The 115926-nt window shown below is 34.1% G+C and overlaps 5 protein-coding genes, 1 long non-coding RNA gene and 2 pseudogenes across 8 annotated transcripts; 6 read left to right on the forward strand and 2 right to left on the reverse strand.

The window, feature by feature from the left end:
* Window positions 1-13146: 13146 nt before the first annotated feature.
* On the forward strand, window positions 13147-14827 carry LOC114394847. 2 transcript variants are annotated; one of them, XR_003662859.1, is made up of 4 exons: window positions 13147-13370; window positions 13536-13627; window positions 13877-13969; window positions 14162-14827. It is a non-coding gene; the product is annotated as an uncharacterized LOC114394847 (long non-coding RNA). The 2 variants fall into 2 exon arrangements; XR_003662858.1 differs by having other exon boundaries at window positions 13877-14827.
* A 113-nt stretch (window positions 14828-14940) lies between these two features.
* On the forward strand, window positions 14941-17049 carry LOC114396949 (annotated as a pseudogene).
* A 6108-nt stretch (window positions 17050-23157) lies between these two features.
* LOC114396951 lies at window positions 23158-28296 on the forward strand (annotated as a pseudogene).
* Window positions 28297-31956: 3660 nt separating this feature from the next.
* LOC114397605 (feruloyl CoA ortho-hydroxylase 1-like) lies at window positions 31957-34263 on the reverse strand. The gene is made up of 3 exons (XM_028359722.1): window positions 34245-34263; window positions 33686-34217; window positions 31957-32796 (listed from the first exon to the last, which is right to left on the reverse strand). The coding sequence occupies exons 2-3, from the start codon at window positions 34165-34167 to the stop codon at window positions 32223-32225; spliced, it is 1056 nt and encodes a 351-aa protein (XP_028215523.1). The 5' UTR covers window positions 34168-34217; window positions 34245-34263; the 3' UTR covers window positions 31957-32222.
* A 3173-nt stretch (window positions 34264-37436) lies between these two features.
* LOC114396952 (glutathione S-transferase F10-like) lies at window positions 37437-45277 on the reverse strand (the record flags this gene model as incomplete). Its single annotated transcript, XM_028359108.1, has 5 exons — window positions 37437-38097; window positions 38439-38598; window positions 38746-38812; window positions 40407-40513; window positions 45269-45277. Coding segments are annotated over 5 exons (798 nt in total), but the record flags the coding sequence as incomplete, so codon positions are not given.
* A 23910-nt stretch (window positions 45278-69187) lies between these two features.
* Window positions 69188-71104, forward strand: LOC114396776 (glutathione S-transferase F10-like). The gene is made up of 3 exons (XM_028358931.1): window positions 69188-69414; window positions 69528-69576; window positions 70271-71104. The coding sequence occupies exons 1-3, from the start codon at window positions 69271-69273 to the stop codon at window positions 70723-70725; spliced, it is 648 nt and encodes a 215-aa protein (XP_028214732.1). The 5' UTR covers window positions 69188-69270; the 3' UTR covers window positions 70726-71104.
* An 18614-nt stretch (window positions 71105-89718) lies between these two features.
* LOC114395486 (glutathione S-transferase F10-like) lies at window positions 89719-91418 on the forward strand. Of its 2 annotated transcripts, none has more exons than XM_028357280.1 (3): window positions 89719-89979; window positions 90121-90169; window positions 90695-91418. In XM_028357280.1, exons 1-3 carry the CDS (start codon window positions 89836-89838, stop codon window positions 91147-91149), a joined length of 648 nt encoding a protein of 215 aa, XP_028213081.1. In that variant the 5' UTR covers window positions 89719-89835; the 3' UTR covers window positions 91150-91418. The 2 variants fall into 2 exon arrangements, with proteins under 2 accessions (XP_028213081.1, XP_028213082.1); XM_028357281.1 differs by having other exon boundaries at window positions 89852-89979; window positions 90063-90169.
* A 13097-nt stretch (window positions 91419-104515) lies between these two features.
* Window positions 104516-106111, forward strand: LOC114396953 (disease resistance RPP13-like protein 4). The gene has a single exon (XM_028359109.1). It carries the CDS (start codon window positions 104516-104518, stop codon window positions 106109-106111), a length of 1596 nt encoding a protein of 531 aa, XP_028214910.1.
* Window positions 106112-115926: the final 9815 nt, after the last annotated feature.

The following is a 115926-nucleotide window of genomic DNA, read 5'->3' on the forward strand; positions in this document are numbered from 1 at the left end:
GGAAAAGTCCCTACACAAAGAACTCTACCTGCGATGCTACCAATAAGAAAATTGGTCTAAGTTCTCCTAGCTCTTGTGGATTTTTTTAGGAATCAAAGCAATGAAAGAACCATTCCCTTCTCTTGGAAATTATAATACAACCAATCACATGTTGGGATTATAATTATGATTTTTGTTAGAGATTCTTCCTCGTGAGAATGTATATGAAAATTGATTGTAAAAAACTTGTTGCCAATTTTGATACTTTCGTGCAAATTTTAAAATCCACAAAAAAAATTACTCATAAAAGATTTTTCGTAAGACAAATATGTAGGCTTTACATAAACAAATTTCCTACAAAATTTTAGTAAAAATTCAGAAAAAGAGAACATACATTCAAAATTCTAAAAGTGAGTTAAGAGAGATTTAACTCAATTGATTAAATAAGGTTGAGCAAGTTATTATATATTTTCTTACATTGTTTTTTATTCTTATGAATGAAAAAAAATTAAAACTAAATTTAATTAGCTCTTATAAAAAAAACACATACACTTTTGTACATTAATTAAAAAAACATACTGTAATGCATTCCCTTCTTAAATTATCATTTTGACGGCATATATGAATATCTCATCCATTATTATTTGTTTTGGTTAATTAATTTTTTAGTTCTCAAATTATGGAGGTTAAAATTTTTTTATCCCTAAATTATTTTTTAAAAAAACATGGTTTTTAAAGAATTTACGGTTATTAAAAATAATTTTTGTCGTTAATAATCTTTGTTAAGTGTTGAATTGTTTACTTAAGTGATAACAAATATTATTATAAAATATAATTGAGGAGGATGAATTGTTGCTCTGGTTGGCATATCTTCTCATGGGTGATTATTATATGTTTATGAGTGCTTAGAGCGTTAGGGTTCAATAATAATTATTTTCTTTTCCTTTTGTATTTTAATAATATAATATTTTAATTATTTGTCTAAATATAATTAAACTTACGTCATATGTATATGACATACAACATTTAATGTGTCTTGTTTCATGACACTTCATCACTTGACATGGGACATTAATGACAAAGACTATTTTTAGGAATCAATTTTTTTTTTTAAAAAAAAAGATAGTTTAGGGACCAATTTTTTAAGAAAAAATAATTTAAGAACTAAAAATTTAAAATCTCATGGAGGGGAAAAAAAACTTAATTAATCCTATTTTTTAAAAATATTTCATCATTACATCTTGCAAGTTGCGACAAATTGACCAAACTAGGCTCATTTTAGAAACTTATTCCCAAAAGGAGACTATTTTGAAACTATTTCAGGGGGGGGGTCTGTTTCTGAAGGGGACTCGCCAATGGAGTTGGTGAGTTGGACACGTGGCAGCACCTGGTGGACTCGCCAGTGGAGTTGGCGAGTTGTTGTCCACATGGCTGGTCCCGCCATTCGTACTGGCGAAATGTTTTTTTACGAAAAAAAAAATTTTTAACTTCAAACGGGTATAACTTTTGATAGGAATGTCCGTTTGAGACCCATAATATATCAAAATGCTCGAAATTGAATGAAGAATTCCTTGGAAAATTCCCGAAGGGAATTTGGTCAATTCATGTTTCCAAAAAATGGATTTAAGATTCAACCACCCATTTTTTAATCTTAAATCTTATTTTTTAGCTACTTAGAGGCGTTTTTTGGAAACATGAATTGACCAAATCCCCTTCGGGAATTTATCAAGGAATTCTTCATTCAATTTCGAGTATTTTAACATATTATGGACCTCAAACGAACATTCATATCAAAAGTTATACCCGTTTGAAGTTAAAAAAAAATTCCGTAAAAAAACATTTCGCCAGTACGAATGGCGGGACCCTCCACGTGGACAGCAACTCGTCAACTCCACTGACGAGTCTACCAGGTGCCGCCACGTGTCCAACTCGCCAACTCCATTGGCGAGTCCCTCCAGAAAAAGACCCCCCGGGAGAAAGTTTCAAAACAACCCCCTTCTAAAAATAAGTTTTTAAAATGAGCCTAATTTGATCAATTTGCCTGCAAGTTGCATCTCTTAACCCAAAGTCTCAACAGGCATGGTGGCACTGGCACATCTCATGAAATTTATTTGTTGCTGCCTTGTCAGTTTCAGTCCTTAATCACATGTAGTCATTCAATTAACTACTCTCCGGCTTGCTAGTGCGACCGTTAAAACAAAGGAAAAATTTTACACCTCCACTTTTGGATGTACTTTTAGAAGTGAGAGAGAAAAAGGAAAACTGAAAAGTTATAGATGTAATGGGTAAATGGTAATGTGATAAGGAAGAGAAGAAAATAAAGAAAAAAATGAATTAAAACGAAAAATTAAATATATTAATATAACTACTTTTAAAATAATTACATTTCACTGAGAACGTGCTCATTCGTGTAAGTTTCGTTGGATATTTTGCATGAGATTTAGCCTTGGTTGTGTGGAAGAATTTAGTATTAAGGAAATTCTTTTAAAAATAGCTTGGGTTCTACATCTTTTTCTCTTTAGTTTAATTCTAATTTTTTTTCTTTTTTCTTTTTTCTTTCACACAACTAAACTCATCCTTAGTGTTCAAACCTTATTATCAATGTATTGCTATTGTATAAAAAATGAATTATGTAATAAAAATTATCAAGTAAATGAAAAGAGGATCACGTCAAAATCTATTAATAATATGTATTAGAAAATCATTTAAATAACTTGGAGAAATAAAATTGACCTAGCATGAAGGGAGAAGAAAAAGAGGAAGAGATATTGGTCAGAATCCTTTAACTATCAAAACTAACCACTAACATTTAATGATAAAAACATCATTTAAATAAATTTTTCGTGTTTTTATCTAAATTTATGAATTTTAATATATTTTTATTATATTTTATTTTAAATTCTTTACATTGTTCGAAGATAACAATATAAAACAAGTAGAGATAACTTTCTTCAATATGATTTAATTTTTAAAGTTATTTTAAAAATTAATGTTAATATTTTGCGTCAAAATATAATAAAGGTAATTTAAATATCATTTAGAATAAATAAAAATTTAGTTTTTATTAGTTCAAAAATTAAAAGTTAGTATAGCAAAAAATTCTTGAATTTATTTTTCTCTAAAATTATGAATTTATGAATTAATATAATTTTTGTTTTGTTTTAGTCTATTAAAAGAATATATTTTAATCATTTAAAACATGTTAATTAAGGATTAAAATCAAACTATTTCTATTAATCGTAAGGACTGGAAATTGAGAAAATGAAAAATCAATTAATTATTAAAAATGTCATATCTTTTGAGGCATAAACATATTTAAGTCCTAAGAAATTATGAAATTAATATTATACATTCAACAAAAGCTTACATATCAAATAATAATATATTAGTAGTCAATAGACGATCTTCTATTCTACTACGGGAACTAGTTAATGCAAATCTAGACAGAAAAGTGAGGATAATAAGAAAATTTATATTTATACTATAAATTTATATAATTTTTTGCATTAACAGGAAAGACAAGAAAAAAATGTAAGTTAATTTGATTAATGATAATAATGAAGAAAAGTACTGTTATAAAAAATTCTATAAATAGCATAACGGTACAAAAAATGATAATCATCCTAATTAGAATACGTGACTTCTCGGTGAGATTTCGGGGTATATTCCCAGAACTACACAAGGATTGAACTTAGGGTTTTTTCTACATAATCAACTTGTGTTACCAACAGATTGAATAGTATAATTGTAAATAATTCGCTAATGAAACAAAGAAACTATTGATTTAATTTTTACAATTTCATTTGGATCCTTCTTCTCTAAAGTCATTACCGTATGTTTTTGTCCTTGAAAGTACACTAATATTGCGCGTAAAATCGCCCGACTCAGAAAAAAAGCACCGTGTGAAATTGACCCAAAGGAACTTCAAGTCGTGTATGCATGGGTGGAACCGGAGGTTCTAGTGTGTAGGACTTTGAAGATTATGTTATGCGATCTCACTTTCTTCCCTCAGTAGTTGTATTGTATATACGTGTCAATTCTTATAACAACAACCAAGAAAAAGAAACAAGAAATTTCATAGCCATGAAAAATGTGATAATGCCCGGGCATGACTAACACCACGAAACATCGAGGAAATTCACCTTGGCACTCATCATTGAATAATGATGCATGAGTATCTAATGATATTTGATAGTTAGAAAGAGAAATAAATTAAATGTGGAGAAGATTATACATTTTTTCCAGAAGAATATTTCTCGAGTGATAATTGAAATCTAGTTTTGTTAGACGTAAAGATCGTCTTCATTAACATAGTTAAAAATCAAATATCTAATAAAATGTTTAAAGAAATTAGTTATCTATTAATTAATTGTGTTAAACCTTATTGATTAGAGAAGTTTATATATGATAAGTAACATGAATGACGAGCTAGAGTAGAAAGAGAAATATAAAGAAATATAGTGTTAAATAAGAATTTATAATATGAAAAATGTGAATAATATAAATTTCAGCGCATCAGTAAAAAACTTTTTTAGCAAAACCAATTAAATATTTTTGTTATTAGTTAAAATTTATTAAAAATATAAATTTTTGTAAGTTTTCTTATTTAATGAGTCTCACACATAATTTTGTATTATTTTTTAATAAAATATAATTAATAATAAAAATGTGTGTTAAAAAAAAGTGTTACAAGTATATCGTTAATCCTCTTTTTCTAATTAAGAATTATGATATGATCTTCATAAATCATGAGGATCATGCATGAATTTATTTCCCAGTGATGGAGCTAGGATGCTTTATTAGGGATGGCTAAATACATAAAAATAATAAAGATTTTTTCTCTTTTAATTGTGAAATTTTATGTGTTAGACAATAATCATATTATAAATTAAGCGTTGTGATAATCATTCTTTAGAGTTTTGTAAAATTTTATATGCAAGGTCGCATATAAAGTAGTTTGATAAGTAGGATTGGTTAAAAAAAATCAATCTTTAGAGTTTTGTAAATACCTAGCTACACACATATTTCATGCATGATTTGGAACAAGTTTATACTAAATTTGGAATAATAAGTCTAATTAGACAGATATCAACGTTACTAGAAAATATTTACAAGTCACGTTATAATACATGCATATGCGAGAAAAATACTATCTTATAATCCAAGATTCGAATGATAAAATCTCTATTTAAAGTCAAAAGTTATGTATTGCAAAAATATTGGTTAAATTTTCTTCTTGATACAAATTTCTTTATATTATTATTATATTGTAGTTTTTTTGCATAAAAAGAACATAACATATATGTTGTGTGAGGTTTGTTAGATTAAATTCTAAAATTGAGTGAACTTTAATAAAACTCTTTTATCATCTTTCATAAATTTTAATATTTTTGTCATATATATCTCCGTGTGTGAATGATGAGTAGAATAGAAAATCTAAAGAAATGAATAAATGGTATAATATTTTTCATAATAATTAAAAAACTTAATTTAAACTCTTTATCAAATTATTTTTTATTTTTTGATATAGAAAACTTTGGTTTAAGTTTTTACTTGAAAGAATTGGCAGCTCCATCCCTCTTTTCACGACTGTGTGGGAGTGGGATTTTTTTTTTTCTTTTGCTGAGAGTTTCACCTCCTAAACCTCCTTTAATAATAATAATAATAATAATAATAATAATAATAATAATAATAAAAGGCTATATTTTTTCTCTTATCTCATCTCTCTTCATTTTTTTCACAGTTATTTTCACCCATCCAAAAACACCAATGTCCAATAATAATAATAAAAAAGAGGTAGCCATCAAATGATTATCTCTCTTCCTTTTTCACCCATCCAATGATTATCACCATTAAAATTTACATTTTGTAAAATTAGCTATTATTTTTTTTAGCATTGAAAAATATTGAATAATTTTTTTCTATAAAATTTGCCGTTAAGAATCTTTACTAATGGCTAATTTTAATATATCAATTTTAAATGCTATTTGTAATTTTTATATTTGATCCATTAATGGGGGAAGCTCTTGGTTGCTGTGTCAATTAACCAACATTCCTCCTCACATCTGCAGAATATATAATGGGTGATTCTATTGCAAAACAAGCTCATGCATGCACTTGGGTTTCCAATTTTGCTATATTTACACCAAAAGAAATCGCTGTAAGTACCTATTACTATTTATTATCTTGTCATTGTTAAAATTCTTACAAAGTACAAACCAGCAGAATTCCATGTTTAAGTGTTAATTTCATGAGGTATATATCACGAATTCCCTTTCAGTTAAATGTAACGTAACCACACCAACTTGACGTTGCATGTTTCGGACAATCTAATAATTAAATGTTATTCGAAAAAACATATAGATACATTATTGGACAAGAATATATAATACGACATCAATACACTAATACAATCAATTTTAAAACCATAAGATATGACATAGCTATAATACAATTTGTATATAACGTTAAAAAGAATTAACATAGAACATAATCTTAAATCTAAAGTGTGAATTACTATTTAAAAAGTGAGAATGAGACATTGTAAGATGTTACATATTTTATTATTGTAATATTGTTTCAAATAAAATAAATTTTATAAATAACAACGAGTTTAACGCGGACACAACAATGTGTATACAACTATTATTTAAGAGTGTAACTTAATTACTTTTAGAAAAGCTAAGGTCAAGTTGGATTTAGAAAAATATTTTTGTTTTAAATTTTAATAGTAAAAATATGACATTATTTTCATTTTATTTCTTATTTTTGAAATATGTATATGGAAAACAGGAAAATTAATAAAAAAAATCATTATTATTTTCACATACCTTTAGAAATAAAAATAAAGAGATATTTTATATTTATAAATTAAAATTATAAGAAATAAAAAAGTATCTAAAAGCATGTCCTTCACCCTTCTTCCCCAAACTTTTCCAACTTTTGTTGCAACACGTCGTAGCAATCTTTTCAAGCCATCATTTTTCGTTGCTGTCCTTGAAAGTGTGAAGGATGTTGAAATTAAACGTTGAGTGGTATTCGCGCCGGTAGCGGATTTTTTACGTTCGTGCATATTTGTTTTGTAATGTGTACGTGTTCTCTCTATTGGATTGGGGCCCACAATTTGACTCTTCACTCGTCAATGACATTCAATTCATCTCATATAAACGCTGTACGGCAAAATTAAAAAGAAAAAAAAAATGTAGTGTATCATATAAAACATATGTATTATCTATGAGAAAAGAATCTTACTTTAGTTAGACAAATTTTTTATGAATAATTATAATAATTTTAAAAAAAATATTATTTAGAAATTAAATAATTTAAAATTATTGATTAAAATAAAATAATTTTATACTAATTAATTTATAACGTGACTAGTATATAATGTACGGTATAAAATAATGACTCGTGCCTGTTTGAAAAAAATGATCAATCTGTGCTTGTTTCAAAATTGTTATCTTTCATATATAGATAGAGACGCATGACTTCGATAGTGTGTGAAATGGGGGGTCCATGTAGTAGAGCATGGCCTGCTCGATCATATCTCTGTATGCTTTCTTCGAGATTTCATGGGGTTTCTATTCCCCCACTTGTTTTCTTGTTAGAGTGTTTTTGTTTTGGCCCTTAGCCCTCTTTGGAGTAAAAAAGACATGGTGTGAGAAATTCAAATCATAAATATATAAATGATTACTGTTATAAAGTTAGTAGCCATATAGCTATTTATAAAAATTAGGCATAGTTATCTTTTAATTTTGGGTATTTGAATATGATTGATTAACGAGATTTATTATTTTTATTTGTCACAATAACAAGAGTTTTTATTTGATATATTCATCTACAAAATCGTATTGGATGATGGGACTCTTCTATGTAAAAGTGGAAAAATAAACATTAATTATTAAATCTTATGTTTGATTTAGTTTAAAATGCACAACATGTAAATTTTTGAAAAAGTTACATGACTTTTTAAATAATTATATATAATATTAAATTTTGACCGTATATATATATATATATATATATATATATATATATATATATATATATATATATATATATATATATATAAACATGAAATATTTCTGCAAAAATCTTATAATATTTAGTTATTTACGCATAGTCATATATGTACCTAGGGATTAAAAAAGTATAGGCATATACTTACCAATGAAATTTCATTGAAGAATATTAAATTAATCCAATATTATTAATTATTAAAAATTTTCCATCTAACTATTTGATGGAGTCAATCATCATTGGCAACTTGTCTTTCTTTATTTGATCAAATTTTGCTACAATAGGAAGGCTAAGTAATAACAAGTTCAGAAAGAAATCAGCATAGGTTGGCTGAATTATGTATAGCTAGCTATAGGACTAGATAGCAGCATTGATCTTTTCTCTTTGAAATAGAAAAAGTTTCTTAATGTTAGTTATTATCAAGTTGACTATATATATTGATCTCAATGCATATATGATTCACAGCACCATCAACTTCAACTCAATACCACAACCACAACACATAACCGGCCGTGATGAATTTCTTTGTTGCTGTTTTTTCAGGCATTGCGTGTTTAAATAGTATTTTATATGGAGGTAAAGTTTCAGAGAAGTTTTCAATTTTGTTCTCATAAGTTCCGTTATATGAAAAACTTGACATCACATGTAACATTAAATAATTTTTATGTTTCTTTTTACTTTATATTTTGAGTAAAATATGTTTCAGATGATTATAAAATTTAAAAAGTATTAATTTTATTTTCACAAATTTTTGTATTATTCATATTTTTGATAATTCTGTTAGATGATTTCTTGACGTGAATAAAAAAACTTAATTATTTTATCTTTTTACTTTTTTAAGCACACTTAAAAGATATCAGAATCAATTGTTGTTTCATTTTTTTTCCTAATTAATCTCATTAGAAAGTACAAGAAAATCTCAGAGTGACAAAAAAATTACAATCTTTATGGCTTTTTAGCCACTAGAAATTGTTTAATTCATTTTGTGGAGATTTTAACTGCTATAAATTATTTAATTCATTTTGTAATCAAATTACACGTGTAAGTTTGATAGCCTCATCATACTACCACCTAAAAGAGTAGTCATTGCAAAAATATATTTTATTTTTATAGCAAGGACCAAATTAATATGAAAAAAATAGTAAAAAGATAAAATTAATATTTTTCAAATTTTACAAGGACCCCAAACATATTTTACCTTTATATTTTTTTATTGACATAGACTAAAAACAACACATGCATTATATTCTAAATAAAAGGGGCAACGTTTCATTGTTTATTTTTATTATTAAGAAAACACTTGGCTTCCTCTCATTTTGTAGCTTCTTTCATTAACATATTACTCAATCAAGTAATTTTTAATTACATTGATCCCCTTAATAAAAGGTAGAGTTCTCAAAATGGCCTTAGGACCAACCTACTTGGTCCTCCATAATGGCCCTATCGGGCTTAGCTCCTTAATGGGGGCCTTACAGAGTCCTAACCCACACAACCCCATTTAATATAGGGCTAGGATCGGGGTTAGTCCATGGGTCATAATATTTTAAAAAGTGATTTTTTCAACTATCCAAAAAAAAAAAAATTTTTAAATCAGTTTGGTTAGGGTTGATTTTGGTTGACCTTGTCTATGATTATTTTTAGCCGACCTCAACCAAGACTATCTTCGGATGACTTCGATGGAGATTTTTCTTTATCTATCTCGATTAAGGTTATTTTTGGTTGATCTCAACTAAGGCATTTTCGACTAACCTTCGTCAAGGCAGTTTTTGGCCGACCTCAACGGGACTATTTTTTTATCAACCTAGGCTAGGGTTATTTTCAGTTGACCTTGACAAAGACTGTTTTGGTTGACCTTGACCAAGGGTTATTTTTTATGACCAAAGCCAAGGTTATTTTATGTCAACCTAGGCCAAGGTTGTTTTTGACTGACCTCAATCGAGGCTATGTTTGACCAACCTCGACCATACCTATTTTGGTTGATCTCAGTGAGGCTCTTTCTAGCTAACCTTAGCTAGGGTTGTTTTTTGTCTTCCTTGGCTAGGGCTGATTTTGACCTCGGCGAGGCTCTTCTTCGTTGACCTCGGCTAGAGTTAATTATGGTCGACCTTGACCAAACTAATTTTGGTTAACCTTGATTAGGGTTAATTTTCGGCCGACCTCGACCAAAGTTATTTTTGGTTGTCCTCGGCTAGTGTTATTTTTGGTTGACCTTGGTCAGGGCTATTTTTGGATGACGTCAATTAGGATTATTTTTGGTCAACCTCGAGCAAGGCTGCTTTTGGTCGACCTCAATCGGGGGGGTTTTTTGTTGATCTCGGCTAGACTGTTTTCAATTGACCTCTACCTAGGTTTTTTTTTTGCTAACCTCAGTCAGGTTGTGTTCAGGCAATATCATTCAAGGCTATATTTAGTCAACTTCGCCCAAGGCTATTTTTGGCCAACCTCGTCTATGGTTAATTTTGATCAACCTTGGTTAGGATTATTTTTGGCCGACCTCGGTCGTAATTATTTTTGGCCAACCTCATTCAGAGTTGATTTCAGATGACTTGACTTGAGTATTAAAAAGTATTCATAATGTTAAACTTAAGGCCCACGACTCGACCTTAGACCTACAAGCTTTTGGGACATTTTAGTCCATAGGCTTTTTAACGTGAGGCCCACTGGAGCCAGATTCGGGTTAAGCCATTTTGATAGCTCTATTAAAAGTTAAGATCCATAGATCTTAAAGCTCATAAATATGTGTATATAAAGAGTTAAATTCTCAAGGTAATACACACCATTATATTCTATTCATTTTTGGTTGCTAGTTAGTATACCTGCATCCTGACTTAACCTGACTTGAGTGTCAAATACCTTTATTATTTGAAGGAGGATGATCGAGCACTAATAAAAAAGACAAGAAGATATACATTAAAACATAATGAAAGAAAGTATCCGACAACTTCCGTGTAGGTAAAAAAAAATTCAAATAATTTCATTTACCTATCCTATACTATGTGAAGAAACCATCAAAATAATAAATTTTGTATTTCCTAACAATGATTAGAAAACAAAGTTTAATTTAACATATTTAAAGAATACTCTAATAATCATACTTTATGTAAGCCTAAGTAATCTAAATATGTTCTTCCAATATTTCTAAGTACGTTTATTAAGAGTTGTCCTTTGATAGATCAAACTTAAATAAGTAAAAGTACAAAAATGGGTACCCTAAAAATTATATTACATTAAAATTATAAGATTGTCTAGGTGATTGAAGGGAAAAGAAAAGAAAGATGTGTTAGGTTTAATCTTTCTCACTAACAAAAACAAATAAAATATTAATTAATTTTTACCGATTAAAAAATAGATGATAACAATATAAAATTAAACCTAAAAACATTAACATATTTCAGACACAAACAAATTAACTACAAAGAATTTTAAATTGATGATATTTTTTTTTTTTGCCAAAACTAAAAACAGAATCACTATGAAGATACGCGCCTTTTATTTATGAAAGTGATATGAAAATGTCAAATTAAAAATGATATGGCATTTATTATAAATAAAACTGATGTAACAGAGTAACTAACGTTTCTTTTATTTCCAAGCAATCACTTCTCATCTCTCTTCCCTTGAAATAAAAGTAGACCGTATTCGTACACACTACCCATATATATGAAGAAAAACAATGAGAAGATGATTTTAGTCGTACATGAATGGACTTCAGTTTTCGTGGTCATGGTTGAAGTTAAGCCATTTTCATTTTCTTCTACACTCTTCTTTTTAAAGTTTTTTTTTTATAAAATTATTTGTCTATTATAAACAACGCGTAGACTAGACAAAGAAGAAAGAGAGAAATTTCGGTCTTGTATTCGACATTTCTACTACGGCCATTATCAAAACGTAGAGGAAATTACGTAGTTATTGACACGTAGCAGATAAAATTATGAAGGTTTTTATTTTAGCATGAACATGAATCATAAATCATTATATCTTGAATTTTGCTCCTATTAATTATAATTAATTTTATATTTAACAAAATTAATAAATAAAAAATATTGAGAGCTTTGTATAGAAATGTCAAAACGAGTTGAATCTAGGGAGTTTATTCAATTATCACAATATAAAATATAGGTTGAATTGATAAAATTTAAATTTAAAATCCTTTTGCCTCAACCTAACTCGGTCGAAAATTATTAACTTGACACGAATTGGTCACTCGTGGATCGGGTAATCGATGGTCCCAAATTTAGAAAATGGAAAAAAAATGTGTATAACATTATTTTGTTTGATAATAAATTATAAGAATATTTTTTGGAACTTCTACGAATATGTCTGTTTACACGTTGGAAGCCGTTTGCTTGCTTCAAAACACCATTCTATGAGAAGCAAGGATTTCTTGCTTTTGGTTGAACGTGGGTTTTGGAGAGCCAAGAATGTTAAAACAAACATGTTATACACCATTTATTCCAATTAATGAAAGAAATATACAATATTGATCTAAACATGCGAATAAATTTAAATGACATATTCAGATTAAACTGCAGAATCTAAATAGTACAAGCGTACCTTCAGCCATTACAGATCAAACACGAAGCAACACAAGCACGAACCCGAAGTCAACTTTGTTTTTTCAAACCCTTACTCAAAATAGATGGTGTATTTTTATGAATAGAGAAGTAGACTTGGTGATACAAAACTGAGAGCATCACATCCTATTTATATAGACACAGAGTTCAACCAATTTTGATCAAAACGTGAATTTGAAGATAAGGACGCACTACAAGAAATTCTCTAGGCAGCTACAGACACTTTTACCTACAGACATAATTTAGTGTAGGTAGAACTCAAATAAACTTATACCTACATGTGTTTAATGTAGGTAAAAGCAAAATGACACTACTACAAAAGTGTGATTCAACATCGTTGAATCTAAGTCGGTTATGAAATAATCGATATAATACAGCTTGTGGTGGCATTTTTGAAATTAATACCAACTTTTTATAAAGCTTAACGACGGGTCTTGTAAACCGCTTTTGATACAAACGTTACAAAGGCGGTTTTTATAAAACCGCCTTTGTTTGTAAGCCTATTACTACGGTTTTTTACAAAAACCGCCTTTGTCTCATTTGTAGTTATTTTTATTAATTATTTATGCTTCAGTCTTTGGTACGCGCATGCCTTTCCATCTCCATTTTGCCCTTCACCCTTCACCCTTCACCTTGCCATGACCTCCATACATCTCATTCTCGCCCTTCACCCTGCCCTGACCTCCACAAGCTCGTCGTGGACATTTCCCAACCTGTGCTCTGTCCCGTCTCCGGTGAAGGGTAGGGTTTTTGTGAGAACGGAAACACCTAACCCTAATATTTTTGCTGCTCCAAGAGGTAAGGGTTGTGTTCAGATGCCTATACCCACAATGTTCAACATCCTTAGTTTTTCTTTTTCCATTTTCTACTGAAAAATCCGATTTTGTTGTGTTAGAATAGTAGAGATTGTGAATTTAGGGATTTCGTGAAATGGGTTTTAATTTTGCTTTCTGTTTGTTGTAGTGGTGGGATTCGGAAAGAAGCGTGGACCAAACTCTATGTAGTGGTGGGATTCTATTTTGCTCATCTCTTACACCAGCAACACATTCCCCACAGTACGAAAACACATGATGTTTTAGTTGTTTGAATGTGTTAAGTTTTAGTTTGTGTTTAACTTGCTCTTGTTGGAAAAAAAAATAGGACTATGTGCCTACAGTTTTGCTCTAATAGGACTAGGTGAGTGAAAAAAAAAAAAATAGGACTATGTACCTTTATATTGCTTAGAACTTAGAACTCATTGTTCATGCTGCTTACTTGTTGTCTCATTCTCTCTCTCACCCACTGTTGTTTTCTTTGATTTTTAGATGTCTCCATCAATGTCATTGAAACATGATCCTAATCCTTTTGGGGAGCTGCTACTAATGCAGAAACTAGAGGAAGTTGGAAGCTCTGTCAAGGTAGGAAGTAAACATGAGATATAGTATTGTTATTTGCCAGGAGAAACAGGATATTTAATTGCCCTGAGATATAGTATTGTTATTTAAATGCAATAAAAAGAGAGGAAAGGGGAAAAGGAAAATTATTTAGATATGTTTCTGGAGTTGGTTATATTCTTTTGGCTAAATACCAGGGTATGTTGTTCACTGTAGAGAATTCAATCTTTATTTGAGGAGCAACAATCTCAAATAATAACAGAGTCCATAGATTGAGGTTTGTGAATTTGATGTAAAAATAAAATCCCTATAGATGGTTTTTTCTGCAGCTTGTCAAGTTGCTTTTTTTTTTTTATCAAGCATTGCTATTTGTTTTTTCTCATAAATACTTCATTGGATTATCCAGTGCAGTTGTGCTTTAGCTTATGTATTATATGTGACTATTTGGAGCGATAACATCTTGTGGTGTATCCAAATCTGTTTTATTTTAATACAAGTTTCTTTGGCTTTTTTTAAGAAAAGTATCTCTTTCATGTTTAACTCATAATAATTATCTAATTGACAAGGTTTTACACAGTATATAAGCTGAAAGATAGCTTCCACTCCGTTTTGGTCATTGGTTAATTGGGGTTTGTGCTATTCCATCCTTTTGATCAACGATCATTTAATCAGAGGGACTCAAGAATCCAATTAATTTTGAGCCGAGGAATACCCAAAAAAAGAGTTGAAAAAATTACATTAAATCATAGTAACAGATATTGTTATCATATATGGATATAACTTTCAAATAAAATATACTGATATTTAAATTATGACTTGACTTATTATTATAATGTAGTATTTTTTTAATTCTGAGACGAGAAGCGAGTTAGAAAACAATCATAAATAATGGATAGTCTGACTAGTCGTCTCTGCCTCTCAAATAATCTGAGCATTGTCGGTTCTGTCTTGGACTAATCCTCTTGTTTGAAGGCACACACTTTTTGCATGAGAAATCATAAAAGAAAACAAGAGGGTGACCTTCATTCTTCACCTTCTCGTATCCTTGATTAGGCTTTAAACACACTCACGTGGGTACTCCAAAAGAAAGAAAGAAATGGAGGAGACCTTATTGTTGCCAAAAGAAAACAAGAGGGTGAGCTCAAACTCAAAGAGTAGTAGTAGTGGTAGTGGATTTGTCCAAGAATTTAAGAAGGTGAGTTTGATGGCAGCACCAATGGTTGTGGTCTCAGTGTCACAGTTTTTGCTACAGGTGGTGTCATTGATGATGGCTGGTCGGTCATCTTGGCGAACTCTCCCTTGTAGGTATTGCATTGGCCACTTCCTTTGCAGATGTCACTGGCTTTAGCATACTTGTATGTTCCCTCCTTTCCTATCCTCATTTTTACATACAAATAATCGAGAGAAGTTAGTTTCTTAAATAAATTTATGTAATTTGAAGGATTAGTCTTAAAAGATAATATTTTTATTCTTAAAAGATAAATCAAAGTAAACAAGCAGTCAAAACTTACTAGTTTCTACAAATTCTCGTGATGGAAAAATATTATTTTTTTTGCTAGGACTCTGTGATCTCTATATGCTTAAAGAATAAATTTAACGTCTTCCATTCAGCCTCGTGAGTAATTTTATATATTAATAAATGTATTGCTTATTTTTTTTTGGTTAAAATTGTAAATGTATTACTTTGAAATACTTACATATGTTTTTTGACTAGTTGTATAGCTTATATATTGATCTGACATATTTTCTAGCTGTCAATGCTATTTTAGGGGTGCAATATTGCAATCACACATATTGGAACTTGAGTGTGTTTGTTTGTTTACTAAATGTGGTATTTGTTATGAACTGGCATGCTTAGACAATCTCCAATACATGATTTTTCATTAGGTTCTTAAGTGGATTCCATTTGTACACATAGTGCATGATAACAACAGTTTTCTGCTTTCTTTAGTGTCATAGTGCCTTGGTAGTTGACTGAACATGAAATGTAATGTAGATGGGAATGGCAGGTGCTTTGGAAACTCAATGTGGCTAATCATTTGGAACCGAGCAGTTTCATAAGCTTGGAAACTATGTCTTCTGTGCAATACTCTTTCTCATTTTAAGCAGTGCCCCAATATCTATCCTATGGATTTTCATGGATAAACTGCTTGTTCTTTTGGGGCAAGATCATGCTATTTCACTAGTAGCTGGAAACTACTGCATTTGGCTCATTCCTGCACTCTTTGGTTATGTTGTTCTTCAAGCTTTGGTTCGTTATTTTCAGACTCAGAGCTTGATCTTTCCAATGCTTGTAACCTCAGTTGTTGTTTTAGTTTTGCATATACCTATTTGTTGGGTACTAGTGTTTGAACTGGGACTTGGACAAAATGAAGCGGCCTTATCCATTGGAATTTCGTATTGGCTCAGTGTCATGTTACTTATAGTTTACACAGTATTATCTGTCATGTCAGAAAACTTAGGTAGCTTTAGGTAGCAATGCTTTAAGAAGCATCAAAGAGTTTTTCTTCTTAGCCATCCCATCTGCACTTATGATTTGGTAAGTTTCTAGTTTTGCCCCTGTATGATTGGAGAAATTATTACATGGTTTAGGACTACCATGGTCCAAGACCACCATTGATTTCAACTATTTTTCCATGTGACATGTAACCGAGTTTAATTAATTCTTTTTCGTTAATTGAAAATCTCAATTATATATCATGTAAAGATTGATCGAGACCATGGATATGTGGTGGTTCCAAACCATGTAACAATTTCTTGTATAATTGGGGAGGCCAATGACTCGATGCTGCTTCTTCTCTTTACTTTTTGTTTGTAACATGTTTCTATCTTTTTTTTAAAAAGAATAACATGTTTCTATCTTAATGGATACATTCAGTTGAGTGGTGGTCGGTCATTAGAGCTACTAGTAATACTTGCTGGACCACCAAATCCCAAACTTGAAACTTCATTTCTATCAATCTGGTGTGTTTCTCCATGATCCTGTTATGTAAATATTTAAAAGTTCATTACCTGATAACCCAGGGATTCATATGACTTATGTTTTCTTTGAGCAGCCTTAAAATTTGCAACTTGCACTATTTCATTCCATATGGGACCGGTGCTGCAGTAAGGTATGTGCATTAGACCTATCTTATTTTAAAATATTGAAAACATAAATTTGACTTGTTATTTGTTATAGACTTCTTTTTAAGCTTGATGTAACCTAATATTTTTTAACATCCATTTTGGCCTTTAAGTTTGATTTGTTACTTGTTATAGACTTCTTTTAAAGCATAAATCTGACTTTTTAATTCATAATATATATATTTTTTACTTAGATGTGGCTTATAAAAATAAAATAACTACTACTCAAGGCAGGGAACTAGGGAAAAAATAGGTACGTTAGACTTTGGGCAAATTTGTCTAAAGTAATTTTTTTAAGAATGTTTTTAAAATGTTTTTCTAAAAGTAGATAAACTTTATTTATTAAAAAAGCAATTTTCTGTTTTCTTAACAAAAAAATAATTTAGACAAACACATGAAAAGTTGCTTAATTATTAATTTGTTATTATGTTTTTTTTTTTTAAAAAAAAACTTAAACAAATGAACCTTTTATAAAAAATGAGTCTAACTATTGTTTTATAAGCTTATCTTTAAGGTCTAATATAAGATACATGATAACTTATTTAAAAATTCATTTTGCAATCAGACTTCAAAATAAGCATAGATTTATCCTTCAATAAACTTATATATTTGACTTTTTTATATATATAAACATGTTCGGGTTCTCTTGCAGGTACATGAAACTTGGCAGGTGAAGATTTGTTCTTTCAAAGCATTTTTTTATACCCAATTAAGAGGTACCACTATTCTTTTTAAAAGCTCATGTACAATGAATATATTGTTTATAATACTGCTAGGATTCTTGTAGTTTAAATTGTAATAAAATTTAGTGGGAAATTTCTACTGTCATTGCTATTGTTGGTTTGCAGATTAATTGGGATTTTTTTATATTGAATTTTCTTTTAGTTGAATTATAGCTATGTTGAATGACAAACTTTTATTTGATTATGATAGAAATAATGTGCGACCGAGATAAAGAAAGAATAGAATAACGAACAAACAGATTTAATGTGGAAAACTTTTGATGGGAAAAAACCACAACCATAGGAGAAACAATTAAATATATTGAAAATTGATATAATAGAAATACAAATGTTCTTCGATCTTAAAAAACAGAGCTACACAAATCTTATATGCCGTCGCTAGTGGACTACAATTAATGGCTTTGTGGCATCACGTGAGGTAATTGATCTTTACAATCTCATTTTCAAATTATTTTATTATGTAAAAGTAATTGATCTTTACAATCTCAAGTGCATCCTTATCAAGTTAAGGACTGATGAGATGGTCAAGACCTCTTAGTTTGTTTGCTGCTAATGGATATTGCACTGAACATGAATTTGTTTCATGACTTTGTGATGTCTGTTCTCATGTTATTATCAATTTCTTGTATGGCTTAACTACTAGTGGTACCCTACGTGATGAAGACAAACTACCTAGCATAATGGGCCAAGGAATTTTCAGAAGACCAACTAACAACTTTGCTTTTGTTATTTAAATTTTTTTAAGGATTGGTAGAATAATGGGCCAAGGAATTTTTTTGTTATTTAAATGGTGATTCATTATATGGTGAATCTTATATGTGATTATTATATATAATTTTGGAATTTATGGTGCTGCATGAGATCTTCATTCAATATTAGTTTGGTGTTTAGGTAAATCTAATGGATGCTATTGATTTCTTATCTCTTGGCATCTAACACAAGGAACTGAAATGTACTTATTATACACATTTTTTTATGATTTTTACTTTGTAAGAATGAATAGGAAATCTTGTCAAAAAAAGAATCAAGAGTAACAAAGAAAGTTTGACAAAGAGACATAAATAAAATCACTTAAAGATTAAAAAATTTCAATGTAACAATTGAAAAATTAAGAGATAAATTAAAATAAAATTACATAAAATCCAAAATTGCATATGCATTTCAATAATGATAATAATAATAATAATAACAGGTACTTCGCTACTTCTCTGCAAGCATAGGTACAACCGTTAAGTTCTTTACTTTGTCATTGCAGTATCAGTCATGAATTGTGATCATCAAGTTGTATCTTGATGGCAATGTTTTTTGTTGCATGTTTTATACATTTGTGGTATTGGCTTAATTTTAGATTCTGCATTAAGTAGCTGATTCCCTTCATATTGTGGAACTTTTATTTCTCTATTTTGAAGCTTTGTTGTGATCTATATGCATTGAGTTTTTTTTATATGAATATGTTTGGTGCAGGAGGACCACTGGCTCTATAAGGTGCGCTAAGGGTGGTTGGAGAGCGCAGGAGGTTAGTCTTTACTAATTGGAGACAACTGCTTATTTTTTTTACTTACCAATTTTTTACTTATCCAAAAAGCAAAAAAATTAAAAATAATTAATAAATCTACATCGGTTCAGACCACATCCGATGTAGAATGTCTAGCATTCTACATCGGTTATTAGAATGACTGATGTTGAATGTGTCATCATGATGACCATTCTACATCGGTTATTAAGACAACCGATATACTGACCATTCTACATCGGTTATTAAGACAACCGATGTAGAATGGTCATCATTTTACATCAGGTGTGTACTGAACCGATGTAGAATGATGATCATTCTACATTGATTGTCCTGATAACCGATGTAGAATGTCAAAATTCAACATCGGTCACTCAACCGTCGTTGTGTTTCAACGACTCCAGTCTACAACGACGCGTGATAACCGATGTAGAAAGCCTATTTTCTAGTAGTGTGACTTATACTTATCCATGTTTGGTGTAGGTAAAAATAAAAGAACTTATACTTACCAATATTTAGTATAGGTAAAATTTTTAAGAACTTGTACCTACGGACACTTTTACTTATGTATATAATTAGTTGTAGATTAAATATATATAATTTATTATTTTAAAAAATTATATTTTTTTATTGATGTAAATATGTTTTGATTTTAATTTTAATATGCATAAATAATTATTAAGATTATTTATTTAATTTTTTATTTTATAGAAAAATATAAAATTTGAAACTTAATTATAATATTTTATTTATTTAAATAATTTATTTCACTGAAAAAAAAAATTTTCCATAAATTTTTTTTCAAAAAACATATACTAACTAAGCCCTCTATGTTTAGCCTCCTTTCATATTTTATATTTTATTTATTATATGAAAATGAAAAAAAAGAACATGCACACTTTCTTTATTCTCTCTAAAACCAAAATCATTCTAACCCCTTCTTATGATGCTGCTCTCTCTTCTTGATCCCTAACGAGCCTTTTCATCTACAATCTTTCCATGATCATGAGTTCGTTTCTCCTTTTCTCTCTTTTAGTGTTCAAATGTTTCTTGCGATTCATCTTCATTTGATAGAAATTTACTTGGTTAGGACAGCACGCGTCTTGGTTTGGGTTTCGATTTCATTGCATTGCCTTTTGCTACTACTAGGTTTGTTTTCTTCATTCATAGTTTCTAGATCTAAAATTGATTTAATGGTTTCATTTAAGCACTATGAAGTGAATGCATGTTTTTAGTGTTATCGTGCGCTATTTGTTTATGATGATTTTAGAGGTTTTGCTACTTGAATTTTCTGCTCAATTGGATCTATAATTTCATAGAGAAGTGTTAACTAGTGGAATTGTTAATTGTTTTCTGATTTGAATTTAGTTTTTTTTTTTGTATTCACACAAATGTGTTAGTGTTAAGGATTTGTTTTGTATTCAAACAAGTGTGTTAGTGTTGAGTATTTTTTATTTGAGAATCTATACTTCCGTGCTTAGCGTCCCTTTCACATTAGTAGTGCTAACAGGGTGTTTGACTATTCACACAAATGTGTCAGTGTTAAGGATTTGTTTTGTATTCAAACAAGTGTGTTAGTGTTGAGGATTTTTTATTTGAGAATCTATACTTCCGTGCTTAGCGTCCCTTTCACATTAGTAGTGCTAACAGGGTGTTTGACTATTTGAGATCCAACACCACCCTCTGCTTAACAGAGATAAGAAATAATATTCAACAAAGGCTGGTTCTATCCTAACATAATCCAGTCAACTGAAGTTTCAGATTGCCTACTATGCTTTCATCCACACAAGAATTTTAGAAATAGATATGTTCAAAATAAATTCCTAATTAAATTGAAAATTGTTATTACTAAAAATAACATTTTAGAATTGACAGCTTAACCCATGGTGAATACAACAAAATGGGTTTCTACTTTCTACAGTGTTGGTCTACATTTGCATATTAGAAAATGATGAATAAGAAAAATTCTCAACAACATTGCCATAAGAATCAATGAACGTGGCATGCAGTTACTTCATAAACTTTTTAAACCTTAACATAACTCTTTTAAGTGATTGGTCCTGCCACAAGGATTCATGTTATCAATTTAAGGGTCCTCCATAATGTTGGCCTACCTTTGTAGGAATATCAACCAATTGTTTAGTGTTGAGGAAGCATTCATTAAATATTAACAAGGCCTTCTGGAAAATAACCCAGAAGGTGTCGTCTCTTCGGGCATCTCATGCATGTAAGGCTCTGCTTGAGGGCTGAATGTTCCAATCATCTCTTTAGTGTTGTCAATAGTAACAAGGCCGCCCCATAATGACATATATAAGTCAACTCAAATATTAAATGAATAAATTAGTATTGTATTAAATTAGTCCTTTAAATATTACTCCATTTATAAAGTAATTAAATTATACTCCTAAGTTAGTATATTTTACTAATAATGTTCAGGTCCATCTTCTCAATACAAAAAGTAGAAAATCACGAGAAAATAAGCCATCAATTGATAGCTCTAATGAAGTCATCCAAAATCATCACTCAATAATCGAAAAAAGTGCTCAATTTGGAGAAGGTATTTAAATTTGATAAAGCTTTGTGTTTTAACTTTTACCTCAATTACGTTGCTACTTATGTCCCTGTTTGAATTATGTATCGATGCCAATCATTCATGTCCCTATTTTTGCTTCAAGAAATTTCAAGCTATATGTTACTTTGTTTCCAACATGCTCTCTCACAGGGCATGAACTATTTTTGGGAAATTTTGATATTTCACACTCATGCTGGTCCTGGGGGTTATCTCTAATATGTTGTGTACATTGTAACTTCTCTTGGATTTGTGCACCAGTCCTTTGATGTCATTGTCGATGGCATTGAGAAATGCATTATACATGCCCATGTAAATCTCTGCCCAGGATCAATATTTGTCAATATGGGTAAGGGGAAAAAATTGCATACTTTTATTCTTTCCTCCCTAGGTTCTTTTTCACAAGTACAATACATGCATGCAATCCAACATCCATAACTTTCATATCAATGTATTTTACTGATGGTAGTTTTGCATATATTTGAATCATGTCAGAAAAGATATAGAACTACAGGAATCAATTTTAGTATTACATTTTGTGTAATATTTTTTAAAGTGTAGAGAAGGCTATTTTTGTGCATTATAAATTTTGATCAATGTGTATAATTGATTTGATTCTGTGCATTAGTGGATTCTCAATTAGTTCTCTTGTTGTGATGATGAGATACCTTGTTCCGACTGATTAGACTGTTGGCCAGTTTGTTTATGTTGGCCACAAAAGGATTGAGCTCAGTGCAGAGAAGGCTATTTTTGTTTTCGTCAAAAACACTCTTCCTCCAATTGGTAAGTATCCAGTCATGCCAAATGATGTTTTTTTACCTTTATTGCAATGATTTTATGTACTAAATCCCTTGTTGTTGCAGCTGTATTGATGTCTGCTATTTATGAAGAAAATAAGGATCAAGATGGCTTTCTTTACATGACTTACAGTGGAGAGAACACTTTCGAATCCCACTAGGCATAATGCATGTTAACTTTTGTAAATAGCTCCCACAAAATATAATTTCTCTGCACCCAATTGGTTTTCAACATTGAGCTAGGTGGAATCTTAATTTATGTCAGTGTTATGGCCAACACATGAATATCTTTTCAAAACTTTATGAATCTTGCATTTTGAGCAAGTTTGAATCCAATTTCTCCCATAAGTTGAATTTAATTTATGCAACTCAACTTTTTTAGAAGCATTTTCATTTAACTCATTCATAAATAGAGGTACATAAGATAAATTCAACTTACGAGAGAAGTTTCGTTGACTGTATCTCCTTATATTTTTTTTCGTTTTCTTACAAGTGCTTATTGACAAACTTCTCCAAACTAACTCTATTGTTTTCATGTGTAAGGAGTGGATATTTTTGGGTGCTTGGGCAATCCGTAGTTTCTTTATTTTGGTCCTTTGTCCTACGAGACTCTTTTACATATTTGGTTTGACCGTAGTTGTTTTAATTGCTTGTCAGAGGAGCTTAAGGTGGGTCTGAAATGGTGTTGGTGGCTTGAGAGATTAAGAAGCAGCACAATCAAAAATCATTCTATGGACTGAAATTTATTGGCAGGGAATCCAATGACTTGTTGTCTGGAACAAGGTGCAAAGCAATTTCAATAGGTTATTTTTAGCTGTAATTTTTTTTATTTCATGAAGAGTTTTGGATTATTTGTGAAGAATCTATGCTTTAATACCTTATCTCTAATGTGATTAGCCACTTCTTTACTTCGTAGCATATTTGGTGTTTTTTCATGCATCAAGTTTGGCATCATTTTTTCATCCCATATTTGCTTTTTTCTATCTCTATGCCATATTTTTAAAGATGAGTGACAATGGTGAAGAAGCTAGAGAAAATCATCCAGTTCCCCATTTGAATGAAAGGATTCTTTCATCATTGTCAAAGAGATCAGTAGCTACCCATCCTTGGCATGATCTAGAAATTGGTAACTTTGTTGATATTATTGCTTGTTCATATAATATAGTTAAGATTTAAATCATATTTCAAAACTACTTAATTTTCATATGCAGGACCTGAGGCTCCTTAGATTTTCAATTGTGTAAGTTCTCATCTTCTGCTTTGGAAGAATACTTGTTGCCTCATTGTGCCATCGATTACTATTTATACGTTAAAGATGAATCTATATATTATTTTCAGCATTTATTTTACGGAGTGTCTGTTCTACAAGAAGCCATTCCACTAGTGCAACACTGTACTAGGTGCTACTGAATCTTTTTGTAACTTCGGTCTGCAATAACTTAACTTCTCGATTGTGATACAACAATTGCATGATGACACCACACCTGTATAATTCCAGTCTTGATTTGTAATTAGTTTTCTGGTAAAGGGGTGTTTCTGCTTGTTCAATGGCTACAGGTTGTGGAGATCACTAAAGGAAGCAAGGTTAAGTATGAACTTCACAAAAAGACTAGATTGATTAAGGTACAAACGAATTGTCTGGTTACTAGAATGGAAGCCCTTACTGCTGTAGCTTGAAACAGATTTTCTAAATGATTTTTTCCCCATAACCCATCTATCTTTATGCTTACGATTTCCGAATAATTCATAGGTTGATCGGGTTTTGTATTCATCAGTTGTTTATCCACATAACTATGGTTTTATCCCTCGCACATTGTGTGAAGACAATGATCCAATTGATGTTTTGGTTCTCATGCAGGTAAATTAGTACCATTTTCAAATTCATATATTTTACACAAGAAGCATTAAATATTGTTTATAATATTCTATAGACATGTGTAAAATTGTGTAAATGTAGAATGTTTTAAATTATAGAATAGGCAATGACTATTTAATTAAGAATTTTTTCTGCATTGTTTTGATAGGAGCCAATTCTTCCTGGATGTTTCTTGCGATCTTGGGCCATTGGACTGATGCCCATGATTGACGGGGTACTGAATTAATTTATTGCTTTCTTAACCAATAAAACCAACCATTTTCACAATAACAAATACAAATATAATGTGGTATTGACATTTGGCTTAACACCGGGAGAGAAAAATGATAAAATCATTGCAGTGTGTGCTGATGACCCAGAATATAAGCACTTTACTGACTATAGAGAACTTGCACCTCATCGCATCTTCGAGATTCGACGCTTCTTTGAAGACTGTATCCTTCTTCTTAGTTTTATATATTAAGTATATTTACTACTTCATTATTTGAGCTAAAGCTAGCGCTGTTTCTTGACAATTCATTCTAAGACAAAAAGAATGAGCACAAGGAGGTAGCAGTTAATGATTTTTTACCTGTAAGCGTTGCTATTGATGCCATCCAGTACTCAATGTAAGTAAACTCACTTTTGAGCTGCTTTAATACCTTATCTCTAATGTGATTGTAGAGTTCAAATTTGTCATTAATTTGCTCTTTAAGATTACTCTTGTTTTCTGGTTTAAAAAATGGCCTATAGATATGTTTAAAGCAGTATATTTACATATTCTTCCAATTTAAATGTCATTTTCCACATGATAATTAGAAAAAACATATGAATAGGTAAGTAGCAGAGAGCACAGCTAGAAGATTTATTATTATTATTATATGGTTTTTACCTACATTTGAAGATGATAGGTACATATTAAAGACTTTAACCTACAATTAGGAGATGTAAGTAGAAGTTAATGACTTTTACCTACACACTATACATAGTAGGTAAAATCTATAGTGACAGACAATTAGCCGTCATTATACGCCCCCTCAAAGTTGACGGAAGAAACGTCCGTAGGACAAAGTCTATCATACATTTACCTATGGATTTTTTATTTATAGTGACAATTTTTGTCTGTAGGTATATGTCATTTTTTTTTTATAATGACGTGAGTTTGTTACTGAACATTGCAGAGATATGGATTGAACGTGGGAGGAAAATGAACCAAATTCAGAAAACAAAATTTAAAAAAAAAAAACTGCAACGGGAAAAACAGAGGAACGTGGACCTATCCGAAAATTTCATCATTCTCCCACTTGGTCCATTTAACTCAACATCAACCATAACAAGAAACATGATATGTGAGTCATGGCAATAAGTCCTCTGATGATGAGTAATATCTTCCATGTACCACAATATATCAAGTCTCTCAACACTGGCTCTCTACTTAATGAATAAACCATATGTTTATTCTAGATCTAAATCGAATGATTTTTCTCGAAATAAATAAATATATGCACAAATCCATATGAGAAAACATCTAACTGAATAAGAGTTGCATTGAAAATAACAAATGTACGTACAATGAAATTACATCATGGAACCAAGTCTCATTCGTACTACATGATCCTTAAAATTATTTGGTGGCATGCCTTTAGTTAAAGGATCAGTAATCATCAACTCAGTGCTGACGTGTTCAATGACCACTTTCTTCTCTTTAACACGTTCTCTTATGGCTAAGTACTTGATGTCGATGTGCTTACTTCGACTTCCACTTTTGTTATTTTTAGCCATAAACATCGCTACAGAGTTGTCATAGTACAACTTTAATGGCCTGGAAACAGAGTCCACAACTCTAAGGCCATACATGAAACTCTTCAACCATACACCATGCGAGATAGCCTCAAAATAGGAAACGAACTCAGCCTCCATAGTGGAAGTAGCAATTAAGGTTTGCTTGGCACTTCTCTAAGATACAACTCCACCGACTAACATAAAAATATAACCAAATCAGTTTTTGTGATTTGATCTCTTTTTTAATTCTTGATTTTTCCTTTTTCTGCTTAAAGTAACTACTGATTTTTCTCTTATAGGGATCTATCTTACAACAAAGACATGATTGGACCACTTCCAGAATCCATTGGGGAGTTGAACAAGTTGTCAACCTTATAATGGAGAATTGATTGTTAAACTAGTAACTCAAATCTAAATTAGTTTTGATAAAAAAAATTCTAACAAAACATATGCCTTCTCGTTTGCCAACAAAATTATTGTTGGTTGTAACTTCAATGGTCTATTCTAGACAACATAAGAAATCTGCAAGAACTCCTCTTCTTGTAACAATTTTTTAACTACAATATTCTAGTGGAAATAAATTGAAAAGATTTTTTAGTTAGTCCAACTGAAAATTCATGAATGATGATTTTATTGGATGTAAAGGGGTAAGTTTAGATAAATTATGATAGTTTTTTGGGATTAATATGTTAGTTATTTTTATTTGGGGTATCCAATGTGAGGAAATGTTGATTTTGGAATATATGCCGGCAATGAGAGTGTCAGGTGCTTTCTGTGTCGCATGGTGGCTTGTTATTACTATTTCTAAGGTTCTTACCACAAAATTTGTACCATGTTTTTTCCATAAACTATCCTCCAACTCCAAGCATATAAACTAACAGAACTTTTTCTCTTTTATACAAGGTCTAGTGCCTCTAGACATTGGGAGGCTAGGAACAAGATATGGAATGAGAGTTTTTGTTCATATCTAGTAGGTTGTAGTTCTACTCACCCAAATACTACTTAATTGACTACATTTCATTTCAGACATTTACATGTTAGAATTATTATAAATTGACCATATATGTGATGAATTGTACAAGGTTCCTATGTAGGTGGTAGAAATTGTACCAAAAGAACTCTGAGGGACACTCACTACCTTAAATCAGGTAGATTTCTTAAACAATTATTGTAACTTCAGAATCATTGGAGTCCATATATAAGTGGGTGTGCATGTTTATAACTGTGATTTGATTTAATTTGTACTAAAGAGTATGCAATAATGGTAACAAAGACAACTAAGTCTTGTTTTTCATTTTCCCTTATGGTTCATGATAGTTACTGTTGTGTCATTCATAGTGAGTGAATTCTTTAGTGTGTAGTTGTAAGATATTGTAAAATTATAAAAAATATTTTTATTTTTTTCTCCATCAATGTCTAATAGCTAATGATTTACAAGATCATGATAATCCTGTTTAACAAGCTAGTGCTCAGAGTGAGTGATATTTCTAGCTTTGAAACTCTCAACATTAGCCAAGTGGCGATAGTTGAATAATCAATTGTATCTATAATTGATTATTATTTTAATCAATTATATCAATTTTTATATTTGGATATGTGATGTCAACAATGATTTTAAGATCATCTGTTTTGTTTGAATTTTCCTGCTCTTTCCCTCCCTCTTTAGTTTCCAAAAATGATTGATTTCATGCTTTTGTAGTGTTTTAGAATAGGTTTCATTCTAAAAAAATTTATGTATTGAGAATTTTGATGATTATATGTAAGCATCTAAGTTGTTTCACATGCAACATATACTAAGACAAGGAAAACACATCATATGTGTGGAGCAAAATCTAGTTTTCAAAATTTTAGTGATGACTAATGAGAACATTATTATACTAGTCAACAGTTGACTGAAAAGAGTGATGTCTATAGTTTTGGAGTGCTAACGTTGAAGCTAATTACTGCAAGAAAGCCAATAGAATGAGGGAAATACATTGTGCAAGTGGTAAAGAGTACAATAAATAAGAAAAAAGACTTGTATGGTCTTCACGAAATTATTGACTCGACCATCTATGCATGATCAACATTGGAGCATTTTAAAAAATTGTGGACCTTGCAATGGAATGTGTTTAAGATTCAAGAGTTGACAGTTTGCAATGAGTGATGTGGTTAAAGAAATTGAAGATATGCTGCAGTCTGATTGGTATGCTCCTAACATCAGAATCAATAGCATCCACAATATCTAGTCATATATATTAGAAGGTAAGTATAGTGAGTTCCTATCAAGACCAACCTTACAACAATGAGTCCTTTGGTTCAAGTGCAGAACATATCCAAAAAATGAACCTAGTTAGTTAAGTTAGTCTTTTTCTCAAGATTGAAGTCAAGAGAGGCTTGTTTATTAGTATTTATTGGCCAAAACATGAAAAGTAGAAATTGTGGAATTTAGAGTTTGTGGCTATGAGTTTGAGAGTATAAGTGTGGTAGCATGGTTCACATTTCCTGGACTACCATTTCCTTTCCTTCTTTCTCTCCCTCTTAAAGATGTTAAATGTATAATGAATATAGGTTTTGATATGGAATATGCAGAATATAAAATATAAACAGCTTTGATATGGGCATGATTTCTCACTTTTTGAATGAGTTCAATCCTTTTAAATTATCAATAAACAACAAAAGTATAATAAATAAGTTTTCACTTCTAATAAAGAATATTTAACTAATTTGTAAATAGGTGGCATCACATTTTCCCTGATTATGTAAGTCAGTTAGTTAAAAATAAAACCTATGAGTAGTTAACCACCAAGTTGAAACTTATTATTGTCTTTACACGTTACCAAGTAAAAATAATGGTCATTAATATGAGCAATGGTAATGATCTAGTTAATGAGTTTGTGATAATTTGTTTCATTGTGTAAATGAAACAATTAGTTATCACCAATGTAACTTTTACTATGGCCTAAAGTAATAGTTTTTCTTATGCATGTCATGAGCATTTATTTTGTGAACTCGTCCATGTTTTTGTGGCATGATGATAATGGTGATATACAACATGCAACTGAGAGACATTTAAAAACAAAATAAACATTAAAAAACATTAATTTTATGAAAAAATTGTCTTAGCAAGTCAAAATTTCTAAGATGATTTTTTGATAAATCGTTTTCAAATCCTCAATTTTTTATTTTTTATTTTAAAAAAAACTCACTCTAAGACTGTGTATAAGAGAACCGATGTAGAAACCATGATTTTAAGAAGGTTTAAAAATCGTTGTGGAAAACCAATACTTTCCACGACGATGAATTCAAAGACAGTTCAAAACTGTCATGAAAAATGTAAAATAACTGTCTTAAAAAGTTTTTTTTTTTGTAGTAGTGAAAATATACTAAAATATTGAACATTTGATTACCTTCTTATTGTTCAATTTTGACAAAATTTAACATAGACAATCTTGGTAATATGTTGATATAATTCAATAGTTGGATCAATGAAAATCACATTAATGTTTTATTATGAGAGGTGAGAGGATTAAATAGCAGCCCTTAGATCAAAATAGAAGGTCCAGATTTAATGGCTAATTAGAACTACACGCGCATTTAATTTTGGTTCTCTCACATGCAGGACTTTACTCACTCACTCTTGGGTTTCCAATTCTTTTGCCCGTATTACCTTTCCTTTCTTCGCTCTCCCGTCATCTTCCTCGTTCGTTTGTGATCACTGTTGTCAAAAACTTCAGCTAGCTTTTGGTTAGCACAGGCCTCTTCCTTCACATCTTCCTATTGGGTTTTTCAACTTGTTGTTTTCATTGTCTTCCTCATGCTCAAGCAATTTCTGGTTAAGGCATCTTATGAAATGGTTTATCTTTGCAAAATATACCAGTTTATTAGTGGTGTGGTGATAATGATAGCACTACTTTACTATTATTCAAAAATGGTGGGACAACAAATGGTGAACGGGGCTTTTGCCCACCATATAGATCTTATTATAGCTTCATGTGGTGCAAATATTCAACTCATTTCCTCCCTTGCAATTTAATATGTAGTCTTCTAATAATACACGTCCAGTTGCGATAGAAATGTTTAGTAACATTTTCCCGATTTAAGATGCCTTTTAAGATAAACACAAAACAAAACTAAGAGTTTCCTGAGAGCCTTTGTGCAGGAAGGCAGTGAAAACGAAAGAATTGGGAAACCCAAGGGTGAGAAAACAATGCGCGTGAGAGAGCCAATATTAAATGCGTGTAATTTTAATTAGCAACTGGACTGTAGTTTTACTTAACAGTTAAATTTGGACCATATATATATATATATATATATATATATATATATATAGTCAAAGGCAAACACACCTTTGGCTAATGATTTATTACTATTTATTATCTATTGCATCGAGAAATTGGCTAATGATTTATATATATATATATAGTCAAAGGCAAACACACCCCAGAGTTATCTATTGCATCGAGAAATGTTACGATTTATTATCTTTTTGAAGCTTAACTCTCCAAAAATAATGATTTATTATTTGCAAATTATATTTATCTTATTTTTTTTGTCTTTAAAGCGATTTAAATAATACTTTAAACAATAAAAAAATATAATTTAAACCACCTAAAGGACGAAAAACAAAACAAAAATAATTTATAAGAATTAAAAAAAAATAAAATACAAGAGCGAAAGCAAAAAAAATACTACATTAAAGACCAAAAAAGTATTTAAACCAAAAAAAAAATATAGGGAACACAGACCTTGTAGAACTAGGGTGTGCCAAAAAATAAAGCAACTAAAGCTCTAGTTTTATCCTATAACAAAATATTTATTTCTATTAGTTTTTATGAAGTAAAAAAAACTACATATATTAACAAAAATATCACATATATTGATAAAAAAAAAATCCAACATATAACTTTTTTATTTAAAGTTTAAAAAAATTTCTTAAATTACTTTTTTTTAGGTCTGAATGTTGAATCGACCCTGAGTGAAACTACTCCCTCAAAACCTGCTTATCACCCAATTTCACCTGTTACAGGCTGACTACACTGATTACATATCAGAAAATATAAAAACATCATATTTGACTTCCAAAATATCAAGAAAAGTCTCTCAATTCTAACCTTGCTCTACCAGTTGCATTTTGGGTGCAAAACAAAACTGAAAGTCTGAAACACATTGTAGACACCATTGGAATAAAGAGGCGAAAAAACATTTCTCTAAGTTCTATTGCCACTATGAAATAATTGGTCAGACACAAAGCTCATTTTCCACCAACAAAAAATTGACTAGCACCTCATATACGCCTTCATGTAGTTGATACTTGATAACAAAACCTACATGGTTTTAGGATCACAGAGTTTTCTTAATTCATGACAGAAAAATTGAGCTTTTCAATAATTTCAGAAAAATATATTTGAAGGCCCTTGCCTGTTATGAAAAGGATTTGCACATTTTCCTACAAGGGGGCAGAAATCGCCATTACTTTTGGTTCTTTCTCAAGATATGACAAATGGCTACCAGTTGAGCCATAGTGGTAACAATACTAGCCCAAAAGGATTTGCACATTTTCCTCTCTATAGTAAATGTTTGTCAACATCCTCTTAAGGAAAAAATCATCCAAAATGTTTAATCAAAATTGTACAGGAGCCACAGCTGATCATTACAATAAAGTTTTTGCATTTTCTGTTTCAATGTATCATGCTAGAATTCCGTTAAATAAAGATCAGCATAATATATGCTTTTCGGCTATGTTGATCCGAACAAAAAGCAGCTGGATTTCAAACACCTTAAATACTGCCAACAATGAGCACAAATCATACAATTACAGAAGCCTTATTCTATTAAGTGAGGTCGGCTACATAGAGCCCACGATGTCATTAGACTTAGTCAAAACCAAATATTCATAGATACAGTCACCAATCATATCATGGCAAATTCAATAGTTTTCTTCCCATCATGAGCCTTGCTGAAGAAATACTTGAAATAGTCAGAGTACAAAAGTTGTTTATATTTTGGTTCATCACCATCATCCAACACTTCCGACAAAGGACCAATAACAGCATCAGGTGCTGGGTTGACAAAGATTGGAATGGAGATCCTGGTCTTGCTTCTATTTGCAACCACTCTATGCTCTATGCTTTTGCATCTTTCATTGCTCATTATCTGTAGCACATCCCCAATATTGATTACTAAAGCTCCCTCAACAGGAGGAACATAGATCCAACTATCACCATCACTGCCTCTTACATAAAGCCCTCCAATATCATCCTGTAGAAGGACAGTAATGGATGATACATCAGAATGAGGACCTACCCCTGCTACAACTTCAGGGTCAGGGCAAGCTGGGTAGTAATTGAAACCCAATATCATTGCCCCCATTAGAGTGTGTTCTCTTGCTTTATCTAACTCCTTCACATTCAGTTTCTTAAGAAGCACCTTTAACAATTTTCTAATTAAAGCTTCAGCATGCTTCATATATTCCAGTGCCTGGTCCCTACATCAAGGATAGTCAATGAAGGCTATATTAAATATATTAATTATCACATATTCATAAGAAAATATAAACACTTATATCACCGTAGGGTATACACCCTTTCGGGCATATGTAAAAGACAATGCTACATTTGGAATGTTCACATGATAAAGGACCATAAGAAAAAGTAAGAAATTCAAATTGCACTCCATTACTCTTGTCTCTTGTGCTCATGAACTCTGAATTCATGATGGATTTATGTAAGACACATACTTTCAATTAACTAAACGATGTATTTTAGTGTACCAAATTTTTTTCCACAAAAAGCAGATTAACTTACAATCTCACAATAGGCTTAAGATTACCCCTCATAATTCAAGAAACAAATTCAATTTTCTTGTATTACACATTCTTTTCTGTTGCCTAAAATATTGCACAAAAACTAAAATTAGAAGATAATTTCTCCCTGCTATCCTGTATTCCTAGAAATAACATTCCATTCCCAAGTACTCATTCAAATTCGGTCTGTTATAAATCCTAACAACTGAGTTTTTTAGTACAACAGCAGCAACTTTATCCTACTACTTAAGGTCGACTACATGAATCACATTAGACTCCATTAAAGACCAAATCCTCATCTTACATCTAACATACCATAAAATTTATAAAATCAATCGATGCACCAACCAAATCATGAGTATTAGTAGCACACTCTTTAACATACTCTTTTACTATTAGTCAAAATTTATTGAAAACTAAGTAAGATTCGTAAAATAAAAAGTAAAACCCATAATTTTATGTCATTTCCAATAAATTTCAATCAATAATACAAAATGTATTCATGAAAAGTTTCAGAGTATTTTGCTAACATTTCTCAACCAAATCATAGATGATAAGAACTATCACTTACTTGCATATAGGAGGCCAATATGCATGAATTTTTTCCTCTGAGGCATACACAAGTTGCAGATAATCTTTCCACTCCAACACCGACTCAGCATAGGGGCTAAAACTAGAGGCCAACCTGACAACTTCAGGGGGTGAGTTGTCTTTAAGACACTGCTTTTCCTCAGCTGGCAATTCAAAGAACCTGTGCACAGCATCCTTGAGATCGTCAAGAACCTCAGAGGGTATCCCATGGTTCACAATTTGGAAGAAACCCCACTTGGTTGCAGCATCAAAGATGGAATCTTGGACATCTGGGTCTTCCCATTTTGTGAAATCAATGATGGGTATTGATTTCTGAGTGACAATTTTGGTGTGGTCTAATCTGGCTTGGAGGGGTTGAATGTATTGGTGAGGAACACTTGCGAGGTTCAAATCAGCGAGACCCTTCACTCCATTGGCTTGGTTCACCAAGAAATCAATGAGATTGGTGGGAGTGGAAGACATGGGAAAGTAAGACTAGAGAAAGAGATAGTGGTTGGGATTTGAGGATAAGAGCAAGCATGTAAAAGTGGATGCACCCCTTTTAGTTCTTCTGTGTATGACTGCATGGATGTAACTTCTACAACCATAGATTTGTTTGTCAAATTTATTGGATTTATTTTAAGTTAAATTAATCTACTAAGTTCTTGAACTATTTGATAAATTTTAATTAGCACTCACCCCATATGTGATGTAAAAGTGAAAATACAAACATGTAGAGACATGACAAATTTTAACCTAATTTCCTTACCGATCGCTAAAATTGTATTTGTAATTTGTTACCTAATTAAAAACATATCCAAGTTCAAGGACTTAACTAAAAAAATAATGGTTCAAAAAATGTATTTAAAAATTATCAAATAGTTTAGGAAGTTTCAAATTAATTTAACTTTTCCTTTTTATATACAAAATCCACGGCTACAAACTAGTTGGAGTATGGATTCACGCTTAACAGTGTTTTCAAATTGTGATCGTGGTTGGTGCAATTGTGATCAGTTTCACAATTTTTTGTGATTCATATTCAAAATCTCATATTTGCTCCTCTTCTCTTTCAAATTCTCACCACCATCTTTGCTATCTTTTTGTTATCACTAACTCACCACCATCTTAAAATTCTCGAGGCCTTCATAATTCGCACTAAATCTGTTAATTAAAGAAAGAGAAAGAGTAAAAGCTAAAAAACAATTTGTTGGATGAATGTCTCGTGGTTCAATACATCCATTGCACCCATAGCATTGAGGAAATTTTTGTTGATTTTCAAACACACTGTAATTGCGGTATAATGTAGTTTCACACACTACTGCAATCATAGTATAGTCCAATCACGTGATGTACTCTGCAATTTGAAACACTGATGCACCCCAACATCAAGGCGCAGATTAAATTAGCAACTATAATATAGAACTAAAATAAAAATAAACTCTTTTCTTAAAGTTTGGAAATTCTGAATTTTGAAAAAAAATAATTGATTGTCTTTATGCTTGTTAGAATTCACATTTTTCAAATTTGATAAAGTTGCCCGCTAATAAAAACTAATCAAAGTTAGTTTTAATTCAATCCCAAAGCAAATGAGTGTTAGGTAAATGGTTGGGGATTCCCATAATAGATATGATCTTCCATCATTTAGGTTTGAGATGATTGTACATGGGTTTGGTTCTTGTCCCCATGCTTTTGTTTTCTTTATTTTATTAATAATACTTGGATGTCTTGCCCACGATTCATTGTGTTTGAGATGTCAATCTAGTTGAGATTGCAGACAGTATTGTAAAAACGATCATCCCAGAAACAAAAAAATTGGTGTTGAAAAGTCTGATTTTCTCTGGATCTTATTGAGATTTGAGATCAAAGATAAACTACACTATATGTGCTCAAATTGTTAAGCTAGTTTGATGTTACCATATATTGATAATTGATCTTTATTATTAACAAGGGTGGACGCAACAATCCCTATCGTCTATAGAGGGAAATGGTTAGGGATTTCTTCATCCAATGGACTTGGAGCTTAGTACCCATTATATACCTATGACTTTTAGCAATATTCTAGCATTTCTTCGTTATTATTTCTGTATTATGATCAACATATTAACTTCTCGCCAACTTTATTAAATTATATATGCTAGCAAAGGCAAGAAAAGATAAATGTAAAGAGGATGGAATCAAGTGGTTTTTACTCTTTTATGGAAAGGTACTCTGTTCACTCTTTATGATAACCACTATGCTCTTGCTCATCCCTTTTATCGAACTTCTTTTTACACTGTGAATCCTTTTATTATGGTTCATGGTATTGCATAGTCTATGAAAGCATTGTAAAATTAGATAAATGATATTTGGGATAAATATTTCTTCTCTTCTGCAACAGAGGGGCAGGGTAGGATCAAGGATTTCAAGATTCCAGCAGAATGACATTGTCTTTGCTTTTGAGAGAAAATTAGGTCAAAGAAACATGGTAGAATAGAGCAAATTAAAGGTGAATTGAAGGTATGATATGTAAGTATGCAAGAAAAAGAAATTTGTGTGGGTGTTGTGGGTGTCTGAGTGGTTAAAATAGGAGCCTGAATCCCTTATTAAGGAGTTTGAAGTATGTAACTCTTATTTATTACTAAAATTTGCAAGTAAACTTGTTACTTGTTTTTAGTATTTTGATACTAAGAATTATGATTTTGTAACAAATTATGATGCCTAAACAAAAACAAATATGTATATGTCCAGATATATTTTAAAATATTGTTATATTTATTTTTCAAGAATTTATCATCAGGAGCTTTTGGAATATTGTTATATTTATTTTTCAAGAATTTCTCACCAAAAGAATATTTCAAGAAATTCTCATTAGGGATTGATCGTCTTTGACTATTTCCTTTTGTTATATGATGATTTATCATGGACATGTAACTGCATTTGCGATGACTGAGGAGAAGTAGCAACAATGAAAATGAAGGCTAGTCATTAATTAAATGAGGTTTATGAAGAGCTGATGCATCAGAACTCAGAAGGAAATGGACATTCTGTTGGCAAAGTTTCAAGTTGTTGTATCTAAACACAAATTTCTGACCTTGGTGGTCTAATTTCTCTGCCACAAGTTGTTGTATCTATTGAGCAGGATAGTATAAAATGTTTTTATGCGCAGGTGGTCAGATGCAGGTTATTATTATGCCTTAATCTGTTATTTAAAAATTATGACAATAGCAAGGTCAGAACTTGATACTTTAAGTTCGTCAATTGTCATAGTTTGCAAATCCTTTGACTCTATCTTCATATAGCTTTATTTTTTGCAAATATATATACCAGAAGGTATTGATACATTTTATGTGAGGATATGAAACTGAGAAAAGTCAGAAGACCATAAATATCTGAAGGAGCTTTTGTAACTAGAAGAATAAGCAAACCAGTTTGGGTGGCAAGAATTAACTAACTGAGGCAAAATATATATATTTATTCTATTGTCTAAACCCTGTACTATTATTGATGCATTTTTTTCTTCTTCTATTGATTGTCTAATGTAATATTATTTGTGGCAAGAATAAGGTTTTAAATTGTGGTTGTGCTCACAATTTTGTTACCGTCGTTGATATTATGGGAAATTGCAAATAAATATAGCTGATACAATCATAATTGCAATTACAGAAACTTGAAAAGCCTTGATGTTGTAGTTGAAATCATGGTTGCAGACCGTTTGTATAGTTACAAATGTACTCACCCACCGATGGCTGGTTTATTGTATTTGTTACTAGCAGTTGCAGTTGATGGCTTTTTTCTAATATCTATACACAAAATATTAAAATAGCAATATTTTATTTTGACCCTAAAAGCCTCTTAGATAACTTTAATTTCATAGACAGCTCCATACCAAACTCCTTGACAACTACTACTTTGAAGACAAGGCAACATTTTATTCTCAAGGTCATAGAAAACACAAAAGCTTGTTCCTCTAGCTAAGCAACTAAATAGGGTATTTGTATAGCAGGAGAACCTTCTTCCAAGATGGCCTGTTGCTAATATCATCCCACCAAGCACTCACATGCTTCCTTTCTCTAAGCATATACTCCTTTTTCACTTGATTTATCCAATAATGAGTAAATGGGAGATGGCTAAGGTCAGCAAGGCTGAAGAAATCCCCTGCCAAGTACTTTGCCTTGGATAACCTCTCCTCATAAATGTCAAGCACCTTCCCAAGCTTTTTTTCACTCTCTTGAATAACTTTTGGGTCAAATGGCTCCCCCTTTAATGGGTGAACCAAAATATGCATAACCAAGTTGTAGATTGGTGGGTAATAGTTATGGGCCTCAACTTCAAGCCATTTCTCCACAAGATCCCCTGCTTCTAGTGTCTTCCCCAACAAATCAGTCCCTTGTTTTTTGTACTTTTCACAATAGTATCTAAGTACTGCCCTTGATTCTACACAATTAAGAGAGAGATCAAAATTATTTATGAAGACCAAAATGAAAAGGATCAAGGTTATTTATGTTAAACTATAAGGTATATAAACAAGATGAGGAAACAAGTAAAAGGGCTAACCATAAAGAGTATTGTTATGGTTCTACTTGCAACTGATTTACAAAACCAGCAAATAGAACAACACAACAGCACGCATACAAAAACTAATAACAGTAAAGAAATTGAATCAAACAAAGATAAGAGATATAAGATGAACACGAGCAATTACGTAGTTCAGTCACAAAGGACCTACATCCACGAAAGGAAGCGAAATTGATCTACTTTGGTACAAGAGAGATCACTGTGTACAAATAGAATCTTGCTTGGTTCTTTCAAGGTTGAGATAATAACATCAAGGATTCCAAATTTAACTATATCTCTCTCATACACCCCGATCTTTCTCTCATTGAGATGATGGGACCTCACTGCTACGGCTTGCCCATAAGGAAATACTCCAATGTTCTATGTTTATATAGCACTCAAGAAAACAAAGTATCAAAGAGAAACTAACTTCCAAAACAAAACTGAAAAAAAAAAAAAAAAGTTAGTTGTTGGCCACCAACTAACTTACCAGAAAACTGTTCCTAAATAATTTGACAGGTTGCAAACAGATATTAGAGATATATCTTCACACGTATAATCACCATCTTGAACAACAGACATCAATCCAACGGGCCGTAAATTACAAGCAACAAGCATATTATATTTGACAAAATATTAAAAATCCATTTTGTTTCTTTATCTTAGATTCTTAATATTTTACAATCATATTAAATCTTGACTAATCTGATTTAAGCTATATAGGATTATCTTAGACTCTCCCCACATCTATTTCTTTATTAATATTTTATTCTTGAAAAAAATGTTTCTCATGAAAGAATATTGTAAAAAAGCACATGAACAGATTGAAAAGAACATCGTTTTTTTTCCTTCTAATTTGTTTTTCCATTAAATATCTGTCAAGAGAGGGGCTGGCTATAATTTTGCTCACATATCCGTTATTCAATACGTATAAAATGATTGCAATACATGCCGTTACTCTTTATTTTCATTTTACAATTACATATTGTTTTAGTTTTGCTTTTAATCATACAAACTTAGTTAAATTCATTCTAATCATTCACCTGGTTAGAACTTAGAAACGTTGATGAAACTTACTAAATATTTAAATTTTCCCCCAATTATTAAGTAGTAAAACATGGTCATACCGGAAAACAAGGATACAATTAATTTTTATCAAATATAAAAAATGTATATATTTTTCTCTTCTAACATTGTGATATCGTATTACTCAACAATAAGAGATAATCTTTAGGTATATATATACAATTGTTTTTGAGAAACAAACTTTTTTCATTCTAGTATTTAAGACATAATTACATATAGAGGTTCAAACTTAAGACCTATGATTATGCTAGAATGACACGGTGCCAATTAATTAATACATTTAGTGATAATAATAAAAGAAAATTGAAATCCGTTTAATTTGAAAAATCATTTTCTTTTCTTATTTCTTATTTTTACTTTTAATTACAAAATTGTCACTTTTTTTTTCGAGATGTATACAAGACACATAGAGACAAAAGAAAAATATCTTTACTATTTGTATAAATCTTTGAAAACAAAATAATTAAAAATGAAAACTAAAAACATTTTCTCCTAGTAAATCGACCCTACATTAGCTCACACATATAACGTTATATAATCACAAATGCTCAATTACACGGTGTCCAAGTAAGATGTTAGATATGTTATATTGCTGATGGAAGAAATGGAAAATCTTTTTTCTTTTAGAAAGTGTTTGGTAAGAGATTTTTTTTTATGGGAATCATAATTCTTGAGAATCATGAATCATGATTATTATATTTTTGAGAATGAATAAAATTTGTTTTGATTGATCATTGAAAATTTTTAGATAAATTTTTAAGGAATAAAAAAATTATGAATATTTTTATCGATTATTTTAATTATTTATCACATTATATGACTTAATAAAAAACAATATGATACTTTTACTATAGTAAAAGAAAAGTTTAACTCGAGACAATAAGATTTCCATCATTTTTCATGGAAAAGTTTTTTGGGAAACATCATTTTTTAGAAATATTATTTTTTTTTTAAAAAAAAATGCATACCAATACATGAGAAACTAAGTTTCTCAACTTATGATTCCCAAAAAAATAACACCAAACGCCACTTTAGATAGAGATGAAATGGAAAACCTATACTATTAGAGGATGAAAAATGCATTTAGAAAAGGTAATTGCACCTGCAATTTGAGGTACTCAGGTTGGTTGTGCTCTCCCTTAAAGCCATCAACATGTATTGTTTCAAACTCAATTTCCTTCTCAATGAGACACACTATCACCCGCTTTGGGTACAATTAGCACGGATGTATATTTTATTAAAGCCTTGTTTTTAATCCTTTGAGTGTTTTTTTTTTAGTCTTTCAAATTTAAAGTTATTTTTTTTAGTTCTTGAAATTTATAAAATATTTTTTTTTGTTCTTCTGTGCAACACAGATCAAACATGAAATAAGAAATTCGCAAGTATGATTTTCTATTTTTCATTTTAAAATGATTCAAAATTTTCATAATGAAGTCAGTAATTAAAAAAATTAAAAATCCATTAATTACTTTAAATACTGCTTAAATTTTTTTATTGACTTGATTTTGATTATTTCAAACCATCACAAAATTATACTTTAAAATATAAAATAGAGATCAAATTATGACGATAAAATATGCTAAAAATTATGAATCTCTTATTTCTTTTTTTACTCGCATTTTGCATAAGGACAAAAAGAAGTAATATTTTGCATATGCTTGACTCTGGAAAAAAACAACTTCAAATCTAAAGAACTAAAAAAAAGAGACTCACATTAAAAATATATTTATGTCTTAAAAAATTATTTTATAACTTTTTTAACTGCTAATTAATAATTACTTAAAAAAATGATAGCCATTCCTTCAAGAGTTCGTGTCTTTCGGGTGATGAATCTGTCGTGCTATATAGCATTGCTCTACTAAGAAAGATTTTTGTTACTCGTATCCTATATGACTTGAAAAGAATTAACTCCCACAAAAATTATCTATGATTTTGTAATATTTTTTTTTTTGTTGAATGCGATTTTGTAATCATTTAGTCATAATGCAATCCTGGCATTTAATTTAAAAAATATAAAGAAAAAACATTATCGGGAGAGATTCCCACTTTAATACCAAATATGTGAATTTAGTCTCATGTCCTACTTTATTTTCGTGTACGATATGTTGTTTAAAATATTTTTTTTTGACTAAGTTATTTAAAAAAAATGAAATAGTTAAGTACTATTGGCTTACATACATAGTATTATTTAAATTGTGTAAAGTTTTATATACATGATTGTCTTAATAGATAGATTTTTTTTTTTCAGTCAAACAAAAATAATTAATTTATTTATTTTATAAAGTTATTGTTAGAACAAAGGATGAAAGTTTGAAAAAAAAAAAAGAAAAAAAAAAGAAGAAAAAAAAAGGCTTCAAATCCCACGTCACTCAGGATAAACACTTGAATAGTGTTTCACTCCCTATATATAGAGAGCTCATTTCTTCATTTTTTCTTGCCTCAGTTGAGAAACATTTCCTCAACTTTTTTTTCTCCCTCCCATATTTCAGTCGATGCATTTCCGGCAAACTTCTCCCTCTTTCTTTCTGTCGCTCTAAAATTTCGGTTGGCTAAGAGTGACTTTTTAAGTCATATTTTCAATTGGTTATAAGAGTGACTTTTTAAGTCATATTTTTCGGTTGGCTATAAGAGTGACTTTTTAAGTCATATTTTCGGTTGGCAATAATAGTGACTTTTCAAGTCATATTTTTTGGTTGGCTATTAGAGTGACTTTTCAAGTCATATTTTTGGTTGGCTGTTAGAGTGACTTTTCAAGTCATATTTTCGGGTGACTTTAGAGTGACTTTTCAAGTCATACAAGAGGGTGTAATTCTAGAAAAGGTTCCCTTAGTGCAATGGGAATCTTATACAGTGATCTGGGCTGTTTTATCTTGGGGACTTCGTGGTTGATAGTCTGCTTGCACAATTTTTGGCAGTGTCACGAAATATCTTAAAGAAAGAGACATTATCCGCGACTCAGCCAATAATTTTTTCGGTTTGCCATAAACTATTGTTACAACAATTTTAAGACGTTTCGGTTCTGCTATGGCTACCGTAGATATTACTGACTCGAACAACAATGACCTCGACAAACCTTTTAGGTTTGAAGGGTATCATTTCAAACGTTGACAACAAAAGATGATGTTTTCTTTAACAATGAGAAAAGTTGCCTATGTTTTGAACATTGATATTCCGGTGGTACCTGAGGATGCTAAGAAGGAAGTGAAGGATAAAATGACTATGGAATTAGCTCTCTGGAATGAAAATGATTACCTATGCAAGAATTTCATTCTGAATGGGTTAGCTGATGATCTCTATGATTATTATAGCCCATATAAGTCTGCCAAATTAGTTTGGCTAGCTCTGGAAAAGAAGTATGATACTGAGGAAGCTGGGACTAAAAAGTATGTTGTTAGCCGCTACCTCAAGTATCAAATGACTAATGATAAATCAGTAAAGTCTCAATCCCATGAGATATAAAAAATTGCTCAAGAGTCATACATATTTGTGATAACTGAGATCAATATGATTGGAGGACCAGATGGATAGTGAGTAGACACTGGTGCCTCCCGCCATGTCTACTATGATCGTGCTATGTTTAAAACATACACGAATGTTGAAAATAAGAAAGTGTTGTTGGGTGATTCCCACACCACTAGTGTTGCTGGAACTGGAGATGTTGAACTAAAGTTTACCTCTGGAAAGACTTTGATTCTCAAAGATGTGATGCATACTCCAGAGATGAGAAAGAATCTGGTTTCTGATTTTCTTTTAAATTAAGGAATAATGGGGGTACTTCATCTAGTCATCTTCCTGCTATTAGTAGTGAAAATCTTGCACAACCAGAACTAGATATAGAGCCTCGAAGAGGTAAGAGAGCAAGAATTGCTAAAGAGTATGGGCCCAATTATATGACCTATACATTAGAGGAGGATCCATCAGACCTTCAAGAAGCTTTGTCTTCTTTGGATGCTGACTTGTGGCAAGAAGCCATTAATAATGAGATGGATTCTTTAGAATCTAACAAGACCTGGAATTTAGTAGACTTGCCTCCTGGCTGCAAACCAATTAGTAATGATCATTGTTGTGTAACAAATTTGATATGAAAGACCTCGGAGAAGCAAGTGTAATCCTTGGTATTAAGATTACTAGGTCAAAAGAGGGAATTTCTCTGGATCAATCTCACTACATTGAGAAGATCTTAAAGAAATATGACTACTTTGACTGTAAACCTGCTAGTACACCATATGATCCAAGTGTAAAACTGTTTAAGAACACTGGTGAATGTATACGACAAACTGAGTACACAAGTATCATTGGCAGCCTTAGGTATGCCACTGATTGTACTAGACCCTACATAGCCTATGTTGTGGGATTATTATGCAGGTTTACCAATAGACCTAGTATGAAGCACTGACACGCTATTGAAAGAGTAATGAGGTACCTTAAAAGAACCATAAACCTTGGATTACATTATAAAAGGTTTCCCGCTATACTTGAAGGATATAGTGATGCAGATTGGAACACTTTTTCAAATGATTCCAAAGCAACCAGCGGCTATTGTCATACCCTAATTTCGTCCGGGGATCATCCGTTGTTGGGATGCGACCCTCGTTTGACTACTTCGAGGTACTTGGCACCCATCGTTAGGCAATTCGTGAAGTTCCGTGACGTGCCGGAAGTCAGAAGAAAGCATTATTGCACAACCCGTGAAGTTCCGTGACATGCCGGAAGTCGAAAGGAAGTGTTAGTGCGCAATCCGTAAAGTTCCGTAACATCCTGGAAGCCCAAAAAGGGGATGATTACGTGATCCCTAAGGTTTCGTAACATTACGGAAAGAAAACAAGTATCGTTACGAAATTCGTAAAGTTTCGTAACGTTACGAAAAAAGAATCAGCAAAAAAAGGCAATGGGGTGTATTTAGTAAACAGGGGGTGCAAATAGCAACCAGGCCCACTTGGGCCTTCCAGGATGTTCTCCAGAAGGCGGTGCCTTCTAGAGGAAGTAACCTAACTCGCTTGGGCGAGTTGGGTGGCAAGCTCCTCCCTCATTTTCCTATAAATAGGGGGAGGAGGGAAGAACAAAGATGTTCAACCCTCCTGGTATGTGAGATTCACTTAAAATTAGTGAGAAAAATTGTTTCCGTGAAGAAAATCCAAGCCGAGGCGCTTCCGTAACGCTTCCGTCACGTTTCCGTGGGTAATTTCGCGAAGATTTTCAACCGTTCTTCGTCGTTCTTCGATCTTCAACTGGTAAGTTCCCAAAATTGAACTTTTCAATTCATTCTATGCACCCTTAGTGGTCCTCATTTGTTTCGTGTACCCCCTTCTATTTTCATTTCATTTACTTTCGGTACCCCCTTTTGACGTGCTTTAGTCATTTATTTAAGTCATTTTCTCGCTTAATCAAAAATAAAATAAATTTTCACCGATCATTTGTATTGTAACATCCTTTAATTCCTGTTAAAATGAATTTCGACCGTTCGGTCATGCCGTAACCACGTTTAAAACCAAAAAGAGGAAAAATAATAACAAAAATATCTTTTAGTAAAATAAAAAAAATCAATCGGACGTTTTCTTTGGGATTTCCCTTTCTTAATCGAATCGACTAATAACCAAAGTGAAACTAAGGTTAAAATCAATTCATTAACCAAACTTTTTGTCATCGCCTAAAAAAGCCATTTTTAAAGGTCCAACGCCTTGAAATGGTCTTTTCCGCTTTTATTGGTTAAATGTAGACTTCTAAAGGCCTAAAATCAACATGTAACTTTATTACCTCTTTTAATTTTAAAAAATAAAGAGATCATTAATGGTCCAATGCCTTAATGTTTCCTCTCCTTTCAAAAGAATCGAAAGATTGTTTAATGGTCCAACGCCTTAAATGACCTTTCATTCAATAAAAATATATCTTGCAAAAAGGGATAAAAACAATTTAACTAATGTTTAGTTCTCAAAGAACTACGTAGGTCTGATTTCCTTATCACAATTGAGGAATACGTAGGAGTAAAGGGAAACACCGTTGTCGACCAGAAAAAGATAAAAATATAAAAGGCATAAAAAAGACATAAGAACGTGAAAAGGGAAAATAACATAAATTGAAGTCATATTTGCACATTTGATTAAAGGCTGCTGTCTCTTGTGACGAATGTGTGGGGTGCTAATACCTTCCCCGTGCGTAAATACAACTCCCAAACCTTTCACTTAAAGTTCATAGACTACGTCTTTTCCGGTTTTTCCGACGTTTTTCTCAAATAAACGTTGGTGGCTACTCCGTGGGTATTCCTTTCTTGGAAGGCGCATCCCGCGAGTCACGCGTCGCCCTCCCGCCGAAGGGTGGGTTGCGACATTTGACGACTCCACTAGGGACCGTTTTTAGAGAGTTAGGCCATTTAATCTTGTGCAATGTTTTATCATGACTTTCTCCTTTGTTGGTTTCCCTTTATTTTTCTTATGTTCTTGTGTATATAACTCTTTGATGCTTTTAGTGTGTTTTAAAATGTATGCATGAGGTAAATATTTATTCATTTGATGCACACAAACACCAACACTATTTGCACACATGGTGAGTTGAAAAAGGGCCCTATACTCGGGTTCGTGGGAACATAAGGAGTGGAGGTGAATATGTGATCATGCTAGGTCTTCGACTTGCTTGATTATAGTGAACCCTCATCTAGAGTTTTTCTCTTTGATAACATATTGTTGCTAGTAGTCCCTACTGCTGCAATATGTTCTTCGAAGGGGATGATACCTCTAGAGACCATCAAGAGAGATATGACCACCTTGGGAATTATCACTAAAAGCCTTTTTAGCTCCCTCCCATATCGGTCCCTTGAATAGGGGCATAGAGCAGACACGCTGCGTGCCATTTTTCACTGCCATGCATAAATGTCATGTACCCTTTTGCTTATATTTGTTTGTGAATATTGTCGTACTATGTACATCCTTGTGTTGTGCCTTTCGCATATGCATCATGCACGGGTTCTGTCTTGATCCTCTCTCTTTGGCAAACCAATGGAGGGTCCGTGTCACCTTCTTAAATACATACGTCGGGCACTGTGCTACCCCAAGACGTTGTATCTAAGAAGGAGACAATTTCTCGGGCTCCCATATTCACAAATTGCATATGTGTCATATGCATTTCTTCATGCATTCATCCATTCCACCCATGATAGATGTCGGAGTTTTGATTCGCGCTAGATTTTGTTTCACTTTAGTAAAACATGGGATCAAGTCAAACGCCTTCGCTTAAAAAAAGGTTCTATCAAGTCAAGGTCAAGAGCCTAGGGATCACCAGTCTAAAAGAGCTAGGGCAGTTAATGGGGCAGCTCCAGCGGCAAGCTTTTCGCAAAGCTTACGGTAAAATCTGGGACCTAGCCATGGCAGAAGTCTCCACAGAGGCCATTGCCTCCCTCGCCCAGTATTATGATCAGCCATTGAGGTGTTTCACCTTTGGGGACTTCCAACTATCACCCATGGTAGAAGAATTTGAAGAGATCCTAGGATGTCCTCTAGGGGGAAGGAGACCATACCTCTTCTCAGGGTTCTATCCCTCATTAGCTAGAATTTCTAAGATAGTCCAAATCTCGGCGCAGGAATTAGACCACAGAAAGCAATTCGAAAATGGGGTTGTTGGAATACCGAAAGGAGAATGCTGAACTGAGAGATATAAATGTAGCTACCACCAAAGCCTTGGAACAAGAAACCAAGAGGGCTTGTAGGGAAGAGCACGGCCGGAACAAGTTCTGAGGGGCTCTGTGGGGCAGCAACAGCGAGCTTAAGCTCCGGAGAGAGGAAAGGGACCAATCACGAGTAGACAGTTTGATCTTGAAAGATGAGTTGAAGGTTTGCTCAAGGTCCAAAAGAAACTTGTCTCAGTGGTTATGCGAAACAGAGACCAACATGCTAGCCATCGTCAGCAGGTACCAAGAAGAACTAAATCTAGCCACGACCCATGAGCATAGAGTGGCGGACGAGTATGCCCAAGTGTACGCGGAAAAGGAGGCTAGAGGAAGGGTGATCGACTCGTTACATCAAGAGGCAACAATGTGGATGGACCTATTTGCTCTTACCTTGAACGGGAGTCAAGAACTTCCCCGATTGCTAGCCAAGGCCAAAGCGATGGCAGACACCTACTCCGCCACAGAGGAGATCCACGGACTTCTCGGCTATTGTCAGCATATGATAGATTTAATGGCTCATATAATTAGAAACCGCTAGGAAGCTTGTATTGTCGCTCAGATCTTGACTAGTTATAACTTTCTGAATAAAATGAGTTTGTCCCATGTTTTTACTCCAAAAGTCAGTACGAATCAAATCACTCCCGCATTTTATCTCTAGCATGCATTCATTATTCTTTACCTACTCCACATGTTTGGTTTTTAAGGAAAAACACCATAACTAAACGCGCCCCAAGGCATCCCTATCGCACCAGATCCAAATCTAGAACGATGGGTGATCATGAGGAGACACTGGAACATATGAAAGCCGACATGTCGGCTTTGAAAGAGCAGATGGCTTCCATGATGGAGGCCATGTTAGGAATGAGGCAACTCATGGAGAAAAACGTGGTCACCGCTGCCGCTGTTAGTTCGGCTGCCGAAGCAGACCCAACTCTCCTAGCTACCGCGCACCATCCTCCCCCAAACGCGGTAGGATGAGAAAGGGGCACACTGGGGCACAACAGCAACCCCCATTTGGGATACAACCGGGTGACTTACCCTTATGGATTACCGCCCAATTACACGCCGCCAATCATGCATGATGATGCGGGTCATGCCTCTTCCCTCATCCTTGAAAGGGAGCCTCCTCGACAGCCCGACGAGGTCCATGAAGATCATCGAGAGTATGCCCAAGGGGATTTCGATTTCTACCCCCCGATCCCCGTCGAGGGGCCGACGCCCAACACATTGCCTCAACCCGACCTCACAGCACAACCAATATTCTTGTCCACAAAAGGACCACCCCCGGCGGCCGAAGAAAGAAGGAAAATTGATCTCCTCGAGGAGAGATTGAGGGTTGTTGAAGGCTTTGGTGACTATCTGTTCGCGGACATGGCGGATCTTTGATTGGTACTGGATGTCGTCATCCCCCCAAAATTCAAAGTGCCTGATTTTGACAAGTATAAAGGGACGACTTGTCCTAAGAACCATCTCAAGATGTATTGTCGCAAGATGGGGGCACACTCTAGGGATGAAAAGTTGTTAATACACTTTTTCCAAGATAGCTTGGTTGGAGCTTCGGTTGTTTGGTACACTAATCTGGAAGCTTCCCGCATTCGTACTTGAAAGGACCTGATTACTGCTTTCCTAAGACAATATCAGTATAATTCCGATAAGGCTCCCGATCGCACTCAGCTACAGAATATGTTTAAGAAGGAAGGTGAGACCTTTAAATAGTACGCACAGCGGTGGAGAGACCTGGCAGCACAAGTGGCCCCTCCCATGGTTGAAAGGGAGATGATTACCATGATGGTGGACACCTTGCCAGTGTTTTACTATGAGAAGTTGGTAGGCTACATGCCTTCCAGCTTTGCGGACTTGGTATTCGTTGGGGAAAGAATCGAAGTAGGGTTGAAAAGAGGGAAGTTCGATTACGTTTCCTCCACAAGTGCCAATGCTAAGACAATCGGAGAAACTGGGGCAAAAAGGAAGGAAGGAGATACCCATGCCGTCACTTCAGCGCCCGCATGGGTCAAACCCCCGCAGACCTCTCATGGTACACATCAGTGCGCGCAACATCATCCGAGCTTTTCAGCTCGCGTCAGGAACTCTTCCAATTCAGCGCCTGTACAGCCTAGAGCGCCCGCCCCCATCCAGAGGGAGGCCTTCTAAGCTCCGGCTCCAACCACGACTCGCTCGGCCGGCAATGCCCACTTTGGTGCCGGTTCCAACGCAATGAGGAACTTTCCCCCGAGGCCAATTCCAGAATTCACCCCTCCCAATGACGTACGAGAACCTCTTGTCGTCCCTCATCGCCAACCAAATGGCTGTAATAACTCCCAGGAAGATCTACCAACCCCCTTTCCCAAAGTGGTATGATCCTAACGCAACTTGCACGTACCATGGGAATACCCCGGGCCATTCCATTGAAAAATGTTTGGCCCTTAAATACAAGGTCCAACATTTGATAGACACCGGATGGCTGACATTTCAAGAGGATCGGCCCAACGTGAAAACCAACCCGCTCGCCAATCATGGAGGGGGAGTGGTTAACGCCATTGAGTCGGATAGACCGCGTAGGTCTAAGCCTTTAAAGGACGTGGCGACCCCTAGGAGGTTTATCTATGAGGCCCTACAAAAGGGAGGTGTAATTCCCCATGGTGGGCATGAAGAGGATTCTTGTTTGTTGCATCCCGGTGAGCTACATAACATGGAAACATGTTTAGCAGTGGAGGAATTGTTGCAACGAATGATAGATCAAGGCCTACTAGAAGTCGGTGATGAGGGGAGGGACGAGCAGCATATATGTATGCAGTCCGCGGATGAGAGAAATTTTGGAAGGCCTAAACCTTTGGTGATATATTTCACCAAGGACGCAGCTTCACAAAAGACCCGATACCCCTCGGCAGCTAAACCTGTTCCTTTTCCATACCAAAACAGCCACGCAGTCCCGTGGAGGTATACACCTTCGAGTGAAAGGAAAGAAGAAGCCACCGACATCAGCTCGTTGTCGGCCAAGGTAATCAATATCAGGGGGCTGAGCGGTGTGACCCGTAGCGGTCGCGTGTTTGCACCCCCCGACCTGCCGACACAACCCGCAAACGTTAAAGGGAAGGCGAACATGGTGGAGGAACAAAATGACAAGACGACCCTCACTCCGAACGAGGATATTCCAGTGAAAGGTCTTCCGGAGAAAAGGGATGGTTGTGGCAAGAAGGAAGTGTCGCTAAAGGAAGCAAGCGAGTTTCTCCGTATTATTCAGCAGAGCGAGTTCAAGGTCATTGAGCAGCTCAACAAAACCTCAGCCAAGGTCTCTCTTTTAGAGTTACTCATGAGCTCTGAGCCTCATCAGGCTTTGCTAGTAAAGGTCTTGAACGAAGTTCATGTGGCCCAAGATATCTCTGTAGAGGGCTTTGGGGGACTTGTCAATAATATCACTGCCAACAATTATCTCGCCTTTGCCGAAGAAGAAATCCCTGCCAAGGGGAGAGGGCATAATAGGGCTTTGCATGTATCAGTCAAGTGCATGGACCACGTCGTAGCCAAGGTGCTCATCGATAACGGTTCCAGTTTAAACGTAATGCCCAAAAGCACTTTAGAGAAATTACCGTTTACTGCTTCTCATTTAAAGCCAAGTTCCACGGTAGTTCATGCCTTCGACGACACCCACCGAGAGGCTAGGGGAGAGATCGACCTCCCTCTACAGATAGGCCCCCATACCTGTCAGGTTGCCTTTCAAATAATGGACATTAACCCTGCTTACAACTGCCTTTTGGGGCACCCGTGGATCCACTCGGTGGGAGTTGTTCCCTCTATGCTCCACCAAAAATTGAAATTCGTAATAAAGGGGCATTTGGTTATCGTATCGGGCGAGGAAGACATCTTGGTGAGTTGCCCGTCCTCTATGCCATATGTGGAAGCCGCGGAGGAGCCATTAAAAACAGCCTTTCAGTCTTTTGAGGTGGTAAGCATTGCCTCTATAGATTCCTTCTCTGGGCAACCTTGCCTGTCTGATATGGCAGTAATGGTGGCCCGAGTGATGTTGGGGAATGGTTACGAGCCTGGAATGGGTTTAGGCAAGGACAATGGTGGCAGAACCAGCCTGATAAGCGCCAGAGGAAACTGTGGGAAGTTTGGGTTAGACTATAAACCCACACAAGCCGACATAAGGAAAAGCGTTGCCGGAAGGAAAAGCGGAAGCCAAGGCTCGCGATTAAGACAAGAAGACGAAGGGGGCCCGCCCTGCCACATAAGTAGGAGCTTTATAAGCGTGGGTCTAGGACACGAAGGCCAAGTCGTTGCAATATGCGAAGATAACGCTCCGAGTGGGTCGGATTTGGTATGACCATGCCCTCCTGATTTCCAACTAGGAAATTGGCTTGTAGAGGAGCGCCCGGACATTTACGCGACAAGCATAATGTAACCCTTTGTGGCTTTTAAACTCTACAGTTGGGCCTAGGCTTTAGAGTTTCCTTTTGTTCAGGCTTTATGTCTTTTGTTCCTGAATTTATAATACAAAGATCTTTCTTCATCTGTTCCTACGTCTCTACCTAGATCCAACGACAAGTCCCTCGAAGGTACTAATACCTGGGACCCGACCATCGATTTCGAGCAAGAAATGAATCTAACGGAGGATGAGGAGGACGAGGATGTGGGACTTCCCCCGAAGTTGGAGAAGATAGTCGCCCATGAGGACCAAGAGATGGGGCCTCATCAAGAAGAAACGAAACTAGTGGACTTAGGAACCGGTGGTGGGAAAAAAGAAGTAAAGATAGGCATGGGTATGACCGCACCCATCCGCGAAGAATTGACAGCCCTGCTAAAAGATTACCAAGACATCTTTGCTTGGTCGTACCAAGATATGCCCGGTTTGAGTTCTGACATTGTACAACACCGATTGCCTCTAAATCCCGAGTGTTCCCCGGTAAAACAAAAGCTGAGGAGGATGAAGCCCGAGACATCCTTGAAAATAAAAGAAGAGGTAAAGAAACAATTTGACGTTGGTTTTTTGGCTGTCGCTTGGTACCCATAATGGGTTGCCAACATTGTACCAGTCCCTAAGAAGGATGGGAAGGTGCGAATGTGTGTGGATTATCGGGACTTGAATCGAGCCAGTCCCAAAGACAATTTTCCTTTGCCGCATATCGATATCCTCGTGGATAATACGGCCAATTTCGCTTTGTTTTCCTTCATGAATGGGTTCTCTGGTTACAATCAGATAAAAATGGCATCGGAGGATATGGAAAAGACTACCTTCGTCACCCTGTGGGGAACGTTATGTTACAAGGTGATGTCCTTTGGACTCAAGAATGCCGGGGCAACTTATCAACAGGCTATGGTAGCTTTGTTCCACGATATGATGCACCAAGAAATTGAGGTCTATGTGGACGACATAATTTCCAAATCTAAGACCGAGGAGGAGCACCTTATCAACCTGCGGAAGTTGTTCGAAAGGCTTAGGAAGTATCAATTGAGGTTAAATCAGGGAAGTTGCTAGGTTTCATCGTAAGCCAGAAAGGGATAGAGGTGGACCCCGAAAAGGTGAAGGCCATCCTCGAGATGCCGGAACCCCGTACCAAGAGGCAAGTCCGAGGTTTCCTGGGACGTTTGAACTATATTTCCAGACTCATATCATAGCTCACTGCTATTTGTGATCCGTTGTTCAAACTCTTACGCAAAAACCAAACCGTCCGCTGGAACGAGGATTGTCAAGAGGCGTTTGGAAGGATCAAAAAGTGTCTCATGAACCCTCTTGTGCTTATGCCGCCGGTGCCCGGAAGGCCTCTCATCTTGTATATGACGATTTTGGACGAGTCGATGGGATGTATGTTGGGGCAACATGACGAGTCCGGAAGGCCTCTCATCCTGTGAAATGAATTACTCCCTGCTCGAGAGAACGTGTTATGCTTTAGTCTGGACATCCCACCGTCTAAGACAATACATGCTGAGCCATACCACCTGGTTGATATCCAAGATGGACCCGGTTAAGTACATCTTTGAAAAGCCTGCTCTCACAGGACGAATTGCCCGGTGGCAAGTCTTGCTATCCGAATTTGATATAGTTTACGTCACCCAAAAGGCGATAAAAGGAAGCACCTTAGCAGATAATTTGGCTCAGCAACCTCTCAACGACTATCAGTCCATGCATCCCGAATTCCCGGATGAGGACATCATGGCCTTGTTTGAGGAAAAACTAAACGAGGACCAGGACAAATGGACCGTATGGTTTAACGGAGCGTCAAACGTTCTAAGCCATGGCATTGGAGCAGTATTGGTCTCTCCAGACAATCAATGTATACCTTTCACAGCCAGGCTAGGGTTTGACTGCACCAACAATATGGCTGAGTATGAAGCGTGTGTCCTGGCCATCCAGGCAGCAATTGACTCTAATGTCAAACTGCTCAAAGTATACGGGGACTCAACACTGGTGATTCACCAGCTGAGAGGGGAATAGGAAACGTGAGACCCTAAGCTGATACCCTACAAAGCCTATATCAAGGAGTTGGCTGATTCCTTTGATGAGATCTCCTTCCATCACATTCCCCGGGAGGAAAATCAAATGGCGGATGCGCTTGCTACTTTGGCATCCATGTTCCAGCTAACACCGCACGGGGACCTACCATACATTGAGTTCTGGTGTCGTGGTAGACCCGCGCATTGTTGTCAAGTGGAAGAGGAACGGGACGGTAAGCCTTGGTATTTCGATATCAAACAATTCGTTGAAAGCAAAGAATACCCACCAGGGGCTTCCGAAAATGATAAAAGAACATTAAGGAGATTGGCGGCCAGTTTCTTCATGAGCGGGAGCATACTATATAAAAGAAACCATGACATGACTCTCCTGCGATGCGTGGATGCCAAAGAGGTGAACCACATGATCGAGGAAGTCCATGAGGATTCGTTTGGAACGCACGCCAATGGGCATGCTATGGCCAGAAAGATCCTGAGGGCAGGTTATTACTGGCTCACCATGGAAAGTGATTGCTGCATCCATGTAAGGAAGTGCCATAAATGTCAAGCGTTTGCGGACAATGTCAATGCTCCGCCACATCCTCTGAATGTCATGTCCGCCCCTTGGCCTTTTTCCATGTGGGGGATAGACGTCATAGGGGCCATCAAACCCAAGGCTTCGAACGGTCATCGCTTGATTCTCGTGGCAATAGATTATTTCACCAAATGGGTCGAAGCGGCTTCCTACACCAATGTCACGAGGAGTGTAGTGGTCAAATTCATAAAGAGGGAGTTGATTTGTCGGTACGGACTCCCTAGGGAGATCATTACTGACAATGACACCAATATGAATAACAAGATGATGCAGGAGATGTGCGCGGATTTCAAAATCCAGCATCACAATTCCACGCCCTACCGACCAAAGATTAACGAAGCCGTGGAAGCAGCCAACAAGAATATTAAGAAAATTATTCAGAAGATGATAGTGTCATACAAAGATTGGCATGAGATGTTGCCTTTTGCCTTGCATGGATACCGAACTTCTGTATGAACTTCTACTGGGGCAACACCATATTCCTTGGTTTATGGAACGGAAGCGGTACTCCCATTTGAAGTAGAGATCCCTTCCCAGATGATACTAGCAAAATTAGGCTTAGCAGAATCGGAGTGGGCTCAAACACGTTACGACCAACTCAATCTTATTGAAGGTAAGCGCTTGACGGACATGAGCCATGGGTGCCTGTATCAATAAAGAATGAAGAACGCGTTCGACAAAAAGGTGCGCTTGCGCAAGTTCCATGAGGGGGACCTTGTGCTGAAAAAGATGTCCCACGCTGTTAAAGATAATCGAGGGAAGTGGGCCCCAAACTAGGAAGGACCTTTCGTTGTGAAAAAGGCTTTTTCCGGAGGGGCCTTGGTGCTTACCAACATGGATGGCGAGGAGTTACCTTTACCCGTAAACTCTGATGTTGTCAAGCGATACTACGCTTAGAATCTGTGGCAATTGAGGATGTCGCTGCATGTTCTTTTATATTTATGTGTTCTTCTTGGTTTCCCCCAGGGATTCCCGTCTGCTGTATATTTCTTGTCACAGTCTTTTAAAAGAAGAGAATATGAGTTTGAGACTTCAGTCCTCACTTTGTGTGATTTAAACCATTTGCGGTTGTGATAACCTGAGCTTTTTCCCTCAATCCACGGGATGCCCCAAACACTTAATTAAAACGGAACCTAACCAGCTTTCACTAAAAAGATTGTTGCATTTGAAAACACTCATGCATACGCATATGCATGCATATTTTGTGATAACAGGGGCAGAATCGTCTTAGGCAGTGGTCAGATGTCGGGATGAAGCTGAAGGCAGAAACCAATCAAGGTAAAATGGTAACGCGGCCACAGTTTTCCGCGCAATGTCGTTTCCTACTTTCAGGTACTTAGGGACAGACGCAAGTAGAGGCTAGGGTCACGACCGATAGATCGTCGTCCCTTGCCCAACTCTGGACAAACGGAAAGCGCCGCTGGGAGGCAGCCTAGTATCCTTTAAATTCCCAGTAATTATTACTATTATGTCTTTAAAGTAAATATTGGATGCCTAATCTACCCTAAGGGGGTTTGAGTAAGCGAACACCGACCCGTGGGAAGCCGTACCTATTTCTTCCCAAAAAAAAAGTATAGGTTAGCTTGCTTGGGCGAGCACCCCTGCACCTGGAAATATAAAAAACGAGGGAGGGGGAGTTTTTCTCCACCCAAAATTCTTCCCCCTCACTCAAAAAGCGCCAACACCACGGGAATTACGGGTTTTTCACCCCTAGGCCACCATTTTTTGTGCTTTTGCTTCCATTCTTAGTGTTGTTACTCACTCCATCAAGTAAGTATCTCATTCTTGAGCTTTCTAGCTTTCCATTGATGTATCTTGGTCTTCTTTTGGTGCTCTAAATTGTGTGAATATGCCCAAATCTATGGAGCAATTTTGGCTTTGTTTCATGCTTGATTGGTTTGAGTTAGGGGGTTGTAAGGGATGGCCCTAGGCCTATGGTGCATTCTGAAGCAATGGGGCATGCCGCATTGCCCCTATTCCCTTGCTATTCATGCCTAAACATGCGCCCACCAAGTGCTCGGTGAAATGCCTCAATGACATTTGGGCATGGTTTTGTGAACTTTGGATTGTAGGGTTGTTTTGTGTGTATAGGGACAACATGTAGAGTTTAAAATAAGTGCCCAAATTAAGGACTTAGACCTAGGAATCCAAGCCTTTGGTTTTGAGTACAAGAAAACATAAAAACAAAGGCATTAAAATAGGGATTTCCCTTTAGGCCAGCGCCTGATTTGTTGGGGCTACACCATGATGTTTGCCTAGTTTGTATAAAGATGTTCTTCACCATGTGCATGTATATATAGAACAGGTAGCAAGAGACAAATACCCTTCAAATGAAATGTGTACATGTTGAATAGGTGGTCAAGCGCTTTATGAATGTTGGATGTGGCACGAAAAGGCTTCCCCAAAATGAATATATGATGTGGAATTGCCTTTCAAGTATAGATAGATGGCATGAAAATTCCTTTTCAAATAAATGCAAGTGTGTGCATGGCATGAGATTGGCTCTCCAATGTGCATATATGTATAAATAAATGTGAATGAAACAACAAAAAATTTTGTGTGGTAATAAAATACTTCAAATGTGCGTATGTAATTTTTGGTAGCAAAATACTTTGAATATGGGCATGTGTATTTTTGGCACAATGCCTTGAGCATGCATATATGAATTCTTTTCAAAAAAAAATATGTGTGGTAACTAGGATGTTCTTGTATGTTAATAGTAAGATATTTTGCGCGTATGCACGTTCATAAATGTTCTTCTTTAAGGAAATGTGTGCACAAGTTTGTTCTAAATCGAAAAGATTAGCATGTCGTTCTTGCTTTAAAATAGCATTTCCTTATAAATTAACTTTCCAAATGTTTGTCCTCGCAGGAAATGTCACCGAAAAAGCTTTCCGCGAAGAGATCTAGGAGGGACGCCGCGGCTGAAGGGACCAGTGCCGCCCCCGACTTTGATAGCCACCGTTTTAGGAGCGCCGAGCACCAGTAGCGTTTCGAGGCCATCAAAGGATGGTTGTTCCACAGAGAGAGACGCGTCCAGCTCAGGGACGATGAGTTTGCAGATTTCCAGGAGGAGATAGCTCGCCGACATTGGACGTCGCTGGTCACTCCCATGGCTAAGTTTGACCCAGACATAGTCCTGGAGTTTTATGTTAATGCTTGGCCCACAGAAGAGGGAGTGCGGGACATGCGGTCATGGGTGAGGTCAGTGGGTTCCCTTTGACACAGATGCCCTCAGCCAGTTCCTGGGTGACCTGCTAGTGTTGGAGGAAGGTCAGGAGTGCGAGTTCAGTCAGAGGGGGAACAAGGTCGACGGGTTCGACGAGGAGGCCATTGCCCAATTATTGTGCACACTGGGGCAGGATTTCGCCCGGACCGCTGCCGGGAGGCGGGTGCAGATCATGCGCACCAACATGACCACCTTAACACAGATGTGGATGACATTGCTGCTTAGCAATGTCTTGCCTAGTGATTATAACTCCGACCTTCCTTTGCCGAAGTGTCAGCTGGTGTATGTCATCCTGACACGGATGAGCGTCCATGTGGCTCAGTTGATTGTTTACGCCATCTATTTATTTGAAGGTATGCCACCCACCAGGCACCCTCTAGACCTGGATAAGTCTAACAGGGCCCTGGGGTTTCCAACATTGATCACGGACCTCTGCCAGTCATTCGGGGTTTCCGTCACACCTAGTAAGGTGATCCGATCGCCGATCACTTGGGCCTTTATTGAGAAGTATTGCACGCCTAGACAGGCGCAGGGTGATGCACTACAGGCCGCAGACGCACTGCCACCACCGCATCAGGCTGATCCCGTTGGGTCATTAGGCATGGAGCGGTATCTACAGCACTTGGTTCGCCAACAGGCGGCCAACCACCGGGGGCAGGTGCAGATACATGAGTGTCTCTACCAGCTCAGCCTCAGTCAGCAGGGCCAGGGTTTCGCTCCTTTTGCGTGCCCTACTCCAGATCAGTTTAAGGCTGAGGTTGCATGGCCCGGAGATTGGCCCGAGGCCCAGGCAGGGGAGGCGCCTGCAGGAGCTCCCGGCAATGCAGAGGAGGCCCGCATGGATGAGGAGATGATAGACTTGCTCGGTTTCTTGGGAGGAAGCGGAGCCACGTGACCGAGGTCACCGCACTTTTTTTTACATTACTGTTTTTTGATTAGTTTGCTATTGACGTTTTCTGTTATTGTCTATATTGCTGCTGACATTACTATTTTCTATTTTTGTTCATATGGTTACTAACATTACTATCATTATTGTTCGTTTCTGTTAGAAATTTTTGGCGTTATGGCTCTCAGTTATTTCGTCACCGTTTTTGCGACTTACCATTTTCGTACGTTTTTCGTTCACCTTGTGGTTAGACGTAAGTATGTAGTGTGCGCCCTCGTCCGCACGACCTTTTCAAAGAGAAAAAGAGAAAAAGAAAGAAGAGAGAGGAAATGAACAAATGATAAATAACTTACAAAAGAAAAAGAGGAAAAGGAAAAGAGAGCAGGTAAGAAAAGAAAAAGAAGGAAGAAAAAAAGAAAATAATAAAAATAAAAAGTTGTCTAGCTAAAAAACAACATGCTTGTGAAAAGAGATAACTTCCAACTTTTCTTTGAAAGAATTCACTGATCATAACCAGTTTTTGAAAAAATGTGTATACACCTGAAGGGTAAATGTTGTGAAAGTTTTTTCGAACACCCAAAATAGACTCGGATGAATGGACAAATTGATAAAAGAACATATTTTGGAAACACTGGGTTGACTAAAGTAGAGAGAATGAATTATGAGCCCTAGCATCACATGACCAAAAAATTTTCGACACTTGAGTGTCCACATAGGCGCATGCACGACTAGTTTTGCATAAAATTTCCAAATCATCATTGTTGCATGTGTCATGGAAATAATGTGGGACATCCCCTTTTATCCTTGAACCAAACCAAACTCTGACAGATATCATGTCCAGCCGTGCTACAAGCCTTGAGCCAAAATCCCAATTTACCATAAACCTTGACCCAGGGTGAGAATGTCAATCCTTGCCCTCGGAAGAAAACAAAAAAAGGAAAGTTTCCAATCAAAAGAGTGGGAGAAAACAAAAAGAGAAAATTCCCAATCAAAGATTGAGAGAAAGCAAAAAAAGAAAGGAAAGAAAATTCCCGATCAAGGATTGAAAGAAAACAGAAGAAATATACAGAAAGGTCTTTGGACCAGACGATATCTGAACAAATACAGAGTTATCACCAAGTAAGCACAAAAAGAAAGGAAACCACGACCTGAAGTGGTCCTCTCCCTTTGATTGCCAACCAAAATCCTGTGCGTCGGTGACTTGTTCGCCTCACACTAAACCAAAACAGAAAAGGAAAAGGCCAAGAACACTCAAAGCCAAAGTTCCCACCAAAAAACACCATTCCCAAGAAAAAATCCTATTGATCCATGATCACGCATGTAATCTTTGATTTGATAGGAAATAATTTGCAAAATCAAGTCATGACATATCTATGGTTCGGAATTAGGATGAAACACTTACTTGTGCGACATTGATACACTTTGAGTGATTTTCTTCTATTTTTGTTGAACCCAGTGCTTCCTCTAAATGGTCATTTAGAAGTGAAATGCTAACATCCAAAGTCTCATTTATGGTTATGAGAAAATTTCATCAGCATGCTCTCCTTCCCCGGTACACACTTTGTTTTCTATCCAAAAAACATATGTTGCTCTAATTGGTTGGGAGTTTTGTCTCTTTGCTAAAGCGTGTTTGCATTTTAGTGAAGAAAACACCGAGATTATTTTAGTCTCGCAAGTTATCCAGAACTACGTAGGTCTGAGTTCCTCATTGAGGATGTAGGAGCAAGAGCCTCGCTTTTGTCGGCCGCCCCACAATCTCTATCATACTGACCCTGGGGTCATGTGACGCGTAGAGATTAACGTCGTCTTCTATGCCCTTTTGTCATCCAGAGGCGGCGGGCCCAATGACATGCGGGAACCATTTGGTCCCGCACTTTGTCACCTTTTGTCATCTAGAGGCGGCGGGCCCGATGACATGCAGGAACCATTTGGTCCCGCACTTTGTCACCTTTTGTCATCCAGAGGCGGCGGGCCCGATGACATGCGGGAACCATTTGACCCTGCACTTTTAAACTTTCTTTTGCTATCTCTAAGACTCAAAGCATGATAGCACGCAGAGACTAACGTCGTCTTCTGTGCCTTTTGTCATCCAGAGGCGGCGGGCCTGATGACATGCGAGAACCATTTGGTCCCCCACTTTTAAACTTTCTTTTGCTATCTCTAAGACTCAAAGCATGATAGCACGCAGAGACTAACGTCATCTTCTGCGCCTTTTGTCATCCAGAGGCGGCGGGCCCGATGACATGCGGGAACCATTTGGTCCCGCACTTTTAAACTTTCTTTTGCTATCTCTAAGACTCAAAGCATGATAGCACGCAGAGACTAATATCGTCTTTTGCGCCTTTTGTCATCCAGAGGTGGCGGGCCCGATGACATACGGTCATCCGCACGCTCGATGAATGATAAACGTGCAGAGACAAATTCTGCGCCCTTTGTCATTCAGGAGCAGCAAGATGAGTGATAAACGCGCAGAGACAAATTCTGCGCCCTTTGTCATTCAGGAGCAGCAAATTGAGTGATAAACGCACAGAGACAAATTATGGTCATTTTGTGCCCATTGTCATTCAGATTTCGCAAGTTGAGTGATAAATGCGTAGAGACAAATTCTGCGCCCTTTGTCATTCAGGAACAACAACTCGAGAGGTGGGCGGAGATAAATTATGGTCATTCCGCACATCTTTTGTCAACCAAGAGGAACGAATTCGGCAGTATCAGGATGATGTAGGTTGTCGGTACTGATCACTTTCAAAATTTTTGCAGGTTCCGCTGGCAGGGAGTTTCACCGACCGAATGGTGTTTCGCTCGAACAAAATTAATGTCTTATCTTTACTTCCCTTTTATCTCCAATAAAAGACAAGTAAAGAGGGGCAACTGTCATACCCTAATTTCATCCGGGGACCATCCGTTGTTGGGATGCGACCCTCGTTTGACTACTTCGAGGTACTTGGCACCCATCGTTAGGCAATTCGTGAAGTTCCGTGACGTGCCGAAAGTCAGAAGAAAGCATTGTTGCACAACCCGTGAAGTTTCGTGACATGTCGGAAGTCGAAAGGAAGTGTTAGTGCGCAATCCATAAAGTTTCATAACATCCCAAAAGCCCAAAAAGGGGATGATTACGTGATCCGTAAGGTTTCGTAACATTACGGAAAGAAAACAAGTATCGTTACAAAATTCGTAAAGTTTCGTAACGTTACGAAAAAAGAATCAGCAAAAAAAGGCAAGGGGGTGTATTTAGTAAACAGAAGGGTGCAAATAGCAACCAGGCCCACTTGGGCCTTCCTGGATATTCTCCAGAAGGTGGTGCCTTCTGGAGGAAGTAACCTTGCTCGCCTGGGCGAGCTAAGTGGCAAGCTTCTCCCTCATTTTCCTATAAATATGGGGAGGAGGGAAGAACAAAGATGTTCAACCTTCCTGGTATCTGAGATTCACTTAAAATTAGTGAGAAAAATTGTTTCCGTGAAGAAAATCCAAGCCGAGGTGCTTCCGTAACGCTTCCGTGACATTTCCGTGGGTGATTTCGCGAAGATTTTCAACCGTTCTTCGTCGTTCGTCGTTCGTTCGTCGTCATTCTTCGATCTTCAACCGGTAAGTTCCCAAAATCGAACTTTTCAATTCATTCTATATACCCTTAGTGGTCCTCATTTGTTTCGCGTGCTTTTATTTTCATTTCATTTTCTCGCTTAATCAAAAATAAAATAAATTTTCACCGATCATTCGTATTGTAACATCCTTTAATTCCTGTTAAAATGAATTTTGACCGTTCGGTCATGCCGTAACCACGTTTAAAACCAAAAAGAGGCAAAATAATAATATAATAATCAAAAATATATTTTAGTAAAATAAAAAAAATAAAATTCAATCGGACGTTTTCTTTGGGATTTCCCTTTCTTAATCGAATTGACTTATAACCAAAGTGAAACTAAGGCTAAAATCAATTCATAAACCAAACTTTTTGCCATTGCCTAAAAAAGTCATTTTTAAAGGTCCAACGCCTTGAAATGGTCTTTTCCGCTTTTATTGGTTAAATGTAGACTTCTAAAGGCCTAAAATCAACATGTAACTTTATTACCTCTTTTAAAAAATAAGGAGATCATTAATGGTCCAATGCCTTAATGTTTCCTCTTCTTTCAAAAGAATCGAAAGATTGTTTAATGGTCCAACGCCTTAAATGACCTTTCATTCAATAAAAATATATCTTGCAAAAAGGGATAAAAACAATTTAACCAATGTTTAGTTCTCAAAGAACTACGTAGGTCTGATTTCCTTATCACAATTGAGGAATACGTAGGAGCAAAGGGAAATACCCTTGTCGACCACAAAAAGATAAAAATATAAAAAGACATAAAAAATACATAAGAACGTAAAAAGGGAAAATAACATAAATTGAAGCCATATTTGCACATTTGATTAAAGGTTGTCGTCTCTTGTGACGGACGTGTGGGGTGCTAATACCTTCCCCGTGCGTAAATACAACTCCCGAAACTTTCACTTAAAGTTCGTAGACTACGTCTTTTCCGGTTTTTCCGACGTTTTCCTCAAATAAACGTTGGTGGCGACTCCGCGCGTATTCCTTTCTTAGAAGGCGCATCCTGCGAGTCACGCGTCGCCCTCCTGCCGAAGGGTAGGTTGCGACAGCTATATATTTAGCATAGCTAGTGGGGCTGTTTCTTGGAAGTCAAAGAAACAGATTATCTTAGCTCAGTCCACTATGGAATCTGAGATGATAGCACTAGCAACTGCTAGTGAGGAAGCAAGTTGGCTGAGAAGCTTACTTGCAGAGATTCCATTATGGGAAAGACTGATACCAGCTGTGTTGATCTATTGCGATAGTACCGCGGCTATTGCAAAAATTGAAAACCGTTATTACAATGGTAAGAAATGACAGATACGTTGTAAGCACAACACTGTTAGAGAATTACTCTCAACAAGAGCTATTAGAGTGGATCACGTACGCACTGATGATAATTTAGCAGATCCTTTGACGAAAGGATTAGCAAGAGAGAAAGTCCATTACACTTATAAAAGAATGGGACTATTGCCCTTACTACGATGATCATTCATGATGGTAACCCGACCTAAATGACTGGAGATCCCAAGAACTAGGTTCAATGGGTAATAACAAGTTATGAAGTGATATGAGATGAACATGCTGTTATAAGTGAAAGCAGCATGATTCCTGAAGTAACAAGAGGATGAGTTATGAAAAAAATTCGTAATTCTTAATGAGATCTATACTCTATGTTGAGTAGAGTACCTAGGCTACAGGAGTACTCTTGATAGACTCACCTATGTGAATGTTGAAGTGGGGGCCGCTTCATATGAAATTTTGGGCAAAAATTTCTAGAGCGTTCACTATACCGGGATAGACGTGCATGGCCTTTAACGCACGAGCTTTATAGAATACACCTATGAAAAGGTTGTGTGTGGTTTGATGTCGGAGATAGAGTTCAAGACTTCGAGTCACTCTAGTAAAATCTGAATCTTACTTACTATACAAAGGTTCAAGTTGTATGACACCTTTGTTTATGCACAATTTTATGAAATCCTCAAAAATTTTCTTTTCAAATTTCAAGTGGGGGATTGTTAGAACAAAGGATGAAAGTTTGAAAAAAAAAGAAAGGAAAAAAAAGGCTTCAAGTCCCACATCGCTCAGGATAAACACTTGAATAGTGTTTCACTCTCTATATATAGAAAGCTCATTTTTTCATTTTTCCTTGCCCCAGTTAAGAAGCATTTCCTCAACTTTTCTTTCTCCCTTCCATATTTCAGTCGATGCATTTTCGGCAAACTTCTCCCTCTTTCTTTCTGTCGCTCTAAAATTTCGGTTGGCTAAGAGTGACTTTTTAAGTCATATTTTCGGTTGGCTATAAGAGTGATTTTTTAAGTCATATTTTTCAGTTGGCTATAAGAGTGACTTTTTAAGTCATATTTTCGGTTGGCTATAATAGTGACTTTTCAAGTCATATTTTTTGGTTGGCTATTAGAGTGACTTTTCAAGTCATATTTTCGGGTGGCTTTAGAGTGACTTTTCAAGTCATACAAGAGGGTGTAATTCTAGAAAAGGTTCCCTTAGTGCAATGGGGATCTTATACAGTGATCTGGGCTGTTTTATCCTGGGGACTTCGTGGTTGATAGTCTGCTTGCACAATTTTTGGCAGTGCCACGAAACGTCTTAAAGAAAGCGACATTGTCCGCGACTTAGCCAGTAATTTTTTCGGTTTGCCATAAACTATTGTTACAACAGTTATTAATCTAGTTTTTTATAAAATTAAATATTATTATTTATTATATTTATTAAATGCAATGTATAATTAAATTTGATACTATTATTAGATATAATATTTCTTAAATATCACATATTTAATATAATTGAAATACAAAATATGCAAATTAAATATATGACTTTTCACTTTATAATCACACATATATGGTGGATTGTAATCGGATGACTGTATACTAGAACATTCTTTAAAATGTGTGTGTGAAATGGTATTTATACAACAATTTGTATAAAATAGTTTTTTGTGTTTATCTCTCTTGCACATCATTTATTACATGTCATAACGATAGATAGAGGCAAACATAATAAATGATGTACAATTTGTTGTATGTATGTGTATGTATATATGTGTGTGTATATATCAATGAGGGATCAAATTATATCCGTGTAACTTTGACAACTATTACTTCATTTTTATAACGTTCAACTGAATAATATTTTCTTAAAACTCACTGTTGGATTGAAAGTTCCTTTTACATAGATCACATATGCAAAATTTCATATTAATTCAAAATTATTTGTTATTCGTTCATATAGATTAAAATCGACGTAATATAAACATTTCAAAATATATTAAAAATATGGATCATTTGATTACCTTCTTGTTGTTGTTCAATTTTGACACAAATGATCTTAGTAATATGTAAATATAATTCAACGGTTGAATCAATAAAAATTGTATTTTATATCAAGTTATAAAAATGATGTAATAGTTTTCAAAATTACACCGGTATAATTTGATCTCTCATCATATATATATATATATATATATGGAGCATATCAAGTGAGAGAAGTATCTTATTGTGAGAGATGAGAGAGCATTCAATACTAGCCATTAGATTAAAATAAGAGTAAACTATATATACCTCTCATGAGGTTTAGAAAAATTACACATACATCTCTTTTGTTTTTAAAACCTATATAAACTCCCTAAATGTCGTCTAAGCATTTAACAGTAGTAAGTAATGTTCGTTGACAATCTTTATTTGATAAAAAAAGGCCTAAAAGAGATGTAAAAAAGTTTGAAAAAGCTAACATTTCTTAAAAAAACATATATGTAGGTTTGGATTTACCCAAGTCTAGCTTCAAACAAAAATTAACCGATTTAAATTTTGCAAGTATGAAAAATAGATAATTTTTTTTACAATGATGGATTTCGAACATTATATTTATGAGGACAAAAAGTATATTTTAACCATTTTTAATCAAAATTATCGACGCACATGTCTTATTAATGTCAAATAACATTTAGGGGGTTTGTATAGGTTTTAAAAACAGAAAGGAGACATGTATAGTTTCCTTAAACATCAGGAAAGACATGTATTGATTTTACAAAAGAAGGAAAAACATGTGTAATTTCTTTAAATCTCAAGGGAGACAATGTAATTTACTCTTAAAATAAATGGTTGAGATTAATTTTTCATATTAAAATACATTTTATATCAATTTATTAAATGATATAATAGTTGGTTAAGTTATATTGATATAATGTAATTGTGTGTGGGTGTTACTCTTAAAATAAATGGTTGAGATTAATTTTTCATATTAAAATACATTTTATATCAATTTTATATCAATTTATTAAATGATATAATAGTTGGTTAAGTTATATTGATATAATGTAATTGTGTGTGTGTAATATAATATAATTGTGTGTGTGTGTGTTTGTGTGTTTGTTTGTGTGTGTGTGTGTGTGTGTGTGTGTGTGTGTGTGTGTGTGTGTGTGTGTGTGTGTGTGTGTGTGTGTGTGTGTGTGTGTGTGTGTGTGTGTGTGTGTGTGTGTGTGTGTGTGTGTGTGTGTGTGTGTGTGTGTGTGTGTGTGTGTGTGTGTGTGTGTGTGTGTGTGTGTGTGTGTGGGGGGGGGGGGGGGGGGGTAACATACTATTTTCGGTATGAGTGCATTAACAATTTAGAAATAAAAATTCAATTTTCTCTTTTGTTTAAATTTGTTATAATAGTAATATGATATCTATTTTTTTAGAAGAAAATAAAGCTCAATTTCTTTCTCTGCCACTCATTCTCTCTCCTCCCTCACTCATTTCTCTTTGGTCTCCCAAGCTCCTACAATGTTGAGCTCTGATGATGGTGAGTTGTGGTTTGTTTCATAATCTTAATGTGTTGCGAAGAATTAATGCCAATTGCATAGGCTTGCGGTTAACGAGCAAATCAAGTTGAAAATTGTTCTATTAGGTGTCAGACAATTAAAGGTTTTAGCCTCTCATTTCATGTTAAAGATCAAGTCCCATGATAATCATTTGGCTGAAACCCAAAACATTGACATCCACATGTAACCAAGATGCATTTTCACTAATGTCATGCTGATGGACACATTTTTGGAAGAATTCAAGGTATCGAAAAAGGGTGAGAAATTGATGTGTGTGTGAAACTGTGAATAGAGAGGTCAAAGGTGTGCATGTGACTAACTTGAGAAGGTTGTAGCACAAAGTGAGGGATTTGGAAAAGTGGGGAGAAGAGGGAACCAAGAAAGAGAAATAGATTTTTAATTTTTTTTCTAAAAACAAGTATTAAATTACTATTATACCTTGAGATGAATGAATTACAACAAAAGAGAAAATTGAGTTTTTAGTTTAAAATTTATGGTGTTGATTGTTAATGCATATACCGAAAAAAGTGTGTGAGTGCATTAGCAAGCCCCATATATATATATGTGTGTTTGTGTTTATATATATATATATATATATATATATATATATATATATATATATATATATATATATGATAAATTAAATTTTTGGTCTTTAAACTTGTTAAAATTTCAGTTTTTAGTCCCTAAGTTAATGTATGAATGAGTGTTGAAGATCCTTTTAGTTTTACTTGGTTACAGATTTTCACGGGTGTTCTTTTCTTATTCTTCTTCCAAACCACTTCCTCATTTCTCAAACCCTAAGTGTAAAAAATATTTGTTGTGTTTTTTTTCTTTTTTTTTTTGCTATAGTAGTCGTTATGGAGGGAAGGTAGCATATTGATGATGCCACCATGAAGAGTAGATTGTGTGGCACTAAGAAGATTGTTGTTGGGGTAAAGGATGGAGTCATCTTTGATGCAGTCTTCAGTGGCGATTGTTGTTGCAGGCTATAGGGATTCTAAGGTCGTAACAAGATGATTGAGGAGTTTCTTAGGGTTTGTCGGTTTGGGATTCAATAAGTTATGGGAAAGATAACACAATTTGGGGAAACATTTCTTCAAATAAGATTTCATATACAGATTGGTTGTTAAACAAGGCAATAATATGGAAACTTTGAAGCTGAGTTGGAGAAAGTCATTAAACCTAGCTTTGGTGATTATTAGAGTTATTGTGTTTTAAAAGATATATTTTTTATTTACATTTTAAGTTATTAAATGAATTCACATATATTTTTGAAAATTAAAATAAGAAAAATAGCATGTCAACTAATAATGCATCATGTCATCTAAATATCCATGTGGCATTCACCAATTTGACATTAATATGCACATATTGACAATTAATGGCAGCAACTTATAGAAACTAAAAATTAAATTGGAAATTGAAATTTTAAAAAGTTGAAGGACACATACATGCACACGCACCTACCCACCATGGAGAGTTGAAAGAGGAATATTTTTATACAAAGAGTGTATGATAAGATGCTAGAACATAGATTAATCTAAAGGCTAGTAACAATGAAGGCTAGTAACAATGGTTCATGATGGACTACTTATGATAGTTTTATTAAATGTTTTTATATCAGGATTGAATGGACCACTTATGATAGTTTTATTGAATGTTTTTATATCAGGATCAAATCTAATTCCTGTGATTTAATTGTAAGACAATTAACCTAGGATCCTAATCACCGCTTATGATAGTTGTCAATTTTGAAATAGTGACATGGAAATTCACAAAAATGCAACACTCCTCTAGTTGGACAATTGTGGTCCAAAACAGAAAATATTTAAAGCATCTTTAGTGGTATTTCTTGACACAGGTTCTTAAAAAAATGATTAAATATCTCTATTTTAGAATAAGAGAAATCAAAATTACATATTTAAAAAAATAAAAAGATGAAAATTGCATTTAAATTTTTTCCTTTTATAAAAAAAATCATTTTACATTGTATTTTTTTTAAGGAAAAGAACTATTGGTATTTTTATATTTTATGTAATTAATTAAATTTATATTAAAATAAATTTTAAATATGAATTTAATTAGTGAGATCTATTATGGGATAAAAAAAAATAATTTAAGAACTCAAAATAAGTTCTACCATTAAAATAAAAATATTTTTTTTATATCTCATGTGATATTATGAGTTTAAAAAAAATAACTTAAGAATCCAAAATGAATTAATATCACTAAAGATGCTCTTCCGACACTTATTAAGTCTAAGATCAGTAATAATGGTGGATGGTGGACCAATCAAGCCAGTGGTCCTCCCTATCAGCCATCAACTATGAAATTGTGGTGGAAATTTGTAAATCCAACACTCCCCTCGTTGATTACAACACTTATTAGATTAGTGTTTTGTTTTATTCTATTAAAAAAATTTATATAATAATAAAATGAATCTAGTTTTTCTGTTATTTCTTTTCAAACTATTTCCTGCCCATTCAAAACCAAAAAAATCAAATTATTTTAATATTTAATTATGAACTCACTTCATACAAATAATAAAAATGATATTATTTCAAAAGAACAACACGCCACAGCTTAAAAAGAGACCGCAGCCAATTTCCGCGCTAACATAGTAAAATAGTATTTCTTTATCCTCAATAGTTTTCTAATGAATTGAAAAGGATCTAATTAGACAATGACTTTATCTTGGACTGTAGATGAGTGAACAGCATAAAAGCACAACTTGACTGACATACGCAACCAAACTAAAGATAAACAAAATTTAGAAACAAAAACATGTTGGTGAAGGTGTACGGTCCAACCTATGGAGCCCCCAAGAGGGTGCTGGTGTGTCTGATTGAGAAGGAAATTGAGTTTGAAACAGTACATATTGATCTCTTCAAGGGAGAGAATAAGGAACCTGAGTTCCTAAAGCTGCAGGTTCAATTTTAACTTTATTTGCTCTATCACACACTGTTTGCTTCACTTTGTTTCCATTTTTTTTTATAATATGTTTTCATGTTCAATTACACTTGTGTCTAATAAATCTGCAGCCATTTGGATCACTTCCTGTTATTCAAGATGGTGATTATACTCTCTATGGTAAACCCTTTAGTCCCTTTATTATTTTCTGCATTTTTTTTTGTTTCCTGTGTCATGTAGTTAATAGGTTGGCGGTTTTGAACTTTTGATCTTTCCTTGAAGTTCTTACCTTGTTTAGCCCTTATTGATGTGGGTAGTTCAACTTCAAACTTTTGATCAAGAATGTTATTTGAATTGTGAGGTTAGGATCGTTCATTCTTGCCCTGCAACTATTGTCTTTCCTAATTGCTATTCCTTTGTTTTAAAAGGAGGAATAGGGGGTTACAATTTAGTTACTCCATGAAATTAGTTTCTTAGTTGCTTTTGATAGACATATGCAAGGTTTTAAATTGAGGATGCGGCCGCAGTGAGTTAAAAAACCTTTACATTAAGGGAAAATGCTGCTGATGCGGCCACAATTGCGGTCACGATGTGGTTGCGGACAGTCGAAAAAATGTTGCATTGCGGCCGCAATTGTGGTTGCGGACCAATATTTAAAACCATGGACATATGTTGTGGTTTGATGCATCATGCATGTAACTATAACAAACCTTAATGGTGTTGGTAAGACTGGGTTTTTGTTGTGTCAAATTTGGAAAGCAAGATAATCGGAAAGGTTGAATGCTTACTTCCCCAAATTTATTTTCTTTGCTTTTTGTAACTTTAGGATAGTCTATACTCATACTAATACACTGATTTTAAACCAATGTTGCAGAATCTCGTGCAATAATCAGATACTTTGCAGAGAAGTATAAAGACCAAGGGACAGACTTGTTGGGAAAGACAATAGAAGAAAAAGGTCTAGTGGAACAATGGCTTGAAGTAGAAGCTCATAACTTTCACCCACCACTCTACAATTTGGTTATTAATGTTCTGTTTGCCCCATTAACGGGTGCTCCTTCTGACCAAAAAGTGATAGAAGAGAGTGATAAAAAGATTGAGAAGGTGCTGGATGTTTATGAGGAGAGGCTGTCAAAGAGCAAGTACTTGGCTGGTGACTTTTTCAGCCTTGCTGATCTTAGCCACCTCCCATTTGGTCACTATTTGGTGAACCAAACTGGGAGAGGGAATTTGGTCAGAGAGAGGAAGCATGTGAGTGCTTGGTGGGATGATATTAGTAACCGACCAGCTTGGCAGAAGGTTCTTCAGCTATACAAATACCCTGTGTAGTTAGTTCTACCCCAACATTCCAAGATGGTGTGAGGGATGTGCCTTCAATATTTTCTAATACCTGCTTGAGAATAAATTGGAGGCTATCTGCAGATGTGGACCTGTAGTTTGTTTTTGGATTTGGATCTTTTTCTCTTCTTGAATAATAACAATGGATGGTGAAAAACACAAATTTAAGAGTATTGAGCATTGTGATTAGTTGTTGGGTCCATTAGATATAATCTAAGAAGCCGCTTGTGGTAAGAAGTAATAATAAATATCAGTATTTACATACTATAAGTTTGGATCTTGACATTTATACAAGAGTATACATTTTGAAACTTGTGCTTGCCGAGTTTGGTGGGGGCAACCACACAGTTTTGGAAGATAAGTTTTTGTATATTTGACCTATGAAGTATGGATGTATGTTTTACTTAAAATTGTCAAGAAAATTGATATTAGCAAGTAAAAAATCATTTTATCCTTATAATTTTGTCAAGTTGCTGATAAAAGTATAGAAAGTCCCAGCAAATTATCTTAATCTCCGTCCATTTTTTTTTCCATTAACTTCTTTAACTTCTTCTCATCATGCCTTACACAACCTTCAAAGACTCTGTAATTAGGAAAATGAATTGAATATTTTTTTTTCTTTTGCCCAGATTTTCTAAGCATTTGAAACTCACTCTGGATTTTTATCTTTTTCTGAAATTGTGAGAAAAGTGTCAGTGACATGCTAATAGGATTTGCATATTTGTTATGGATTTGCATCACATTGCATTCGATGATTGAACAAGACAATTTGATTTAGTACCTTCTTGCTTTTGTTGTGACTGAATCAACAATTTTTTTCTTTGTAAAGTGGTTTGCTAAATCAAACGGCTTTAATGGGAAGGTTTAAGCTGTTAACATGCGACTCGTTGAAGTTGTTCATCAAATTGTTGGGATTGGATATGACCATGAACGAGTTATCCTCATTTTTGTATGTTTCAACAATCTATAGTGTGTAACTGTTTAATATTCAGAAAATTCCTCACAATTGGACGTTCTATTCCAAATGAGTAATGACTTAAACCTAATTTCAATTTGTTGTTTGTCTGCTTGTTTTGATGTTTTAAATATTTCTGATGTTGAATTTATGATTACACAGTTGTGCCTATTTTAATATTGGAATCCTTTGGTTAGGAAGGCACGTTTAACCGAAATGCAAGTAATGGGTTTACCAATGAATATGTAGGTATCTATTGTGTATGGATACAAATACGAAAGTTGTATACATTTATAAAGTTGTGCTTGCCAAGTCTTCTAAGGACAACCTCATAGTTTTGGGAGTTAAGGGATTGTGGATTTGAATTAAAATTTAGGTTTACATATGTTTTTATTTTTAATAAATATTTAATTTTTGTATTTGTTCTTTAATAAATTTTTATTTAATGTTGAGTCTCTAGTAAAATATTTTTATTTTTTGTCTTTGATATTTTGTTTTAATCCCGGGTAAATTAATGAATTTTGTGTTTGTTCTTTAATAAATTAACAAATTTTATTTAAGTCTTGACTAATAACAAATGAATTTTTTTATTAGAGAACAAATACAAAATTTACTAATTTAATAAGGACTAAAAATAAGTTTGAAGGACCAATAACAAAATTGTTTTATAAGAGACTCAACGCAAAATAAAAATTTATTAAAGATCAAATATAAAAGTCGAATATTCATGACAGATCAAAAACATATTTAAACTTTATATTCAAGTAAAATTAGCTATCTTAGGCAGATTAGGAAGAGTCATATTCTCTCATAGCCTAAGCTATTCTACTTATGTTTGTGTTTGAAACTCCCTGAGTTTCTGTGATGAAATGGAGGCTATGATAAATAACTTCTGATGGGGACAAGGTGAAAAAAATACATTGGCTATCTGGGACTAGTTAGTGCAAAGTGAAAACCAAAGAAAAGAGAAGGCTTGAGCTTCAGATTATTCAAGAATCAATCTTCCCTGTTGTTTAAGGTACTAAATGGAAGATTGTTTCCCAAACGAAACTTTAAATTGGATATCTACTTAGTTATACTTGGAGGAGCATAGGGAGCTGGTGAAGCTATATGTTATTTAGCCTTAGATGGAAGATGGTGTATTAGTACAGGTTCCTCTGTTAGAATATGTTTGGAGTTCATGTCTATTGGAGCCTACCTCATTGGTAAATAGTCTTATTGATGAAGATCTTAAAATGTGGAGTGAGCCTTTAATTGATGTTGTTTTCCTTCTTTTCAAGGTGGCTCAGATCAACAAAATCCCATTCAGTTCGATAACTTGGTGCAGCACTAGTCGATATACGGTTAGATCAGCTTACCATAGGTTGATGTTTAGACATGAACCTGATAACCATTAACAAGGCACTTCTTCCAAATGGTTGGTTAATCAAATCCTCAGCCAAACTCTTATGCTCAATATGTTGGGCCATTTGGAAGTGCAGAAATGATATGGTCTCACACCAGGTCAATCAATTAAGATCATTTGTATGTTGGTCTAGGGCCTGAAACCCATTTTGAAACTAAGGAGTTGGCACTGAAAACAGAGTACAAGTAAAGGGAATGCTGCAAGAGTATTCACTTTAAAAAAATTGATATTTAATTACAACATTACAATTTTGTGATGGTTTTTAACCACCATTCTCAAAATACCCTTTTACTTTTCTTTTTATAGGAAAAATAAATTTCAATAGAAAGAAAACTGAGCCTATACCATAAAGAATGCTAGAAGCCACAGAAGATTTATGTTACAAACACAAGCTGAAACCTGGCAGCACCAAACAAGAACCATACTAACCTATGTTCTCAATGCTAAAAATTGAACAAGTGCATTAAAGTATCAGGCCGCTACTGACATTTTGAAAATCCAAAATGAAACAATAGATAGATCCCTTTACAAACAAGTATAGTAAAGTATAATTTTTTTTAATCCTTTAAATTTGATTTACTATTGATTTTGGTTCCCTTGATTTAATTTTTTTTAGTCTCTTAATTTAAAAAAAAAATGCATTTTTGGACTCTCCTAGTATAAAATATAGGTTTAAATACAATTTTAGAGACAAAATGTAACAATGACCCAAATTTATAAAATACATATTTAAATCTATTGTAAAATATAATTCAGTCCACCTATTTTATTAAATCCGTAATTTTAATCTTCTTATTTAGAAATAAAGATATTTGATCTCTTATTTTAGAAAATTCATAATTCTGGTCATATCCTCAATTTTACATATATTTATTTCTTATATTTTAATTAATTAAATCATTTATTGATAGTAACTTAAATAAATATGTTATGTCTAGAATTCAATTAGATCAAAATAAAAAAATAAAACAAACATAAAATAGAAAAATAAAATACCTCTATTTTAAAATAGAAGGACTAAAATTACATATTAAGTAAAATACGTAAGATAAAATTATATGTAAACCTAAATTATAAACATATATTCCATTAAATAACAGACATATAATTTCTTAAAAAATTAAAAACTTTTTTTTTCTTCTCTCATTAACTTTTTGGTAAAATTGCAAAATTGGTATCCCTTTATCTCTAATTACGGATTTGGTCCCCTTATAATTTAATTCATAAATTTGGTCCCCCAATTTTATAAATCCCTGCAAAATTGGTCTTGAAAGCCTGATTTGGACGTTGGCCATTAACCTCAGACGTTGACTGCCACATGTCAACGCTGAGTGGTTTCCTGTAAAGGCTTCATTTTTTGTAGGTAAAATTGTACTTTTAGTCCCATAGTTTTACTCCAATTTCGATTTTGGTCCTCCTATAATTCACACATTTAGTCCCCTAGTTTTATAAATCTCTTTATAAATTGTTCCTGCAAAATTGGTCTTTTGAATGATTTAGCCACTGATGCTAGATAAATCTCGCACTTCTTTTTTATCGCAAATTCTTTACTTACTTGGAACCCAGAGAAAAATCACTATTTGTCTCTCTCCCACTTCCAGGGCTGTTCAACTTGGGAAAGTGGCGCATGAATTCCAACCTGGGTCTGAAATTTTCAGATCTCTTACATTAACAGGTTCTGTAATAACCCCCTATTTTTTTTTCTTTTTTTGCTCCCCCATGCGGTATTATGTGTATACGACTGCTTAAGTGGCCTATGTATGACAATGATATTTTTGTTTGAAATTTGAAATACAACTTCTCTAGTAATGAAATTTGGCTGAATTTATAAAGGGATTTATAAAATTGGGGGACCAAATGTGCGAATTAAATTATAAGGGGACCAAAATCGAAATTGGAGTAAAACTGGGGACCAAAAATACAATTTTACCTATAAAAAATGAAGCCTTTACAGGGAACCACTCAGACATTGACATGTGGCATTGACATGTGACAGTCAACGTCTGAGATTAACGGTCAACGTCCAAATCGGGCTTTCAAGACCAATTTTGCAAGGATTTATAAAATTGGGGGACCAAATTTGTGAATTAAATTATAAGGGGATCAAATCCGAAATTGAAGATAAACTGGGAGACCAAAAGTACAATTTTGCCTAACTTTTTTGACCCCTTAATCGTGAGTCCTATACTGTCACTCCTCCGGACAACCCTCAGGATCCGTCCAGGCCAGTATACTATGTATTAAGGCCTATGATATTGATGAGACAACATAAGAGCACCCTTTATGCCAAAATAAACCCATCCAAAAGTCCACTGAGCGGCAAATTTCCCCATCTGGGGTAGTTTTACAAACTATTTCCCCAGATAGGGTTGTTTTCAAATATTTTTCGGGAGGGGGTAGTTTTATACGTAAAATGCATGGAGTTACAAGCAAACCGCCATTGCCAATGGCGAGTTCGCTGCACAAAGCCCACGTGGCAGGGAAACCGTCACTCGTGTTGGCGAGTTGATGGCAGGTGGAACTCGCCACCTCTGTTGGCGAGTCTGGTCATGGTTTCGTAAACCGCCAGTCAAACTGGCGGTTTTGCTTTGCAGGAGGTGCAGGCTTGCAGGTTTGCTTTTTTCAGGCGTAGGCATGTTGATAGGGTTGCTTTTTCAGAGAAAGGGGAGTTGCAACTGCCATTGGCGATTTGAGTGCAAGTTGCAACTCCCATTGGCGAGTTAGGGCATTGAAAATAGTCATCTCTGTTGGCGATTTAGTGCCTATATATACGAAAAATTCTTTCAGCTACACGCTCACAATCACAGCTTTGAGTTTTCTGAATGCACAAGTAGCTTTGAGTTTTCTAAGTGTTTAGGGATATCCGCGTAAGGTTTTAAATTTGTTTCTTGAGCTTAAATATTTGAATCAGGTTTGTAGTTTTGAAATTAATAATTTGTGTTATAATTTTTTTTAACTAATTTTTAATAGCAGTTAGAAGGTATAGTTTTGATTAATTTTTTAATTAAATTAGATTTATATTTTTATTTCGTAATTTCCAGTAAAATAATTTGTATTATATTTCTTTTTTAAGTAATTTTTTGTAGCAGTTTGAATGTATAGTTTTTATGAAATTTTTAATTAAATTAGTTTTATATTTTATATGATTGTTTGTGTGTAAAAAATAGAAGAAATTTGTCATCAAATTTTTAATTGGTTTGAAATTTGATTCTTGAGGGTTAAATTTGTGAATGAGGTTCGTAAATTTCAGTAAAATAAATTATATTATAAAATATTTTTGAAGTAATTTTTGAGAGCAGTTTGAATTTATAGTTTTTAATAATTTTTTAATTAAATTAGTTTTATATTTTATATGCTTGTTTATGTGTATAAAATAGAAGAAATATGTGATGATATTTTTTTAAAGAAAATATTTGAGTCCCGAAAAAATTTGGTGAATATGGAATTTTGAGTATATTTTTAATTAGATTAGGTTGGTGTTGATAGTTTGTTAGTGTGTTAAAAATTAATGAAACATGTATTGTCAAAAGTGTGTGAAAGTAAAAAAATTTGTAACATCATAATTATTTGAAGTAAGTATTTTGAGTGTGGAAATTTATTTTAATATAAAGTTATATTAATTTTTTAATTAGATAAGGTTGATGTTCATGATTTGTTGGTGTGTCTTAAAAATTTATTTGCATTCAACTTGAACGGTATTTAAAATTAAATTTTTTCCCATTATATTTATTTGAAGTACGTATTTTGAAGTTATTATTGTGAAAATTAATTATTTATAAATAATACTAACTTTGTTTATGGTTTATTTGGGCTTTAAAGTTACTACCTTGGAATCGTTTTTTTTTTTTGAAGTGTTTACCATCCAAAATATTTCAAGTTAATAAATTTTTTATAGAAGAAAGTTTTAATGTCAAATTGTGTTGAAGAAAATTTTTGTGATTACATTTTACTATTTTGAATTTATTATGATTAATTAATTAAAATATTGTTTTTGTAGGTACACGATGAATTCGGTTATAACAGTGTTGTATTTCAATGGAAGGGTAAATGAAGATAATGATGGTGTAATATTTGAAGGCAGTAAAAAAGCGATTCAGATTAAACGTGAAATTAGTTTCAATGCTTTGAAGAAAAATATTGGAGACAAAGTAAAATTACAAAATAATGAAATTATTTCTACTATCAGTTGTAGATTTTTAGTGTCAGGAAAATATATTGCCTTGCAAATTTGCGATGACGAAGACGTTGAAACGATGCTGGAAAGTTTTAAACAACAACAAGAAATGTCAGTTCTAGAATTGTACATAGAAAATGATGTGGCTGGTGGTTTAATGTTTCATTCTGCAAATTCGGTTACATCATGTGGAAATTATTTATCTAATGATGACACACAACCGCCAACAAATATGAGCAATTTACATCTTGACGAAGATGATGATGATGATTATCTTGTGTCTAACTCATACGTTGAAGAGTCTTTAGACGAAGATGACAGTGTTGACGGTATATCTGATACAGACAATGAAGTCACCGAGATGATTCCACCAATAAGAATTGTTCACCCAGCCAAATAAGTATGATTTGAATTTTTTTTGGACTATAAGGTGTACAAGGAATTCAGAATCCATTTTGGAATGATGCTTTGCATTATAATAATATCAACTGGAGTCATCCTGATGAGGAGGACATTTGTGGTTTGGAGATGCCATCCAGTTTTAATGTTGGCCAAGAATTATATGTTGGCATGGATTTTGATAGTAAAGATGCGGTCAAGAATTCAGTCAAACAATATGTTATGAAGGTGCATCAAAGTTTCAAAGTGGTTGAAAGCAAATGGGACAAGTATGTCGTTTGTTGCTTGAATAAAAATGCAGATTGTCCTTGCCCTTTCTATATGAGGGCAATTCTATCTAAAAGAACTGATTCATGGAAAGTCACTCAATGGGGTGGACCACACACATGTTTCAATATGACCATGACCCAAGATCACGAGAAACTTGATTCATATTTAATTGTCACTTGTGTAGTAGGTACATATTTTATGTTCATATTATGGTATTGTTTAGCCTTAATTGTCATTTAAATTTTGTTATTCTATTGACAGGCATGATCAGAGAAGATCCATCGATAAAAATTTCATTGATTCAAGAGAGGATTAACAGTCAACTTGCGTACAAGGTGTCGTACAAAAAAGCTTGGTTGGCGAAACAGAAAGCCATTGCTATTGAATATGGCGATTGGGATGAGTCATATGCGAAACTTTCGTCGTGGCTAACACACATGCAAAATCATTCTCATGGGTCGTATTTTCAAATACTACATGACGATTTTATTGTTGGGAATACGGTTAGTTGTGAACACCGCCAATTTCATAGAGTTTTTTGGACTTTTGACCAATGTAAAGAGGCTTTCAAGTACTGTAAGCCAATCATACAAGTTGACGGCACACATTTGTACGACAAATACCGTGGGACCCTCTTAATGGCCACATCACAAGATGGAAATGGTGGTGTCCTTCCTCTAGCATTCGCGGTGGTCGAAGATGAGACGTTGACAACGTGGTCATGGTTTTTGTATATACATACCACATAATTAAAATCTAAATAAATAACAAAATACATCAATTTGAACAAATAACAAAATTAAAAATAACAATCCGTACACAAATTTAAATAAATGTTCTAAAATACTCTACAAATAACAAAATTACAAATTTAATAGCTACACAAATTTAAATAAATGACCAAATTAAAATACATAAATTTTTACACGTACAAAAATTTAACACAAAAAAAACTTAAAATACTACCTAAAATACTCTACAAATAACAAAATTCAAAATTACATACCTACACAAATTTAAATAAATTACCAAATAAAAATACATAACAAAATTAAAAATTTAAACACGTACATAAATTTTATACAAAAAAAATACTAATTAAAATAGTCTACAAATAACAAATTTAAAAATTAAATATCTACATAAATTTAAATAAATGACCAAATTAAAATACATAACACAAAATTAAAAATTTAAACACATACATAAATTTTACACAAATAAACTTAAAATACTACCTAAAATAGTCTACAAATAACAAAATTAAAAATTAAATAGCTACAAAAATTAAAATAAATTACCAAATTAAAATACATAACAAAATTAAAAATTTAAACAAGTACATAAATTGTACACAAAAACACTAAAAATACTACCTAAAATAGTCTACAAATAACAAATTTAAAAATAAAATAGCTACATAAATTTAAATAAATGACCAAATTAAAATACATTACACAAAATTAAAAATTTAAACACGTACATTTTACACAAATAAACTTAAAATACTACCTAAAATAGTCTACAAATAACAAAATTAAAAATTAAATAGATACAAAAATTTAAATAAATGACCAAATTAAAATACATAATAAAATTAAAAATTTAAACACGTACATAAATTTTACACAAAAAAACTTAAAATACTACCTAAAATAGTCTACAAATAACAAAATTAAAAATTAACATAGCAACATAAATTTAAATAAATGACCAAATTAAAATACATACATAATAAAATTATAAAATAAAACGCGTACATAAATTTAACACAACAAAACTTAATTTACTATCTAAAATACTCTACACATAACAAAATTAAATATTAAAATATCTACATAAATTTAATTAAATGACCATATTTTTTTTCCAATTATTAAAATTTAAATTAAATAACAAATATTATACACAAATAAATGGTATTAAATCAAAAAAATTTCGTGGAATAAAAAATTTAAACGACGTATATATATAAAATTAATAAAATATCATATATTTCAATAAAAACTATAAATAAGTCAATTAAATAATATTCACATTCTAACTAAACCTAAAATACCATATATAAAATACAAATAATATCATACAAACCTAATAAATCTAAACCAAATAATACTAACATAACAACTAAAATTAACGTACAAATAATTTTATCACAATTAATAACATACAAATTTAAAATATCTTAACAAAATCATATTAATAAATCCACTACAACTAACGTACAAATCATAATATACCAACTCAAATTTGTAACATATACATCTAACACAAATAATATCAATATTTCAATGTACTACTTAAAATTTAAAAATTTCATCTAACATCAACAAAGGTAGAATATGTATATATAAAACAATTAATACCATGGTAATTTAAAAAATTTAAAGAAAATAATATCTATCAATTTAACTATAACTAACCTAACATATATCTATATATATAACACAACTAATAACATATAATTTTTAAAACCTAACTTAAATAATATTAACCTATCAACTAAAGTTACCAAGTTACGAATCACTTACCAAGCACATAAATCACGTAATAGGAAGAGGAGAGAAACCACGTACAAGGAGTGAAACCACTTAAAGAACAAAGCATAGCCCTACAAACATTAACAAAATATTTACCATTCATATATATATATATATATATATATATATATATATATATATATATATATATATATATATATAACACAACAAATATTTACCATTCAAAAATACTTACCAAAAACAAAAGACAGGAACAAAATAAGAAGAACGTAGTGTAATAGAGGAACTTATGAAGAAGAATAACAAAGCAATGGAAGCAAAGGAAGGAAGCGCAGCTGTGCACTCTCGGGACCTTCTTCTTTTATAAAGGAATAGGGCGAAAAAATTTCAAAACCAAGCAACCCGCCAGCCATGCTGGCGATCCCAGTGAAAGGCAAACTGTCAATGGTAGTGGCGATTTCGCTTGCACCCTGATGACCTACACTGCCATGGCTTGCTCTCACAGGGCTAGACCTGCACCTCATTCTATTGGAACTCGCCAGTTTGACTGGCGGTTCCCTATGCGCATGCGCATATCGCCACTTCAAATGGTGATTTCTACCTTGCATGGGCATATCGCCACTGGCAGTGGCGAGTCCTTCACGGAGACCAAACTCGCCAGTGGTTCTGGTGGTTTGGCTGCATGCCCCATGCATTTTACGTATAAAACTGCCCCCTCCCGTAAAATATTTGAAAACAACCCCATCTGGGAAAATAGTTTATAAAACTACCCCAGATGGGGAAATTTGCCCCACTGAGCACTATACCACACTTCCAAAATGACAAAATGATTGCCTCTGCTTTCGTTGATGCAAAACAAAAAGCAAATCCCAAATATTTGTGTGGGAATATTAAATTTTGCATTATTTACTTTGATTTTTTTTGTTAAAAATAGTAAGATTATTAAAAAATAATTGATAAATTAAAAAAATATAAGATAACGTGCATCACATATGTACCCAAGGGTAAAGTGACACGAGTCTCGTACTAATAACAACGAAACTCAATGATAAAGGATAATAACAAAATGTGATAATCATGTGTGTGCTATATTCCTGTGAAGGGATACACATTTTATTTGAACTATTGTTTATTTGACATCTACTATATTTTTGAAGTATCAAATTGTGTGCTTTGTGCGAAAACAAGTATCAAAGGGACAAGTGTATTTGATTTTTCCTCCCAAGCTTCTCTCTGTTGGTAACCCCTTCTCTGGCATATGTCTTCCCAATTTATAGGCACAATGGTTCTCAAAGATTGTTAAACAACTCAAGTGAAGCTCCTCTTATGTTAATGAAATTCAAAATTTCCTAACACTAGTTTATTTTGTTAAACAAGTACTTCCTTTCCTTAGTTTATTTTGTTTCATTTTTATGGTTTACTTGTCTTGGTAAGGGAGGATATGTTTGAAGATCACGATGGCAGGAGGCTCCATCAACCACGCTTTGTACTACCATGATCTGTTCTTCATTTTTGGTGTTGAAGCAATGCACAGACAAACGTTACAGAAGTCAAACTGTGCAATTTGGACTTTAGCTTCATGATGCACCCAAGGCATGAGGAGCAACACCAACTCACACACTGAATTGTTTTAATTTTTTTTTGTATTTCTGATTTTTTATTGGATTACTGAAACTGAGCCTCTGTAAACTGTCTTGGACCTCTTATTTCTAATTTCTTTTTGCATTTTTTTGATTTTTTTTTTGCATTAGTAGTTACCAATTTGACTTGAAAAAAAAGGAGAAAACACATTGGGCCTTTGCGGGCACCAAGACCAAATAAGTGAGGCTGTTGCTTTGTGCACCAAGCATATTGTTTGTGCACCCAACAATATTACAATATTCCAAAAATACCCCTGTGTGTTCACTTTAAAACTAAGGAGTTGGCACTGAAAACAGAGTACAAGTAAAGGGAATGCTGCAAGAGTATTCACTTTAAAAAAATTGATATTTAATTACAACATTACAATTTTGTGATGGTTTTTAACCACCATTCTCAAAATACCCTTTTACTTTTCTTTTTATAGGAAAAATAAATTTCAATAGAAAGAAAACTGAGCCTATACCATAAAGAATGCTAGAAGCCACAGAAGATTTATGTTACAAACACAAGCTGAAACCTGGCAGCACCAAACAAGAACCATACTAACCTATGTTCTCAATGCTAAAAATTGAACAAGTGCATTAAAGTATCAGGCCGCTACTGACATTTTGAAAATCCAAAATGAAACAATAGATAGATCCCTTTACAAACAAGTATAGTAAAGTATAATTTTATTTTAATCCTTTAAATTTGATTTACTATTGATTTTAGTTCCCTTGATTTAATTTTTTTTAGTCTCTTAATTTAAAAAAAATGCATTTTTAGACTCTTCTATTATAAAATATAGGTTTAAATACAATTTTAGAGACAAAATGTAACAATGACCCAAATTTATAAAATACATATTTAAATCTATTGTAAAATATAATTCAGTCCACCTATTTTATTAAATCCATAATTTTAATCTTCTTATTTAGAAATAAAGATATTTGATTTCTTATTTTAGAAAATTCATAATTCTGGTCATATCCTCAATTTTACATATATTTATTTTTTATATTTTAATTAATTAAATCATTTCTTGATGGTAACTTAAATAAATATGTTATGACTAGAATTCAATTAGATCAAAATAAAAAAATAAAACAAACCTAAAATAGAAAAATAAAATACCTCTATTTTAAAATAGAAAGACTAAAATTATACATTAAGTAAAATACGTAAGATAAAATTATATGTAAACCTAAATTATAAACATATATTCCATTAAATAACAGACATATAATTTCTTAAAAAATTAAAAACTTTTTTTTTCTTCTCTCATTAACTTTTTGGTAAAATTATAAAATTGGTATCTCACTTTATCTCCAATTACGGATTTGGTCTCCTTATAATTTAATTTACAAATTTGGTCCCCCAGCTTTATAAATCTCTGCAAAATTAGTCTTGAAAGTCTGATTTGGACGTTGACCGTTAACCTCAGACATTGACTGCCACATGTCAATGCCGCATGTCAACGCTGAGTGGTTTCCTCTAAAGACTTCATTTTTTGTAGGTAAAATTGTACTTTTAGTCCCCCAGTTTTACTCCAATTTCAATTTTGGTCCTCCTATAATTCACACATTTAGTCCCCTAGTTTTATAAATCTCTTTATAAATTGTTCCTGTAAAATTGGTCTTTTGAATGATTTAGCCACTGATGCTAGAGACATGGTAGATCTAGATAAACCTCGCATTTCTTTTTCATCGCAAATTCTTTACTTACTTGGAACCCAGAGAAAAATCACTATTTGTCTCTCTCCCACTTCCGGGCCTGTTCAACTTGGGAAAGTGGCGCATGAATTCCAACTTGGGTTTGAAATTTTCAGATCTCTTACTTTAACAGGTTCTGTAATAATTCCCTATTTTTTTTTCTTTTTTTGTTCCCCCATGCGGTATTATGTGTATACAACTGCTTAAGTGACCTATGTATGACAATGATATTTTTGTTTGAAATTTGAAATACAACTTCTCTAGTAATGAAATTTGGCTGAATTTATAAATGAATTTATAAAATTGGGGGACCAAATGTGCGAATTAAATTATAAGGGAACCAAAATCGAAATTAGAGTAAAATTGGGGGACCAAAAATACAATTTTACCTATAAAAAATGAAGTTTTTACAGGGAATCACTCAGACGTTGACATGTGGCATTGACATGTGACATTGACACGTGACAGTCAACGTCTGAGATTAACGGTCAACGTCCAAATCGGGCTTTCAGGACCAATTTTGCAAGGATTTATAAAACTGGGGGACCAAATTTGTGAATTAAACTATAAGGGGACCAAATCCAAAATTAAAGATAATCTGGGAGACCAAAAATATAATTTTGCCTAACTTTTTTGACCCCTTAATCGTGAGTCCGGTACTGTCACTCCTCCGGACAACCCTCAGGATCCGTCCAGGCCAGTATACTATGTATTAAGGCCTATGATATTGACGAGACAACGTAAGAGCACCCTTTATGCCAAAATAAACCCATCCAAAAGTCCACTGAGCACTATACCACGCTGCCAAAATGACAAAATGATTGCCTCTGCTTTCGTTGATGCAAAACAAAGAGCAAATCCCAAATATTTGTGTGGGAATATTAAATTTTGCATTATTTACTTTGATTTTTTTTGTTAAAAATAGTAAGATTATTAAAAAATATAAGATAACGTGCATCACATATGTACCCAAGGGTAATAACAAAATGTGATAATCATGTGTGTGCTATATTCCTGTGAAGGGATACACATTTTATTTGAACTATTGTTTATTTGACATCTACTATATTTTTGAAGTATCAAATTGTGTGCTTTGTGCGAAAACAAGTATCAAAGGGACAAGTGTATTTGATTTTTCCTCCCAAGCTTCTCTCTGTTGGTAACCCCTTCTCTGGCATATGTCTTCCCAATTTATAGGCACAATGGTTCTCAAAGATTGTTAAACAACTCAAGTGAAGCTCCTCTTATGTTAATGAAATTCAAAATTTCCTAACACTAGTTTATTTTGTTAAACAAGTACTTCCTTTCCTTAGTTTATTTTGTTTCATTTTTATGGTTTACTTGTCTTGGTGAGGGAGGATATGTTTGAAGATCACAATGGCAGGAGGCTCCATCAACCACGCTTTGTACTACCATGATCTGTTCTTCATTTTTGGTGTTGAAGCAATGCACAGACAAACGTTACAGAAGTCAAACTGTGCAATTTGGACTTTAGCTTCATGATGCACCCAAGGCATCAGGAGCAACACCAACTCACACTGAATTCTTTTAATTTTTTTTTGTATTTCTGATTTTTTATTGGATTACTGAAACTGAGCCTCTGTAAACTGTCTTGGACCTCTTATTTCTAATTTCTTTTTGCATTTTTTTGATTTTTTTTTTTTTGCATTAGTAGTTACCAATTTGACTTGAAAAAAAAGGAGAAAACACATTGGGCCTTTGCGGGCACCAAGACCAAATAAGTGAGGCTGTTGCTTTGTGCATCAGGCATATTGTTTGTGCACCCAACAATATTACAATATTCCAAAAATACCCTTGTGTGTTCTTCCTTTTAGCTTTTTTTTCTCACCTTGTTGACTCATTCATTCATTTTGTCGGTTTCGTCGCGTTCATTCATTCTCACTAGAGGAGAGGTCCATTGTGTCTATTTTGGTCAAGGCGAAAGTCTTACGGAGATACATTGGCAAGTGGTGATTGTGGTTGTGGTTGTTAACAGCGGAGGTAAGCTACAGCGTCTTTGATAGTTTTTTTTCTGTATTTAAAACTTACGAATTCTGAATCCGTAAGTTATATAATATTTATGGATTAATAATCTATAAGTTTTATATAACTTACAGATTAACAATTCATAAGTTAGTTACAGATTGACAATCCCTAAGTACCATGCAGATTGACAATCCGTAATCCATAAGAACCTTATGGATTGCCAATCCGTATGTTACTTATGGATTGTTAATCCGTAAGTTAATTTTTTTTAATTTTTTAAAAAATTTGTTTTATTGTTTATTTTAAATGTAATTAGTATTATTATTTTAAATATTTTTAAATAAGTATAGTTTGATAATTAATTTGTAAGTATTTGTTTTTATATTTTGGAATTGATATTAATTGTAAAATAATTTAGACTTATAAGTTATTTAAGTGGTTGTGCTTTAAAGTTGGTTGTTTTTAGTGCTTGTAGTTTGATGAATTACAATTAAGTTCAATAATATTATTTATTTTAGTATATATGGTTAGGTTATCAATTTTTATGTATTATATGGTTATGAATTTTAAGTAGAAAAACTTGATGTTATTGGTTTTTTAATATATATGATTATCAATTTTAATGTTTTATATTATTAAATGCAGTAAGAAAAATAAAAAAAATTTGTGTGATAGTATATCTATAGTGTGGTTAGGGGTCGTTTGTTTGTCATTGAAAATTTTCAATGTTTTGTTAAGATGGACAGAGATCAATGGATGCATGATAGTATAATGTCTGAAGAAGTTGATATCAATGAACAAAATGAAGACGAAGCTAGTGTGAAATTAGAACATGTTGATTTTTCTGATGCCTTCAATACTTTTGAGGTATCAATATAATTTTTTGTTGTTAAAGTTAATGAATGTCTCTTGAAGACTAAAGATGCCTGGATTGCATTGTAGGTGTTTGCTACCCGTGATGATGTTTTGAAAAGTGTGATATATCCTGCAAGTTGTCTGGCGCTGCTCTTAAATGCATCATTCAAATTGTCATACATATGCACAAGGGCAACAACTCCCCATGCGTAGCTTCCACTCTAGGTGAGGTCATGAAAGGCGTCCAAGAATATCATAAACACGTGTATGACACTATTGTTAGCAAAGAGAGTGCAACATATATGCTCGAGCTACTATATCACATTTGCTACGATAAATGTCTTGCAGCCACGATAACCGAACATATACCCCATGACATTGTACTGTTTTAGCTCTTGCTTCAACTCCACTAACTTCAAGCAATTCAACTAACAACAACACAACTTTGTCCATATGAAGAGCCTTGAAGCTATGGAAGACGCCTGTGATGGGCAGATGACGCAACGATGCCACATCATCGAGGGTGATAGTCACCTCTCCTACAAGAAGATGGAAACTACTCGTTTCCTTATGTTGTCTCTCCGCAAAAGCCGATATAAGTCCCTGATCGCCAATGTCCAAGGAACATGCGATCAGAGGACTTAATCCCGTGGCAACCACTAAGCCTTTAATCTTTGGAGCAGGCCTGCCAAATTTCTCAACATTCCTTCCATGTGAGGATAACTTCAACTCAGGACATTCCTGAAAATCAAAATTTAAATCATTTCAACAATAATAACAAATACTTATGAAAATATTTTTTATTTAAAAATATAAATACCTCTCCATTCCAACCAGCAACTGCAACATGATGAACATAGTCAATCAGAACTGATGTATCATGGGGTCCGCTTGGAAAACCCTCGACATCAAGAACTACATCATCATCAGCTACTTCTTGAGGTTGTTCATGGACCTCATCAGTTGCATCATCTACATGCTGAACATCCTCAACAACAGGTGCAGCTTCCCGTTGCCTATGTGCAGATGCTGTCGGCCTTTGCCGCTGGGGGGCTTCATCGGCATCACAAGTCACTTTTCTCCCTAAGGCTCTTCCTATAACTCTGCCTAAAGCCTAACTCAAACTTTTTGGTTCTAACCATAATATGCACATTAAAACAGTCATAATAATCTATGTAAGCATTCAAACAATACTTCAATCAATTACTATTTAATAATTCATAAATAAAAAATATTTATTTTTTAAATATCTTTTTTATTAGTTTTATGTATTCATAAATGCATATAAAAATAATTTTTTCAAATAGATAGAGTTCACGTAACTAACTTTCTAAATATCTTTAGTTTTTATTCCTATCAAATCACTATTTCATTTTTCAAAAAAATACTATGACAATAACTTTAATTTTTTTAATTTTATACTTCCAAACTATATATATATATATATATATATATATATATATATATATATATATATATATATATATATATATATATATATATATATAATACTATAATGTAATAATATATATTAAAATGTATCAATAAAAAAATTATAATTTACAAATTTATAAATAACTTTTTAAAATACCAAATATAAATCACAGTAATTAATATATATATATATATATATATATATACATTGTTTTTAAAATAAACAAACTACTTAACTTCTTTATTAAAAATCAACTTTAAAAAAATAAACATAATTAATTAAATAAAAAACCAAAAAATATACAACAATATTTATTTATTACAAATTAATTTTTATAAGAAAAATATTAATATATTTATAATTTTAGAAAAATTAAAATAATAATAATTTTTTAAAATTTTAAATTAAAAAAATTATGGATTGGTAATCCGTATAAGTCATACAAATTAGCAATTTGTATGAGTTATACGGATTGGCAATCCGCATGCGTTATATGGATTGTTAATCCATATAACTCATACAGATTGACAATCTATATGCGTTATACGAATTTCCCAGTCCACAAAACAATATCAGACAAACAGAGGGGTAGGGAGCACGACTATTTACGATGAAGAAGACGACGAGGCTGTCACTAACGACACGACAACGACCGAGGGATTGATGCGTGGATTCACGATGAATAGTAGCAACAACGCGATAAAGTGGGAGGCTGAGGGAGAATGCTTTTTTAAATTTTTTACTAAAAGATATTTTCACCATTTCATTAAAATTGTTGGGTGTACCAACAATTCTGTTGGGTGCACAAAAAAAACCCCAATACGTAAATAACAACAGAAATAAACAGGGAATAAACAAAAAAAAAAGGATGGACAAAAATAAGTGTTCACAACCTTCTTTTTTATAGGTAGGTAGGTGTTCACAACTTGAATTAAAAAAATGTTTTCATTGTCCAATATGTAAAATCACTAAACCAAATGCGAATCAACTTATCCAGACTTACATCATATTAAAACTATCAGAGTATGCCTATCCCTTCCCTGTATTCTAAACTTATATTAATATTAAATGATCTACTAAAAATAATGTGTTATTTTTACTCAATAATTTTTTTTTAACTTTGAGAAAGTTAGATTTCTTGTTTCTAACGAGAGCCATAGAAAACATAAGTAAAAAATAGATTCACAGCTTGATAGCAGTGTCGGCTATACACATGCGCAAAATGATCGACGATTCAGGACTCCCATTTTGAAGGACCCCACAACTTTTAAAAAATTTGGAAAAAAATTATTAACTTTATTTTTAATATATAAGAGTTTTATATATTATTTTTTTATGGTTGAATTTATAAATTCATAAAAAATTTTGTCGATAAATTGTTTATGAAATATGTTTTCATTGTTTAAGAGTCCATTTATTAATTTTTGTTCTGGCCCCAATAATGTGCGAGACGGCCCTGCTTGATAGCATAATGCTTATTTTTTTAAAAAAAGCTATATAGTAATAAAATATATTGAGTACCGACAATGGAAACAGAAAGTGTGTCTAACATAATCAAATACTATATATTTTTATCCAAAGTTATATTAAAAAATTCTGGTCACAGTCAAAGTGGAACTAACATAATCAAAAACTATTTGTTTATCCTCAATAATTTTCTAAACAATTGAAATGGATCTGATAAGACAATGACCATTTCTGGGACTACACTCATGAGTGAACATCATAAAAGCACAACTAACTGACATACACAACCAAATTATAGATAAACAGAATATAGACACAAAATATGGTGGTGAAGGTGTACGGTCCAACCTATGCATGCCCCAAGAGAGTGCTGGTGTGTCTGATTGAGAAGGAGATTGAGTTTGAAACAGTGCATGTTGATCTCTTCAAGGGAGAGGCTAAGGAACCTGAGTTCCTTAAGCTGCAGGTTCAATTTTTCTTTTACTATTTAATTTTTTGACCCACTTTAATGTTTTGCTCTATCACACTGTTTGCTTCACTTGGTTTGAGGATTTTGGTAACTGTTTTTTTCCATGTTCAATTATACTTGTGTCTAATAAATCTGCAGCCATTTGGATTGCTTCCTGTTATTCAAGATGGAGATTATACTCTCTCTGGTAAACCACTTAACCCCTTTCTTATCTTCTGCACTTTTCTTTTTTATTTCATGTGGAATGTAGTTAAGGGTTGCTGGTTTTGAACTTTTGACCTTTCCCCTTGATGTTCTTTACCTTGTGCCCTTATTAATATGGGTAGTTCAAAGTTCAAACTGTTGATCAAGAATGTTATTTGAGTCTTAGAGAGTTCATTATTCCCCTGCACTGTTTTCTTTCCTAATTGTGATTCCTTTGTTTTAAAAGGACACATAGGTGGTTATAGTTCAATTACTCCATGTAATTGATTTGTTGGAATTTGCATATGATTGAAATATTTTATATATGGATTTTAGAAGTTATGGTTTGATGCATCATGCATGTAACTACAGAGAACTTTAATGGTTTAGTAAGACTTGGTTTTTGTTGTGTGAAATTTTAAATTCTGTCCGAAAGCCTGAATGCCTTCCTCAAAATTTATTTTCTTTGCTATTTGCGAGTATTGAATAATCTGTATTCATACCAATATATTTTAAACCAATTTTGCAGAATCTCGTGCAATAATAAGATACTATGCAGAGAAGTATAAAGACCAAGGCACAGACTTGTTGGGAAAGACAATAGAGGAAAGGGGTCTAGTGGAACAATGGCTTGAAGTGGAGGCTCATAACTTTCACCCACCACTCTTCGACTTGGTTATTAATGTTCTGTTTGCCCCATTAATGGGTGCTCCTTCAGACCCAAAAGTGATAGAAGAGAGTGATAAAAAGATTGAGAAGGTGCTGGATGTTTATGAGGAGAGGCTGTCAAAGAGCAAGTACTTGGCTGGTGATTTCTTCTGCCTTGCTGATCTTAGCCACCTACCAGCTGGTCATTATTTGGTGAACCAAACTGGGAGAGGGAATTTGGTTAGAGAGAGGAAGCATGTGAGTGCTTGGTGGGATGATATTAGTAATAGACCATCTTGGCATAAGGTTCTTCAGCTATATAAATACCCTGTCTAGATGCTTAATTAGTTGTACCCCAACATTCCAAGATGGTTTGAGGGATGTGCCTTCAGTGTTGTCCACTACCTGCTTGAAAATAAAATGGAGGCTGTCTGCAAGATGTGGACCTGTGGTTTGTTTTTGGATCTATTCCTGTTCCTGAATAATAACATTGGATGGTCAAAAACACAGAATTAAGAGTATGGAGAATTATAATTAGTTGTTAGGTCCATTTCTTGCAATCTTAGAGCCAAGTAATAATAAAGATCAGTATTTAAATCTTCTAAGTTTGGATCTTGACATAAATACAATAATTACCATCTGCAAATAATGATTATGAGTAGAGGAAATGATACAGAACTATGAAGTATAGATGTATGTTTTACTTAAAATTATCTTGACAAATAGATATTAGCAAGTAAAATATCATTTTATCCTTATGATTCTTAAAAGTTTTTGATAAAAGTAAAAAAAAAAAGTCTCACCAAATTATCTTTATTAGGTTATCATCATTTTTTTTTCATATACTTCTTTAACTTCTTCTCATCATACCTAAACAACCATTGAAGACTAAAATTAGGAAAATGAATTCAAGATTTTTCTTTCTTTTTCCTAGATTTTCTTAGATTTTGAAAGTCACTCTTAACTTTCACTAATTTATGAGATTGTGAAGAAAGTGTAAGTGACATGATAAACAGATTTGTATCGAATTTGCATCACATTGCATTGGATGATTGAACAAGACAATTTGATTTACTATCTTCTTTTTTTTGTTACTCAAAAACAATTTTTTCTAGCTAAAATTGTTTGTTATATCAAAATGCTTTATTGGGAAAGTTTGAGCTGTTGACTTGTGTGACACATTGAAGTTGCTCATCAAATTCTTGAAATTGGATATGACCTTGAACGAGTTATCCTCATTTTTTGTATGTTTCAACAATCTATAGTGTGGAAATGTTTAATATTTAGAAGAAAAAAAATTAGTCTTTTTATTGGCAAATGTTAGTTTGTTAGTTTTGTTATAAATGTCAATTGGGGGATTCGAACCCACGATCTCTCTCCTCTCCCTTATCCCTTCACCCTTCTCACCGTTGCTATGATCAAACCTTCTATTGCTAATGACTCACCGGCACATTCAGGTTTGAGAAACGTAATTTCAATTTGTTGTTCGTTGTGCTTGTTATGATGTTTTAAATAATATTTATGCTGAATTTATTATTACAGAGTTGTGCCTATTTTAAGTTTGTAATTATTTTAGTTAGGAGGGCACACTTAACTAAAGTGCAAGTTATTGGTATAAGAATGCATATGTCGGTATGTTGGAGTACAAGTGTGAGGTGAAGTCTCACATTGTGTAGGAATGAGAAGGTTGAACACCATATAAGTGAAGAAAAAACTCATAAACCTGAGCCTTAAGGTTTTGGGTTAAGGTGTGGTGTCAAGTTTACTTATATGATTGCTCATGGCCCATTGGTGTAAATCTCTTTGATGTTTATCCCGCTTCGGTTCCCCAACAACGGGTATCAGATAACACTTAACTCCGGGTTCAAATTCGAAGGATTATAGCAGAGGCGAGTTAAGGATTTGTTGGCACAACAAGGTCTTTCGAAGGCGCTATGCAACTTGAAGCTTGAGAAGATGGAGGTTTTGGATTGGGAGGGGTTGCAAGAGAGGGTTGTGACAACCATACACTTATGTTGGGTAGACGAGGTTCTTTATCACGTGATGGAGTTGACGTCGTTGGGGGAGGTATGGAAGAAATTAGAGAGTCAATACATGTTAAAATCGTTGATGAACAAACCGTGTCTTAAGCAGGAACTATATGGGCTAAAGATGTAGAAAGGTTCAGATCTCCAATAGCACGTGAGTGCCTTCAATCAGATTATCAACGATCTAGCAAGGTTGGACGTAAAGATTGAGGATGAGGATAAGGCATGTATTTTGCTGTGTTCTTTGCATTCTTCTTACAAACATTTGGTGACAACCTTAACGTATAAGAAAAACTCAATGAGTCTGGAGTCAATACAAGATGCACTCATGTCTCATTCTCAACGGAGACAAAATGCAGTGAGGAGTTCACAAGATGATGGTCTGTATGTGAAGGGGAAACAAGAATGTGGAAGAATACAAGGAAAGGGTTTTGGTGGTAGGTAGAGGAAGAAGTCCAAGTCTAGAGAACGCAAGAAAACAATAGAGTGCTACAAATGCAACCAGAAGGGGCATTTCAAGAGGGAATGCCGAGACTTAAAGAAATCTGGTGAAGGGGCATCCCACTCAAAAAATGTGGCAAAGACCAATGATTCAGACTACTACAATTAGGAGATGTCTATTATAGCGAGGGAGATGTTCCCTCTGGTTCATGCAGTCAGTTGACAGATGCATGGATTCTGGATGTTTTTACCATATGACTCCTAACAGGGAGTGGTTCACCATATACATGTCATGTAATTTTGATAGTGTCTATGTGGGTAACAACAAAGCATATGTTGTTGGAATGGGACAAATGCATATTTCTATGGATGATGATGGAGTAAGAACATTATGCGAAGCCAATGGGACAGATGTAGATTGCTATGAATTTGATCTCACTTGGTACCTTGCAAGCCAATGGTTTCAGATGGAGATAGGGATACCTTCAGAGTGTGCAAGGGGGGCGTTGACTATGACGAAAGCATAACAGACTGTAGGAAATATTTACAGGCTATTGGGGAGCACAATTGTAGGTCGGGTTGCATCTGTTGAGTCTGATGATGATGCTACTAGATTGTGGCATCTGCATTTGGGTCATCTCAGTGAGCGTGAGATGACAAAGCTTTATAAGAGAGGACTCTTGAAAGGAGTTCGAAGTTGCAAGTTAAACTTGTGTGAGTATTACGTGCTTGGGAAATAGAGCAAGAGTGCAGTTTCAAGCTACGAAACACATTGTGACATCATCTACCCCGACATACATATACTTAAGAAAAACATATAAAAATCAAAAATTTAATAAATCAATTTTATTAAAATCACTTAAACAAATTCACGTAGGTAAAAGGGTCTCATTCACTTCAGTGTTACCAAATAAAACCTATTAAAAACATCTTTGGCTCACAACAAGGCCATCCAAAACTCTAAAGAATGAACTAAAGGCTCAACATATGAAACAAAATGATAAAAAATACATGTCCAAAACTTCATGCAATTAATACAGAACCTCATGTCCCAATGTCACATCCTATCAGAGCATTGTGTTCCAGCGTCCTCTAGCGTGAGGTTCTTCATAGCCATCCACCTAACTATTTTCTCCCATGAACACAAAGTTCAAGATCATCACAAGATCCAAACACAAATAGAACACATGAAGTGAGTTATCACATTCCTAACTAATAGAGAGAAATGGGACAACATAGATATACATATCATATAAATGAAATACAACTTACTTTAACACAGTTCATGTCATTCCACCACTTATCACGTAACATCACATCTCAACACTACATGTGTCACATTTTCACATCATTCAAGTACTCAAGGGTCAAAACACAATATCACTCAACCAATCAATATCGATCAATACACAAGCGTTATGCAACAATATACTACGACTCAATCATATGTGCAATGTGGTATCATGTCAGTGAAAAACCTCGTCGAACGCCTAAGAGTACATAACAAGACAGACTACACACTGGTGAGTCAGGTCACTCTCACTAGGTAAAATCATAGGGAGACCAGTAACGGTCGCACTGTTTTGCGAGAATGCTCTAACCATGCGGGATTGGCACATGCTTAAAGGAGCACTCAAATCGAGTGTATTTACCCCAAGGCCTAGACTCCGAAGAGTCCGTTAAGGTCTCTCCCTCTTGATTCATGTCAAACCCAGAAAACATTTTAGCATGCAGACTTTATCTAAGAAATATTCAAAACACACAACTCCTTAATTGTTCTCAAAATAATTTTATCTCGTCGCGCCTTAAAGTGATTAAACTCGTTGGGTTCCCATAGTGGCTCCCATCACAATACTCGTTGCGCATTAACTCGTCGCCCTTAAAGGGTCTTACAGTCATCTGATTGTATGGTTCAGAGCTCACAACTCAATGCACATAACATCTCAATACACATGCATCTTACAATTCAACACATACTCAATTTATCACATACACTAAATCTCAATCACAATGTTAAAATTCCAAAACAACATGTTATCACACCTCATGAATCATATACACATCACACAATATTAATATATACATGACACAAACACAAACTTTACCTATGAACTATACAATACACACAACTACTCAATTGTTTTCAAAATCATTTTAACTCGTCGCGCCTCAAAGTGATTCAACTCTTTGGGTTCCCACAGTGGATCCCATCACAATACTCATCGCGTAAAAACTCGTCGCCCTTAAAGGGTCTTATAATTGTGTGATTACACAATTTATAGCTCATAACTCAATACATACAATATCTCAATACATATGTATCTCACTATTCATCACATATTCAATTTATCACTCAAACACAATTTGAATCACAATATCATGATCCCGATATAACAATTTATCACGCTAATCTAGTAAATCTTGTCCAACACAAAAAAATTATATAAAAATGTTTCTCACAACATGGGGAGTAAAACCCTTCAATTTCACATAATCATATTAAAATCAAAGGAATCAAAATCATAGGTCAAAAATACGAAACACCAAGAACACTCAATTTTATCAACCAATTTGCATCAAGACATCAATTGATCCTTCAAACATAACAATATCCTAATTAAAATCGTAAAAGAAGAATTATAATTCAATAAACATACCAAAATAAATCTCAATCCTCTAATGATACCTACACATGTTCATTTTAACCCCAATTGAGATAAACTCATCCATTACCTCTAAGCGAGCTCACACGAGTTGTTCGACAGTGATAGTAACATCTCTAGCGGTTTCCTAAGATTCCTCAAGCTTTTCCTCTTGTTGCAATGCTAAGGTTTCCAAGCGTTAAAGAGAATGAGAAGGGATTAGAGCCTCCATTTCACCGTCTTTGTGCGAGCAATATTTCTCTCACCCAAATCCCAATGATGGGGTTGTGCAAAAATGAGTTCCGAACCTGGTGTTCAAATTTCATGATGATCCAATGGTTAACGAGTCTAGGATCATAGTTTTACCGAGACAGATTTAGGTGTATGCGAGAAAAAGAGAGCTACATGTGAGGGACATTTCTCTCACCATAATTTTGCAAATCCCAATGGTGGCCTTGTGTGAAAATAAGTTTTGAACCTGGTATTCAAATATCACGAAGATCCAATGGTTAACGAGCCTGGGATCGTTATTTTACTGGGATAGATTTGAATGTATGTGGGAAAAGAGAAGGTTTTAGGAGAAGGGAGAGGGAAAACGAATTTGAGAGGAGAGTGTAGAGACGTACTGTAAATGTAAAAACTGACATAATATGTCTTTATTTATAACTAGAGTACTCTCAGTCTATGATTTACTCTATTTTTCTTTACTTTATTATTTTATAAAAAGGAATTATATTTTACTTTCTATCAAATGAATAAATAAAACATTTTTTTATTTTCTAAGAACATATATTTATTTTATTTACCTTAAAATCATTATTTTAATTAATAAAATTATTTCTCCTTATTTATTTAATTACAAAAATCTCATTATTTTTCTAAAATTTCTATTTATTTTTAAATAAAATCCTTTTTAATTTATTTTACGAAAAAATGGGATGTTACACATACCACCAAGGGAATTTTGGATTATGTGCATACTGATGTGTGGGATACTACTAGAGATTCGTCCTTGGTTGGTTCTCACTATTTTGTGACCTTCATTGATGATTTTTCTCACTAGGTCTGGGTGTACTTCATGAATAGAAATTTAAAGTCTTTGAGAAGTTCAAGCTGTGGAAGGCTAAGGTGGAGAATCAGACGCACTGAAAGATCAGGTACTTGAGGTATGATAATGGCATGGAATAGACAGACTCACGGTTTCAAAAATTCTATGAGGAACATGGCATTCAAAGACATTTCTTAGTACGAAAAACACCATAACATAATGGTGTTACAGAGAGGATGAATAGGTCTCTTACTAAAAAGGCCTAGTCTCTGAGGTTGCAAGCTGGCCTTTCTAAAGGGTTTTGGGCAAAAGTAGTGAATATGGCATGCTATCTACTTAATCGATCACCACGAGCATCACTAGATGGGAAAGTTGTAGAGGAAGTTTAGACTGGTAACCCTGTTGATTTTAATAATTTGAGAATATTTGGGTGTCCTGCTTTTGTGCATAAATCTAGTGATGAAAGATCTAAACTTGATCCAAATTATAAAAAGTGTGTTTTCGTATGTTATTCCAAAGGTGTGAAGGGGTTAAGGTTTTGGGATCCAATTTCCAAGAAAATGGTAATCAACAAGGATGCAATGTTTAATGAGCTATCCATGTTAATAGAGATAGTTGAGACAACTATGCTAGTGTCTAATGGAGCTTCTCCCAGCTCCATGGAGGTTCAGGTGGACTTTGAGCGATTGTCAGTGATTCTTGAGAGGGTAGAACCATGTAATCCAAGACCTGCGGCCCCACCCTCACATGAGCTTGGATCAGTGAGTCTAAGTGAACAACATCAAGAGTACAATCTTGTCAAAAATAGATATTGTCGCACCATTAAGGTCGTTGTCCGATTTGGGTTTGAAGAATTTGCTAAGTTAGTTATTTTTTCACTTCTCACTAGTGTTGGAGATCCTTCTACTTTTCAAGAGGCTATGAACAGCCTGGAGAAAGACAGATGAATGGGTGCTATGGTGGAGGAGATTGAGTCTTTGTAGAAGAATCAGACATGGGAGCTAGTTCAGCTTCCTGCGGGCAAGAGAGCCATAGGATGCAAATGGGTGTACAAGAGAAAACCTCTAGTATCAGAAAATGAAGGGGAAAAGTTTAAGGCTTGCCTAGTAGAAAAGAGGTATGCACAATTGAAAAGGGTTGATTATGATGAGATTTTCTCCCAGTGGTAAGACACACTTCTATCATGGCAGTGCTAGCCTTGGTAGCCAATTGTGACATGCACTTGGAGCAAATGGATGTGAAGACAACATTTCTTCATGATGATCTAGAGGAGCAAATTTACATGGAGCTTCCAGAAGGGTTCAGTAAAGGTGGATCGGGTTAGCTTGTTTGTAAGTTAAAGAGGTCTTTGTATGGATTGAAGCAGTCTCCAAGGCAGTGGTACAAGCGGTTTGATTCTTACATGCTTCGGATTGACTACAGACGATGTGAGTATGACTATTGTGTTTACGTGAGGATCCTTGATGATGTCTTTTTTATTTTTTTGCTACTGTATGTTGATGATATGCTGATTGTTGGCAACCATTTGCATGATGTGAATGAGTTGAAATCACTGTTGAACAAAGATTTTGACATGAAGGACTTCTGTCCTGCCAAGAAGATGCTTGGGATGGAAATCAAGATGCTTGTGGCTTTCACAATAGGGCTATTTTTAGAAGGTGCTAAACAAGTTCAACATGAGTAATGCGAAGCCTATGAGTACTCCATTAGCAAAACACTTTGAGCTTTCTATAGATCATTGTTTGAAGACAGATGTTGGGGTGGAGTACATGTCAAAGGTTCCTTATGTCAGTGCGGTTGGTTGCTCAATGTGTGTTATGGTTTGCACTAGACCGGATTTGGCACATGTTGTAAGCCAAACCTGCAAGTTTGTGTCTAACCCAGGAAAGCGACATTAGGAAGCAATGAAGTGGATCTTGAGGTACCTAAAGGGTACAATAGATCATGGTATTATGTTTGGCACTCAACGGGTGATCCTTCAGTTGTGGGATATGTGGATTTAGATGACAAAAAGTCTACAACAGGGTATGTCTTTACTTTTGGAGGTGGGTTTGTTTGTTGAAAGTCCATAATTCAGTCTCTTGTGACAATGTTAACAACTAAAGCAGAGTACATGATAGTAGCATAGACTAGCAAGGAAGCTATGTGGTTAGCAGGGCTAGTGAAGGAGCTCGGCATTGAGCAATGTGGAGTTTAGATGCATTGTGATAGTCAAAGTGGAGCCGATATGAGGTTCCACAAGATCAGGGAATTGATGACATCTGGTCAGGTTCTACTCAAGAAGGTTCATACTTCAAATAATGCAGCTGATATGTTAACTAAAACGGTCACAACTGATAAGTTCAAGCACTGTTTGGATTTTTTGAATGTTGCTCAATGCTAGATGTGTCAGGAACCCCGACCCAGGACATTATGAAGTGAACTTGTTATTTATCTTCCACAAGACTGAATATTCACCAAGGTGGAAAATGTTGTGCATGGCTCATATTTTATGGGCAGAGCAAAGTTAGACTAGTGTAAGGGCCACTTGTTGTTGGATTACAAAGTGGTTTGGGGGTGCAGGGGAAAATCCCTCGCAGAACGCGTAGTATTGTTCGCGGATTAAGATAAGATAATGCATGCGTAAAGATAATATACGCATTAAGATAATGTACACATAATGATAATGTATGTGAGTTAAGATAATATATGCGGTTTTAAGATAATGTACACGTATATTTTATATATATATATATATATCTTGATGTAACCTCATTGTTGATGAATAAGAAAAGAAATCATTTTGCTCTCGAGGATGTAGGCACACTTGTCGAACCGCATTAAATCTCGTGTTTGTGTGAGTGCATGTGATTTCTCTCATTCCCTTTAGAATTCAAGGTGTTATTGCTAACAATTGATATTAGAGCTGATGGTTCGACTTGGTAACTGACTCAGACGAGTAAGATGACGACGGTGGATCCTAGGCCCGGGGATCCCTTGTATCGAAAGTTTTCCTGGTGGTGGGTCCAAGCGATGAGTTTCGTGGGTTGAACAATGGTGCAAATATCTAGAGCTTGTGGACTCTAATTAGTCATATCCTTTCATGTTTAAGACTGGGTATTGAAGGAAGTTAAAAGGATGGAAGCAATATGCATCATCATTTATCAAGGCAATGGCCTAAGCCTTGCAACTTATGTGATTGGAGGCTATGATCAATAACTTTTGATGGAGACAGTGAGAAAAAGATACATTGTCTATCTTGGAATAGTTTGTGCAAACCAAAGAGAAAAAATAGGCTCGAGCTATAGAAGCTTCAGATGCTTTAGTTTAGTTATGTTAGAAAAGCAGAGTTGGACTGTTGGAAATTACTCAAGAATCAGTGTTCCCTCTTGTTTAAGGTACTAAATGGCAGATATTTTCCCAAAGGAAACTTTAAATTGGATATCGACCTAGTTATGCTTGGAGGAGCTTTGTGAAAGCAAGTGAAGCTATTGTGTTTGACCTTAGATGGTGTATTAGAACAAGTTCCTCTGTTAAAATACGGGGAAATCCAAGATTGCCAAATCAACCTAGCTTAAGTTTGGAGTCTATGTCTGTTGGAGCCTACATCATTAGTAAATAGCCTTATTGATGAAGATCTTAAAAACTGGAATGAGCCTTTAATTAATGTAGTTTGAATTTCCTTCTTTTCGAGGTGGCTCAAGTCAAGAATATCCTATTCAGTTAGATATCTTGCAGTGGCACTGGTCCTAGGATGGTCCGTCCATACACAGTTAGATCAGCTTCCCACAGGTTGATGTTTAGACATGAAGCTGATAACCAAGGCAGTTCTTCACCAACTTTTGAAAAATTAGAGTCCAAATGGTAGGTTGATCAAATCCTCAGCCCAACTCTTTTGCTCATGTTGGGCAATTTGGAGCCTTTTAACCCCTAAACGGTTGTACACACAAAGCTAACCAATTAAGATCTTTAGTTATGTTGGTCTAAGGCCTGAAACGCATATCGAATCTAAGAGAGTGATGCTGAAAATAGCAAGGGAATGCTGCTAGAGTAGTCACATTAAAAAAATTGATAATAATTAAAATATTAGCAAATTGGAAAATTGGTGTTCTTCTACTTCACTGTCAAGAAATGGTTTCCCTCAGTGAAAGAAAGGATGGACCACAGTAGCAATTTTTCATGGAAAAAGAATAATGTCAAACTTGTTTTGGGATTCTTTGCTTCTTAGAGTCTATTAGAATAACTTCTTGCCAAAGGTAAACTAAAGGAAACATGCCATTCTTTCATGCATTATTTTCCCAAGCATAGAATGTTCTTTATAATTGCATCCCTTCATGATTTTTGTGGTTACAATTTAACAATTTCTTTATTTTCTACAATTTTTTTTCCATTTTAAGCCCATTAAATTATGAACATAGTACATAAAATAAAATGAAAGGTAAAATATATTTTTAATCCCTAATAAATATTTAAATTTCATGTTTGTTTTCTGATAAAAAAATTGTTTGCATTGAGTTCTTAATAAAATAATAATTTTATTTTTTTATCATTCACATTGTTTTTAGTTTTTTTATAAATTAGTCAATTTTGTATTATTTTTAGATAAATTTTTTTTATTTGTTATTGATCTTTTCAAAGGGACTAATAACAAATAAAATTTTTTTATTAAAAAATACATAAAATTCATTAATTTTCAAGGATTAAGAAAAAGTACTGGACAAAAAAATTATTAGGAAACAAACATAAAATTTAGATATTTATTATGGATCACAGATATATTTTAGCCTACAATGAAAAATAGTTTATAATTTTAAATTATATATCTTTTATTTTCTTTGCTTGACATTAAAATAAAATCTGGATTAACATTTTCTTCTTATTATGTAAGAATTTTAAAAATATAGATTTTTTTATATAGACTAATTCATATTTAATTTTATTTTAGGAATTTAAGTTTCTAATTCTAATTAAGAAGTATAATAATTTGAATTATGAGTTCGATCTGATTGAAATTTTTTTATATAAGCAAAGTTTCAATAAATCTCAAATTTAATTATAAGCATATACTGAGTTAATAGAAAGTTACATTAAACTCCATGTTACAAACGACCAAGCGCATAGATAGATTAGCTCACGATTGTTCCGATTTAGGAGTCTCGAGATCGAGTTCTAAGTTATTTCACTTTTTAGAATGTATACACATTAGTTTTTTGGGTGTTTAATTAAATTAAGGCAAAATTGCACTTTTGTCCCCCAGTTTATCTTTAATTTCAAATTTGGTCCTCCTATAATTTAATTCACAAATTTGATCCTCCAGTTTTATAAATCCCTGCAAAATTGGTCCTGAAAGCCTAATTTAGACGTTGACCGTTAACCTCATACGTTGATTGTCACGACTGCCACGTGTCAGCGTCTGAGTAGTTTCCTATAAAGACTTCATTTTTTGTAGGTAAAATTGTAATTTGGTCCCCCAATTTTACTCTAATTTCGATTTTGGTCCCCTTATAATTTAATTCACACATTTGGTCCCTCAGTTTTATAAATCCTTTTATAAATTCAATCACATTTGATTACTGGAGAAGTTGTATTTCAAATAAAAATACTATTGTCATACATAGGCCACTTAAGCAGTCGTATACACATGGGGGAGCAAAAAAAGAAAAAAAAAAGGGGGGGTTATTACAGAACCTGTCAAAGAGATCTGAAAATTTCAGAGGCAGGTTGAGATTCATGCACCACTTTCCCAAGTTGAACAATCCCAGAAGTGGGAGAGAGACAAAGAGTGATTTTTCTTTGGGTTCCAAGTGAGTGAAAAACTTGCGATGAAAAAGAAGTACGGGATTTATCAATACCTACCATGTCTCTAGTACCGGTGGTTAAACTATTCAAAAGACCAATTTTGCAGGAACAATTTATAAAGGGATTTATAAAAGTGACTAAATGAGGGACCAAATGTGTGAATTAAATTATAAGGAGACCAAAATTGAAATTTGAGTAAAATTGGGGGACCAAAAGTACAATTTTACCTACAAAAAATGAAGTCTTTACAGGGAACCACTCAGACGTTGACACATGACATTAACACATGACATTGACATGTGGCAGTCACACGTGACCATCAACGTCTGAGGTTAACGGTCGACGTCCAAATCGGGCTTCCAGGACCAATTTTGCAGGGATTTATAAAATCGGAGGATCAAATTTGTGAATTAAATTATAAAGGGACCAAATCCGTAATTGGAGATAAAGTGGGGGATCAATTTTACAATTTTACCTTAAATTAATTACCTATTACATGTCTCAGTTTATTATCATATTGCAGCTCGGCTATTGTTCATGAGTTTTAAGGTCATTGTACAATAGAAAGAAAAGGATTGATAAATATTAAAAGTTCCTGAATCCAAACGTTAGATTTGTTATCACAACCAACAACAACAAAAAATGTTAATACATGTTAGTTTGTTCGTATACACAATTAAATTCCACTGTATATGTATGGTGAAATATTACAATAGCTTAAGAAAATTACTTTTGTTTTACATTTTATTTTATTTTTCATTTTTTAAAACATTGTGATTATTCTTCTTTCTTTTTTTTTTCTTTTTGTTGGTTAATAGTGTTTTTTTTTGTTGGTGAAAGGTTAATAGTATGTTTAGCTTTTGCATTTTTCTATTCCGCACTATTTTTTTTCTTTTTATATTTTTTTCCTATTAAAGTTTTTTTTCTTTTTATTTTCTCTTATTCTTTTTTGTCTTACAAATTTTAAAAAAATTATTTTCAAATTTACCTAAAGATCAATTTCAATTTTTGTATCGAATCAGTTTCAGTTTTAAAATCAAAATTAAAATGGATGAGTTCTAAAAAGTGAAATATTTGTGAAGAAAATTTTGCTATCCATAATAATCTTAAATCACCTCAATAAAATTGTCTCATGTGAATTATATATGTAATATATAGAGAAAAAAACGTCCATGTGAAGAAATGAATGACGTTTAACTTTTGTCCTTTTGTTCCATGTAATGGTTAGTGTAACTAGATGCCATAATCTATCAGTTTTTTTATAAATTCAGAAAATCTCTCAACAGCGTCCCTCAAGCTTGTTGCCAAAATATTTTGTTTCTTTCATCAGTTTTTCATGAATTCTCAAAGCCTGACACCACTCTGTCTCTCAATCTAATTGCAAAAATATTTTGTTTCAGTCATCAGCTCTTCATAAACTCTCCCAATACTCCATCCCTCAATCTCGTTACAAAAATAAACTGTTTCTTTCATCAGTTGTTCATAAAGTCACAATCTCTCAACACTGTTCCTCCTCAATCTTGTTGCAAAAATATAGTTTTTTTCATCAGTTTTTTTATAAAGTCTCAAAAGCTCACATCACTTTGTTCCTCAATTTTATTGCCAAAATATATTGTTTCTTTCATCAGTTTTTCACAAAGTCATAAAATCTCCCACAACTCCATCCCTCAATCTTGTTGCAAAATTCTATATTGTCTCTTTCATCAGTTTTTTTATAGTTTCAAAACCTTACACCACTCTATCCCTCAATCTTGTGGGAAAAAAAAATGTCTATTCGAACAAATCCCATGAAAGCAGTGCCTACATTGTTGAAGCGGCTGGTGACAGTAGAGAAACAACTCAAACAAGTGAATTTGAATGATTTGAAGTCTGAGTTGATTAGGATAAAGGACCTGTTTTCCTTAGTGAAGAAAAATGAAGAAGAACTCCTTGACACATTAACAGTCCTGGATGGCTATCTTCGCAACAAAAACATAAATAAGTTGACAGAAGAGGAGGGACACATTCGCAAGAGAATAAGAGAATCAACTCAAAAGTTGCTGCCTGCTGGTGAAATCCAAAGTACTAATATAGAGGATTCTCAGTCATCAAGAAAACTCCCTTCGAGCCTACAACGTGAGGAGTTGGAAATGATTGAGGTAAATTGTAACAAACTTGATCATGTTGGAAAACGTTGCTTGTTGTCTCTCTTACATTTCCCTGAAAATGCTGTTATGAAGAAAAGTAATATAATTCTCTGGTGGGTTGGAGTGGGTTTAACAGCAAATGAAAATGGTGAGGATGTGTTTGACAAGCTTATGGATAATAAAATAATTGTACCGCATCGTAGTGACAAGTATCCCATTGAGAATAAATTTAGAATTAATCCTTGTGTCCATCATATCCATAAGTCAGGGAAGTTGTTGTTAGAAAATGATGAAAAGCAGCCTTTACAAATTATAACCCCATCTCATCATAGTGATTCAGGTACTTATTTAGCACTTGACAAACAAAAGGTTAAACTAAGTGATCAGTTTGGTTTTAAATCCAACAATTGCAGAAGTGTTTTTAATGTTGGTGCAAGTTATCTTAATTTTGGACCCCAATGGATGGCCAAAATGAAGCATTTGGAGGTGCTTCAACTGGGTCGTTGGCTGCAAGGTTCACCAAAACATCATATTGAAGTGGAGAGTGAAGAATTCTTGAAGGAGTTAAGGGATCAAAAGGAGTTGAAGTATCTTAGCCTTCGCGGGATATCAAGAATATCTGAACTGCCACTCTCCATTTTTCAACTCGAGAGCCTAGAAACTCTCGATCTGAAGGCCTGCCACAATCTAGAAACATTACCTAATGATATTGCATCATTGAGAAACCTCAGACATTTGGATTTGTCTCAGTGTTACTTGTTGGACAGAATGCCAAAGGGGATTGAAAAGCTGGCTAAGCTTGAAGTACTCAAGGGATTTGTAATAGGTAGTTCTATCAAGACTCCCTGCAATGTATCAGATCTTGCACATTTGTCAAAACTAAAGCAACTCAGCATACATATAGGAAGTGGGGCCGTGATCCAAGATAAAGAGTTTGAAAGCTTGGAAAAGTTGTCTGAACTTGAGAAACTCAAAATATCATGGGGTGTGTTTGACACAAGGTACAGTGCTATTCAGGTCACTTTGCCTTCAAATTTGAAAAAGTTGCATCTTGAAGGGTTTCCTGGACAAAATATACCAGAATGGTTGAAGCCTGACAAGATAAGTACGAGTTTGTGTGAGCTATCTATAACAGGAGGAAGACTCAAAAGTATGGATCTTCAACAATATGCTCACGTGTCTTGCTCATTACAGATCATACGTCTCAAGTACCTAAAACATTTGAAGCTTGATTGAAGCAACAAAGTTGCTGGATCTGTTCCCTGATTTTGTTTTGTTTTTCTTTTCTCTTGATTTGTGGTACGTAGAAATAAAATATGTTCTAAATTATCAAGACTTTGAATGGAGAGCATTTTGAACAAAGAGAGGTGAACATGTTATTTTGAATGTCAGTCCCTGTTATTTTGCTAAGCTAGGAATCGTTTTTTACAATAACATGTTATATTGTCCACTTTTGAAATCCTTTTGAACCTTCATAGGATAATAACCGGACTGCATTCTAGCAACTTAACTCAACGACTTCTTTTCCAATTTTTAGCATAGATGCAACATTATCAAGTACCTGAAAGTAGAATGAATAGAAGAATATAAATCTAAAAAAAAAAAAGCAGTTCCCTGTATAAATATAACAATCCGTGATATACATTCTACAATACTCAAGCAAATTTGTAAATAATCCAGTACATTGTTCCTGTTGACATTTCTTCACACTGGTAGCAAATGTCCCTGCTTGTTTAATTTAAAGTTTTCCATGCTTCATTTCTAATTAATGCAATGTAGGAGGCAAGCACCCTCATACAGTCATAAAGGTGATTGGGATCTTGATCATTTCATTACCATACTAATACTGACCCCCACATATGCTTTCCCTTGCTCATAATATACTGATACTTCTTGTCATACCATCCTCTCTGAAAAATCATCTCACTCAAATTCAAATCCAACTCTTTTGTTTATTCTGTTGGGCCATTCATAAATGCACAAACGATTTGGTTTGGAGCCTTCTATCCTCTAAACGGTTAATTGTAGTACAACCAATTAAGATCATTAGTTATGTTGGTGAATGACATGATTGAAACCCGTATAGAATCTAAGGAAATGCTGCTAGAGCATTCGATAACTTTAATAAATTGATATTAATTACAACCTTGACAATTGAAAAATTCTATTGCTCTACTTCACCAATGGATTCCCATTGTGTAAAAAAGGATAGACTACTGTAGCAATTTTTAATTGGAAGAAGGAATGATGCCAAACTTTTTATTTGGTTCTCTCTGCTTGTCATAGTCTGCTGAAATAATTCCATTTGTCAGACAAATAGACTACTGTGGCAGTTTTTCCTGGGAAGAAAAAATGACGTGAAACATGCTTTTGGGTTCTTTGCTCGTCATTGTCTATTGGAATAATTTCTTCCGAAGGAAAGGTACCCTTCTTTCATCATTTTCTCAAGCAAAGAATGTTCTTTATTGTTGTCTCCCTTCATGATTTTAATAAATTTTTATTTTCTACAAAACTTTTTTATTTTCTTTGCCGGAGTTTTAAAAAAATAAAATGAAGCAATATTGTCTTGTTATCTATGAATTTTATAAATTTATATTTTTTATTACTATAGACAAATTCATATTTAAATTTATTTTACGAGTTTAAGTTTGTAAACAAATTTTATTGAGTGAATACCAAGTTACACTAAATTACATGAAAAAGAAAATAATGACATTAAACTTTTGTCATTTGATTCCATGTAACGATGAGTTTAACTTGATACCATAATTTTTAATATATTAAAACTATATACATTGCAGTCTTGTCTTCAGTTTTGCATCAAGTCACAAAATCCCGCACCATTGTGTCCAAAACTATATTGTTTCTTTCATCAATTTCTCATAAGGTCCTGAAACCTCTAACCACAATGTCCCTCAATCTTATTGTAAAACTATATTGTTTCTTTCACCTGTTTTTCATAAAATCACACAAATTCTCTCGTTACTTTGCCCCTCAAACTTATCAGAAAAATATACTACTTCTTTAATCAGCTTTTCAGAGTTACAAATCATCTTCCACTCCACCCTTCCCTCTTGTTGATCAAACACAATGTTTTTTCAACAATTTTACATAAAGTCTCAACCTCACACCACTCTGTTAGTATAGAGCAATAAAAGAAGAGAAAGAAATAAAGGCAAGAAAGAAAAAGACATACAGTTTAACGTGGTTCAGCACACAATGTATGTGCCTACGTCCACGGCTACACTAGGAGAACTTTTTATTACTTGCACATAAAAACTTACAAGGTGTCTCTATATATAACACTAGTGAGACACAAGTTTTTACAAACCAAGCGATGTGGGACTAAGCCCACACAAGTTTTACATACCAAGCGATGTGGGACAAAGGAACTAAGACCACAAACTCTAACAATTCTCCCACTTGGGGTCTAAGTTCCAAACTCTAGCAGCTCCTTGTAAGCAACGAGTTCATCGACTCTTTACCTAGTGTAGCGCCTTCATCTTCAATTATCCTTGAAGGCCAACTGAGGCAATGCAAAGCCTCAGTTTGTCAGTTGTAACAGCTTTAGTCAACATATCTGTTGGATTCTCTGATCCTAAGATCTTCAATAAAGATAAGTCTCCATCATTTATCAACTCCCTGATAAAATGGTATCTTAATTGAATATGCTTGCATCTAGAATGGAAGACTGGATTCTTAGCAAGACTTATAGCACTTTGACTGTCACTAAACATTGGAGCATCATCTTGTTCTTTCCCCAATTCATTGAGAAAATTCTTTAGCCAAATCATCTCCTTAGCTGCTTCTGAGATAGCTATGTACTCGGCTTTCGTGGTTGAGAGAGCAACTCTATCTTGAAGTTTAGACTTCCAACTCACAGCAGTACCTCCCAAGGTAAAAATGTAGCATGTGGTGCTCTTCTTGGTATCAAAATCTCCTCCCAAGTCTGCATCTGAAAATCCCTGTAAAGTGAGATTGCCTTTTCTGAAGCACAAACACATCTCTGAAGTACCCTTCAGATATCTGAGTATCCACTTTACACCTTCCCAATGCTCCTTTGCTGGATTTGATAGGAACCTACTGACAACTCCCACTGCATGTGCTATGTCAGGTCTGGTACACACCATAGCATACATCAAACTCCCAACTGCTGATGCATATGGTACTCTTGACATGTAACATTTTTCTTCATCTGTCTGCAAAGATTGCTTCTTTGAAAACTTCAAATGAGATCCCAAAGGGGTATTCCTGGTCTTAGAATCTCCAAGGTAAAACCTGTCAAGCAACTTCTGTATATATTTCTCCTAAGACAACTTCAAAATTCCTTCTGATCTGTTTCTAAGAATTCTCATACCAAGGATTTGTTTAGCTGGACCAAGATCCTTCATTTCAAAGTTTTCTGCCAACTGCTGCTTCAACCTGTTAATTTCTGTCATACTAGATCCTCCAATCAACATGTCATCAACATACACAACAAGGATAACATAACTATTAGTATATTTTTAACATAGCAGCAATGGTCCATGTCACATCTTTTGAATCCTGAGTTGCTCATAAACTTATTAAACTTCTTGTACCACTGCCTCGGTGCTTGTTTCAAGCCATACAAACTTTTGTGAAGCTTGCATACAAGATTCTCCTTGCCTGGCACTTCAAAACCTTCTGGTTGGGTCATATAGATGTCTTCCTCTAAATCCCCATGCAAGAATGCAGTTTTAACATCTAACTGCTCCAAGTGAAGATTCTCTGCAGCTACTATGCTCAGAATAACTCTGATGGTAGTCATCTTTACAACTGGAGAGAAGATCTCTGTGAAATCAATTCCTTGTTTCTGCTGAAACCCTTTCACCATAAGTCTCGCCTTGTATCTTCTTCTACCGTCAGATTCTTCCTTTAGCCTATAGACCCACCTATTCTGTAACGCCTTCTTTCCTTCTGGTAATTCAGTTAAAGACCACGTCTTATTCTTCTGAAGGGATGTCATCTCATCTTTCATCGCTAGCTCCCACTCAATAGTGTCATTCCCCTGTGTAGCCTCATTGAAACATTTTGGCTCACCAGCATCAGTTAACAACAAATAATGCAATGAAGGGGAATACCTATCTGGTGGTACTGAAATTCTGCTAGATTTTCTTGGAGGAGTTGATGGTTCTGGTTCTGGCTCAACCTCTACGCCTGTACTCTGGTTTCTGTTGGCTACATCACTTTCTAAAATTTCTTCAAGTGTTGCTTTCTCAGAAATTTCTGACAGTTTACCTGCACATGTAGATTTTGCAGAAAATTTGTCCTTATAAAATAAGTTCTCATTAAAAGTAACATTTCTGCTTCTGATAACTTTCTTGGTTTGGTCATCCCAAAACTTGTAGCCATACATGTCAGATCCATAACCAATAAAATAACACTTCCTCGCCTTCGGATCCAATTTATCTCTACTATTAGAGTCTGTCAATATATATGAAACACAACCAAAAATTCTCAAATGTGAAAGTTTTACCTCCTTTCCAGACCATACTTCTTCAGGCAACTGATAATTCAAAGGAACTGATGGTCCTCTATTGATGAGATATGCTGTTGTGTTTATTGCTTCTTCCCAGAATGCTTTAGGCAAGCCAGATTGGATCCGCATACACCTTGCTCTCTCATTCAAGGTTCTATTCATCCTTTCTGCAACACCGTTTTGCTCAGGTGTTCCTGGTATTGTCTTAATCATTCCGATCCCATGTTCTGAACAGAAGTCTTTAAACTCCTGACTATCATACTCCCCACCATTGTCAGATTTCAGACTTTTAACCTTTAGACCTGTCTGATTTTCAACTTCTGCTTTCCACCTTTTAAACACAGAAAACACATCAGATTTATTTTTAAGAAAATAAACCCATACCTTTCTGGTAGAGTCGTCGATAAAGGTGACATAATAGCGTGAGTTTCCAATAGATTTCACTGGGGCTAGCCCCCAAACATCTGTGTGCACCAATTCTAGCTTTTCAGCTTTAAGAGTCATCCCTGCCCTTGAGAAACTGACCTTTTTCTGCTTTCCAAGGATACAATGTTCACAAGCACCAACATCAACATGCTTGAGGCTTGATAGCTTACCCTTTGCCGCCATAAGCTTCATTCCTTTTTCACTCATGTGTCCAAGTCTTTGATGCCACATGGTTGAATTATTGACAGCCTCAGTAACTGCTACCATATCCTCATCTGCAATCATGTAAAGAGATCCTCGCTTCTTTCCACGAGCCACAATGAGATTGCCTTTTGTTACCTTCCAAGCTCTATCTCCAAAAGTGGTGTGATGTCCCTCATCATCCAACTTCCCTATAGATATTAAATTTCTCTTTAAGGCAGGAATATGTCTGACATTGTGCAATGTCCATAGGGATCCACTGGAAGTCTTGATGTTGATATCACCTCTTCCGACAATGTCAAGAGATTTTCCATCTGCAAGGTAAACCTTTCCAAATCTTCCAGAAACATAGTTAGACAATAAATCTTTAGAAGGAGTAGTGTGGAACGACGCACCTGAGTCCATGATCCATGAATCAACAGGACTATCCAAACTGCAAATTAATGCATCATCAAGTTCATCAATTGCTGCATTTGCGGATTCATCATCATCGCGCTTCTTGTTTTTGTGCGACTTGTTCTTCTTTGGTGCCTTGCACTGATTGCTAAAGTGACCTCTCTTGTCACAATTCCAACAAGTAACATCACTTTGAAATTTTCTCTGACCTTTCCCTCTTGACTTTCATCTGCCTCGACCATTCTGACCCTTCTGGGTAGTCCTTCCCCTGCCTTCAGTATTCAATGCTGAATTGGAAACATGACTGGAAGATTCTCCTGAATCTCTCTTGCGAACATCTTCGCTCAAGATCAAGTCATGGATGTCACTAAGCTTTAATGTGTTCTCCCTTGTAGAACTACTAACTGCAGTAACAGTTGCAGCCCAACTATCCGGTAGTGATGACAATAGAATCAATGCCTTCACCTCATCCTCAAATTTAATCTGCACAGATTCCAATTGGGCAAGAATAGTATTAAACTCATTAATATGATCAGTTACACAGATACCTTCTCCCATCTTGAGGTTGAACAACCGGCGCATCAAGTATACTTTGTTGGCTGCTGACGGCTTCTCGTACATATCTGATAATGCCTTCATTAAGCCTGCAGTAGTCTTCTCGTTCACGATGTTGAACGCGACGTTCTTGGCTAATGTCAATCTGATCACGCCAAGAGCCTGTCGATCTAGCAAGTTCCATTCTTCTTGCTTCATGTCTTCTGGCTTAACCCCTGATTAGGGCTGATACAGCTTCTTCTGATATAGATAATTCTCTATCTGCATCTTCCAAAAGCTGAAATCTCTGCCATCGAACTTCTCGATCTTCACCTTCCCCTCTTCTAATGCCATTGCTCCCACTGCCTCCTCTAAACTGAGAAGACTCCCACTAATTCCTTTAAACTAAGGAAATCCCGTGGAGTAACCAAAAGCTCTTGATACCAGTTGTTAGTATAGAGCAATAAAAGAAGAGAAAGAAATAAAGGCAAGAAAGAAAAAGACACACAGTTTAACGTGGTTCAGCACACAATGTATGTGTCTACATCCACGGCTACACTAGGAGAACTTTTTATTACTTGCACATAAAAGCTTACAAGGTGTCTCTATATATAACACTAGTGAGACACAAGTTTTTACAAACCAAGCGATGTGGGACTAAGCCCACACAAGTTTTACATACCAAGCGATGTGGGACAAAGGAACTAAGACCACAAACTCTAACACACTCTGTCTCAAAATCTTATTGCAAAAACATTTTGTTTCTTTCATCAGTTTTTTCCTAAAGTCACAAAATATATATCCCACCACTATGTCCCTCAACAAAAAAAAATGTCTATTCGAACAAATTCCATCAAAGCATTGCCTACATTGTTGAAGCAGTTGTTTGTGACACCCTCTATCTCAACATGCATATAATTGGAAAAATATATAATATCCGAAATTTAATTAAATCAATTTTATTCAATAAAATCGTAAGTAAATTCTCGTAGATAAAAGGTTCACATTCGTTTCACTGTTACCAAATAAAACTTTTCATAAATATTTTCAACTCAAAATAAGGTCATTCAAGTTTACAAAAGAACTCAAGTTAAGCAATAGAATAAAATAAAGTAAAATAACATATCCAGAACATCATGCAATTGAAACAGAAACCCAAGCCATCTGTTCTCACGAGGTTCCTTAAAGTAATCTACCTAGTCATTTTCTCTCACGAACACAAGGTTCGAGATCATCACAAGATCCAAATACAAACAACACACGAGGAGGGAGTTATCACATTTCTAAATAAAATACAAACAAACAGAGACATAAGCAAAATACATTATATAAATATTTATCACATAGCTCAACTTAATATAATTCACGTTATTTCACCACTTTATCATTTAAAATTCATTTTTAATCAGTAATCACATATACACGAATCACACACTTGACTCAAGACATAACAATACTCACCAATTTCATAATAAACAATTCTCAAGTGTTATGCAATAATTATACTAAGACTCAAGCTTATATGCAATATGGTATCATGTAAGTGAAAAATAACACCAGGGCACCTAGGAGTACATAACAAGACATGTCATACAATGGGTATTTCAAGTCACTCTCATTAAGTGAAATCATAAGGTGACCAGTCAGGGTCACTCTGTTTTGTGAGAATACTCCAACTATATGGGATCAACATATGCTTAAAGAAATACTCAAACCGAGTGTATTTACTCTCATGACCTAGACGCCGAAGAATCTATTAGGACCTCACCTTCCTGATTCAGGTCAACTCCTAAACAAGTTTTGCACGCAGACACTGCTCATGAATTATATAATATCCATGACCTTACACTTGTTTTCAAACACATTTTACACATTGTGATACAATGTAACACCTCGGGTTCCTAACTTGAAATCCTACACTTTCCTTTTAACATCTCGCACATAAATACTTTTCTTGATAAATCGAGTTATTTTATAATTCACAATTTAACATCTCACTTATCCTCAACTTGTATCATTAACATTAAGTGAACCATCTCATACTGCCATCAAAATATTTTGCAAGCCATGAAAGAATGTTACATTTATAAGCATTGTCTATATATTCACAAATTATTTTTCTACCATCCGTGCATTTTAACGAAAATGGTAACAAAGTCTATCATACCTTCACTACTAGAAAAAATACTTTCAACATCGCTAAGTTAACACCAATTTTTTATAAAACCGATGTTAACAAAAACACGGTAGCAAAATGATAAATACCGAGACTTTATTAACATCGGTTTTTTGAAAAACCGATGTTAACACAATAGGTTAACATCAAATTTTCAAAAAACCAATGTTAAAAAGAGCATGGTCGTAATAAATTCAATTAATTCACATCGATTTTGAAAAAACCGATGTTAACTAGTTGATGTTAACATCGGTTTTTTTAAAACCCGATGTTAACATTAATTTGTTAACATCGGTTTCATAAAAACTGATGTTAAGTTTATAACGTTAACATCGGTTTTTTAAAAAAACCGATGTTGTGTTATTCATAAATTAAAACACCAAATTCTTTTCTCCCGCGCACTCAGATTTGTCGTTTTGCCTAAGGAAAATCTTGTTGTCTGGTTTTGTTCCTTGCATAATAGGCCAGACAACTACCTTAAAGGAATAATTAACATGTCGGTGTTGTTTTTCAATACATTTGCATTATCATTACTCAGCACCATCAATATTTTAATGTTCCTTGTATTCAACAGTGCTTTGAATGGACTTGACGATACTCCACAACCTAAATCCAAGGCTGGTGCTAGGTGGATCGTTGTTAAAGTAAGTGATTTAAAGAAAGCTTCTACTTATATATATTTTATGTGTGTGTACACTAATTTTTAGTTAACGTTTAATATTTGAATTTCATTATATATTTAGTGTAATAAATAAAAAGGAAGCACTGAGTGTAGCTATTACGTGATGCACTGGATGTCCACTATCATCTTAGGAAGCTTAAGGAATAATTGAGAAACGGTAATTATTTATTTCAAACAAATTTCATTTTGTTATGATTGGTATTATATTAGTAACTTATGTTTTATTTTATCACGCAGTATTTTAATGATGTTAGACCGTTGGAAGCAGAGAGATTGAAGGCGTTTCGCATCCAGTGGGCAAAGCATTATCTCAAAGTTAGAAATCAAACATAAGATGTTAGGGAACTTTGTAATTTTAGTTTACTTAATTAGTTTACTAGCTTGCTTTACATTTTTTACCATTGATGTTTCATTTTAACATTGAATATTCTTTACTGATACTTATTAATAAATTCTTTATTTATTGATAGTTATCAATTGATTTTTTACAATTGATAGTTTATTAGCTAGTTTTTTGCTTAAAACTGTTTCAAAACATAATGCAAATATGTTGTATTCTGTGATCTGAATTATTTGCATGTTAATTTTTAGGTTTAATGAAAAAACAGATAATGTATTAAAAAAAATTCCTAATAACAACATCAATTTTTTTAAAAAAATCGATGTTAATCTTCACAAACAACATCAGGTTTTTCCAAAACCGATGTTAACTGCCAACATTAACATCGGTTTTATCCAAAACCGATGTTAACTTACAACGTTAACATCGATTTTCTACAAAAATCGATGTTAACGTATAACTTAACATCGGTTTTTGAGTAAAACCGATGTTAATGTTTTGGAACTTAACATCAATTTTCAACAACAACCGATGTTAACGTTGTAAGTTAACATCGATTTTTGAGTAAAACTGATGTTAACTTATACGTTAACATCGATTTTTGAGTAAAACTGATGTTAACTTATACGTTAACATCGATTTTGGTAGAAACCGATGTTAACTGTCAACGCTGTTATGAACATTGATACCTTTTTTGTGTAATTCTTATTATATAACATCGGTTATTTAAATAACCGATGTTGTCATTTTTACGTTAACATCGATTTTGTAAAACTGATGTTAACGATAATACTTT

The sequence above is a fragment of the Glycine soja genome, chromosome 18, assembly GCF_004193775.1.
Source record: "Glycine soja cultivar W05 chromosome 18, ASM419377v2, whole genome shotgun sequence".
Lineage (NCBI taxonomy): Eukaryota > Viridiplantae > Streptophyta > Magnoliopsida > Fabales > Fabaceae > Glycine > Glycine soja.

What these genes read in the sequence shown, in the direction of transcription:
- LOC114397605 (XM_028359722.1), bottom strand. Translation starts at nt 34,167, where the DNA reads ATGTCTTCCACTCCCACCAATCTCATTGATTTCTTGGTGAACCAAGCC. An exon ending in TATTGGCCTCCTATATGCAA is followed by an intron (nt 32,797 to 33,685) that starts GTAAGTGATAGT and finishes TCCTTGATGTAG; the next exon opens with GGACCAGGCACTGGAATATA.
- LOC114396776 (XM_028358931.1), top strand. Translation starts at nt 69,271, where the DNA reads ATGTTGGTGAAGGTGTACGGTCCAACCTATGGAGCCCCCAAGAGGGTG. An exon ending in CTGAGTTCCTAAAGCTGCAG is followed by an intron (nt 69,415 to 69,527) that starts GTTCAATTTTAA and finishes ATAAATCTGCAG; the next exon opens with CCATTTGGATCACTTCCTGT. An exon ending in TGGTGATTATACTCTCTATG is followed by an intron (nt 69,577 to 70,270) that starts GTAAACCCTTTA and finishes CCAATGTTGCAG; the next exon opens with AATCTCGTGCAATAATCAGA.
- LOC114395486 (XM_028357280.1), top strand. Translation starts at nt 89,836, where the DNA reads ATGGTGGTGAAGGTGTACGGTCCAACCTATGCATGCCCCAAGAGAGTG. An exon ending in CTGAGTTCCTTAAGCTGCAG is followed by an intron (nt 89,980 to 90,120) that starts GTTCAATTTTTC and finishes ATAAATCTGCAG; the next exon opens with CCATTTGGATTGCTTCCTGT. An exon ending in TGGAGATTATACTCTCTCTG is followed by an intron (nt 90,170 to 90,694) that starts GTAAACCACTTA and finishes CCAATTTTGCAG; the next exon opens with AATCTCGTGCAATAATAAGA.
- LOC114396953 (XM_028359109.1), top strand. Translation starts at nt 104,516, where the DNA reads ATGTCTATTCGAACAAATCCCATGAAAGCAGTGCCTACATTGTTGAAG.